Source organism: Lonchura striata, chromosome 3, assembly GCF_050655825.1.
Source record: "Lonchura striata isolate lonStrDom1 chromosome 3, ASM5065582v1, whole genome shotgun sequence".
NCBI classification, from domain to species: domain Eukaryota; kingdom Metazoa; phylum Chordata; class Aves; order Passeriformes; family Estrildidae; genus Lonchura; species Lonchura striata.
In genome coordinates, this window is record NC_140705.1 from 71,422,984 (window position 1) to 71,544,879 (window position 121,896).

Sequence of the window (121,896 nt, forward strand, 5' to 3'; positions counted from 1 at the left end):
ATTTTCATTAATAAAAATAATTGTTAATCTCAAAAAAACTTTCTGTTTAACATCTACCCCCACCATGGGAGATAATTTCTTTTTCCAAGCAAAGGCTGAATGTTCAACCATCACAAAATAAGTAGGTTTTGCTCTTGAAAGTAATTGAACAACTGCAGAAGTAAATGAAATGTACAAACACTTCCCAGCTCTCAGGATTTGGCCCATCAAGTGTTCCTTTCAGGGCGTGGAACTGGCTGCTGGCTCATCACACTCAGAATTTCTATTCTGAGATGCACCACTGAAAGCTACCAATTCCAGAAGCTGATGTCTCTAAATAGTCTGTAATGTTGTTAGAAATAGGATATTTAAAATACATCTGGAAAAAAATGTTTGTGAACTTCAGTCAGAAATTACTTTATTTGCATGCTGGTTTTTCTCCAAATATGCAGTGAGGTTTCAAAAGAGGAATATTTCCAAAGAGTGCTGTCAAGATAAAAATCAGAATTTTTGGTACTGCAAGATGGCAAAAACTATTAATTGAAATGCATTTTTAGAAGTTTCCTCTAAGTAATGCTGAAAATAATTTTGCAAAACCAAAAGAAATAATACCAATCAGCTTTTACATCAGATTTACATTCTCCCTTTGTTGTTTGTGTAGCTCAGATGGTTTGGTTGATGACTGTTACTTTCATTCAGATGGGCATGCCCCGACAAACTCCCATATTTCTTCATCGTTCGGTGACCTTGTTGTGTGTTGGGTTGATTACATTTCAAATGAAGCTTAACATTTTATTTAAAAAGCCTGTTCCGACTGTCTTAAGCAAATGTGAGAACATAGTTACATGATGGAATCCTATTCTGAGCCTTTTTTTTTTTTTTTGCAGGGAGATGATGTGGTCCAAGAGGAATATTTAAAGCAGTGCTGGTGACCAGCTGTAGCAACCTTGAGCCAGAAGGCTGTTCTTCCATGTGCGGTGTGGCATTGCCACGTGGTGGATCACTGAATGGATCACCATTGCAGAGAGCTGCTGGCAATGCCCCAGCTACTGCACTATCTTCTTCCTGACAGTACCAACCTAGAGGTTAAATCCCATATAAGAGTTATAAAGTCACTGTTTCTTGTTGTATCTCAGTTTAACACAGCTCCTTGTGCCACATTGGGGGGGCTACTTCCTGCTCACTGAGGCTTCATGGCAGAGCAGTCCATTTCTCAGACCCTGGAAGGTCTCCTAGTGGCTCAGCTTGGGGATTGCTCTTCTTAAATCATCAGAGACTACTTGTAGAGATCAATTCTGTCTTTGTGCTTATTCTGTCACTTGTCAAACGCTCAAGTTGTAGTTTGTCTAGAGATTTACCATGGTTTTTCCATTAGATCATTGTCCAACTATCAGAAATCTACAAAAGTCGGACAGAACACATTGGCCTGGATTGGAATAGGCATCTATGACATCAGGGTATCACCCTTCCCCATTGTCTGCTTTCTCCAAAAAGGGACAAAGAAAACACAACTGTTTTCATATTCTTTTTTATATATATGCAAAAAAAAAAAAAAAAAAAAAAAATCCTGCTAGGTGAGCACAGTTTTCCTGAGATTTTTTTTTTCTGCAAAGCTATGTCTGCTGAATGCAGCAGAATGTACATGGAAATTCAGCTAACACTATAAATTTATATTTGCTTCATGTGTCATGTCCTAGTATGCTTATTTTCATGAAGTAGATGAAAAACCACAGTGGGTAAAGAGTTTACTAAATTTTAGAGGGACATTGATATTTGTCAGGTACTTAATTATTACTTTTTCAAAGTTAGTCTGTAACATGGAGTCTAGTATAAAAGAGAAAGAGAAACACTTTTGAATGCCACCTGAGTTATTGAAGCTTAAGATAGATATTACACAAAATACTGCAGCTGCTTGTTGTCCAACTGTTCATTTGTGCACTGCAGTGTCTGTTTAACTTTTCCTCACTTGGTCCACCTGCCTTTTCAAAATGTTTTATATGTAAGATAAGTCCCTGGAGGAGATTGCATAAGCAACTTAAGGAAATATGGTGTTGTTCTCCTGATTTATACAACAGCTTCATTTCCCTTCATCTTCTCAATTTTTTACAACTATTATCTGGCAAATGTGCTTTCATAGATGAGAGCTTCCTTTGCTGACTGTAGGCTGAGAACACACACTGGTTCCCTGCATTTCCTTTACACACAGCCTTGAATTAGTTTGTCTCCCATTTGGCCCACCTGTCTCATCAGGACCAGTGGGGATTTTTCGCACTGATTCAGCTAAGCATAGGCTCATGCACTTCATCTTCCTTGTAAAGTTTCCCTGGTAGGATATTTCATTTTAGGAGTCCTTTCCCATGGTGGCTCACTCTTTCTCTTTTGTTTTGTTGGGGTTTTTAAAAATCCTCTTCCCCCTGCCATACTCAAAATATAGAAGAAAAAAATCACAAATTAATATTACTCCCTGGTGTGTGCTTGTGGAGGAATGAGGAATCAGGAACTGACTGACTTGGATGACACAAAAAATATCTTGTAGGTTTTTGGATTTATAGTAATTACTCAAAAAAATGTTGCATGGATGGATTTCTCCTCTGGTCATCCTTATTAGTTGATTGATACAATTGCAGAGGGAACATTCTCTTTTGACTGTGATTCCTTACCCATTAAAGAAGGGAAATCATACTGCTCTGTCGACTCAGCCTTCCTTCTCAAGCTGTACTGCAATTACAGGCATGGTCTGAACAGCCACTGAATTACCAAGCAATGTCCCTGGGTAACTCTGTACCTGTCATTCCTGGGGCTCCATTTTCCTATGTAACCCATGTCTTAGCCTTCTAGAAAGAAGGCAGAATCCAGTTCATGTTTTCTTCCCATCCTCAGTGTCTTGGTTTGACAAGACAGGAGTCTGTGAAGGAGGGCAAAAGCCTCCTGTGCAATGGAGAAGGTAAGCCCCCTCCCTCCGAATTACCAGGATTTTTAAATTAAAAGGCTCTCAGGCAAAGATATGGGAATGGGAGTAACAATTCTTTACTAGGAGAAACTAAATAACAATTTAAAAAGGCAAATGCAATTGGTACAAACAGAACTAGTGATAAAGTCCACAACCTGAGGATTCGGGGTGTTGGTAGCAGTCCGGTTGAAATGATAGCTGCTCCTCTTGCAGTGGCTGATGAATTGCAGCTGCAGTGGTGATCTTTAGAAGGGTATAGTTTTCTCTGAAGATCTGGTGGCAGTTGGGCCGGTCTTCCTCTGGGAATCCAGCGAAGGGGCCACTTCTCTGGGAGTCCCACAAAGAGAGAGCTGCTCTGTCTCCCAAAAGGTACCACTTTATACCATAAAAGAGTGCTTGGCTTCCCCCTCTGGGTGGAGCATCTCACAATGGGATGGTGTAATATTACCAGGCCTGCAGTGAGTCAGTCAATAGCCCATTAACAAACGATTACCTCTTCGGAGCAAACCATTGTTCTTGGAAGAGATAATAAACCTACCCAACCTCCAACAGATGGCAAATAGAATACAAGCTAATCTTACAAACCAGGACACTCAGTTACTGCTGCAAGGTGTCTGACAAATGTCTTCTCCAGGAAAACTTCCCAACCACTTTTGCATCCTGGATATCTTCAACTACTTCAGCACCTACTAACAAGGTGATACCTCAGGAACACACTGAGTATGTGTGTTCAATTAGTCTTAGCAGTACTTAAAGACTGATATGTAAATTATCTTACTGTGGGGCCTTGATCTTCTTAGTAAAGTAGGTATTTTCTGCAGGCAGCAGAAACAACTTTATTTAATGTCGATTAATAATTTGATATAATTCTTTTTCAAGGACACTTACTAGGCTTATTTTTGAATGTTCAGTCATTTCATAGCCCCAAATATACCATATTATGAAAGTATCTGGATTTATACTTTTAAACCATCTTTGTTTAATTTGAACTCCTTTTTTTATTTCCAAGCAGAGACTCTACAAAGATGAGCAGAGGTCAAATTGTCAGCTGTTGGCTGTAACACTCTCCCCTTTCTTCTGGTTCAGCAAGCTCAAATCCCTTAAATCTCCTTCATCTTGAAATACACAAAAGCACACTGAAATCTAAAAGAAAAGCTTGAGCATTTAGCTGTCTTGGAAATGTACTTCCAAATATATATTCTGCAAGATTTATCTTACAAAGCTTGTTAAACAGATGTATTCAGTATTGGACACCTTTTCGCTGGTGGTTTAAGTAAAGAGACATTGATTCCACTGAGAGAAAATAATAAGTAAAAACTGCTTACAAAATAACTGACTGTATATATTCACTTCTTTAGGAATAAGAGCATATATATGAATTTCTGTGATTATGGAAAATAATGGAATCACAGAATAGTTAGGGTTGGAAGGGAGCTCTGGAGATCATCCAGTCTAAACCCCGTGCCAAGGCAGAATCACCTCAAGCAGGTGACACAGGAACATATCCAGGTGAGTGTGGAATATCTCCAGAGAGGGAGACTCCACGAGCACCAATGTACTCATATATTAAGGAAAATCTGCCTATTTCTTAATCACATAAATGTATTTATAATTTGCCACATCAGTGAATGATTGCTTGTTCATGAGGATATGTATTTCCAGCAGGTACAGAGATCAATCAATAAATAAGGCCAGATAATCTGGGGCGGTAACAGTGATTCAATAATCAGCCCTATTAGCCTTATCTGGCCATAGGATGGATACTGAGCATGTTGGAGAACTCCATTTGTCAGTGCTCTCCTCTGCCTTGTGCACAGAATGGGAAGCAGCACAGAAATGCAGGCTTGCACCCTGGATCCCATGAGACACTAGCAAGATCCACCTTATCTGTGCCCATTTTTCCTTCACAAAGGCTCTGCCACATTCTTTCAGAAAGACACTTCAGACACAGCAGAGAGCCAGCTGCCAACTGGATGAGCAGTTCCAACAGTGGCAGCCTGCTCGGCGTGTCTGGGTGTGCACCCATCATGGTAATTGAGAGATCAGTGCTGCCACTGGGTGATGGGTGTGTCAGGCTGCTTGACAGAGAGTGCCAGATGCCATGCTGTTAGCACATGGATGTCCTGTCACCAGACAGATGTTGGGCCATATTTTTGTGCCTTTCCTCAGAAGCATCCCTCTCTGGCATGAGCATGGAGTCTTGTTCCCATAAAAGCTCTTCTGGTCAGGATTTCAGATATCTCCATCACTGTCATACCTTTTCTGCATTAACTCAGAAGCAAAACTCATTCCCTTGATCAATGTTGAATGTAGAGTGCACCTATCCAGCTCTTATTTCTTTCTCCTATTTTTGTTTTCATATTGATCTCTACTACCACAAGAAAGCCTGCGAGATTAGGCATGATATTATGAAGCTGGAAGATATAGTCACATTTCTTCATTCCTGGAGGTATTCTCAGCAGTGTGAAAATGCTAAAAAAGGATGAAACCTTAGGAAAACCAGTTGATGTTTCAGTTCAATTTATGACATATGCACTAAAAGTGTAAGTCTTATCATGATGTGGTTATAGGACAAATCAATACCCAGGAATTCCTATGAAAGGTGTGAAGGGCACGGGAGTATTACAGTAGGAATGGTGGCCTTCAGGAGGGCAAGAAGAAGAGAAAAGGAGTCTCAGCAAGAGGGAAGGAAGCAAAATAAGAATGAAAATGTTTAGGAATTTTCAAAACCAGATGAAACTATACCTTTCTGTCTAATGTCCTGGTAGGCTTTATTTCCAATCACTTTTCTGTTTCCTTTTTGAGCAAACTTATTCTATCAGCTTTCTCAAGGCCATTTGCATCATGCTGTGACAATGAATTCCATAATTTAAGAACATCTTGCAAAGGATTTCCTTTTTTTTAACCTGTCACCTGATCATTTCATTTGGTGTCACTCAGTTATTGTACTGTGAGAAAAAGTCAATAATTATTTCCCATTCATCTTCTCTGTGGTAATCATAAATTTATACATTTACATATTTTTAAAATGTTATTTTATTTTATTTTGTATTTGTTCTAGTTTTACTATATATTTTTAAACATTGATTAATCAAAGATCCATTAAGTTTTCTAGGTGTGAGTGCATTGCAGACTTTGGCAAAGACTTATTGATGTTTCTATTTTCTACTCCTTTCTTACTAATTTTTTGCCTTCTGCTTTTTTTTTTGTTTGTTTTTGGAATAGTGATCTGTTGTTTTCTGGAGTTAGTCAGAAAAGTAAGCAGTTTCTCTTTAATGGATAATAGCTGCTGATCAAAGCATAATGAAGTGGAGAACTTCAGAACTGAAGTGCTTTAATCTCATGCAAAAAGAGACAAAGCATGGAAAAGGAAACAAGGGTGCATACAATCATAGGAAAATATGTAATGAGAACTTTTTCTTCAGAAAGAACAGGCAGCTGTATGAGAGGAAGCTACAGAGAACCAAGTGGCAGTGAGAAGTAAGAGATGACCAAGATGTGGACCATACAACTCCTCTTTTCACGTTTGGATGAAGTAGACATTAACAATGAGGAATAACAGCATTTATTGTAATTCTTGATGAGGACAGAAAATAATAGAAATGCCACCATTGTGCAAATGGTGACACTTCAGTCGAGACAGGAGGAGACAAAAAGGTGAGAGAAGAAATGATGTAGCTATTCAGCACGCAACTACACCAGGGACCAGTTATCAGAGGGGACCAGGTGCAGCTTAGGAAGATGAGGGAAGCAAGGAGCAAATGTCAGCAGCTGGTAGGATAAATGGTTATTGCACTGCTGCCTGTATTAAGCACACAGTACCATGAACAACAAATGCAAAACTAGAAGATAAGTCCCCAGTTCCCTTTCTGTTATTTTTGAAATTGTAAAAAGATGAAAATAATTATTTTGATTTAAATTTTCCCTGTGTTTGTTGATAGCAAGGTTATTTACATGTAATATATGAATTTACAGCCATTGTTGACTTAAGAGGCTTCCAGCAGTTCTGTCTTAGAATATTTCATGTGAAAATTCATGTGCTTCAAACATTATTAGTCTTTCTTGCCTTTATGGGATTATGATGCATACTTTTGCTTTATGCAATCTGAATAGTTTAATCCTTTCAGTCCCTTACAAGGAGATGACCATTGGTTAAAGAGATATTTATATTCTCCTGTTCACCTCAAGAATGTCTCAATTCACCTGTTTTAAACTGATTAATTTAGTAAAAATTGTTACTTGACAGAATGAAGTTTGTAAGGTTTCTCCCTCAAGTTATAAATCTTATTTTTTCTCATTCATTATTTTTAATTAAATAATTGATTTGGTTTCAGTTAGTTACTCTTGATTACTTTGCAATCTAAGGAAAAAAAATAGCTTGAAAGCCTGAAGAAAAAGGAACAATTTTATTACAATAAATGTCTTTTTTTCCCCCCCAGATATTTTTGCCTTAAAATAATTGTTTAGCATAATGTAGGAATTTCCAGAATGGTCAAACCAGTGTATTACAAAAGAATATTTGGGAAATGTGATAAATGTACTCATTAGCAGACTTAAAAAGCATATTAAAAACAGACTTAAATGGGGGAAGGGTGCCAGCGCAGAAGAAAATAACAGCATCTTTGGAAACTGGTTTATTCTGCCCTCTTATATAAACAGGTCACAGTAGAAAAAAGTAGTTTCTTCCAAACAACAGCAAACACCACACTGTTTTCCAGAAAAATGAAGAATTATAGCATGTTTCCCCAGGGTTTGGAAAGCATCTGATTTGTCCCACTACTTCACTGGAGGTCTCGCACAGAGATAATGAATGGCCCTTGCAGTCCTCTGATGGTGTCCTCTGGGCACCAGAGACAGAAAATCTTACAAGAGGGAAACTTATTGTGTCTTGCTGGCAATCTGCCCCCTTTCCCTGTAGTGAGAGCAGTAAAGAGAACTCGGTGGATCTTGTCCCTAAGCATTGAGAAGCGCCAGTGTGCACTGGTGCAGCAGTACATGCCTGGGCCTCAGCAGAGCTCCGTGCAGGACAGCTGCACTGGGCTGCTGTGTGCCCAGCCCTGCAGCCACACTGTGCACCCAAGGGAGATGTTTGGTGCAGGCTAAAGCATCCAGCAAACCTGAGTATTTCTGCTCCCTGTGTATATACATCTGTGTAGGATGAGTCTGACCTGGTAACCCAGCCAGCTTCCATATTTAACAGGCGTTGTAGACAAACTTTTTGATAGATTGGAGCACTAACCACATGCACACTATTACAAATGGCAGCAAAATAGCAGAAAAAGTCTGCCTACATCTCCTCTAGCCTGGGGTCCGACTTTGATCCAAATCAAGAAGCCGTTATGCTTGCAGAAGCTCCCCTACAAAGGCAGAGACTGTGAAGAAATTATGAAGTCTCTTGGGCCTCCATGAATTGGAGTGCATAAAATAAAATGCTAGGGAAAATCTAAAGTTCAACGTTTTTTTCTCCTTAAGATAGTTGTGTTTCCACTTCACTTGTTATTTGAATCATGTCTTGACTAGTTTTAAAATCACCTCTTGCACAGCATCTTCATCTCGTATTCTGATTTCAGTCATCTTCTAAGTCAACTAAAAGCTAGTGGCTGCTGTTCCAGGAACTCACAACCCTAATTGCTGTCCCTGACACTGAGGAGCTTGCCTTTTTTTCCACATGGATACACTTGGAAATCACAGCACACTTACATAAAATTGTTATCTTCAAAAGACGTGATTCCTCCAGAAGTCATGTCAAAGACTTAACCAGTATAAGAAATCACATCATCCTGAACTGCTCTTCAGTGTGGCAAAAGTATCTTCTAGGCCAACCCAGCAAAAAATGTCAAATCAGACAGGGGTTGTATTAATTTTATTTGGCAGTTGTTCGCAGAACATAAGAAGGTAGACCTCTGCTCTATATTTATTTTATTGGAAGGAGTAGAAAGCTTGTCACATATCAAAGTCTTCCATCTGCTCTCTTGGGAAGGTAGCACTCCTTCTGCTCGGTCTATGGAGCTGTAAGAGCACTGGGCACATAAGTAAGAATAAATAATGTATAGTAATTACTTGTGATTACCTTCAATATCATCTGTTTGTACTGTATAAGCTAAACTTTCAACCAGAGTGGTTTTTAAACATGTCTGCTGGAAATGTGGCTGCAAAATTATCTATATACCCATTTTCCCTAAAAATGAGATTTTCCCCTCCCCATATTTCACAGAAATATGCCAATTTTTTCACATGTTCAATAGGGAATGGACATAAATAGCTTGCATTTGTCTTGTTTTGATAATTTAATTTAGGTTGCATGGTTTTCATTCACATAATTTTGACTCATTAAAATATTAATAAAATGTTATGTTTATCAGTACAGGTACTAAATATATTTATATTTTATGTTTAGACTTTATAAGTGTTTCAGTAGAATCAGAATAAAGTATTTAACATATAAACTAATTTAAATTCAGAATTTAGGCTTTTATTATTTTAAGCAAATTTTATGTTTTTAATACAAAATACAACCTCTTTTTGCAACTTTTTACTACCCACCAAAATATACTGAAGATCAGGCCCATTTTTATCAAGCATTCTTTCCGCAAATATTTGGAACTTTGTGAAAAACTGCTTCTTGAGAAACAAGTCTTTACATTTAGGACCCTCATCTGCTGTGGCTGAGAGGCCTCTTCTAGGCTAAAGCCACTTAATAGTCACAAAAAAGGGTTAGTATTTATTTTTAATGTGCCAGTGCAAATAACTTTAACTTGCACATCTGTCATTTTGGAGACGGGGCGCAGACACATTTAATAATAAAGAAAAGTACAATCCCTTACACCTACAGTTGTCTGTTTCCCTCTCCAACATTGCTGATGCTTTCCACCTTCCAAAAGTTATCATATGCCATAGGATAAACTATCCAGTCCCTGTGCCCCCTACACCATCTCTGTTAGTCCATTTATTTTTAAAATTAGTTCCACTTCTATTCAATTTCAGATTTGAATGCAACTAGAGCCTTTATTTCCTGTTCTTTTCTATGCCTATAATTGAAAATCAGAACTCACTTCTTTGCTCAGCTCCAAGAATTCTGAATCCTGAAAGAATTAAAATTAAACTGCAAAGAAATTTCTTCATATGTTCCACAGGGATTCAGTTTTTTAATAATCCGTAGGGTGATTAGAAAATTAAGGCGGAACGGAAATGTGAAAGAGCAAACAAAAAATTCTAGAGACCAATTACCAAAATGAAACAGACTAATGCACCCTAAGATGAATGATGCTTACTTTAAAATGGTGTTTTATTGAATCAGGGAGAACTTGACCTATATTGGAAACAGAAGGAATTATGGTGATTATGTTGGGATAATGTCAGAAAGCAGCTTGGGTGCATTATTAAGCTTGAAAGAATCAGCTGCCACTGTAAAATGCATCGCTAAACAGACAAGGAAAGTAACAAATTATCCAAAAGAAAGTGAGAGAGTTGAGAGGCCATTTTGTCACTGCACTGTCATTGTGCAGGCACGGATCATCCGTCTTGCTGAGGACAGTCCAGGGAGGTGGGGAATACCTGTGCTCTCAGGAAACCAAATCAAGCCCCAGCACAAGGGCAGTGTGGAAGGATCCTATCTGATCCTATTGAAACCCAGGAGGCAGCTCGAAAATCAATGCAGTTAGCAGGATGCTGCAGCTGGATCAAGGTCCTTCGGGAAGAGGCAAGTCCTTTCCACCTGCAGGGACAGTCTGTGTTGTGTGTTTGCCGTCTTGCTCTTCCTAACAACGCAAACAGTTGCATGCAGGTGTTGCTTGCTGAAGATGCTGAGAATACAAATACAAATAGAAAACAAAATACACTCTCATTAGGTGCCAGGGTGAGAAGGGCAGTTACAAATGAAGATTGTTTCAGTCTCAGTTATGCCTTTCTTACCCCTGCAATGCTAGTGGAGCTGCTCAGTTGTGACTAAAAATAGTGTTAAAGCTGAGAGAAATGAAGGTCATAGCAGGAACACATATGTCACTGTCATCTATACTTGCCATTGATGTGTCTATATTTTAAAAGTTAGTATTCTTGGGACCAAGAATGCTAAACCAATAAAAAACAATGGAAGAACATGCCCCAGGCCACCTTTTGTTTCTAGAAGAGAGATGCAAATGATGATAAGTAGTTCATGGGGATTTAATGCGCCAATGTGCACAAGGGGGTGGACGTGACTTGATGCTACCTTGGAAAAGAAAATGGTTTAATGACACAAACTCATCTTCTAATTATCAACATGAGGCTGCAGGTCAACCTAAAAAATAACATGTTATTGATGGATCATATTTATTCAGTGAGAGATCTTCTGGAAGTACTATACAATATAACTACAGATGTTAACATTTAAGAATAGAACTTGAGACTGGGCTTGAGGCTTTCAGCTGCAGAAATTTCCCTGGTGCTAATTTTTGCTGGAGGGCTGAGAACAGCCTATGGAATTCATACAGGAATTTTTAGACCTTTATTGTGTTTTCATAATTACAAGCCCATTCCCTTCTGTTAGAGATGCTCTCATGGGCTTGATGCACCATCTGTAATTTCCTCCTGGTGCTGAACTTTAAAACATTGGTTTCTTTCACAACTTAATCAGAGTCTTTTGGAAAAAAAAAAAAAAAAAAGAACAGTACTAATATTAATCAGTGTTTTGAAACTAACTTCTGTGTTAAATGCAGATATATTGACTCAGATTTCTTAAGAAAAAGCAAACAAATAAAAGAACTTACTTTATCTATAGACCAAGAGGTTAAATCCTGCAATTTGGTGGGCTTTAGAGGTTGCTTGTTTACTTCTTTGGGCTTTTAAAGAAAAAAAATGAAGAAAGACATTTCATTTTTGCCAATTTTTTCTTTCAAAACCTTTGAAATATTTCCACACAATTTTCATACTTATATTTCTCAAACCATTGAGTAATAAACAAGTGTTTCAACATGGGGAAATTCTCTAAACATAATAAAAATATGCTGTAATTAGAAAAATACTTTCAATGAAATGTTTTTATCAATTTCAAAACTTTAAGGGTAAAAATATATGTCAGAACTGACACATTCCTGTAAAAAGTTTTGTCTTGAACGAATCTTCATTATTCCTTAAGAAACCAGCTTGCTGAAAATTACCTTGATTGTCCAAAGCTTCATTCAAAGCTGATTATTATGCATCACAGATGGCATCCAACATGATCCTTTGATGCAAAAGAGTTTTATAATTTTCAATAATGAGTAAATTTGACATGAGAACTCTTTAGGAGACCTTACTTCCACAAAGTCCCTTACCTAAATGTATATATTTTCATTGATACAAAGTTTCTAAGGAACTCCATTATATGTTAGAAATTTATTTTTCTTACTTAATTCAAGCAAGCACAGTTTAGATCAACTGATTTGTTGGGGGAGATGTGTTGAAATCTGATTTCTCAGTCTCGTCCCAATTTGACTTTCTGATTTTAAACTAAAACAGAATTTCTTTGGCTCTCTGACTTCTTCAGCTGTATGTAATTTAAGAGAAATCAATTTAGAAATTAGATGCATGAATTACTCAGCAGTGGTCAGAGAACAACTTGCCTTTTTATAGCTGGTTGAGTCCAAATATCTCTCTTAAGTACTAAAGCAACAATTCCACTTGGAAGTGAATTTCGATCAGTTTTTAGAAAATGCCAATAGCTTTCAGTGGAAACATTCCAAATGAAAAAAAGCTATTTTTAATGATTTTAAGTTAATCCAAATTTGGACTGATCAGGCACTCAATTCTGTGAAATGCTAGACATGAAGGCGATCCCTCTTTTGATGACAAATATCCCTGGGATCACAGCAGCATGTAGGAAGACAAATAGCAAGGAACCCATCTTCCAGAAGGAAGGGGCACAGTCAGGAATCACAACCAGAGCTGCTCCTTCCACTGACTGGCACATTCAGGATCCTGTCCTTTTTCGTAAAACCGGAAACACAGAATTACTCTTCTGTTCTTTGGGTAAGTGGTGAGGTTAGTTTATGTGCATTTATTAAACATTTAAACTTCCCTGTGGAGGGACTGCTATAGCTCAATGTTTTATGAAAACTACAGACAAGGTTGTTGCATGGTAACAATCTTTATCAAGAGCGGTATTTTAAGAAAAACAATTAATCATTATCAAAAGTCAAAATCAAGAAGAAAAATCCTTTAATTTAACACTTCAGTGGGTTTTACAGGTAGTATTTTTTCTAGATAATATATCCAAAAGTGGAACATTTGAAACTCGCTAAGCAGAACTTTGCCTGTATTGACTTTTTGTTCCTCTCTTTGAAAGGTACAGATGTGGCATACTATAAAGTGCTAAGTCAAAGCTGAAGTGGAAGTTGTAGTCTGTGATAGCCTGCAGTGCATTACTCAAGAATGTGTGGGAAACACAGTTGGCCACGTCCTGTAAGCAAACAGACCAGTGTTGCCCTTAGGTTACAGTGAAATTAGTTTTATCATCTGTAGATGTGGCCCTTTGTTTTGAATCAGGTGCTAGCCAGGAGAGTGAGCTCTGCATCTCTGATTGCACACCTTTATTGCTCCTTACCTATCACTTTAGCTGGCCACTGCCACTTGAAAAAGGACCCAAGTCATTCAGTGTAGAGTAAGCAAAGATGTCCTTCAGTCATTTTAAGCTTAGAAATCTCTTCCTCCCTACAAGATGCAATACACAGGCAGAGCTGATTTCACCTCAGTTTGATGTCAGGCATCTGTTAAGAGTCTGTTAAGAGAACCTGTCCTATTTTTCTAAATTTGCTTCTTCAGCTTCTCCCTTAATTGTGTATATTTAAAGATAATATGGAGGACAAACTCAGTTCACTAGGTCTGAAAAATTTTTTGCTTCTAAGCTATTTTTAGGACTGTAAGAAAACTGATCATGCTGAGCTATAGACTTACATTTTTTTCATGAGAGGTTTCAAGAAAAGATGTTCACACCAGAAGCCTATGAAAAAAAACACCCCTGCAACCACAATTTGGCATCTATCTGAAAAGACACTGATACTGTGAATGGATGAATGGTATTACAGTGTGAGGTGCACACCAGGTGGACTTGTATTGCATAACTTGGAGTTGTTTGTCAATAATTTCCTGCATGACACAGATAGTGCTGGATAATGTTAGGAATGGTGTTGTGAGAAATGGTAATCACTTCTAAAAACTGTAAAAGGTTTATTAAAACCTTATAAAAATACAACAGAAGACTGAATAGAGAAAATATTACAGTGCTGGGTGCAGAGGATTTTCCCCACCATGTGCTTGTCCACACAATGGTGGTTTTGCCTTTTAACCCCATAGCCCCTCTCAAAGTTCTGTCCATCGACTCCTTCTTCACTGTCCAGTGGTGGAGTTTACTTCCTTAAATCTTGACTGGAGGTCAGGTGCTGCCACAGCAACAAGCTGACCCTCCCAAATGTCCTGAACCCAGGCCACCCCATGATAACAATGCAAGGGGGGGTAAAACATAACTATAAATCTATAAAACTTCTGTTAACATAGACACATAATATTTGCCTCTTAATTGTGAGAGTCAACAACTGCATTACCCATCTATCACAGTGTCAGGTTTGTTTCTGGCACACAGAGGGAGCTTACGCAATTTTGCTTCAAACAAGAATTCAGAGATCACTGTTGCTCCCCATCAATCTGCCGACTTAATACAATTTATGCTCAGGTTCAGCTCAAGCCCTGATCCCAAGAATCACCTCCCTCTTGTAATGGCCATGCACAGGCAATCCAGTGCATAACCTAATCTAGACCCTGTTTCCTTGGGAAAACAGTAGCTTGGGAATGGCTGACCTTGGGAATGGCTGGCAGTATGGGCATTTTTGGGTGGAGCTGTCAGCCCCAATGTCAGTGGCGGTCCCAAAGTCTCCCACAGAGGGTTGTTATTGAAAACTGGGCAAGGCACTTTGAAAAATGACACTAGTTAGCTGTGTTCCCAGGGGCAGAGATAAGGCTGGGTCCTGCAGTGAGTTCTGTGCCAGTGCTAGAGTAAGATCCTACAGTGTAAGAGGCCCTGATGACAGGCTCTCAGCCAGCCCTGGGGACAGGCAGGGGCCTTTCAGGGTGCTGTTGTAGCTCTCAGCCCTCCCCTCCCCACATCTGCTTCAAATGAATGTATCCCAGAGCATGAAACAGGGCAGCAGCCTTTTCCTCCCCACTTAGATGATGACAGTTTCCACTCCTCAGTGGACTCTGTGGGGCCAGGAGCAAACCTACATTTTCAACAGATATCAGAAAAATGCATCAGAAATATTCCATGAGAAGTGTTCAGAATATTTGGTCTGCATATAGGGACCAAAATGATGACTGGGTCATGATTACCAAAATCTGGATGTGTTTTTAACCTTACATAGCTAACTTCTGCTCCTAGCCCCTTGTGTTCTTAGGAGATGTTGCTCCCAACATTAATACCAAAGGTAAATGCTAGCTATAGATGTTGGACAATATTCCTGACTGCAGCAGCTGAGGTGGGGAGAAAGGGGCTCTCACAACCTTTACCCATTGTTTCCCTGCTGCTGAAGTTGCCATGGGTGTGCTCAGTCCCCCACATAATTCATAGCAGCAGTTGGGCTGCCTCAGCTTTCCCCTTCTTTGGATCATCCCTATTGTCCCGTGGGCACCAGTCCTTCACTGGCCAGCCCTGCAGAGCCATCCTTGGCTGAGAGCCACGCCAGGCGCTCACAAAGGGAAGGGCTCAGCTCCTCCAGCCCGCTGTCCCCGGCAAGAACCCGGCTGAGCTGCAGCCCCCAGGATGCCATTATTGCCTGTCTGTCATGCTGCTATTAGCGCGACGGAGAGGAACGACTCCAGCCAGTAAAAGGCATTAGCAGAGGTCATTAATGAAAGGTTCTGGGTATTCTTAGAAAATTGTAGCATTACTGGGATGACTTGAAATATTTATTAATGTGGGGAATTATTTCAGTTTGCAGATTTCTCTCATTACCTTACTTTTATTTTTTTTTTTTTAGCTTGTTGCAAGGCTACCAAGCTGGCTTGTGAGGAATCCAGCAGTGGTCTCTTCAATCATGGAAAGTGCTTTTAGAAAACATTATAGTGATACTCAACTAAATGCTGCCTTTCCCCCTAAAAACAAAAAAATCACCATGAAGAAAACAAGAAAGTAGCACAGAGAGGAGTGTTCACTGCAGGAAACAGGCTTCTTTGCTTCATCTGCAAATGTTTTTCAAATACAAAATCAAGATGGCTTTGAGCAACAAAATTCTGATGATGAATAGTCCCCAGACCTGAAAATAGGTAATGGGCTAAGCACATGAGAAGGCAAAATCTCTTTTTTTTCATCGTGTTTCCTATTACTTGCCAGGGATGCTTCAAAAGAAAGCATGCAAGCATGGTTAAGTAGCTGGTATTTGGGACAAATTTCGACCTAGTTTTCAAGATAAATATCTAATATTCATTTAGTTCCTTTGTAGGTGCTGGTGAGTGGATGTCACAGCATTTGAATACTCTCTTTAGAGACAGTAAACAACTTCAGATGCTCTTCCCAACTACTGTATTTCGCATCATTTGGAGCTATGACCTCCTCTGTAGACACTAATGATGTCTGCCTACAACTGTAGGCTGGAAAAATAGAGAATACATACAGAATCAAGTTAGAGGAGGGGTTTTCAATCTGTGTTCTCATCATTCATGTAGAATGTGACTCAGAGAAAAACTGCTACCAGAAAAATCGTCTTTGATGCTTGTATACCCACTCACACTTCTGCTGAGCACTAGCTCGCTCAGAGTGAGTCTGAGCACTGATAGGTGAGCATTCATGCTTAAATTGTTGTTGCAGCAGTGGAGAGGTTGTTAAAGTTACCTGATGAAAGGGAAAATGATTATAGCATTCAAACTATGATAAGTAGAACACAGGTGATTGGCATAATATACAGGCAAAAGAACATTTGTCATTCGTGTACTATGCCAGGCAGAAATTGCTGTGTGGGTGTGTATCTTTGTATTTGCTTGTTGTGGTTGTCTTAGCCTAAGTCAATGATTCTGCTGAGATAAGTACCTGAAATGCCAGGGGCAAATCAATGAAGGAAAAAGCACGTATCTAAACCCCAGAATCAAAATAAATCCCCAGTGTAATACCTCACAGTTCCAATCTAGAAAGAAATTGGCAGTTAGTTTTGAACAGAATGTGATTTGCACTGAAAAAACATTAAAATGTAAGAATTTACTGCACAATAAAAACAATCAAAGGATTCTGATGTTATTTTTGTTTTTAGCAATCAACTTCATGATTAATCATTTACCTCCCCTGTATCTGAGAAAAGAAAGGGTGAGAGGGAGTGAAGAGAGATGTGAATAATTCTATAAGCATGGACTTCAGAAATTTTCTCTTAAACCTGACACATCATTCTTTCTGTCAGTGGGGGAACTCATTGAAGAAGAAAGGATATCTGGCAATAATAACAACAGTAATATTAAGAAAAATTAGATTAAGGGCTGCAGAATCTAAAACATATATTGACCATTAGAATCATGAAGGGAACTCTAAAGGGCTCAAAGCCAGAGGAAAAATGTAGACTCAGGATTGTACCATGCAAATCTGATACTGAAAGCATTTCATTATTGATAAGCAGACTGCATTCTATTTTAGTAGCTGGAGTCAACACAAGGACTAAATTAACATTCATGTTTACGATGGGATCAAAAACAATAGAAATTGACTTTAAAACCTTAATTTCAGGCACTGTTTACAAATCTGTATATGTGACTTATAAATGTTTTGCTTAGCCACACCTTCAATAACAGAAGGAACAAAGAAAATATTGCTAAGATTTCTTCACTAAGTTATGTATAATTATCTGTAGAGGTGCAGAAGTTTCACATTATTCTCTGGTTCATTTAACTAGGATTCCTCATGTGACTAAGGGCTCATTGGCAGGAATAAACATTAATAAACCTGCCCCTGAAAGACCTTCATGCTATTGACAGATGGATTTTATTCTTGCAGTTTATTAAAAATATCAGATATCTAAAACTGGAGCATGGTTGCCTAGATTTCATTAGATACGTATGTAACACAATAAGTGCATGTCCCTAGAAGAATGTCACTGTTGGAAGGAAATTTCTAGATACATTTTCCTTTGTATAAAGAAAATGTATTTCTTCATTTTTGCCATCATTATTATTGTTACTTTTCTTCTTGTTAATAAAAATGCTCTCCAGAGTTTCTTACTGAAGTATTTATGCCTAAGGAAACTACTACACTGTTACCCCTTTTTTTAATATAAATTACAGGGTTTTTTGCTGTTGTCTCACTGCAGATTTTTTACAGGGTGTGAGGAATTAAGGAGCTTTTAGATGCTAAACAAATGAGTCATAAGGTACCTTGCTTTCATATTAAAGACAGAGCTAAGACACCACTGTGGAACATGCAGAATAAATGTGAAGCTCACCACTTCTTTCAGGGAGCTCTGGAATTGGGTTCTTATGCTTTCTTCATCTGGAAAAGTGAAAGAATTTTCAGGTTTCTCCTTTCTTTGGTTAAAAGTTTATTTTTATTCCTTATGCCAAAAAAAAAATATTTCAAAACTGCTGCTCCTGTTGTCCTGCACAACATCCTATGGCCTTGGGAAGATCTTTGTCTGAGTGGTCTTTGGGAACAACACTCAAGTGTCTAAATGGAGTTCAACTGAAATGAATATTAAAATGCCCATAATTTTCAAGGAAAAATGATGCCTTCCCCCCTACTACTTCAAAATGCTACAGAAAGCACACCATCTCCTCTGAAAAACTATACATTTCCACCTTTTAAAGGGCTATAGAGAAATGAATGTTTTCTGAAGCCCCAGACTGCGACAATGCCATTGTGAGAATGTGTGAGCAGTTGCCAAGATGAATCTAGATCCTGATAAGCTGGGTTATTACTCTGAGGAACATGTGTGGGTGCTGAAGAAGCTCTGTCTAAAGACAGCTGCTGCCTGTCCTGCCTTGGATGGTCCCTGAAGCTTTTTATGCTTGTCCAGTGAGATGCTGGTGGAAGGTCATGGTTCCCAGAACTCCAGCAAGAGAAAAGAGACTTACACCTGTGCTCCTGAAATGAAACTGCAGTGGAGACAAGAGGAAAAGTGCAGTGAACAATGAGGACAAGTTGTAAACTCTCAGAAACTAATTGGCAGCATAGCCAACTTCATTCAGTAAGGCATGGCCATAAAACCAAAGTGTTTTCTCATGAAAATACTGAGGGTTTTAAAATACCACTTTCCTAGGCTTTCACCCCTTCTATTACTTTACCCCTGCAGCTTTATTCTTTCATTCTCTCTGATCATTTGCTTTCTTTTTGCCCTTTTCTCTCTCAGTTCAAGCATTTTTGCTTTTCTCTGCCCCTTTTTTCAAACAAACACTTAAACTCAACATTATTTACCCCCTTTAAATAGTCACTGTTTCAAGCAGCCTTTTTCCCTCTGCTAGTCTGACTCTCTCACCTTCTGCCTACTTCACTAATTCACACCCTCCCACACTCACCCAAACACAAAGATATTGTCTGGAAATTGTGAATGAATGGGTGATGGGTGAGAATGAAAGGGTATTCCCAGAATGGATATCTTCAACTCCAGTCATCAAATTCCCAATGAAAACTGATCAGCAAATATGTTTGGGTAAAGGCAGAGAACGTGGCAAGGAGGTTTCTGGATGTCTGTTTACTAAATTGGAAAGATGGGGACAAAGATGCTCAAGGCAAAGGTTTTGCATTGGAAATACAATTAACCTTTCCAGTGTCTAACTATTCAAGCTAATACCCCTCTGGGAGTAGTCTGAGAAGAAGACACACGGACACATGCTGTATTTTCTCAGACATAGAATTTTTTTCTGCCTTTGTTATCTGAAATTTTAATTAAAGTCATCCAAACTGAAAGAGTTTCTGGCTCTGTGCACAGCATAACAAAAGCCTCCACTAGCACAGCACAGCTGCATATCATAACAAACACTGTCTTTTTACACAGAAAAAACATTCCTTCAGAGGTGAACCAGGTACATTTCTGTGATGACACATGAGAAAACTCTACAAAGAAATGCCAACTCTTTTTCGCTGTAATTCTGTCAGTCACATAACTACGCATACAGAAGGAATTTTCTGATATGTGGTTAAAGCCCTGTCTCAGTCAACTAAAACATGTACATTTTTTAATAAACTCAAGTTTCCAGTCAGACATTGCTTTGCTGCAAATAGATCATGTAGTATATTTGTTTCCTTGCCTTTTTAAAAATATGTGTTAACACTGCAGAAGGAGCAGTTGGAAATGTAAGTTTGGAGAATAAAAATACATCTGATAAAATACCACAATTCTATTACTGAGAAGGACAACTTGGTGGCAACAAGCTCCATGGACCTTTACAAAGATGGACTGGGCATGCAGCACATACAAAAAGCCAAGGCTGGGAAACAGGCAGCACATACAACAAGCCAGGGCTGGGAAATGAAGAAGCAGCTCCTAATATTTTTCAAAACAATTTTTCAATCTCTCTCTCAAAATGATGAAATGTATAAATCTGCTGGATCAGAGGTAAGCAGTGGCATAAAGACAAAATCAAGTAGGCTGAGTGAAAGATCTCACTAAGCAAAAAAAATGTGTCTTCAGTCATTAGTGCAAGCCCATTGGAAATGCATTTGCTGGTGGACTGTGAATGATGTTTTCCCTCCTATCCAGTCAATCTTTGGCATCTTTGCTGGCACCTTTCATCACTAACAGACTGAAGCAAAACCAGTTTCATGCTCTGGCTCCTCAAAATTTATTGTGGGACAGACCCAAGTGCTATTCCTCCTCTGAATTAATTGCCACCGAAAGAGGAACTGTTTTTAATATGCAATTTTGGGACAAAGTACCATCAATATACGCTAGCAGGCTTGGTCGTGAAGACTGGTCTAGGCATGGAGCTGTCACCCAGAGGAAATTCTGTGTTCTGCTATTTGAATGACTGCTTCTAAATAGAGGTTCATAATGTACTCAGATAGGTCATGAGATGCTAGTAAGTCTTAAAGAGCACAGCACTAATCTGGATATAAAATGACAATCAAATAGGAATGAGACATACAGCATGTCCCTCAAGTAATCCAATTCTTTTTCTGTGACATGATTCTAATATAATTCTTCACATTCACATTGCATGGCTTAATCTGAATTAGCTTTCTGAGCAAGACCTGATATGGGCCGATCATTTAGCCTCTCCAGCTGATTTTCTCTCAGACAGACCTCATTTTAGGTTTCCTTAATACTTCTGCATCTGTTTTGTCGTGACCTTCAGCAGCTCTATCTCCCTCCAGCTGACCCAGATGCTTTGCTTCTGTAATCTGAATCCCCATTTTTCAGAGGCTGCTGCTGCTGCACTGCTCCTTTTTGTGCTTTCAGTGAGCTCTCACGGAAAGCTCTTAGACAAATATAGTTGTCATGGCATGGAAGATAAGTCATTCTTGCATTTAAAATCTGCTAATGACATAGGGAAAAGAAGAGATGAACAAATGGTCACTTTTCACAGAGAAGGGAAATTACCACTAAGAATCCCAAAGATAATGTGCTCAGACTTGGGAAGTAGTTACAGACAGACAAGGAAAGTGTATGTATAGGTGAAAAAACTTTTTGTGATGATTAAAAATAGTTTAGTAAAATCAGTTCTAAGGCTGACTGCAAAAAGTGTCTGAGGGATTTCACAATGTTGAATAGCTGTGAGATATAATAACAGGTAAAACATAAAGACCAGTGTATCACATACAGGAACAACACTTCTCTGTATACATACAAGTGAATGAGCTCTAATTTAGCTACTGACATTGGGGGGAAAAAGAACAGGAATCACAAGTAGAAACCATCATTAATTGGATTATTACAGTGTGCCTACGCTTTTTCTGAAAATATTTTTTTTCCGTAAAAGATGTGGACAAAAGAAAGTCTGTTCAAAGCTATGGAACTAGCTCAGAGCATTTTAACTTGGAAAAGAGATGACTGAGGGAAAAGAGGATCAACATTTATGAAATTATAATGGCTTGGAAAAGGACAACAGATCTTCACTGCTTCTTATAATGAAAGATTAAGGTGTACAAGGCCAAAATAGCCAGTAGCAAATATAAATAATAAAAATATAAGTGCTTTTTATTGCACAGCAGGTAGTGAAACCATGTAACTCTTTGGCATAGGTGTTAGGGAGACAAAAGCAGGAATGGGTAAAAAAAGTCTTGCTAGATATATTCATTAATGTGGAATTTGGCCATGGGACATTTAACTTAAGCCTAGTTAAATTTTGAAGGTGAAAAAAACCTCCCAGTCCAAAAACCTGGACTTGATGCTGATGCATCAATAAATAGAATAAAGATTCTTTCATATTTGCCATTTTTCTCAATTTCTTCTTCTAAGTAGCTAGTATTGACCAGTATGAGAGCTATGATGTCAAGTTAGAGTTGTCTTTATTCTGACTTAGTACAATAGCCCTCTTGTAATTAAAGTAAAAAGGTTGTACAGAAACTGTTGATAAAAAGCATCTTTATGCAAGAATGGAGACAAGTAAACACGATCTCCAGCTCAGGTACTTTCAGTATACAATTAAAGTAGCCTCCAAAGAGACAATGGTATTTTTAAGCGCAGAAATTGCATGTCTAGTGCAGAACCACCAAAAAAAAAAAAAAAAAAAAAAAAAGTCTAGGGAAGGAGGAATCTTATTTAGATCTTCTGTTGCCCAGATATTTGGATGCAGAGTCAAGAAAAGCTCCTCTGTGAACCATCCTGCTCAGGGCAATTTTGTGAACCAGCTTCCATGCTCAAATACTCTGCTGCATGAGGAAGGAGCTGCTCATGATTTCAAATTAGCTATAAATAAACTGAAGGACATTAAATAAACAAGTCACATAGAATCATAGAACAGTTTGGGTTTGAAGGGACCTTTAAAGGTCATCTAGTCCAACCCCCCTGCAATGAGCAGGGACATCAACTAGATCTGGCTGCTCAGAGCCACATACAATCTGACCTTGAATGCTTCCAGATATGGGGCATCTACCAGCCCTCTGGGGAATCTGTGTGTCTTTTACTACCTACATCGTAAAAAGTTTCCCTTATATCTAATTTAAGTTGACCGTCTTTAAGTTTAAAACCCTTGCCCCTTGGTCTATCACAACAGACCCTGCAGAAAAGTCCCTCTCCACGGTTCTTGTAGGCCACCTCTAGGGACTGTCAGGCTGCTATATGGCATCCCCAGAGCCTTCTCTTCACCAGGCTGAACAACCCCAGCTGTCTCAGCTCTTCTCCATAGCAGAGATGCTCCATCTCTAGGATTGTTTTTGTTGCCCTCTGGGACCTGCTCCAACAGGCCCACGTTCTTGCTGCACTGAGGATCCCAGACCTGGTGAGCACTCATGAGAACAGAGCAGAGGGGCAGAATCCCCTCCCTGGCCCTGCTGCCCATGCTGCTTTGGATGCAGCCCAGGGTACAGCTGGGTTTTCTGGGCTGCAAGCACACACTGCTGGGCCATGTCCAGCCTCTCATCCACCAGCACCCCCAAGTCCTTGATGGATGTGATTGGGATTAGCAATTCCGAGGAACAATAACAGATTCTCATGGAGAAAAATAGAGCACACACAGTGATGATTTTGCTAAAAGGCCAGGCTTTGTATCAGGTGTAGAAAGCAGATGGCAACAGAAGGAAATCTGAGCTACATGTAGTAGTTGCCACAGGCATGCTCTGAATGCAGTGAGCCAAAACTGCCATAAGAGACAAAAGCTGTTTATATAACTCCATGGAGAAGAAAAAGGAAGCAAAAGATGATCCGAACAGGATGCTGCATTTCAGGACATAAGGTGGGAAGTGTTAGTCACAGCATTAGGCATGCATGTCTTTAATCCAGCAAGAGGAACTGTCTGTGTAAAGGCATTGGCTTTAAATTCTAAAATTGTCTGGTACACTGTGTTTTGAAAGGGTGCAGTGAAAGTTCATGAAATGAGACTTTGAATGGTAGTGTATGTCGTGTCAGATGGAAATGTTAATCTTTCCCTTTACTACTGAATCACAATGAACAACATCTCTCTGAAGTTCTGCAGTCTGGAAATTGTATCAACTACCCTCTCATGAAAACAACATCCAGCTCAGTTCTATTCACCCCAAGTGGTAGGACACACCACAACTTTTTCTGGTAGCAATGCTACCAGAAGCTTGGAAATTGATGAGGTCTGCAAGTGAATAATAATAATAATAATAATAATAATAATAATAATAATAAATAAATCTGACAAAATGCAAAAGCATGTGACAGGTAAATTCAGACAATCAAAGTAACAGATTCATGGTTTTAATCCATCTATTTAAAATCATTTATTTCCCAAAGTTTAGTATCAAATAAAGATCTGAAGGCAAGAGCTACAGAAATTGTTCAAAATCTGACAATTTACCAATCTTATTGCTAACAAAAATTTCAGCTTGGGGTATATTTATAGACCAGCATTCTGAATCCAGCAACAATCCAGCTGATTTTTCAGCTTTGTTTAGCTGATTTGGTAGAACTGGCAATGGTATATATACAACCAATGACCTTTTGCAAGTTATATTAAAAATGTGACTTTGACCAGTATATCAGAACTCAAGAATATTTTCTGTTTCACACAAGGACAAATCTGATGTCTTTTGGCTTCCAATTGTTGCAGAAGGATGCCTTGAGAATGCAAAAAGAAAGCAAGAAAAGCTCAGCACCTCTTCAGCTTCAGAAGTCATGCTTAGAAAAAGTATGGCTTTAGTGAGTTTGTTTATGTCATGACTGTTTTCCACCATTGCTAATAAAACTGAGATGTGTCTCTTGCAAAGGCAGTGTGCCCTTTATTCACTTATATAATTCATTGATCTGGTTTTGACTGTGGTAGAGTTAATTTTCTTCCCAGCACCTAGTACAGAGCTGTGTTTGAATTTGTGCAGAACACAGGACTGATAATAGAGAGATGTTTTTGTTATTGCTGAGCAGGGCTTACACAGAGCCAAGGCCTTTTCTGCTTTTTATATTGCCATGCTGTCAAGAAGGCTGGGGGTGAAAGGGAGATTGAGAGGAGACACAGCCAGGACAGGTGACCCTAACTGACCAAAGGGATATTCCAGACCATATGGCATCATGCTCAGTATATAAAGTAGGGGAACAATGAGGAGGGGGATCCAGGAGATGGCTGAACACCTGCCTGCCCATGGGAAGCAGTGAATTAATTCCTTGTTTTGCTTTGCTTGCATTCATGGCTTTTGCTTTTTCTATTACACTGTCTTCATCTCAACTCATGAGTTTTTTCACTTTTACCCTTCCTGTTCTCTCCCCAGTTCCACTGGTGGGGGAAAAAGTGAGTGAGTGCGTGAATGAGTGCGTGAGTGAGTGAGTGTGTGAGCGAGTGAGTGAGTGAGTGACTGACTGACTGACTGACTGTGTGGGGCTTGGTGGCACGCTGGGGTTAAACCATGACACCCATAAACACTTCAGAGAAGTGAGGACCAGTCCCTAAAACTGTTGTGGCTTTTCTCTAGGCTGTGTGCCTCAGATTGGTCCATCAGGCGCTTTCTGTTCACTGGAAATGAGGTCTGAGTCTGTCATAAATTGCAGACCTGAAGTTACCCAGCCAAAGTAGATCACTGATAACAGACCCCAGGGAAAGGTATTTTTGGGTATTTGCTTTCTGCTAAGGGTGCTGAAGCTAAGGGATTTGGGCAGCATTTACAGAAGGAGGAGTCATCCATCCTTCACAGCAACCCAAGAGTGGACATGACTGAACTGATGGACAAGAATGAGCCTCAAACACACATTGACTGAGGGCTGAGGAAAGAGACAGAGAGGCTCAGGGTAAAGTGACAGCTTTTACACAACTCATAATTCTACACAGGAGAGTTGGGATCTGAGCCATTGACAGGTGGAGTCATAAAGCACTTCTGGAGTACTGCTCTCAAAGCACAAAGGAACAGTCACCTTGTGAAGTTAACATGCAAAGCCTGTCTGCCTCCTCACCAAAAGATGTGTCACTGCATTTGCAGCTCACAACATTGACCACAGCTCCCTCTTGCAAGGATCAAAATACATAGAGTGGTTTAGACTCGTATCTTCATCACCAGCAAAGCTGGTCACCTTTGCTGTCCTCAGTTTCAGAAAATTAGATCTGATGTAGTGCACTGCCTTGCAAAACTGAGAAGTTGTCACATCCCATCACAGAAACGGTGGGTTTTTAAAATGGATATGTCACTGAATAAGACTGAGGTTTCCAGGGACAGACAACTGCTAACTAGGTTAAAGAAGCAGGCAGGGTTTTTTATTTGCTTATGTCAATAGCAACATATATGATAATCCATAGAAGGCTTTTGTAGATGGCCCTGGTTTGTAAGATACCATTCTGGAATTTGCTGTTCCAGATGGTGAACATCAGAGAAAGGTTCCCTGGGGTTTCTTTTCTGTTATTGAGTATTTGACTGGCTTAAAAAAAAAAATCTATTTGTGGCAGTCACCCAGCAAGGCATGTTTCATCCTAAACAGCTAAAGAGTTATATAATTACAGTCATCAGAAAGCAGTCTTATCTGGGAAGTGTCAGGCAGACTTACAGGCAGTGATAGGAACTCAGTCCCTGCCACAATATGTTTTTTCATGTTTCTTCTCCTTTTCATTACTTTTTCTTTGTAACTTTGTGCCCTAATTTTACACGGATTGGATTAGTTCATTAGTTCATTAGTCTTCTGTAAAATCAGTGTAGCCTCTGAACTAAAAATACAGATTAAAAGAAAAAAGAAAGGGTTTGCCAACATAATATTAATGTCTTGTCAAGACAGCTAAGTTTGGTATATGAAGGCAGTTTTCTTTGGCTATCCAAAATCTTTTCTACAGTAATTGGCTTCTTTCTCACATTTTTGAAGGTTGTATCCCCAATACAGTGCTATACAACTGATGATATATGCTGCTCATAAAGGAGGTGTAACTACAGGAAAAATAGTGCCTAAGCCACACTGGGGGGAAAATGGCTAAAACATAGCTGCCAGAATTTTCTTAGGCCACTTCATTAAAAATAAAGAGGTGAGTATACTGTAAGAAATCCTTCAAATCAATAAAGCCTAGGCCTCACACAAATTGCAAAGTCATTGCAATAGGCAAGGCATGGAGAAGATATTTCCCTAGGTGAGCACAAAATAACTTATAGAATACAATCTTTAGCAATTGTGGAGGAGGTGTTTTTAGCAGCTACATTATCCTAAAGGGAAACCACAGTTCTGGATTTTTGGGCCTGTGTGTGTGCTGGCTTGCAAGGTTATGCTCTTTGCCTTTGAGAAGAATGGGAATTTGTAACAAGAAGGATAGGGGCTCTGATAGGTCTTCAGCTCTTTTTCCAGGTGGCTTTGTGAGGGATTACTCGACTGGACGGGGCAGAGCATGGCTGGTGGAAGTGCCTGTGCAAGTGAGCTTGGCCCAGGCAGCTGCTGGTGGCATCTGAACCTCTGCACCTCCTCACTGCTGAGTCCTGGGTATGGAGTAGCCATTCAAGGCAGAAACACACAAAAGTGATGCTCTTACCCATCTCCCATGCAAAGAGAGAAGCCTTGCTAGGTCTTGGAAAACAGAGGAACTATAAGGCAAACAATCATACACCTTTCCCTCTCTGTGAAACAGAATGAAGTCTAGATCATTTTCTATTCTGGTTGTCAAAGATTGTCCTTACCACCTGTAAGGATTTACAGTTAATGCACAGAATCTATATCATAGGTAAGAAGACATGGTTTTTTCATCAGCAACACAGTTTATTACATGAAAGAGAGCAAAAAATAAAAGAAATAGTACTGGGTAGCATTTTCTTGTAGTAACAAAATTATGCTAAGACAATAGAAGGTAAAAGTGTAAGAAAATGTCTTAGCAATTAATGGATTAATAATCCCCATAGCTGTTCTTTCAAAAACTCCCTATCCAGTTATTTTACAGAGGTCTTTATAAGGACACAGAAACCTGTTTCAGGTGAGGTACTGATCCCAGGGTAGTATGACAGCTTTCAACATCTACAGGACCAAAGCTACCACCAAAACAACAAGGCAGTCACACTTACATTGTCTGTGATACTGGGCTCTGCTTTCCTGAACTTTTATCTGCATTTGTGCCTTGCTATGCTGCTCAGAGCTGCTAGTCATTAAACTGTGGTTTAAGGAGAAGAGACAATGAAAGACCATGGCCTTTATCATCCAGAGATGAGCAGAGCTCTTACATGGAACTGCTTCATGTTGGGAATCAATTAAAAGTTTGTGGTTTTGAGGGAAGTGGTGAAAGAAGATATTGAGGAAGTAGAGAACAAGGCAAATACCATTTCACATTCCCTCAGATCTGGTGGGATGTCCAATCCCTTTCATTGTGACTTGTATTGACACCTCAGTGGTATTTCCCAATGCTCTGTTCCTGGCAGAATTCTTCAGACTGGCTTGGGTGGCTTCCTCCTAGCTTGTTGGCTGGCTCCTACACTGTGCTCTCTGCAGCTTAATCACATGCTGTCAGACACTAATGGGGATGCTAATGAACTCATTAACATCTATTGGTAGCTGATCTTCCTGGGAATGCAAGTGGAGCTGCTCTTCACCTATGTCACTAGAACAGTCTCTGCTCCCAACCTAATCAGAGATTTTCACCTTTTTTGTCTTTTTGGCAAAAACAAAGCTGGGAAGAGATACACTGCACAGTCCTTCTCACATCACAGATCCCAGTAATGTGCATTCTTCAGTGGGACAGGCAGCTGTGGGGAAGAGAAACAGAGGATCAGTCACTTGAGTACAGCCATGCGTATTCCATAAATCATCCTAAAACACTGGGCTTGATCCCAATGGTAATAAGCTTTAGGGGAATTCCTCTTGCCTACTGGCCACAGCAAGAATAATGAACTAAAAGCATCATACATTAGATACAACAGAAAAATCAATTGAATGTAAAAGAACTTTTTAAATAAATGATTCTGGGTTTTAGTTTTTAGGCAAGATGCAGCTTGTCCAAAAAAGCAAAAATTGAAATGGATATTATCTTCAAGGGAATACTGGTACTGCTGTAATAAGACATGTTTACTAGACAGTCTGGATGTTAAAATTAAAAGAGCTCTGGCTAATTCAGAAAATAGGAAACATGCACAAGGCCCACAAATGAACTGTATCTCTGCAAAGATAAAAATCAGCATATGGTACAGAGCTGCCAAATTCCAGTGTGTGATATGTGCTGTGGAAGAAGACACCAGATATGCCAGCTGCCAGTCCCTGATATGCTATTTCCATCTACAGCAGAAATGGAGAGATTTCCCTTGGTTAGAATGTATTTTAAATCTGTCCCAAAATCCATTGGGATATCTAGGATAGACTCCTAGGAATGTTAAAATGAAGAATTGGAATGGAAGAGCAGAAAGAACAGGAAGTAAAAACTGTTGGAAAACACATGAAAGGGAAGGCAGGAAGAGACAGTTACTGCATTTCACAATATGTATGTAACCAAGAGATACACCACACAAAAATATGTGAAAAAAGGCTACATAAGGAAAGAAGAGAACATTTCTATTCTCCTCTCTCTCTGCTTTCTGAGAATATCAGAGGGACAAGGCATTAGTCCTATTAAAACTTCTGGTTGTAGAATGGACACATGTTGTATGTCCTCACTTGAGGGAACAGTCAAAGAATGACTGTGTGGGCTTTGCATCAGTTTGAACAACTGATGGTTTGATAAGAAACTCTGGAGATGCCCAGCCAGCTATATGATTGCTTTCAGGTCAGGGAAGACAGAAAGAAAAAAAAACAGTGATGTGTTTTAGTGTACTTGCCATTTTCTTGAGTGTTATGCACTTCTGCATAACAGTCTTGGATAGGACTGAAATTTGTTAAAAACGTGTTCCTGTCTCCTATGTTGTAGTTTACTATCAATCTTCATGGCAGTTTGGATTTCAATCAGATGTTTGCCATATGACTTTGAGAAAAGGACAGTCCCAAACCCAGGATTTTTAAAGGAGATTATACAGAAACTTCAGGAACTGTTGCTTTAAAATCATCTCTAGTTATCTGCAAAGAAAGGGTGTGAATAAAATGAAAATAGTAAATAATATTTTAAACAGTAGATTTTAATATTACTAAATAAAATTCTATTTTTCATTGTGATTGGATTTTTTACTGATTTACTTTTTTACTGAAATAAAATGGGCAGGTAGGGAATTGGTAAAGTTGCATGGTACCAGAGATCAGTTCTTTGGTCTATAATTTACTTCATGCACAGCCATACACAAACAACATTACAATATCTATGCTTTGGTTTCCCTATGAGGTAAGTAATAGTTATTTCTATTAATATCACCATGATTTCTTTAAAGGAGTGAGATGAGACTTAAATAACACTAAGAATTTTAAGATCTACTGAGAGTAAATGCTAAAAAAATTTCAAGTGTTGTTGTTACAGTAAATGGGTTTTCAGAGAAGACAATCAACAAGCTGAGAGGATGCATGTAAATTATAAACCTCTTGAATGAATGGCCTGACTTCTCTAGATACAATTCATCCAAATAAGCTGGGACTATTTATTTGCTTTCTCTTGTGTTAGGATCACATCTCATCCTTGCTGCTGCACAAGTTATACCAGACTCCATTAGCTGCACGGACCAAGGGTGGGGGGAGAGGGGGAGCTGTGCAGCCTCATCCCATGTCACACAAGCCAGCCACATGCCAGCTGAGCTATCTGAGCAGCTGATGTCCTTCCATCTGCATTGGGAAATCTGTGTTTCCTCTCTGCATTGAAGCTGTGGGGAGAAATAACTGGGGGAAAGTTCTGAAGGTCAGGATTGTGTAGCTTTTATCTCCTTCTTGCATAACACATTATGTGAGTGTCTGAAACACCGAGTTAAGACTTATCTTGAATTTAATGATGCTATTGCCCCGTTCCACAGCAAACTGCAGGAATCACTAATTACATCTCTTAGAGGCCAAGCTATTCAGCTTGCATCAAAAGAGAGACTGGAAAAAAATAATTACTGTTAACAAGTGAACTGAAACTATTATGCAAACTTCCCCAGTGAGCAAAAGCTGCAAGCCATAATCTGAATGAGATGGAGGATAATAAACAGCAAATGCTGTTAGAGCATTTGTCCCTCTTTTAAAAACAACAACAAAACAAACCAAACAAAAATCTGAGATGTTAGTGCAAAAAATGCAAGCAGAGATTTCTGTCCTAGGGTCACAAAGATAAATTGGGATGTTGATGAGACACTGCTCTCTGCAAAGCCTCTGAGTTGAAGGAACAAATTACATTATTGCCATCATCCAAGCTGGTTGAAGACCAGTTCAAAGTCTGCTTTCCCTTTTCCACACTATCTGCTTCCAGCTGGCCCTGTCAGCTCAGATGTTTTGAAGAAAATTCTCCTCCTTCTCTGGTGAGGAGTGAATGTGTGCTGTAAAGACTGGCCTGAAATAAAACTGGGCCATCTGCCAAACTTGGTTTCAGAGCTCTAAGTTGTCCTAAAATAAACACATTTACCTTTACCAAATGGAAAGAGTCCATCCCATTACTGTTTTCATCCTTTCCATTCCACCTCCCCCATGTTCTCTTCGCTCACCTCCAATGTGCCACTCCACATGGTACCTGCTTCCCAAGCCTCACCAGGATATTTACAGGGCAGTGCTGATCCCAACATGGGCTCAATGTTGGCATGGGGCACTGCAGAAGAGATCTGGGAGCTGTGAACCCAGCACATCCCACAAGAACACATCTGTTGCTTCAGCATCACTACTAACTTGTTCTACAGTGCATATCAAACTGTCTTTCCTTCCAAGGGAAAGGGATCTTCAATTATATTCAGTTAAATTCTCCAAGTAGTGGCTGCTGCAGAGGGCTGGCTTGATAGAATGAAGGGTCTGGTATGTGGTAGGGTTCTTATAAGCACAAGGCTAAAATAGCCACTGGATCTGGCTGAGGCTGGATCTAACTGGAAGCCTAAGTCTTGTTCTTTTGTTTACTTAATGAGGATATTGCAATCAATTTTTGGCATAAGAAAATACTTTTTTGACATCTATGGCTGCTAATTTGCTTTGAGGCATCTGAGTCCCTTCCAGTGTTATCTAGGGAAAGATTTCAGTAGAGTCTCTTTCAGGGATTTAATAAATATTCTTATTTTTTTAGACACCATCAAAGATAGAATGTGGGGCCAGCTGAGCTGTCAATCAGACTTTCTCAAGCAACTGCTATCATCTTAAAAAAAAACCCAAAACCTGAATTATAGAAACATTTTTAATTTAAAGAGGGGATTAGAGAAAACATTTTAGGACATGGATGTTGCAGAATATGAGAGAGCTGGAATAGCAGAGCAGAACTGAAATTTCACCTGCCATACTTTATGAGATGATGGGAGAAAATAGCAATGAGTTTTATTTGTAGCAAGGTGACCCAAGGTGCTTTCACGGCTGAACTCACAACTTGTACAAAATAATCATGGTTTAGGGCCCATGAGTCAGAAATAAATTTAAACCTTGTATTTTTTTATACTGCCTATAGCACTCGTTTCTTTCTTCTGTATTCTCCTGTCCTTGCTGAGTGTGACACTTAGAGCCTGTGATCTGCAGGACTTTAGAGAAGAGAAGCAGGTGTGATGATGGCTTTAGTCTATTTTTGTCTACTCAAAATGTACTTTTACCTTGAAAATTCTCCCAGGCTCTTTTCTCTCTTTATCAAACAATGTCATTGCTGTGGATGACAACATACACAGTTGGGAATCACTTACTACAGCCATGTGAAATGCAGCTTATGAGACTTCAGGGGTGTGCAAAACCAATCAAGCAATGGAGGTAGATCTAAGGGACCTGGTCAAGCAGAATCAAGCTGTGCACAGCGAGGGAAATTGTCATCACGGAGCACCAGATGACGCAGCACTGCCAAGAATTTTGAAGGCAGTAATTTAGAGGTGAGCTTCAGAAAGGCTTAAAGTATTACATTTTTTTTCCTTGAAAAAAACCAATTTCTCATTGTTTTCCTCATGACTTTCTCCCATAATTGAAGCAGGAACTATTCCTTCCCTTGAGTTCAATCCAGAATTTCCAGATGTACTGAACTCTTCCAGGTTTGTTTCTTGTGATTCCATTCCCTCAAATGCTTCACACAGCACTCTTGGACATCTTAGCAGCATCTGTATATGGGATTATTTAGTAAGATCAAACCACTCTGGCTCCTTCATTATTTTTCTACCTACATCTTTGCTCTCTTGCTCTCCTTACCTGAGATGCAAGTATTCTAAAATGCAAAGTAACATTCAATATGTTATGTGGCTTTCCTCAATGCCATGAGTTTTTAAAGACAGCAGCCCAGAGAACACTCTCAAAAACACCTGTCAGCCAAGCAGGTTGGGTGCAGGTTGCACCTTCTATCCGGGAGGTGTGCAACTCTGATCTCAGTCTGAGAAGTTCTCCTAATTTCTCTAATTGTCAATCAAATACATACACCTCATCCCCTGTACGTGGCCCCAAGTACTGAGAAACAGTTGTCTCTCTGCCACTTGGCTATGACAAAGAGAAATGAAAGAAGAACTCAAGGGAAAAAATGCTACATTGTGAGACTTTTAATGAAAATTACCAGCAAGGAGCAGGTGTGGGAGCACTGAGCACAGTTGATATAAATGCTTCCCTCACACTGGCAGCTGTCCCACAGTGGGGTGACTCAGGCGTAGCTGGCTCTGTCAGTTTAGAGAAAGGCCACAGGTAATATTGCATCCCAGAATCCTGCTCAGTGTGGGTCTGGGGAGCCCCAGCAAAAAACTCCAAATATCCAGTGCTCCTCATGACAGATTTGCAGAATAGGACCACACATATTTTGTCAGAAAGTTGACAATGCCAGTAACCTTGATAAGTAAGGGAGAGGTAGTTGTTCCTCATAGCAAAAGATATTTAACACTCCTGTTTGTAATCAATCTCCACTGCACATCTTTTCCATGTCTCACTGGAGCTGTATATTCAAAGACATTGGAAAAGATGAAAACGCAGTTTTTGCATTTGAAGAACTGAGTCAGGAAGGGCATTGCCTTTCTGGCACAAAGATTTATTTTCTTATATAACAAATGGTGACCACTCCATCAGGACAAGTCCTTTTAATCTGTATAAAGAAATCATATCATGCCTTTAGTCTTCCCCATGACAAATTTAGGCTTATCGGAGCAATTTGTGTTCTTTATTGCACAGCAATTATACTGCTGTGAAGGGATGGACTTAATGACCAATCAGGTAATTTCTATTGCTAATTTTTATGCTTATATCTCGGGAGGGTGCATGGTAAAAATTCTTTTTAATAAAAAGAAATTTCTTAACCCAGTGCATATAATTACACCACTGGTAAAGCACAGATATGTCCTACTTTTTAAATAAATGACTCACGATTGTGCCTGTCTTGCTTTTCAGATGCTGAATGTTGTCCATTTTATGGGGATCTGATTCATAAGAAGCCTCAAGCATGGATTTTAAAATGTTGTCATTTATCTAAACCAGAATCTCCATAAAACTAGTTGATTGAAAAATTTCATCTGCAATTGCAATGTCTTTCTATATTGCAGCTGAGGCCAGAGGAAAACTTTTTTTTATCAAAGGCTCTTGGCTGCACAAGCATCCTGACAAGAGCCATTTGTAAAGATTAGATGGCAGAGGACAAGCAGAAAATGGTGGAATCAACAGAAAATATAAGCTCATGTCCAATCATTTATTGCTGTGTGTAAATTATTTGGTAGCCCAAGTGAGAGTCTGAGAAAACTAGCCTAAGGACAGAATGAGGATTGAAAATCATGGTCTTGTGGTTTGGGTTTTTTTCCCCCCTCTCTATCTGTATAGCATTAGACAAAGGCAGTGACTCACAACCCTATGTGTAGTTCAGGATACCATCTGTCTCAGGTATGGTCTATTTCCAATCAAAATTTTTTCTTGGGTAGAATGAAGGGATCTCTCACATTTACCTATGATTTCTGGGCAGCTGGCATTATTTCTCACTAGCTCAAACTAGCCTATTGTATGTCTGGAACACAGGGATATTTCCTCAGAGCATCAGTAGATTAGATTTGTAGTGCTTGGCCTGCAGGACCAGCACATGGCCATGTGGATGGTGTGGCACATGTGCTCATAACATCTACCTTTCTCAGGAGCACCAGCTGATAAGCACATCTGTACATGCTCAGGAGATGTATCATAGAAGAACTGAATATTCTATATGTCTTTTAGTATTTAGCTGGATCTTAAAACTTTAGGATCATCTCCAGTGTTAATTTACCAAATCCAATAGAGAGCCAGTAAAATTTTCTGAGCATATTACAAAAGGTTGGTTCCCTGTGACTAATGCTGACACTCACCTACCTGTGCATTAACTGGAAACCATGGCATGACAAATACAAAAAAAGAATGGCACAAACATTATTTCTATGAGTTCTTGAAACTGTCAAGATGTGCAAGTTTTTCCACAAATACTTGAATAAGGAGCAAAGAGAACTTTCCCCTGGTGATGAGTCAGACTTGAGTCCTTTAACTACAAGTGTATTTTTGGTGATCTGAGGGCAAATATAACATTTCCTTATATAGTTGCATCAGAAAGATGCTTTAAATGATTTCTAAAGTTCATGGATTTTTATCTTCTAAGAGAGTATATGAATCAGTGATCTGCACAGCACTTGAATTAACAGCTGCCTGAACCTGGTCAAGACGCTGTGAACATTGCCAATAGAGAAAGCTCATCAGACACAGTATAAAACAATGGAAAAAACCAGACCATTGTCTTTCAAAATCACCTTGTCTTGGTGCAGGAGAGCTTTGTTTGGAGAGATGTCATGCCAAGTTAATGAGAAGTGTCTGCTTTGACACCTGCTGTCCTTAACAAGTTGCCACGCTGTAATCATGGAGCAGTCCTGGGGTGGAGCTGGGGAGAAGGAGAAGGGCATCCATGGGGCAGCCGAGTCAGGGAACAGGCTCTGCCAGGGGAAGCCAGGCAGTGTCTCACTGGCCCTCTTCCCTGAGAGCTCTGCCAACAGCAGGCAGCTTTAAATCCACTCTCAACTGAAACATTGCCCTCCCTTGCTGATCCTATTTACTTCTTGGGCTGGCTCCCAGCACCTAGCAGTCACGAGAGATTGCCAGCACTTCATGATGCTGCTCCCACTCCCACAGGAGAAGCAGGATCCAGAGGAAGATGGGCCGATGAGCAGATCTTGGCCCCTTTGGCATATAACAATAAAACTGTGGGGTTGTCAGGGACAGGAAGGATCTTGCCAGGAGGGGAGTAAGAAAGATTTTTCATTTCTTATTTCCACTTCGTTTCTGATAATTTGCTCTGTTACAGGTTGAAGTACCAGTGTGTACTTCAGCAGAGAAAATGGGAGGCTGAGACAGAGCTTGATCTCACTCGTTGCTAAGAGAGTAACCTAATTTGCAGCAGATGGTGTTTATTGTTACTTCCCATCTGCATGAAGATTAAGAATTCTTCTCAGAAAAAAATGATGCAGCCTGACAGCATCCTGGTAAGAACAGCCAAACTTAATTCCAATCAAATATGATTTTTATGAGCCTTTGGGTAAGCTTAACTGAAATAAAGTTTAGAAGTATTATTTTTAGGGTTTTTAAAATTTAATTTCTTTTTTTTTCAGTTGAGGACTATTTTTTAAATAATGTAGCTTAAAGTTTCTATCTGTGCAGAATAATGTTTTAAAATAAACAGGAATGTACATTAAAAAATGTAAAGAGTAAGCACATTGTCTCTGATTAAAAAGTAACTTAATGTCAGAGCTGAGATTTTAAGTTTCAGCTCCCCAAGGCCTTAAATCAGGATACAGTCCCACAAAGGAACTGATAACATATCTTGTAGTATCTGTCCTTGGCCCCTAGCACTGATAAAAGAGAGCTATGAGGATGGTGTCTGTGAATGATTAGTCCCTTAAAAGCACAGATGTCTCTCTTATGTTCAGCATCCATTGACTGATTGTGCCTCATGGCACAGCATGTCCTTTTGTACACTAAGAAACTAAACTTTTATTCAATTCAGACAATCCATCTGAAGTCATAAGAGTTGTACCAAGGTGGTTAATACATTGAGCCTTGTTAAAATCTGCCTGAGTTTGTTTTATAACACATACTGCAAAATTGTCACCTTGAATACACTACCACTATCACTTTCAGTTGTGCCTGGGCTTTAATAAGCACAAAAACATTCACATGACTACAGCTTAGAAACCAGGACAAAACTTTAAAATAGAAAATATTATAGACAAACCAAAAAATAATAGTATTCAAAACAGAAAGAGCAAAAAAACCCGAAGACTGAAATGACAACGTTCATTAATAACGGCAACGTGTGCCACTCCCCAGACTGGAATGGTTAGCCTGTATTTAGAGTATTGTTGCCTAAACCAATGTAAACCATAGTAAAATATCTCTGTATTCTTGCTCATAGATTCATTTCCTGATTGGCATGCCTTCTTTTCCTTCCTGCATTTTATGCCCTAGAAAAAAAGCAGAGTCTGGTTATTTTTCTGCACTTTCTAGAAAACAGGCATCCCCTGTCAGACAACTGATGGTGCTTGAGAAGATTGGCTGGGTATGTCAGGAAATTTGTAGCATTCCAGTCAAAAGGAATGTGTCTGAGGCCAGTGGACCTGACCAAACCCCTGCCTGGACTGCAGCAGACAAAGTCCCTTGCACAGCAGATGCACAGCTGATCTATACATGCACAGCAAATCTGAAGCAGCTGGGGTATGTCTGGTATCTGGCATGCGCACTGCATAAATAGAAATCGCTCTCTAGGATTTCTTGAAGAGAGGTCTAGAAGTCCTACACACATCTGTAACAGGTATTGTAGGGGTTGCTAATTTGATGCAAAATTCATGACAGCATTAAGTCATTTGGTATTCTTGAGACTTGCATTGCAAAAGGCACAGCAGTGGTGGCACTTACATGGGGATGTTGGCCAGAAGGTGCTTTGCCATCCTAAAACACATTTATTAAAATCTTCAGATGTGTATTTTTCCTCTTAATTGGTTTATACAATAATGGCACATCTAAGCCTTTTTCATTATTTCCTCTGTTGTGGTGCTGCTACAAGGGCTTCACATGTGTAAGTACAAGATTACATGCAATTTCCGTGGTATATGGTCCACAACTCACTCATACATTTTCCCATGCAGAGTTTCTCTTCCAGCTTGGTTAGCTCACACCTCTTAAATGAAATGTGCAAAAAAACTTTTAAACACCTTTTGTTGTGTTCCTCAGAATTTTAGAGTATTTGTTGCCACCTTAAAAGTCATCAAGTTAAACAAAACTTGGCAAGCGCAACCAGATCTCTGCTTCCTGCAGGCTAATAAAATTTGTTCCCATTTCAGATGGAAATGCTTCTCCTCCAAATCTTGTGATCTTTAAATGATTTTTTACCCTTTGGAAAAAGTGCACAGATTTCTATGTTTCTGTGAATCATTGGTGACATCCAGTGGCTAAAATGCTAAAAATTCATAATTCCTATTGTCAAGGGACACCTAAATTTTCATCTCTTTCTCTAATAGCTACCTATTAGTAAAAGGAGAAAGGTGAAAAATTCTGATGCCCAGCTCTTCCAAAACACATTGTGAGTTTGATTAAATTTCACTGAACTTGCAACATACAACTGTTATCTTTCCTTTGTGATAACTATAAGAAACTATAGAGCTCCCCCAAGGAACCATGGAGCTCCTTTAAGAAATCAAATGGCTGAAACCATGCCACTTTCAATCAAAACAGAGATACATATCACAATGCAAAACAAACATGAAAATGCTGAGAAATATAAACCAAAAGCAGGAAAGGGTTTCACTAAGTAGTGTTCCGGGGAGGGTGTGCGTGGCAGAATAAGACATGCCGAAGAAACAATATGGAATGAAAGAAAAGGAACAGCAGTGATCTTCTGGACAGTCACAGCATTGCAGAACTACAGAACTAAAGAATGATTTGGTTTGGAAAGGACCTTTAAAGATCATCTAGTTCAACTTCCCTGCCATAGGCCAGGACATCTTTCACTAGCCCAGGTTCCTCAAAGCCCCATCCAGCCTGATCTTGAACATTTCCAGTGCTGGGGCATCCCCAGCTTATCTGGACAACCTATTCCTCTACCTCACCACCCTCATTGTAAAAACTTTTCTTCCTTATATCCAACCTAAATAAACCTTCTTTCAGTTTAAAATCATTGTTACATATCCTGACGCTACAGGCCTTTCTTGGTAAAAAGCCTTTATCCTTCTTATAAGTCTTCTTGTTCAGACTGAAAATCCTCAGTTCTTTCAGCCTTTCTTCATAAGAGAGGTGTCCAAGCCCTATGAGCATTTTCATGGCCCTGCTTGTGAATAATGTAACCTTGACCAAATGTTTAACAAATTTTTTTGGGCAAAGCACTAACTAAAAGGGATCTGGATCTATAAACCAATGCAACATTGTGCTGTTGTTTGAATGTTCTGTCTTAAAAATTGCCTTTTGTAATTTCTTGTAGTAAGCACATCAAATTAATAACAACTCTGCCATTTGTTTCCTCTCCTGATGGTAATAAATTGATGACTCCTGAAATTTGGGTAATAGTCTGCTGAATCAGGTATAGGCAGTTATCTCTGCTCTAGTCTCGCTACTTCTGTAATGCCACTGAATTCCAATTAGCCAGCTACCTCAACAACTGAGAAGAAATTTTCAGGTTAACTCAAAATAATTAAATTCCATTTTGAGAGCTTTCCTAACTGTCATTGTGAGAATGTCAGGAGGAGCTGAAGCTGGAAAACCACAGCCTTTTTTTCAGCTGTGTGGGGACCTGAGGCAGGATGTCTTAAGTTAAGCAGCTCCTTTACACTACGCCTTGTCTGGGCATGGCAACTCAAGCATGGGAGAGCTGAAACCTCCTTCACTTCCCTTTTCTCCCCTCCTGCCTCTCTCCTTTCTCATGTCACTGTATTCAACATATCTTTGATGTAAAGTATTAGTCTGTACTTATCCCATCAGGGCAAAGGGACAATTCTGAAACAATTCAAGATGGTATATGTTCAAAACTGCTTTTAAGCTGGCATATTTCATACTGCAGTTCTACATTTTACACACATTCACTACAGATCTTGTAGTATGTGCCACAGAAACATAGAATGGGCCAGTTTGGAAAAAACCTCCAGAGATTATTTGGTCCAACCTTTCATGAGAAGGGGAGCCTTAGGTGTCATTATTTAGCACCCCATCCAATTGCATCTTGAAAATCTCCAGTGATGCAGCCATGGGAACTTCTCCAAGTCCCTGGGGAGATTGCTAAACAGAATGATTGTTTAAAAATTTCTTTTTTATGTCAAGATTCATGTTTATATCATACATATAAATTCATATTTTGACATACTGCAATATTATAGTTGTCTTCCAAGTTCCATCACATGAGGAATTTCCAAATTTCTTTTGCTTGTTTATTTAGGACCAAGTATTTTTTAATGTACTTATTGACATTAAGCATGACTAGACCCTCACCAGCTCAGTAGGCTTATTAACACTTCTGGTGTTGGGTTACTGACAGTTAACCAGAGAAATCAGCAGCATTCACTCACTGACTTCAGTGTTCAGGCCTGGAGTCAGGTATATAAACTCTTCTACACTTTTTCATGTATTTAATTCAATTTCCAAAAGGAAATAAAATAAAGGGACTCAGTAAGATGTCAATATTCAAAAAATGTCATTTTCTCCCTTCAGAATTTCTGTTTATTAACTGATGCTCTTTGTTTTTAACATCTACTGAAAGCAGCTAATATAGACTAGTTCTTACTCAGTTTTTCTGGAGGGCCAGAAGATACATTGATGGAGATGTCATCTTAGGAAGGCAAAGTACTCAAAATAATAATTAACACTGGCATCTCAGTTTGCCTAATACTACCTAAATTTTTGAAGCTTCTCAGTACCTGGAGTGTTGTAGCACATAGTAACTGTAGTATATCTGTCTCTATGTGTTGTACACAGTCACACTTTCCCCATTTTTCATAAATTGTAGGTGATTTCTTCAACTCTTGTAAATAATAAAACCAGAGACGACTTTCAGGAATGTGGTAGAAGGTAAAACTAAATGCTATCCTTCCCAATTTAAGTGGTATCCACCAGTATTTCCAAGATAGTGGATTGGTAACTGGCAGCCTTCAGTAAAATGATAATACAATTATCCTAAACATAATTTGTTGTATCATTCATTATTCCACCCTTGTAATGTTTTTTATTTGAGAATAAGAAAGGGTCCTAGAATCTTTAAAATTCAGCGCCACACAACAGCTAAAAGTAGCTCTTCTACTCTCAGGTACCTACATTATCCTTATTCAGATAATAACAATAATAACTAAGACAGACTTTCAGGTGCTCTCTCTTCATTCATCTAATGGGTCCATTAATGATATGCTATTCAAAGCTGCAGATTAAATGGTGATTTAAAGTTTTCAAGAAATTCTTAGGTGCCATGTCTTTGTTGTTGGGAGAAAGTGTTTAAAACTGTGTTTTCTAAGCCAGGAGGTATTGGAATGACAGTAACAAGAATCAGGAAAGGAAAGGGATGAAATAATGAACTAAGTAAACAAAAGTCATGGAAGTATAGAGAGCTTTGCAGGAATCTTTTAGGGTAGCTCCTTCACTGCTTTGTCTATCTCTTCTCAGAGAAACCTTACTTTGTGCACCACTGCCCCAGGTGAAAATGGCTGTATAGAGACACAGGGCATGTGGAAATAACCTACAACTCCTAATTCTTGTTTTAGCATTAACTTACTGAGGTGCCATACTGCAGTCTGCACTAGCAAATTGTTAAGTTCCACAGACTTCATATTTGAATTTACAATTGCATCAATAAATATGAAGAGTGTAAGAGCTCATCAATAAACAAATCCAAGTTAGAAGCATACTTTTTATTTCCTCAAAGAAATTCATAATTAGAGCTTTGTAAACAAAACCATAAATGGCACTAGCAATTATTTTTAGTGCAAGATTTGTCATATCTAGTACACTTAGAAGAAGTAGGTGTAACTACTTGTTAAGAAGTTAACATTAACTGCTGGTTAAAATTTTAACTTCAAGCATCCAGCTCATTAAATTAAAATATGGCTAAAATTAAAATGTAGCTTTGTTCCTGTACCAGAATGTAGACATTTCAATATCACACTGTAAGAAACCTGACATGCACAGTCATAGTTATCGCACAAAAATGCCAGTGTAGATTTGGGAGGTGGGGTGTATTGTTTTCTGCTCTCCATCTGACAACACATGACAGCTATAAATCACGCCTGCCAACCTCTGACATCTCTGAGGGGGTTGGACTCTCTGAATCATGTCAGTCTTGAAAAGCTTTCCAAAGGGACACAGTGAAAGCAAGCGGGGGCAATGAGCACACAAGGAGCCAGCCAGGTACCCATGTCCACCATGCTCACCAATGACCCACCTGGCCCTTCATACTCCTAGCAACTCAGGGATGTCCTGAGAAACTCAGTGCCAGACTTGAATCACTGGCATGAATCTTTGCTGGTTACAGACCAGCCAGGCTCTGTGGCAGTGCTGAAGAACTTAGGACGGGAGATATGTGTTGGAGCTGTCAAAATGTTGGCTGCCCAAGAGGTCTGGGGGTTTTGAGCCCAGCATACCACTGAGTCTGCATTCATCAGGCCTTGGGAGTCTTCTTTGTTATTCATTATCCACAGAGCAACTAGCAAAGAGTTGTGCAGGATGCACCTTTATAACTCTCTGGAGCTGTCACTAGGATAGCTCCTCATTTGAGCTCACTGAGACAAAATTAAATCCACAAAATGCTCATGTGAGGAATGAGGTCATTTGCTGTCTTCCATCCTGAGATGCAAACAGAAACATAAGTGACAGCAGGGAGGCTTTCTAGAGCTAAATTTGTCTTCACTAAGTCATCAGTGACCTCGAACAAAAGATTTTGAAGGAAAAAAGAGCCCAAGAAGAGATTCTGCTGAAAAGGATGGGGGAAATAAATTATGTTCTGACTCAGTTCCTGTTACTCAGGATCACATGAACACAAACTACAATAAATTTAAACATGAGAAAAAGCTTATTTTGCTTTAGCGAATGGTCTGATCCTGGCATTTCTTGCCTATAGAGGCTGGGTGTCCTCCACCCCGGTAATACATAAAACCTGAGGAGATGTGGCTGTGGGCTACCAGATCTGCTCAGCTTCCATCCCCTGGAGCCCCTTTCCTTCTCTGCAGCCCTGTGTCTCCATGGCTTGTGCCGTGGGCCCTGATGGCTGGGCCCCGCAGCTTTACATGACTGGGTCAGTTTGGTGCACTTGGTGCCCACTGTGGGGCACACACCAGGCACCCACACCAGCAGCAAAGCTCAGCTACCCTGACATCTCAGGGTGGCAAGAACCACAGGTTTAGATTTAGGTATCAGGAAGAAAGCGTTTACTGTCAGGGTGATGAAGCACTGCAACAGATTGCCCAGAGAATGTCCCTGTGGATGTCCCAACCCTGGAAGTGTTCAAGGCCATCTTGGATGGGGCTCCGAGCAACCTGGTCTAGTGGAAGGTGACTCTGCCTATGGCATAAGTGTTAAAGCTATATGATCTTTAAGGTCCCTTCCAACCTAACCCATTCAAGGATATTATCTTTGCCAACCCAGATCATTCAAGGATATTGCTGTGCTGGAGCATGTCCAGAGAAGGGCAGCAAGGCTTGTGAAGGATCTAGAAACATGTCTTATGAGGAATGGCTGAAAGAGCTGGATTTATTTACTCTTCTCTAGAGGTGGCCCTCATTGCTTTCTGCCTGAAAGGAGGTTGTAGTGAGGTGGGGACTGGTCTCTTCTCCTATGCCTGCACTGACAGGACATGGAGAAATGTTCTTAACCTGAGACAGGAGAGATACAGGTTAGATATTAGAAAAAAATTTTACTGGTAGGGTGGTCAGGCATTGGAATAGGTTGCCCAGGGAAGTGGTGGAATCAAGAGGCATCTAGATGTGGCTCTGGGTGACACAGTTTAGTGTTTTAGGGGTTAGAGTGGTAGTACTGCTGGATGATCTGGATGAGGGGATTGAGTTTACCCTTTGTAAATCCACAGGACACAAAGTTGGGTGCAAGTATTGAGTGCTGAGTCCTACACTTTGGCCACAACAACCCCATGCAGTGCTACAGGCTAGGGGAAAGGTGGATGGAAAGAGGCCCAGTGGAGCGGGACCTGGTGGTGCTGGTTGGCAGCAGCAGAACATGAACCAGTGTGTGCCCAGGTGGCCAAGAAGGCCGATGGCATCCTGGCCTCTATCACTAAGAGCGTGTTCAGCAGGACTGCGGCAGTGAGCGCCCCTCTGGACTTGGCGCTCATGAGGCTGCACCTTGAGTTCTGTGACCAGCCTGGGTGTCTCTGTTCAGCAAGGACATTGACGTGCTGGAGTGTGCCCAGAGAAGGGTGATGGAACAGGTGAAGGGTCTGAAGCTAAGTCGTGTGAGGAGCAGCTGAGGGAACTGGGAATGCTCAGCCTGGAGAAAAGGAGTCTCGGGTGATCTCACTACTCCTCTGTACAGCTGCTCCAAAGGAGGCTGTAGCCAGGTGGGGGTCAGCCTATTCTTCCAGGCAACCAGCCACAGGATGAGAGGAAATGGCCTCAGTCTGTGCCAGGGAAAGTTTAGACTGGACATTTAGAAGGATTTTCTTCACAGGAAGGGTGCATGGACATTGGATTGGGCTGCCTAGGGAAGCGGTGGAGTCGTCATCTCTGGAGGTGTTTAAGAAAAGGCCGCACGTGGCACCCCATGGCGTTCGGTCACAGGCTGGGCTCGGCGATCCCAGAGGCGTTTTCCAGCCCCTCCGCCCCACCCGCAGAGCCGGCCCCGGCCGGCTCCCAAGGGCCGCGCCCCTCGGCCGCCCGGCGGGGCCCGCTGCAGCGCCGCCCGGAGCCCTCCAGGGGGCGCTGCGGCCGTGCCGCGCTCGGCGGTGCCGCGCTGGCGCGGGGGCGGGGCGGGCCGGCATGGCGGCCGGGATGAGCCTGCCGCGGGGCCCCGAGAACCTCTGCTTCGACAAGGACGAGTTCATGAAGGTGCGCCGGGGGCCGCCGGGGCTGGAGGGTTGTGCAGGGGCCTCCTGAGGATGGGGGTGGCGGGTCCCCTGCGGCAGAGAGCGGCCCGGAGCCTTGGTCGGGATTTACCGCTCCGCCACGGCCTTTCCCGGGCGGGGGCTGCGGGAGCGCCGAGGGGAAGCGCCCGACACTGGCCGGGGGATGCGGGAGGCGGCCGGTCCCGGGCGGGCCGGGCTCTGAGACTGACAGCGAGAGGCCTCGCTGCTTGGACAGCGTAGGGTAGTTGTCAGCACTGAATTTCGACTCTTGGCTGATGTTCCGTGCTTTGTTTGGTTTTTAAAGTTTCCTGTATTTTACAGAGCTGAGTTTTAACTACTGCGTTAAGAAGCCTTTTGCCCCCTAGGGCTTTAGTTTGGTGAACTCACAAGCATATGGAGTACTTTATTTTGGGTGTGTTCCTCGTGTGAACTGTTTACTTACATCCTTCTCTCCTTCCTGTTTCAGGCGGATTTTGATGTTGATCACTTTGTGTCAGACTGCAGGAAACGTGTGCAGTTGGAAGAGCTCAGAGAGGATCTAGAGCTCTATTACAAACTCCTTAAAACTGCTATGGTAGAACTCATAAATAAGGACTATGCAGATTTTGTTAATCTCTCAACAAATCTAGTAAGTGTTACTGGTTGTATTGTGTAGTTCAGGCTTAATGTGGTTCAGTGGGATTTTTATTTTTCATATGAAAAGTATTTGGCTTTTATTTTGGTATTTTATGATTTAAGACCTCTTAAACTGAGGTGTCTAATCCTTGCACTGGGACACCATTCCTGTAGAACTTACAGAATTGCTGTTGGCCTGTAGTAGATGTTTTAGATGTATGCATTTTCTCTTGAAAAGCTGATTTGTTAGGGAGTTAGACTCAGGGCAGACTTTGTTTCAGACTGTCAGCACTTTTAAAATGGAAGGAAATAAATTATTAGAATAGAATAGCAATGATAAAAGTAAGCCTGTTCTGAAGGATTCCTTTAGAAATCTTTTAACTTTTTATATAGTCAGAGTATCCTGAAAAAACCCCAACTTCGTGTCTGAAAATTGTAATTGTTTCGATTATACAGATTCAAAGACTGAGACTTAACATATCTGAGAGGAAAATTTTCCATAGGAGGATATTTTGTTTCTCTTTTGGCTTTGTGTTAAAGGAGTCTTACATCTTTATGCTTGTATTTGAGATAACATATTTTTGCATTGAATTAAAAACTGGAAATTATAAAGGAAGTTATGTTTTCTCAGTTCTCTTTCAGTAGCTGTAAAATGATAGGCTTTGTCAGTAATTCATATATGATCTTATCAAAGAAGTAATAAATGTGTTTATGATGATTTCTTCAGGTTGGCATGGACAAGGCTCTCAATCAGCTTTCAGTACCCTTGGGACAGTTAAGAGAAGAAGTGATGGTATGTTCAAAACAGTCATTGTCAACAGCTTGGTAAACTTCACCTCGCTCTCATGTGATGTACAGAATGTCTTCTACTGAAGTTAGTATTTGTTAAAATAAACTCTTTGAACACTGATGACTTACCTTGCTAGTAGGAGAAGCATTGTGTTTTCAGGCTCTTGTATTGCAGTAAATTTATATTTCCTATAGTGCATTTCAACCAAAAGATAAAGAGTTTCTAAAATTTGACAGTGAAAATTTAAAAGAGAATAGACTCTTACAAGACGAGTCTATGGAGATATTTTGGAGCTATTTTAATATTTGAATAACTTAAAGGTGGTAGAAAGTTCAGATACAGCACAGTCCCTTTATGGACTTAACTTTTCTCAGTGTGTGATTTAACCATGAAACATCACCCTCTTGAAGGTGGATCTTATTCTGGATCTTCCACACTGACTTGGTATTTATAGAAAGAGACAATTTTTTATCATCTTGGCAGCCAGTTCAAAAGGATGCTTGCTGCATAAATGTGCCTTCAAAATATCACATCCTTTGTGTCTCACAGAAAACAGGGTTGGCTAGCATAGAGAAATCCTTATTATGTGAAAAATACTATTTAAAACTGATTTATAACTTCAGTTACAAGACATAAAAACATATGAGTTGATTGCCTATTTTTAGGCAAAGGTCATTTGTTCTCTCTAAGGTACTAAATGAATGGTGGAAATAATTATATTTGCAGTGGCAATACTTAGGGAGCACATTCTGCTTTCAGTTATTTAGTTGTATTTTTGGTTTTTTCACTTGATGTACTGTAGCTTTTACTAGTCTCATAATCTTATTAATCTTTATTTTAAGTTTAGATTATTTTTTTAGGTTTTTTCTCAACCCTTAAATGGGAAGCAAGCTTCAAATACTGACTTTTTCTCTCACAGAGTCTTAAGTCATGTGTCAGTGAAGGTATTCAAGCAGTAGATGACCGGATGACTAAACAAGAAGACATTAGAAGAAAAAAGGTACAACAGATAAATTACCACCTTTAAAAGATCATCCTTAGGAATACTTTGATTTTGCCATTAACCCAGAGAAAATGAAATTTAGAAAGTTCTAGGCTGTCTAGATGAACATTGGAGGATTTTGTACTTGTAAAATAGATTGACATTTTGGTTGACAGACTTCATATTTTTCAGTGTCTTGATGATCATAAATTTGTTTTACTGTTGTTGTCCAAAACATATGTTTGATTTTGTTGTTTTGTTTGGGTTTTTTTTTTGTTGTTTTTTTTTTTAAAGTTGCTCTTGTTTCCAACTGCAGTAGCATATATTCTTACTTATTATGATTGGAATTGAAGTACAGCTGTTTAATTTTTATGGGCAGTAGACACACTATTTTTTGTCTTTGTGCTTAACTTTGAAAAACATGAGGGATAGGAACAGCTGCCCTACATCTGTGACAAACATTTATTTGTGGTGTTTTATGGACTTATTGAGCAATACTTCAACTGAGACATGGCTCAAGTGTTAAGATAAAGGGAGAAAACTTAAACCAGTAAAAACCCAAAGAACTACGTAACCATCTAAAATATTTTCTTTACGTGATGTCATTGGGGATTGGGGTTAGACACAAAAAATCTTTTTTTAATTACAGATGTGTGTCCTGAGACTTATTCATGTTATTCAGTCTGTTGAGAAAATTGAGAAGATTCTACATTCCCAAGGCACTAAAGAATTGTCCTCATTAGAGGGGAACAGGTAAAAAAATTGCAATGTTCAGTTTTATTTGTAATTGATGGGACTAACTTCATTCCATTATATTGTTTAAGGTGAATTTACACGCAGTAGGATTTATCTTTAGAAATGTAACTCTGATGGGATAAATTACTTTAATTTTAGTATTTTCTTGGTTTTAGTCTTCTGCAAACAAGTCATTCACTGAATGTATAACAGACTCCAAAGTTCCAAGTTACTTGTGGTACTTTCAGTAAGCAAGCTTTATGAAGTTAGTGTGCAGTTATTTTATTTTACTTTATTTTATTAGAAGTCACTAATCCTATTATGCCTGAAATACTCTGTATAGTTTGTTCCAATGTCATTTGTAAGTGAAACAAAATAGTTTTTCTTGTTTTCCCTGCTTATGTGTAAGTGAAAGGACTGCTGCAAGAGTAGCTGAAGGCAGGTAAGGCAAACTTAGTACAGGGAAGGTTTGTGACAAATTCCAGTCAAACCTCTTCCTCTGCCATTGCTGAGGATTGCAGGATGCTGATCAGCCAGTTTTGGAACTGATGTAGCAGTCATGTACTTGAAAGGCTTGACTGGGATGCAAGTGCAATTTAAGCTGGAGGGAAGACACAGTGTGAGACTGTCTCTTTAGCTCAGTGTGCTGGATCACATGGTAGTGGGGTGTAGGTGTACCAGAAAGGTTGATACCTAGAGGGACAAAAGCGGATGTTTTCAGTCAGGTGAGGCACTTTGCAGAATTAAGTTTGCAGTTAAGATCATACTTGAACTACTGAAAATTCAGCTCATTACTGGGGTTGTGTGGACTTGAGAAGGGCAGGTGTGTTTCTCTAGAGATAACTATCATTAGTTTTACTATATGACAGCATAAGAAAGAAACAAATCTGGATGGTGAAGGTCACCTGGTGCAGTTTCTGAGCTCTCTTAAGACTGACTTTTCATGTGATAACAAAACTGCCATCTAGAAGGAAGTGCTTTATGCTGCTGAGGCAAGAGCTTATGTTCCTCTCAGCTTCTGCTTCACCCACTTGATGTTAGAGCTGCAAAACAGCACTAATCATGTAGCGTGCTCCAAATAATTATTGCTTGGTTGCAATCATATAGTAGTACCTATCAGAATTCAAAATACTAAAACTACAAAAAATGTAGGGAGAGCTCTGTCTATCTGTTACAGGTGAGAATGAGTTGGTTTGAAGGGATCTAACTGTATTCTCATTTTGTATCATCTCTTCTAGTCCACTTCTAACTGGACAAGTTTTAGAGAGAATTGCCACAGAATTTAATCAACTACAATTTCATGCAGTACAAAGCAAAGGAATGCCCCTTTTAGACAAAGTGAGACCAGTAAGTATTGCATGACACTTAACACTTGCAGAGTCAAGCAAAACCAGTATAATTGGAAGACAAATGCCTGTTTCCACAGAGTTTATTGAATTAATTTATGGAGGAAAAATGGGTTTCATTTTCATCAATTGACTAGAACTATTGCTTTTTCTGAAGATTTATGCCATTTGCTTACTTCTTGAGCATAAATTACTGAGAATAAGAATAGGAAATAAAACAGATGTTTTTGTCAGCCTAATGTATTTTGCAGTTGATCTGCTTACTGATACTGAGGTCTCGTTCTAGAGATGTATGTTGGCTTTGTTGGCTGTAGTGTACAGACCAGAATATAAATGGAACGTGCCTACACAGGGCACATTGAATATATTCGAGTTTGTCTTCTCATGAAATTATGCTAGCTGTTACTAATCTCCCAGTGTACTGTTTTACCTACTGTAAAATATTAATTGATGTTTTGTTTTGGTTTTTTTTTTTTTTCTTCTATTCATTCAGGTGGGGAGAGGGAATAAATGAAAATTTGTGCTTAAAGAAAGCTGTGAATATAGACATGGGGTAATGCTTTAAACTGATTAGCATGAGGGTGTCATTCTTAATGGCTTTCAAGCTATTGAGGTAGTTCAGAGTTCCAGTTTGTGTCTCTGTCTGTTGGCAGTATAAACTTGTTTCAGCTCCAGACATTCATGGAATCATGTTATGTGGACAGTTACAAGACTTCTCTGGCTGCTAAGTTATCAAACTTGGATAAGAGTAGCAGTGAGCATGAGCAGCAGAGTAGTGCATGTGGTGGGAAAACATTTGTCACGTGGTTTCCTTAATGGTGTTTGCCAGGACTTCTGTCCTGTACCTGTTGTTACTAAGGCTCAGAATGTAGCTTTCATGACCAGTCAGAAACTGGGTTCCTGACTTTGCAGATTCAGTACATGAATCATTTTAGGATGGATGGACACAATACAGCATGTAAAAAGGGAGAGAAGAAATTTTACTGGTTGTATTCATAGTTCAACTCTGACTACCATAATGTGTGTTGCTGAACTTCCTTCAAATGCAGAGTTATAGGGAGCATCTTGGGCCAGGAGTATACCTGCAGTATATAGCAATGAGTCAGATCTAGTAAAAAAGATGTCATGGGAGATCAAGAAAAATGGTTTGCAAAAAGTAAAATATGTGTAGACTGAAGAAGCTGTTTGGCAGAAGCCAGAAAGAATCTTAATTTCTCTGGTGTCTGCTAATGTCACTCAGTGTCATTGGTTTGTGGCTGTTCAACAATTAGTGCTGGGTACACGCTGTCTGTTTAGTCTCTGACAGGGAGGGATAAATGCTACAATTGTTATCCCTGGTCACTTACTGTAAATCGTTTGTTTATTGTCACATACTGGTTCAGTTGAACAAGGAACAATTTTTGACTTACTTCCTCAGAATAAAGCAGACCTGATAAAACTTACAACATATAGAAGATAATAATTGCCTGTAGCTTTATTATAATAAATCCTGTCTTATATAGACAGGAACCCATTAAGTTTGTGTTAATGGTCATTCAACCCTGGGAGTTATCAAATTCTTGTACTTTCAAGTAAGGCTAGAAAGCTAAGTTAGGTACATCTGATGAATTTACTTCAACAATGATGACAGGCTTTGATTTTGGCTTTTTATGACTATATTTTCTTTCTCTTTGTAGCGTATAGCTGGAATAACAGCCATGTTGCAGCAGTCTCTGGAAGGGCTGCTCTTGGAAGGCCTTCAGACATCAAATGTTGACATAGTACGCCACTGTCTACGCACTTATGCAACAATTGATAAAACACGAGATGCAGAGGCATTAGTTGGTCAAGTGCTTGTAAAACCTTATGTAGATGAGGTAAGATAACATAAAAAAATCCATTTGTTTTCCAAACATGCTTATTTTTCCTATGAACCTCCAGCTTTTTTTAGCAGTTTAAAAATACCTTTGTGGAGAGAACAGGAGAACTGAACTACAGCAAAATGTCAATTTGGTTGTTGCTGCTATTTAAGAAAAAAAGGGATGGAGGAATTCTCTTACCTGCCTGTCACCAATTTCAGGTTATATCCAGTGTGGATTCTTTTTCTTTACTCCATTTTTGTTGGGCTAGAGAATCAAAGAACCAAACCTCTCCTGTTTAGGACAGGTTTTCACTGGGTTTCTGCTAAGTGCTGTAACAGCTGCTACAGTGTGGGACGTGTCAGTCTCCCCTCAGTTTTCTCAGGGTCTATTCTTTCACCACTTCTGCACCATTCCACTTGTTTATGTAGCAAGAGATGAATCTGTTCAGACATGAGGTGAGTGTGTTCAGACATGTGGAAGAATACCAAGAAACAAGCTGTTCTTTTCCTACTGGCTTCTCTTTATGGCAGAGATTATCCATTTTCACTGGGTAAAAGGCACCGTCCAGACAAACTGATTTGCTAGCTGCGTTGAAGGCTTAGTAATGTAACAGAAGTTGCTTTGCTTTGTCTTGCCTGTATTTCGGATTGGACCAACCACCTCAACATTTAGAAGGAGTTTTTACTTTATTCTGAGTTTGATTAGCTTTAACCAGTTAAACAGTTGCCTGTTTAACTTGACAGACTGCATCAGGTGACAGTGATGTGGCAGTAGGCTGACACAGTGGCTCACATTTAAAAGAAAGGATCTCCTTCTCGTTTTTGGGGCCAGTCTTGGCAGTTAAGAGTCCTGCTTTAAAGTAAGTAATAATTCAAGCTGGCAAGTTATACTTGGAAAATATAATGAAAAAAAGTAATACACTGACTATCCCAGTATTTGAGGTTATAGTGTTAAGAGTTTTGCGAGTCTTGCATTACAGCATATTTTATTCACTTTTCTGGCATCTAACACTGAACTGTTCCTGGCAGGTGATGGTGGAGCAGTATGTGCAATCTCACCCTAATGGCCTCCAGGCTATGTACAATAGGCTGTTGGAATTTGTTCCTCATCATTGCCGTCTCCTGCGGGAAGTTACAGGGGGAGCAATTTCCAGGTAAATACCTTGGGCTTCTCAGCTGCACTGAAGTTACAAGTATGATATGCTTTGAAATCCTTTGCATTATCAGCTTTTATGCACTAATGACTTCTCTGGCCTTTCCTGAAGATTTGTAGTAAAGTTTGATTTGTATCTCATGCCTCCGTTTTTCAAAACAAAACAGTGAGCAGAATTTCCTGGTTCTGCAGCCCAGACCTTCAGAGGAAGCAAAGGCAATCCTGTATTTCAATAATAGAACTGAGTCCTGTGCATAATACAGTGTGTCAGATAACTTGTTTTTTTGTATCCATTAAACATGATTGTACACTTCATCCAAGGAGAAGAGTATAATAAAGCTATTAAAATACAAGTTCAGAAGTTATTGAGTTGTTAGTGCACGTCAGAAAAGTGGGGATGGTCCTCAGATGTTTGACTGATTATTGCATGTACTGAAACTACAGGTTTAATTTATTTTGCTTCCACTGTGTTCTCAAAAAGTGCTTAATTCCTTATGCAATTAAATTGCCTGTTTTTCAAGCTTAAATAATTCAGGTCTACTGAATTGTATCCATTTCTTCATCTGTTTGCAGGATGGTTAATATAGCAGACTGCTGTAATTAGCAGAACTATGGATGTAGCCCCTAGGGACTGCAGAATTACTTTTCTAATTAGTGATCCATTGCTGAGCTTTCTATGACTCCTAAGTTTTACTAACATTTTAATTCTTTTAATCCCTCAGCAAGTTTTAATTGTTCTTCTTAATAATGGAATGTGTCTACTTTGTAGTGCAGTGTACTAAATTGGAATAGAATGCTTTTATCTCTTCTGTTCTCAGTGCTTAAGTTTTCATAATCAAGGTAGCTTTTAATCTTTGGATCAAACACAATATAAATACAGTTTGGATCAATTAGGAAAAAGTTCTTCTTTTCATTGCATTAGTCACATTATTCCTGCTTGGTAGGTTTTGGAAGTTTGGAGCTATTAAAACTTGAATTATAACAATAATAATAATATTTCTCAGCTGAAATGTACTGATATGTATTACACACTTGCAAAATATATAACTGATAAATTTTTAAAACACTTTGAGAGTTACAAAAAAACACCTTGGATTTGATGAGACTGTGGAATCAGATAAGGAATCTTCAAAGGAAGAACAGTTTAGTGAATCAGTATGAATATGAAAATAAATTTTGTTGCATTTTGTATAGTGCAGTGCATTTAATTTTTAGTGATTCCTGTCTGGTGGTAAAATATAACCTTGGAATAATTGCTTTTTTTTATAGTGAAAAAGCAGATATTGTTCCTGGATATGATTTCTTAGTGAATTCGGTGTGGCCAGAAATAGTACGTGGTTTGGAAGAGAAATTACCATCACTTTTTAACCCTGGAAACCCAGATGTGTTTCATGAGGTAATTTCATTTTTTCCATTTCTAATTTCTGTAACAGACACAAGAATTGAAAGAGTCATGTTCTCTAGCTTCTTCCCTCCTGCTGCTTTTGTCTCTAAATTCATGTTGTTGCATGGCTTGGAAGAGGAGGTTATCTGAAACCGCTTGGTTCAATTTTCATAGGAATTAATTCTCCCCTCAGTTTTGTTAGGAGAGCTCATACAAAAGTTACTGGATGCCATTTAGTCATATGAATTAGTGTTTATTTTAGGAGTAGTATTGTAATGTTATTGAAGGTGGGCGTGGATGATTCCAGAGTTCACTCAAGTCTAGAACTTCTGTACAGCAGGAGCTGTCCTATTAAATAAATACCTGGGTTACAACTTATTTTTTACTGTGAGAAGATTTAAAAAATTCTTTGTTTCACTTGCATGTTTTAGCTTTTGATCTCTTGCAGTACTGTATATTATGTTGTGATTATAAAAACAAGTCAGCTAAAACCCGAAAATATTTGACAGCACCATCAGATTTAGAAAACAGATAATATTTCTCTGGTATCACAAGCTTACATTAAATAATGAATTTAAAGTACTTGTACTCTTGTATTTTCTTAATTGGTAGTGCTGTTCTGTCTCGAAAACATCATCTTTTACTAATGGTGAAATAGATTTCTTGGTCTAGTATGAAGATTGGCTCTGGCAGTGTTTTACAGTATGTCATAAGTAGAAAATATGAACTCTGCTTTTCCTTGTGTCCTGTCTGCTTGTTTTTAACCATGATTACTGACAAATTTGGATTTATTTCCCCTGGCAGTTTGACTTGTGATTAGTGTGAAACATCTTATTTTCAAGATAGAGATGGGAGGCATGGATAATTTGTCTGAAGGCATTGTTGGCGTATCAGGACAGATGAATTAAGGAAATGCTTGGCAGTGGAGGTTTATAAGGCATGTGATTCTTCATGTGTTCCTGGAAAACTGCTTTTACTGAACACTTAGATATTTTTCTTGGGGTTTAAGATCTCTTTTGTACAGATAGATTGAATAAGTGAAGGTAGGTAGGCACGACTGAGTGTGTTTGCAGAGCTGTCTCTGAATAAGAAGTAAATTACATGGATATTGAAGTAAGCTGTGGTAGTGCCATGCAAGTGACACTGTAATGTGTTCCTCCTCCCTCATTAGAATTCTTAGTTTACCATGAAGTTTTAGTCTCTCTTCAAGCTTTTACTTTATGCCCTATGCACTGCAGATTATGAGCCTTGTTGGGTTTTTGCTGTACTGTGCTGCATTATGTACAAGAGTGTATTGTGTCTTCAGAAAAGCTGGATTTGCTTGAAAGGCCTGTCTTATGTTACACTGATACTGGCCAACAAAGGCATTGCATTTATTTAAAAAACACCCAGCAATCAAAAAAAACCCCATAAAATCCCAGCACCCACCCATGACTTCAAGGTAAATCACATAGTAAGTCCAAAGTGCTTTCCAGACTGCTTTTGACTACTTAAGTGACTCATAGGCATTAAAATCATTAAAATATTTTACTTTAAAATCAATTGCAAAGTTGAAATGCCTAGTGTAAAAATGCTATTACACCTATCCAAAGACTAGTAGTTCTGAATTGAGAGGGAGGGAAAAACCTTTTAAAATTGTTTTTGTGCTGATGATGAGTCAAGTAATGCTATACAGATTTTAGACAATAATTTTTCTTCTCCATTTTCTAGGTTGATAGAAATGCGGAACAGTTTTTTTCAGCATTAAATCTATACATAGGTACATATGCAAATAAACATTGAGAAAAGTTTGAGTATGCAGTGTTTTCCATTATGGGGTTTTTAGGTGTAGAGGAGAGAGGGGGATTGAAACATTTGTTTAAAATAATTTAAAAATCAGACTGGCAATGTTAAGTATGCTAAAGTAAGTGTTCATGCGAGGTGGCTTTTTAAAATTTGTTTCTGGTTGTGATGTGCCTTCATTTGAGTTAGATGTGTAGATTCATGGGTATTTGAAAATAATACTTCTTTTATCTCTAAACATTCATTTGAGATTAAGTTTAGATTTCCCTGCTTGAAAATTGCTCCTTTTTGGTGCCCGATTTTACTTCTCTTAAATAACTGTGCAGTCAACAATCCAATCCTATAAGCTGAAATAGGAACCAATCTTGCAGTTAATTCCCACTCCTGGATATAGTGTTCTCAGTATTGAGATAAATATCTCTTGAGGTGCCTTCTATTTTGAAAGTGAGAGGTCTTTACAGAGTGTTTGGTTTATATCTCTGGCTTACACTTAGGGTAGCAGAGCCTTAACAGCTTATTTGCCTTTTTACAGTGCTGGGTTTACTATCTAAGAAAGGAGGCCTGAAAGAGAGCTAATCTGTCATTCAGTCTGGGTCTAACTCCCATCCCTTTTATGGGTCCATTGTGTTATAAATACAGCTAGGTTATGAGAAAAGTAGTTACTTAAAAGCTTTTGTGTGCATTTTTCAGAGTACTGTCTTGACACTGAAACTACCATGTTACAAGAAAGGTGTTCTGTAATTATACCTATTATACCTTTTAATAGTAAGTTACAAACTTACTGAGATACACAATACAAAAGCATCCCTGTGGCAGTTTATGTCCTTTGTTCAGAGGGGAGTTTTTGAGAGGAGGCCCTCTGAGCAACAAAAGGCCTTCTCCTGATAATGTTTTATTGCCTCACAAGAGGCAAAATCACATTGCTCCCATAGTGTTCTGGCTTGTGGATTGAACCCTAACCCTACAGTGAAGTCAGAAGCACTGAGAGATTGTCAGGCTTATTTCATTAATTCAGTAGTGGATTTAGGAGCATATATGATAGATTTTATGTCTGTTTCCTATTTTTTTTAATAGAAGAAACTTGCACAGAAATCAAACTAGTTTTCAGTTCATAGAAGTAATTTTAACTGCAGTTGTTTTTTGATTTTAAATTTATATATGTAAGTTTTGTGGTCTGTTAGGGAGGTCTATTTTGTATGAAGTAACTTTTTTTGCTGTTTTACTTCTGATTTTCATCAAGTGTTTGACTTTCTGCTTTGTACATGATTTAATTTATTATTTAATTATTTTCAGTGTTCTCATTCTGTTGAGACCAAATCCACAGTATGTTTGGGGATTAATGTAATTAATAGGGTAATTTTTTTTTTGTTTGCAACCAACTTAATACTATTCATAAACATCTTATTAGAAGTATGCACTGGATGAAGCTAGTTTAACTCAAATTATTTGAAGTTCTGCATATATTTGATATTTGCAAAACATTTTTAGGGAAACAGCTCTAGAAATTCTTATAATGCAGGTCTTGTGTAACAGGCAAAAATATTATGCTTCCATTCTCATGTGCAGTTGGCTATGTGTACTTCTGAGTTTCATTCCTAATTATTTCTCCTTGTTGTGTAGTTTTATCTGCTGCATCTGACTCTGTTAGTACTGTGCAGGACCACCCCAGTGATTGAGCTCAGAAATAGTCACAAATTTCTCATCAGTTCTGCTTGGACAGTTTTATGCTTTTTAGAATTGTCCTTACCATAGAGAAATACTTTTAAGTTAATTTGATTTTTGTGTCTCTGCAGTCCAGGCTTTTAGCCTTGTATGATTAGGTGATGAGAGGCAGTGTCTGCCCATCCTGAACCTCAAGCTTAGTGTAGCATGGTACAAGCGTTCTGCTGAATGGCAGAAGTGGCCTTCCTTGTTTGCTGGGAGCCTGTGTGTGATCAGAACACTTCTTCTCTTCCTGCAGAAATACACCACCAGTATGGATTTTGTACGGAAATTTGAACGGCAGTGTGGCTCCCAGGCCAGTGTGAAGCGGTTAAGAGCTCATCCCTCTTACCACAGCTTTAACAACAAATGGAATTTGCCTGTATATTTTCAAATAAGGTTGGCATGCATTTTTTCTGTTCACTCTTTCAAAAGTAGAGGTTTTGAGTAGTCATGGCAAGATTATCTGGCTTCAGGTCGCACCTCCTCATTGTTCAAAGTCTCACTTGTCAACAAATCATAGAGGAAATCAAACTAAGAATTTAAGTATGCCAAGTAACTTTTATATATCTTTCAACAATTTAGCAGAACATCACATAACTACTCTTCAATATGTACTGTGTTGTTACACCAGATTTGATAAGGTGCTCCAAAGACTTTCAGGAACAGATCTAAATAAGTCTTGAATTCTTGTTTCAAATTATTTTTCTCCAGTGTCCCTGAAGCTAAGCTGTACATTGAATGCTACATATGCAAATCCAGAGGAATACTTACTGTGAGGGAAGAAGTATTTTTTCTTAGAGGTATAGAACTAAAGGACTTAAGAATTTTCAGCTTTTCCAGACCTAGCTGTGTTTCTGACATTCTTTTTGTGTCACAGGATATACTCCTTAAATTGTAGCATTGCCTTCCCAAAGATTGTCCTCCTATTCCCTGTTCCTGAAGAGCTGAGTAATAACTTGTAGGATATTTTAGTAGCAGGTCTGATGTATCTGTAATACTTTCTTTTATAACCCTTGCAGCTAGAAAAGAACAGTGAGACCCAAGAAAGTTCTTTTTTAATTCTAGTAATGTTAGAATTTTAATGAACAAAATAGAATCTAAAACTGTATTTTTAGAAAGTGTAGACTACGTGTCTGATTGTAGGGCTGGAGAGCAGCCCTCCAGGGCAAGGAACAGAACCATTACTGAAGACTGTTATGACCCAGCTGTGCCATGTGTGATCTCTCTTGGTCCAAAGTGTTCTGATTGCCTCTTAAAACAAACAAGCAAACAAAAAGCAGAATTTCCAAAAGAGGGGGAAGAGAAATTGATGTTTATTTTTAACCTGGATCACTTTAGTGGCCTTTTTTATTGCACAGCTCTGTAGTTGGCAATAACAGTACCACATTTATGCAGTTTCTTTAATCCAGAGTGAGTCTACACTTGTGCTGAAAAATTCCATCCAAGAATCTTAAGAGTGGTAGAGTTAATATAAGTGACAAGAATATGGGGCTGGGAGCTGCGTCTTAATATTTTGATGGTTCATGTTGTTTTGTAAAATTGTAGTCACAAAATCTGATACCCTGATTTGGTTTCTTGCTTGTACATCTATTCCTGCAGTAGTGTAGTGAACTGATAAGGACCTGTTACTCAGGGGAAAAAAAAAGACTGATTTTCAACTCCAGTCAATTTCCCCAAACCACTTAACTGTATTCGTATATTCATGCTGGCCCAAGGGAAGGAGTATTCACAACATAGTGGTGCACAGGCTGAAAGTGTCTGTGGAACTGCAGCCATTATGAACCTTTTAACAGATATGTATGATTAATTGCCCTTTTTGTTTCAAGTCCAACTTGTCTAGTAGGAGACCAATTGATCAAACTTTGATAATCTTACTCATAAAATTGAAATGGAGCTTCAGCATATTTCTCTTCGAAATGTTTTCCATTACCTATTCTGAGCTCTGATTTATTAAAAAACTTTTAAGAAATAGTTTTCTTTTAATCCAAGATTACTGTAAGTTTAAATAGTGTACTATTTTTAAGAAGTCTGAATAGTGTACTATTTTGAGAAATGGTTGGATAACAGCAGCTGATTCATCGTCAACGATAGTATTCCTTTATATTGGAAAAGTCTAACTTTGAAAGTGCCTATGAATTCTTTAGTGCATAATTGTGAAAATAATAAAACATATTAATTATATATATCAGGGAAGCTTTATCTTGATGTGTGTTAATATCCTTTAAGTCATACAAGATTTTGATTGAACTGTTATCTCATGCTTCAGCATTTACAGTTGTTTGTTTTTTTCTTTTTTCAATTACAAAAATTCCCCAGAAAAATCTGCCATTACTAAAGCCTTTAGAAATGATCCTTGGAGGAAAAGATAATAAATAAATGCTCAGGCATTTATTCTGTAGCAGTGGTGTCACAAACAGCACCAGTAACTCTTTCCTGTGTCTCATTCTTTTGGTTATGTCGATATGGCTGATTGTGGAGCTGTAGTGAACCCCACGCTGGGGAAATTATTTCCTCTGTAAGACATACTCAGCAAAAATTACATCATTGTTAAAAACCTTATTCTGTTTCCGTAGCCATTTCACCATAAGACTTAAAGACACTGCTCTGTTAGTGGAAGCAGTGCATAGGCAGGACTGAGGTTTTGAAGCCATTTCACAAGCATGTTCAGTTGCTAAACATCCATCCTAGTCCATTACAAGTTTGAGCAAAATAAGTTAGGTAGGCTCCTGGCCTGATCTGGAAATGATAGTTAAGAGACTTCAAGAGAAATCCTACAGGTTTGCAATTACGAAGTTTGATAGAAAGAGTTACTATGATACACAGAAAAGTAAAAAAGAGGAAACCACTGACAACAGAGCTTTCTACAGGGAAGCTTAAAATTGTGCAAGTATGAAAAAGTATCAGAGGTTTTAATAACTTTTGCTGTTACACCTAAAAAATTTTGGACATACCATTTTGGTTTTTTTTTGTTTTGGTGGTTTTTTTTGGTTTTTTTTTTTTTTTTGTTGGTTGGTTTTTTTTCTTGCTTTGAATGGTTAATTTTTTAAAAGGGGAATTGAAAAAAAAAACAGGTGTCCTTGAGGAACTATTGATTTTTATTAGGTACATAATTGTTTGTAGAACCTTATGTTACTGCTCACTGACAAACATGTAGAAAGCTGGAGCCCCAGTATCATGTGACATATCTGAAGGTTAAAGAAGGTATGTGTCAATTTGATTGCTTATAGCTTAAAAACAGTAACAAAACAAGAAACTTCCCTCCTGGAAAAGCTGAGGACTTGTCACTCTGTGAGCTATTATTTTGATAATGTTTGCAACCATAAATTCAATAATAACCCAAAGTATAAGCTCTATATATGCCTGTAAAATGTCAAAGATTCTCTTTCAAGTGTTTGAATGCTGTTGTTAAGTTGGGCAAAATAACCCCACATTTAAAGTCTGTGTATGTCCATTGATAGTACATAGAAATAATACTATACATTGAAAAATGTTTAGGCATCAATTTAAGTAACTGTTGAATTGTGATATTCAAACTTTTTCTTTCTCACAGATTCAGAGAAATCGCAGGGGCTTTAGAAGAAGCACTTTCAGATACACTAGAGGAAGCACCAGGTAAACTTATATTGCAAAAAATATTTATTGTAAAGGAATCAGTTGTATAAATAGCAGTGATCACTCTGTCTCTTGAGTATTCAGTAACATGCATCCCATGGTTCATATGAGCTTTTTTTATTTCTGATTAACTGTTCAAACAGTATAAAACATTGTTACAGAGGTGGCAATGTGAGAATTCTGGTCAGGGATCACTTTGCTTACAAAAAACCCCCTCTTTAGCAGCTGTCACTGACATGGAACCATCCCCTCAGTGCAAGAAGGAGTATAGCATTTGACATCTTCTAAGTGACAGCCAAAAGGCTATGCTGTGTTATTGCAGCATATTCTTAATTGTTGTAGCACTGTGTAGAGGTGAAAATGGCTGTCTCTTGGGAGCGTTTAGGCTTGCTGTTATTCATATTGTTGGTGTCTGCTCCAAAATCATACATTGATTTATGAGGAGATGAGGAGATATGCACAGAGTGGAAGAGTATAACCTGATGCATGCATTAGAAGCTTATTGTAATCAGAAGAACTAATTTCAGCTAACAGAGTGAATACTTATGAAGAAGGTATCTATGAGCCACCTAAATGTCTGTATGTATGTATCCACACATATGCTCTGAAGCAAATCAGAAGAAAATCCTAATGGAGACAAAATATATAGATCTTACCCCTTCAAGGTGTAGGCCTGGAACTTGCAGACACATTCCTTATCTTTCTAATTGTATTCTCCAAAATATTAGAACTCTGTAAGCTGCTTCAAATGTGAAACTGTGTAAACTGCATTAAAAGTACTTTGTTTAAATATGGATATTTGCACAGTGTTTTAAATGAATATTTATAGCAAATATCTCAAATAACTGGGAGAAGAGCAATAGTTTAGTGCTAAGGGAGTATTATGTTATGGCTGGCAGGGATATCTAATGTAACTTCTTCAAAAGACTGCCAAAAATTATTTTGGAAATGTAATTTCCTGAAGTGGATTATTTAGCCAAGCTGTTTCTGCCTTTATTGTAGGCAAATTCTTGTTTCTTGCTTTTACCTGCACAGCTACAGCAAGACTTTAGTGGAATTTGAAGTCTAAAGCATTGAGGAGATAGGATAGAAATGTATTAAGCATTGCCTGAAACAAACCCTTAAAATACTATGATTTTATCTTTTAGGAAAAATCTTGGGTAAACCTTGGGTAATGCAATTACACTGATGTTGCATCTTTCAAAAACATGCTTAGGAACTTGACCTTTGTTGCCTAATCATTTGTAGCTGGGAGCTCCTTCTGTCTCTTGGCCACTCACATGGTCTGGAGCAGTCTTGTGAAGTGCTGGTCAGATCAGATCTTTTTACCGCTGCTAGCGCACCGCCTGTGGAAGCTCAGCCTGCAGGTCTTGGCACGCTACTCTGTGTTCATCAGCGAGGTGAGACAGCAGCCTGCTTTAAGAGGGCTTGCTGATGGGGTATGTCCATCAAAGAGACTTTTGAAGCAACATATGTGACCTCTTTTCAAGAGTTCTTTTGTGAAGTTAATGCTTTTTAATCTTCAAGCAGTTCATGAGTTTGGCTTATAAAAAGTATCACTGCAAAATACGTGATCAGTCACAAATATCAGTACTGTTGCAGTGTTGCTGTCTGGTGGTTGCCAAAGCTGTACTTTATGCTGCTTTATTCTGCCTCTGCCACTGAAACAAGAAGCCAAAATCTCAGTTTTCTTCTGTTGTGTGTTGTTGATTGAGTGAATGAAGTTGTGAAACAGAGCCAGGTAAAAAAAAACCTTCAAATAAGAAGCACTAATATAATCTGAATCGGTTCTTCAGTATTGAGAATGCAAAACCAAAGTTTCCTGGGCAGCTGACTCAGCATCAATGGTCACTGCTTCTGAGCAGAGAAACTGTGCTTTGCTCTTGTACTGGCTGCCAGCCATACAAGTGGGCCCCTGTTTCTTGTGCCATAGAGAGACAGTGCAGTAGAATAACTAGGATTTGAAGAGATTTCTGGAAGTCATTTGGGCTTGTGCAGAGCCTCTTAAATTGGATTTTGAGTATATCCAAAGATGGTGATCGCACTCTTTCGTGGTAACTGTGGTCCAATGACTGATGGCTTTTTCCTCCTGTTTGATCAGAATTTCTCATGCTACTTTACATATCCTTTGCCTTTTACTCTCTCACTGTACCTCAAGGAAAAATCTGATTCTGTCGTCTCTGTACATGCCCCTTTGGTAGTTGAAGACAGCAGTAAGATCTCCATTTATAATTTCTTTTGTGACTCAGTCACTTAGTTCTCTCAGCTAAATCAGCTCATGCAAAGTACTGGTAAGCACTAGAGTTTTAAAACAGAGTAGTCAGAGGAAGCACTTTCCTGTCAGCTGAGAGCGTGAGGAGGTGGGAGAAAGGAGTTGTTTGACAGCAGGACCGGACTGCCCTCTACTAACCTTAGTTAGACAAATTTGTTCTAAATCGTCCAACTTTGTAGTGCACTCAAATTTTTTTAATATTTACTTTATACTTATTTTAGTAATGGTATTTGGTAATATCCCTTTGAAGTGTGGCATTCTACTGCTGAAGTCTTACAAATCCTTGGTATGTCCTGAAACAAACTGTTTCAGTTTGTCTAGCTTTAACTGCCTTCACTATTGCTAGGGTTCACACTTCAATTTGATGTTTCAGGTTTCTGTAAGACCCATTTCCAGTGAGAATACAAAGGAAAGCAAAAAACCTGTGCCAGTTGGTAGAAAGGAATCTTCTTTAAGCCTCAATCCCAGTGAAGACCAAGGGAATGGATCTTCTCCAGAAAGCCTGCCATTGTCTTCTATATCTAGTACTCAGCTGATATATGTTGCTGCTGATCTGGACAAACTGCAGGATCGGGTTTGTGCTTTTGACTTTACTTAAGAATAATCTTCATTGATGTTTTTGGCATCTTGTAAGGGCATAAAATTGTTTAAAATAATGTGCCATAATTTTTTTTTAATCTTAAATGCTAAAACTTGGGGTGTCTGATATTTGAAATACATGGCCTACTCTGTGCTTATTTGGAATGGCAGATTATGAGCAAACCACTTCGTGTATTTAAGTTTTTATCAGTAGCTGCTGGATTTAACTCCTAATGAAATATCTTTCTACTGTTTTTTGGTGTGAAGTGTCACTATACCCATCTTATTTTTTCTAGTGGAGTCTGTGTTGCAGCTCGGAGTGTGGTGCAACATTCAGCTTTAATGTGTTTAAGTGTTTGCTGCTTTGAGTCTTTGAGGTTGGAAAAGGTTTTATGATCCTGATTACACTTGATTAATGATCCAGAATCTTGAGGAGAGTTGTATGGTGCTAATTGTCTCCCAGTAGGAATGATTCCTGTGTATTTATTTTCAGTAAGGCTGAATTTTCTGTGATTTGTGAAGTTGTAAATTGCAAGAGAGGTTTGTTAATTCTAAATTATTTCCTCTGAGTAGAGTAGTAAGGTAGAGGATTGAGTGTGTAAGCCTAAATTCCTGTGCATATTATAAACTTCTTGTGTATAGAAATGAAGTAAAACTATAGAAATTGAGGGTGTTTTGTGATTTACTTCAAATGTACAGGATGTAGGTAAAGTAATTAAAATTTTTATAATATGACTGTATCTCTCTCGCTTTTGGGTTGTTTTTTTTTTTCAGATTCCTGACATCTTAGACATGATTAAACCAAAGCTTGAAATGATTGGCTTCAAGAATATATCTTGCATTGCAGGTAAAGCTGAGAGGCTCCTTCCCCTTTCTCCCAAATTCTCTCTGCCAAAAAAATGAAATCAACTTTTACAGTTTCATGATTTAGAATGAAAATATTTAATGGAACTTGCCTTCTGTTTAAATTGTTAAATGGAAACAATCTTGAACAGACCTGTTGAGTCTGGAAAATATTTAAGGATTAAAATTGAGTGAGTCTAAAGTGCATTTAGGATTTTTTTCTAGAAAGTGAGGACTTTATCCTAGAAGATTCATATTGTTAAACTTGAAAGAATGGGGAAGAAGACATAAGGAGAGGCTTTCCATTATCCAATGGAAACGAAAATGTTTTTCTGAAATGACTGTTCTCTCTCAGGCCCGATGAGTCACTTGAGGCAGAGGGTTATCAAAGTATCATAGTTAAATACCTTAACTTCAGAGAGTAGAAGCAATTCAGTATTTTAGTCTCCTTTTTTCTTTCTGAGTTTTTGTTTTGGGTTGGTTTGGTTTTTGGGTTTTTGGGTTTGTCTGTTTGGTTCATTTGTTTTTTTCATCTGGTCATTGTTTATGTGAAATATGGAGTTTGATTTTAATTTAATAATTAAAGCTAGACACGTAGATGCATGAGTGAACTAGTCCAAGTCTGCAAGCATAGCCAGGAGTTCTGCATCGTGAATTCGACTGAAATCTCTAAATCAGAACTACTGGTAAGATGTCCAAGTCTATTAGAGATGTAGGAGCTTGTGCACATCCCCTGCTCAGTAGATGATCTGTTGCCAGTCACAGCTTTGAATTGAACATGTTCCAGTCGTTCCATAGGGAATTTAGAGAGAATTTCACACAGTTTCTTTGGAAGGTCAGAGCCTTTTGATTCAAGCCCTTGCTTCATTGGTAATACTGGAAAAACTTCAAACCTGAAAAATGTTACTTTACTCTGCTTCTCTTTCCTTGCCTCTACTGTGTTTCTGACTGAGGAATGGTTGGTGTTACTGGCAGTGTTTTATAAGTGGTTGGTGTGTATTTATTTGGTAAGCATATCATGTACTTGACACCAGATAGTGAGTGGGATTAGGAGGCTGAGGGGATTCACATAATTTGTGTTGTGTTTGGGCTGGTTAGTTCAGCTTAAACTTCAGCATTTTTACTTTAATAGGAGCCTTGGAAGATTCAAAGACTTCTCTATCAGCCTGTGTGCCTACCTTGAATAACAGGATTATCCAGGATCTCAGTGAGTCCTCCTTTGCCTACCTGAAGAGTGCACTGGAAGTTCCAAGATTATATAGGAGAACCAACAAGGTCAGTGCTACTCACAAATGAAAAAATAAATCTCAGAAGTGGCTGTGCTGAGATTGTTGTGAGTTCTTCAAGCCTGTCCATATCTGCTTGACAAAGCTCATGACAATGTCTTCAACCTAGTGAAGTATAGTGCAAAGCTGCAGGTATTTTAACAAAGGTGTAATAGTCTGTTTCGGACACTAAGTCTGCTCAGCTTTGTCTGGAATCAGCATGAGCAGAAAAAGCATTGAGGATTATACCCTGTTAATAGAAATGGCTGGCACATGCATCTCGGAAAAACCTTTGGGCATTCTGAACCATGTTCTATATTGTATCATGCTGTATAACACTACTGAATAATTTTGTGATGGTTTCTTCCCTGTGTATGATGATCTCTTCATTAACTTGTCCTAAATGGCTTATGTATCTCTTTGCTTAGGTACAAGATTAGCATTTTTTTACATGGGATAGAATTGGGTGTTGATACTTTCAGTACGCAAATGACTGGTTCCTTCTTCCCCAACTTGTTTCCCTGTCATCTGCCAGGAGGTGCCAACTAAAGCTTCACCTTATGTTGACAGTGCTCTTAAGCCCTTCTACCGACTGCAGAATGACTACAGAGATTCCTTGAAGCAGCCCATGATTCATCAGTGGTTGGAAGGTGCTCTCTCTGAAAGCACACAGAAGTAAGCGAACCATACAGAACATTATTTGCCTTAGTTAAAAACTCCAGTGTCTGTTGAACGGGCACAGAAAAAAAAACAAAAAGCCATGAACTGACACAGCTGTAAAGAAAACCAAAAAAAAAGCACTCTTTAGGCAGGATATATTTCCGTGGAATTACTCTCATGTTGTATATTCAGGAGATGAAAAGCTGGACAGAGAATCCAAAGACCTGGTTCCTGCTCAGATATGTGCAAACCATGACATGGTGGATAGGGCATTTGAAAAATTGCTTGGTTCTAGGAGTGCAGCAGTGAACTAAAAAATCTTCATTTTATTTCAGAATTGATGCAAGACCTTAACCTCATTACTTTTAATGAAAATTACTAACCTTGTTACTTTCAATGAACAGTGCTTGAATTTTCAAGAACTTCAGTTCTACTGTCCTTTGACTTCTTTAATTGTATGCAATGATTATCCAACTTTTTAGTGGTTTAAAAAAAAAGCTTTTGGCCTTTTAAACTGCTGAAGAACTAATTGTTCGCAGTTTTAATAAGGCAGTCATAAAGTAATACTTTCTTTAGCAGATCTTCTGTTTCTTAGCATCTTGAGGGCTTTTGAACATGAGTAGTCATATGCATTAGATTTCTTAATGGATTTTTTTTTCCATTTTTCTACCTGTATTTTAAATTCTTACTGAGCAGGGATTTTGCATTTTGTGAGTTGTGCCAGTTAAAGCATGTAACATGACACAGCAATACTTACTTTTGTTTGGAAGTTCTGCCAGAAAATTTCACAGGATGCCCCCTACTTTTTGTGTTGTGGACAATTTACTCTTCATATTAGCTATATTTTTTTTTTATCTCTAACCTTGCCTAAAACCAAAGAGTCACCTTAGCCTGTTTGGATGTTTTTTTTTTTTTCCCTTTTCCCATCTTGATAGTTTTGCTTTGTTGGTTGTCTTTGACCTTTCTGACCATAGATAATAATATCAGAAGAATCCATGCAGGTTAATGTGTGCTTTCTGTCCTTACATGGTTTTTTCCAATAATTCTTTGCATATTATATTGTCTGTGCTCAGGCTGCTGCTGAGCATAGATTTTTTTTTTTTTTTTCCCTGAGATTTAAACACATAGTAATACTGAGGTTTTAAACTATAGTAGAACACGAGCTTTTCCTTGTCCTTTGCCTCCTTATGCTTCCCTACTCTTCCAGTACCTTTCAGAATAGACTTAAAATTGTAAGACAATTTTACACCTTCACCAACCGTTCTTAAGGTTTTTCTTAAGTATTTAGGCCAGGGCTAAGCTTAGGTTGATCTTGACTGCACTGGTCATTTTCATTTTGCACAAAGCCTCTTCTTTCAAGCTTGGTGTCTCTTTATCAGTTTTTTGTGCATAGAAAAAAGCTTATTGTTATTTGTTAAGTAACATTGCTGAAGAACTGCAAAGATGCCTGGAATCTCAAGCCACTCAAGGTTATTGAGCTAAAATATCTTAGGGCGAATTCTTGTCTATTTCTCTATATCTCTGTACCGGATTAGTCTTGCTTTTAAAGCTTCAGTAAATCTGGTGACACCATGCAAAGTAACTATTATATAGTTCTTTATCTCCAACCAGAGCTTTTTTGCCCTCAAAAAGCAGTTTTTCACTTTATAAAACTCAGGTTAAACATGGTGACAGTGGTTAAACACTAGTAAGACTGGCACGTTCATTTCTTAATTCCTTAGAATTTTCTGTCAAATTCTGTTTTCATAGTTTGTTGCTACTATTTTCATCATTATGTTTTACAATATCTTGTCCTCACTGACAAGTAAGAAGTCAAAGAAACTTAATTTCTTACATGAAGGATTATTGTAGTTTCTTTATTGAGAATACAGATGCAAATAATTAATTTCTTGCATCCAAATGAAAAAAAAAAAAAAAAGCCAGAAAAGAGGATAAACTAGTTAAAACTACTGTGAGCTTCTGCTTAAATGGCAGAAGGATTTGGGAGTACAACAGAAGTAGGAATTAATCACAAGTAAGTGGTACTAGGAAATACCAAGATATGAAAAGAGGACACGACTGACTTTTACTGGAATACTTTTGATTTTCATAGAATGCCATCGTGAAACAAGTCTTCATGGCACTGGCAAGCACATTTTCTTTAGCCATCCCTATCTAATTAAACTTAAAAAGCTTGTCTGCTTTTCATTGGCTCCTTGTTTAAAAGTAATCATCAAGAAGATTGTTTCTACTTTAATTCTTAGAGTAATATTTTTCACAGAGAGGCTCTTTGAAAGTTAGGTATTTTAGCAAAGTACAGAACATAGCTCAATCTGGTAATTTCTCTCATGGATCTTTTAATTTACCATTGTTGCTCTGTTTTCTATTCTTATTGGTAACTCACTGTTCTGGGCATCTGTTAATTTGTATGATATCCTCTTCCCACTTAGGCATGGGATTTCAGTCCATAAGGCTTTTTGAACTTTTGTTGTGTAGTTGATGTTTGATTCTACACTTCCTTTAATGTGGATCCCAACCTCTGGGCAGTGGTGTTTTATTTATCTCTGCCATTTCTAAATTAGGGTTAGGGTTCTTCTGTGTTTTTCTGCCAGCTTTCTGAGACTCCCATTTAAATGTTTCTTCATTTTAGAAATAGGCATTTCTGACTGGTGTGCACATGTGTGTTCTCATACTCACTTATACTCGTCTAAAAATACATGGGTTTTGGTCTGTCAGGCTTTTATTCCTGTTTGTTTTACTCAGTAGTCTATTGATTGTAAAGAGGGGCTGATTTTGACTGATTAAAATTGAGTAGTTGCATTCCTTGGCTACTATTGAGTACAAACATCTTGAACAAGTCAAAAACGTTGTGATAAGAAGTCTTCAAGACTGAATAGTAATCTTCAGATTAACCTTTGGAACTAATAATGAAAATACTAATTAATTGATAATGCTAATAAGTAGCTTCTTTGCTAGGGAAGCCATTCCTTCTGGCATTGTTCAGCAGGGCCAGTGATGTACTTCTGTGTATGAAGTAGGCTCTTCTGTAAAGTGGAATCTTTTCTTTCTTGTTCATCTTTCTTAATTCAGGTATTATGAAACTGTATCTGATGTCCTCAGTTCTGTTAAGAAAATGGAAGAGAGTCTAAAAAGGTTGAAGCAAGCCAGAAGAGCTGCAACTTCAAACCCTGTTGGTACAAATGGGGGCATGAGTGATGATAACAAAATACGACTGCAGCTGGCCTTAGATGTTGAGTATTTTGGAGAACAAGTAAGTTACGACAAAAAAGTTTTTTATTATTAATAGTTTTGGAAGGGAGATGGAAGGGGAAAGGGAGCCTTAACTCTGATTTTGGTCTTGAAAGTTGGCGTGGGTTTGTGGTTTGGGTTTTTGTTTTGTGTTTTTATGTTTGTATAAAGGAGACAATTTCAGATGTTGATGATTATAGATACCACTTCAGCAATGCATACTTTCCTGTCCTTTCTTGTACAAATGCAAAGCTTATATTTCTTATTACTTAAAATTCAAGTACTGCTCAGTGCTTGGAAGCATTAAGAAGAAACATTGTCTTTACAGATGAGAGGCAGGGACCTGACTTAGATCTGATAGAAACTTCTTTATGGCCCTTCTTTTGTCTGTCTTCTGTCGGGGTGTTTCTAGCCTTGACTTTCTGCATGGTCAGGGTCTGTTCCCAAGAGTTGTGAGGATGTCAGCCTGATTTGTTGTGTTGCATAACTGTAAGTGCTTTTCAGTGCCAAATATGAAATTCTAAATAGCAAAACATTGAGGAAAATATTCCAGGAAATGTATGCAGTAGCTACATTAAATTGTATAGACATACTGTTTTGTACTCCTTTATTTCTAAAATCTTATCTATTCCAACTAAGTCAAATCATACCTATTCCAACTATGATATTCTGTCTTAGCTATTCCAACTAAGAGTCTATCATTAGTTGCCAAGGAATTGTCTGATCTTGTTTATGAGTAGGTGGTGTTGATGCATTATATCAGGTAGATAAAGTCTACTTGTGTGTGAACAGATGCTTTTCTTAGATATGAGACTAATCACAATTGGGTGGAACTGAGGAAATCTTACTAATGTAAACTATTATTTGTCAGTTTTTGCCTGTAGTTTAGCTTTTGTTCTTCTTTTCCATGACTGCAGTGTGAATTTAAGCTGAAGTGGGACAGGTTATTCATAATCATTTGGGAGTTGTTTTGGTACATGTGACTATTACAAAGAGGTCCAGCAGCAAACACCTTTTCAGAATCAGTTCATTATGGTTTCAGTTAGATCCAGACTTTTCTGCTTCACTGCACTCTTAGTATTTTCATGGCCATATTTTTCTTATTGTCAGAGCAAGAGATTTCCTGGCTAAGAAATTACTTTCAGCAACCTCTGTAACTGTAGAGTTGTTTTTGTCTCCCAGGAAGTTCAAGGCTAGAACCATAAACTCTTGCAGCCTATTGAAATGCTTTCACCATCATGCTGTTGGCTCTTCTTGGATGTATTCATGTTGATCTTTAAAGTATTGCCTAGAAACTTCATTTGGAGTTGGAAAAAAAAGAATCAGTTGAAATCAATGCATTAAAACCAACTGCAGCCAAGTTTCTCTTTCTGATTGCTTTACTGGGAAACTTCCAGCTGGCTTTAGTTACAAGTTGCCTAGAAGAAGGTGAAATAATTCCCTGCAAGACACTTCTGTAACCAGAAGGACTTAAATGAGCAAAGTTGGATGCAAATTTTTATCGTTTGCAGTATATGCAGCTGTGTTTTTTGCCACATGTCAGTGCAGGACAAAGCATAGGCTTCACTAAATTTCTTAAGGATAATAGGTAGTGGGGTTTTAATGTTTTAAAGAAAATTAATGGATTTTCTGTATCTTTTTAGATACAAAAGATGGGACTGGAAACAAGCAACATAAAAAGCTTTTCAGCCCTTGCAGAGCTGGTTCTAACTGCCAAGGATCAGGCTACAGCGGAACCATCCTAGATATTTTTGAAAGCGTGTGTTTGAAGACAATGTCCGTAAAAGAAAGAGAGAGAATTTAACTCAGCTTTGTTTTACCAAATAAATAGCAATGAAGTGCTTCCTAAAGTATCTCAAGCAGCAAATCAGTATATCTTCTGCCTCAATGAACTTGCTTCACCAAAAGACTGAGATTTTATCAGTTATCCATTATATGGAAAGCAATGAAAGTTCTAAACTTTCTACTGTAGAATAAAAGTAGAAGAAAATGTTTTTCTTATTTTTGTTGTACAACTTGAAATGTACAAGAACAAAGTTCTGTGTTGAAAATAATATGTAATAAATTGTCTTCCTAACTTTTGATGTCCCATATGTTTTTGAATCAAATGTATTGATTGATGGCTGTGTTACAGCCCACTCCAGAGTCAAAGTAACTGAGGTTCTTGGTAAGAGAACCCTTGATTAGAGCGAAAGGACAATGCGTGACCAGAGTTTCTGTATCTATATACACATACATACATACATATATATATAGCTATATTTATCTATCTATGTGTATATATATATCTCAGGTTTATTTTACAGCTGTTTGCTGTAAAGGTATGTAGCTGTTTTGGTTATTGTTTATAGAAATAGGACAATATGGCAGTATAAAGATATAACTTAAGAAAATACATAAGTAAAGAAAGAGAGATAATATATGAGTACATAGTAGAGATTGAAGACATCACCATCTAAGGATCCAACAACAAGACTTGATTGTTGCTATTTTAGATGTTTGTTGGTCAAAGTGTTGGTCACAATCAGGGATGGGGGAAGCCCATGAAACAGTGTTCATACATGGGTTTATACATGTTTTGGTTCAGGTGGGAGTGCCCTGGTACCTCCCCTGGCAGGGAGTTGTCTGGTGTTAACACTGTGACTCACATGCAGTCCTCTGGTGGGAAGCCCAAGAAATGAGTCTGGGGGCACATTGGGGTTGTTGGTGGTCACAAGCTCCATCTGTCCCATAACTTAGTGTGATTTTGAGCAGTGATATGAGTATGAGCACTTGCTTTCTTTCCCACAGTTTGCCAGAGAATTTTTGTCTGGATGCATTAACCAGGATGTGCTAACCATATCTCACCACTGACAAGTCTGGAATCAGCACCTTCCTGTCACAAATTCCTCCCTTCTGTGCTTATCTCCTGCTGTGGTGGCTTATCTTATGGCAAGTTCTGTCTGTGGCCTTGACAGTGTTTGAAACAGGCTTTAACTCTTTACAGGGTGTCAAAAACTTGCAAACATTATTCCAGCTCTCCTGGGATAAAGTACTCACAGGAACAGCGTTCTGCTATTTCTCATTACTGCTTTGCACTTACTGGCCCTCCTTTATCATGAGATGTGGTTGTCTCTAGTTTGGATTTTGAATGTTTTCATTTAACTGTGCTTTTTTTTTACAGACCATGGTGGTGTGAAGGGTTGTGTGACAAAAGCTTATAAAGTACTTTAATTTTTTTAAAGTAATTTCTAGTACAAGTATCTAACTTAAAGGTTATTACATTCAGACTACCTGTTTTCCTTCAAATTAAAACTTAATTCACTAAGTTAGAATTTATTCAAGGATGGTGTATTTCTGATTTGTATTATATTATCTATTAGAACTCACCTGCCTACATGTAGAATTTTCGTAACTTGAAACCTAGTTGCATCAGTGCAAGGTGCATCTTTATTTAGCAGGAAATTTGAAAGTGTTACTAGGGTTTAAAATGGTAGAAGTAGTAACAAAGAGCTTTCTTGAGCCTAGAGGGACCTGCCTATTGATGCTTCTCTTTCATATGTGAAGGGACAGGCAACATAGTCTGGGCACAGTAGGAGTTGAATTTAAGGCTTTAAAGTAAAAAAATGCCCCGTTTTTGTTTGTTTTGTTTTTCTGATTTTTTTTCTTACTTTTTTTTTCTTAACCTTGTGAAAATTGAACACTGGAATTCTAGTTCCTGATTATTAATTAAAAATACCTATTTCTTCCTATTTCTTTCTCCCTTAGAGAGCTTGGGGCTTAATGCTCAGTTTATGCAAATTTTCCAAGTACTTAGAGAGATGAGGTTTGTAGCACATGGCTGTTGTGTGAAGTGAAGCTGTGGTGAGCAAGCCTTTCACAGCTTGGGGGCTTTCATTCCTTGTTGTTGGGAACTGATCATATTTTAGTTGAGAAGACACAACCTTGTGATTGTGGAACAATTAAGAAAGGTGGCTGTTACGACTTTTCTAATACTAATACTAATTTTTTGAAGGGAGGCAGTGAGGAAAGCCCTGCTGCTTAAAATTATGTGGTGGTGCTTGCATTCAATCTTGAGCAATGGAGAATAGGATTTGGCTTTTCTAATTTGCTTAGCATCGCTCCGTTCATGGCACATGCACAATTGAAGGAGCATCCAAGTTTATTGCTGAAAAAAGGAACAGCAAAGTGAACCAACTTGTCAGATGACAGATCTGTTTGTCTCCTCAGGCACGTGGAAATCCTCAGCCTTAGACATGCACTACTGAGTGGATGTAACTCTTACTGCTTATGAACAAGAAGTTTGTATGTATTATATTTTTCCACACTTCTAATAGCTGAACACAGAAAGCTTGGTCTCCCCACACCTTAATTTTCTTAAGAGTCAGGAGTAGAAACATCTTCCTAGCTCTAGCTACTGTTGTTTTCAGCAATGTTTTCTTATTATAAAATGGATGTCTAAGTTGTATCCTGAAACTGAGATTGTAGGATTGTAAATGCACTGTGCAACTGCTCACTTCAGCAGGTGTGCATCTCTATACAATTAAATTTCTACAGCAGCTGTCACCAAAGCATCAGATTCTGAGGTCAGTGCACACTAGTGCCCTCCCTCCAAAACTGGGGAAAAGGATGTAGTTTGTGTACCAAACCAAAAAGGCACAAAGAGATTACTTGGCTTGAGTTGCAAGTGATTTTCCACATCTTCTGCAATTACAATGCTTCCTACTTGTCTTCATCAACTTTCTGAGGATGTTCTTTTCCATTGAAAACCAGCTTTAATTTCAGAGCAGGAAATAACATTGTGTAGCAAATCAGAATTCCTGAATGTCCTATGATTGCGTTAAATGTCTGTATCACTGGTTCTGTGTCAGTTCCCCATCTTTTATTTTTGTTCACTTGAATAGGATTGCATTTTCTTTCAGTAGAATACAACATCAGGTAAGAATTTGTGTGATACCCCACTGAAAGAAGGGTGTGAATTAACTTTGTCTTTCGTTAACTGAATTTGGCATTTTCAAACACTGTGGATCATTGAGGAGAGGATCTACCATGTGAGTGTTCCAATGGAGATGTCTTCTGCTCATAATCCTACTTCTTCTATTCCTTAGGTAATTTTTGAAGTGCACTTATGACAGTAGTGCAGTTTTGATTTTGTGCCTTTTTCTTCATTCTAGGACCTTTAGAAAACTTGCTATGCCTTTCTAATCTTGGAAGGAATTTAGCTGGAAGAGGATTTTTTTACAATATTGAGGAGAGAAAGAGCAGTGACATGTCTTCCTCTAAAATGGTAACTGGATTCTCAACCTGGTAGTTTAGACCAGAAGTGGACCAGACTGTTCTAACCTCATTGTTTAAAGATAACTAGCAATTTGGCTGGACCACTTGAGGAATATTTACTCTTTTTTTCCATCAACTGTTGTATTTTCAAGGTTAAACTGGAGGGATGAGGAAGCAAACTACATAGATTTCTTAAAAGTTTTTTAAGCTGTCCCTAAATTGTCTGCTGTGCTCAGGGACAAACTTTGCTGTTTGATGAAACCTAAAAAGCTCATCCTTGCTTTTGTTCTCTTTCTCTAAATCTCACACCTTTTAAAGCCTGAGTTTAGGTGCTTCAGTCACTAGATTATTAGGCTGTAGATTGCATTTGGGATCTCAGTATGTGAGTGGTGTCTAGGATTCTTGGAATCTGCATCATGGTGTGCCTGACAGAGGAGTTTGGTAAAATTGAAGGAGAGCAAAGAATAAAAAATGCCATACAAATTTTAAACATAAAATTGATGTCAGAAACAAGTCTCAGGAGAGTACATATTGTTGAGGAAGCAGAGACTTAGTTGGGAATTGGGCATGGGTCGTCTTTTTTTTTTTTTTTTGTTAGTTTGTTGTTTTTTACCATTTGAATATGCAGGAGAATGGGTAGCTGTACAGATAGCTTGTCTTGTTGGTATTGTAGCATTTGCTCCAGCACTTCTCTCTTTGCAGCTTACTTTTAGTTCCCTGTCTCTGTGCTTTCCTTCTTCCTTTTCTTCTCCAGGGTGTCAGTGGAGAGGTGCTCCCCACCACAAAATTTATTTTCTGAAATGTGTGTTTGACTGGTTTGTTTTGTTTTTCTGCCTGTAACCACTGAACAGGGATATGGAGTTCCAGAGCATGCAGCCCCCACCTGTGAATAAAGGCATTTTCCCCTAAATTTTGTCAGTGTACCCACTGTTATTTTCCACCTTCTTTATAAAAATGGAACATTTCATGGTCTGAAATTTTATTTTTAGATGATGCTACCTTCTGACTTCAACAAGTAAATGGGATAACATTTAAATTAGTATGAAGCTGGCTCTTTCATGCTTAGAGCTATACCATTGGCTGTAGTGCTTGATAATATGCAGCTTCCTGTCTTAAAAACATAAATCTGATTTGGAGCAGATTTCAGAAGCCAGAACATATTTATGGACAAAAGCCCGACTAAACTGTGGCAAAGAAACTTGGAAGTGAGTTTATTTGCATCTTTCTACCTCTGCATGTTCATACTTAATTATTTTTATATATAATACACGTACAGTATTTATATGTTAGAGCATCAGGAGTCCATACAGTATAAATGGATAAATAATACATGGATGCTGTGTCCTAGTATTCTTAAGGTATATTTTATTTATGATGTTACAGCATTTTCCATGAAGCTACAGGGATGTGTCACATATCCACATCACTGATATCAAGCTGCTGGCATTAGTGCATTTAGATTAGATACACATTTGGGCCACTGTGGAGGGTAATGAGCTGCTGTGCACTGTAGGATATGTCTCACATGATCTGCCAAAGAGGTTTGCAGTTATTTTTAAGTGCTATCTGTGCTAACAATAAATCTAGAGATGCCAGGTGGAAATCCTTGTTCCAGGCTCTCCTCAGTACCAAGGTTTATTTCCCAATTCCTCACTTGCTAATTCAAGAGTCTAATAATCTGTTACTCCACTTTAATTTTTCAAATTTTTATGACTCTGTTAAGAGTTGGACTGGACTGCTGTAATCATTTTATTCACAAGTAGCAGCACCACATCCACTATTATTATCCATCCATTATTGTTATTATCCATCCATTATTGCCATTAATGCTATTTTTAAAGAACATATGGTAAAGTTTACAGAATTGGACTCTAACCAGTAATGTCCTCCTTTGCTATAAGGCTGTAAGAAATGCCTCACAGGTTATAAAGTAGTCCAAGAAATTGAATTGTGCTGCAAGAGTAGACCTTGTGGGATTTTTTTCCCTAAAATATCAGAGATAATTCTGTCTGACTCCGAGAATTTATCCATCACAGTTCACTAACACTACCAAACCCTATATTTAGTATTTCCACAGAGTTAAGAAGTGAACATATCCATCTGGGCTGTATAAAGAAGAAACTTCCTCTAAGCATGTTTTTGCTTCCAAGGCAGAAAAACCTTGTCTGAGTGGGACAAGCAGAGCCTGCCCGTGCTGTTGGCAGCATTTTAAAGGGAAATGTTGCTGATGAGGCTAGAAATCTCTGTGGATAATTGTAAAATCTTCACTGTAATGTAAAAGAGAGTCTCTCTTGCAAAACTGACAATACAGTTAAAAAAGCTTTTTAAGAATGAAGAAGTCCTTTTCTATAGTAAATAAAAATACTATCGTAAAAGCTGGTTATCTGTCTATTTTTTCAGGCTGATGCTTTTCATTGAAACACTGCCCTGCCCCACTGCATCCAAAAAGGGAACTAGGAGCAAAAGAGAGACAAAGAGTAAAATGGAAGCTGGAGGAAGGATGTGAGTCACCTCACATGAAATAGATGAATAAGGATGCAATGTTGCAAGGTGTTAGCTTTCAGAAAGCTGTATTTTGAACACTAACTGCTTCATTTCAGAGTTAAGTAGAGCATTCAACAACATCACAAAAATATCTGATGAATAAGAAAAAGGTGATATGAAATGTGCATCATTCCACTCCTTTCTTATCCTCCATGTTTGTATTTAATCCTCATGCAGAGGGGTTTACTACTCTGCCAAAAAAAAGCATTGCCCTTGACTGCTTTTCAAAAACAGCAAAAAGGAATGGCTTATTCAGTGTTACATCCAGGTATGCCCCATCTTCCTTCTGTGCTGCAGGGTCTTCTGGCTGATCTGTTCCTTCACGAGCCAGTTTGAAAAAGGCTTTATTTATTACCTGTAAGGGAAAACATATGAGTAATTCTGGAGTCATCAAAGCACAGTCATGATGGGACAAATGAGAGTCTGAGTAAGTGATAAAACGCATTGTACTCCACAGATGTTTAAAAAAGATGGTGGAGTACTTGTCCATAATGTGCAAAAGCTGTATAACTGCTTTTACATTGGGCTGGTCTGTAATCCTGTTACCCTTGTGTCATGGTTTAACCCCAGCCAGCAGCTAGGTACCACACAGCTGCTCACTCATTCCTCCCACAGCTGCCAACAACTAAAACTCTCATGTTATCAGAATTATTCTCCTACTAAATCAAAAACATACACTGTATGTGATACTCAGTCCCCTACTAAGCATGTCCCCTACATGGCTCTGACTGCTTAGTTCTAGGTAAATTTATTCTGTCTAGGAGGCTGAAACCATGCAGGAAACATGATTTTTTAATGCCAGTGTTATGTACTGTACCTTTCCAACTGTTAGACTGGCATTGCTTATCTTACTGAAATCTGCTCCCTTCCCCAGCAGTTCAGGCAGTTCCATATCTGCAAGAAGCTCCTGTAGATCAGAGCTGTCTTCTAGTGTTAATGCTGGCAGCACTAATTTAATTTCTCTGCAGAGAGGGAGAGAGAGAGGCAAGTGAGTGCTTGTTCACTGTGAAGGCACGGTGGTTGCACAGTCCTGGGGAATGGGCATATGAAAACAACTCCAACTAGTGCTTGGTGTGTGGGCACAAACACAGTGGGTACCTCTTAACTGTTCGCAAGTGTGAACTCACCCAGCCTTCACCCAGAGTCTGCTGCTTAACCCCAAACCATCCCACTTCATGGGTGGGATGCTCGTTTTCTTGAAATACCCCTAGATAAAAAGCTGATGCCACCAAAGTGGAGCTCCTTTGAAGTGACCCCTCTGGCTGTGCATGGCAGTAAAGCCTCCGTGGCAGGATCTGACCCCAGGTCAGCGGACAGGCCTGTGTGGCTCACCCCATCCCATCATCCCTTCTCTGGGAGGGTGCACATGCCCCTTCCCTACCTTGGGGACAGCCACTGGAGCCAGGCTGAGGACTGCCACGTCAGCTTGGACTCCACGCTCTCCAGGTCGCTGCCATTGATGGGCTGCAGCAGCACCAGCAGCGCTGTCTTGCTGATGGGGATTTCCACCACGGAAAAAGTCCCACTGGCATCAGTTTTGTACTTGAATGTCCCCGTGATAGACAACATAGGAACCAAGACCTTTGTGTTTGAATCCACACAGAATTCCTGAGGCTCTTTGAGTGGGAAGGCTTGCTTAACATTCACTGAAAAACAGATCAAGAAAGGAGAAATTGATTCTTCTCTTCCTTCCCTCCTCCCCTCTGCCCCTTAGCTGATCTTTTTAAGAACACACTGTGCCTTAGAGAAGGACTGCATGTATAAAATCACATTTAGCTACTGTAATAATATGTCTCCCCCTTTTAATCTGCCTTCTGGTAGCATCAAGCTCACAGCACAGGGCCCATGACCATCAGGACCTTGACTAAAGCTGCTGTGTTTCTGCTGTCTTTGTGGCCTTTCCTGGGGACAGGAAAGTGTCTCTGCTTGCTTGGTTGCCTGCTTCCTCCCAGGCTGCCACATGGTCCCCAGGGGCTCACAGGCATGTGCAGAGAGTCTGCTTGGTTTCCTCTCTGTCCCTCGAGTGCACTGATGGCATGTTTGAAAGCACATCCATCAGGGCCAGCCCTTGCTGCAGGAGCTCTCAGGCAGCCAGGTGGGCTCAGGAGAGGGAAGGCAGCATAAACTCAGCCTGAGCTCTTCTTACCCTTCACCATCTTACAAATCAAAGCAATGGGGAAGGTTGTAAGCACAACACTGAAGTGTTGGTTGAGCCAAGGAGGTTAAAAAGGACATACTCAAACACTTACTAGACCTTAAATAAATTTCTTTCTCAGTTCACAACTATAAGAGGCCTTGCTCTCATATTGCACTACTTCTGTACAGCTTTGCATTTCAACATGTTATCTTCTCACTGCCACAGATCAATGCTGCTGCCCAGCTGGGCAGATAATCCTGTTCAGCATTAAAGAAACTACTGCCCTCAGTGAAATTTGCACCTGATGTTCTGCATTGAATTCTAAATGGCAGGCCCTGCTTGGCAGCAAGTCTACAAATGTAAATAAAACTGTGTAAGTGAACAACATTTGACACTACTGGAACATTTAGGTGTTGTTTGGTATGGATTTCTGTCACTTTATCAATGCTGTGGTTGTTAATAGCATCTCAGAGCTTATATAGCGTGTTTCAGAGAAAAGTATTTTTTCCTTTCTGCAGCTATGGAGACAGACATGGAGCATGACGACATCAGCTGTCATGGATGTCCCTTCACAACCAAATGGCAAATCAAATACTGAAGTAATCTTCTGTGTTTATTAGAATATAATTGCTTGTGCAATTCATTTGTTCTTGAGCCAATTTTATCCCCCAACATGTGGGGACTGCAACATTTCAAATTCACCTTCTGACATAGAAGGTAGTAGAGCTGACCCAGTGAGGCAGACCCTTGAACATGTGTTTCTATACCAAGTAAAAGTTTCCAATAGAGAAGAAGAGGTTCTGCTAAAGAAAAACTGCTTTTGTGCCCAAAAGACAGACATGCCCAATTCTGTAACACAATTACTTTTGCAGTATCATATTTATACTAGATCTTACAATGAAGAGAAAGCTGATGCCCACAGCTCACCGAGGGAATGACAGCACCCATGAAAGGCAAAGAAAACCTGGCATCCAGTTTTGAAGTGGGAAGATGGAGGCACAAAAAGGTTTCCTGAGTACCACAACTCCACCCTTAGCAGTAGAGGCCCACTCAGGAACTCAGGGCTCACTGCAAGTGTTCTGAAATACATTCCCAAGTGGGCAAGCTGTCTGAAGTGTGCAGTCTTTGGTGTTGCATTAAGTCACAAGGATCTAGGAAAGCAGCTACACTCAGAAGAGAAGGCTCAGTTGTAGTGTAGGGGGATTTCTGGGACAGCAGCATGGAATGGCCCTAGGCAATTAAGGTATTGCCTTATTCTATGTTTGTGTAAATGTCCTGATTCCATAAATGATGATGTCCAGTTGCTTGCTGAGCCAGATTTTGCCTCCAGACTTCTGTGTTTAATAACCACTAGAGGAGTCATGTCCACTGTATTTTTTAGCCTTTTTTGTATCTGTAACTCTGGCCTGCTACCCTCAGCTCCTTTGGCTTTCTTTAAAGCTACACCCTGATCAATCTTGCTGAAGGCCCCTCATGACCTTTAGCTCCTTTGCAGCCAGAAATGCTTCACGAGTATTTCTAATACACCTTTCCACTCCTTTCCTAATCCTTAGTTTCCTGGACAAGGAAAATTTCTTGGAGGCTATCTCCCTCCTCCTCACTCTCCATTTCCCTTGCTGGCTCATGGCACTGTGCAGGCAAGATCCCTGGCACAGTGGTGGGGAGCAGAGGTCCAGCCTTCCATCTGAGCCCTTCTCTTTCCCCACTGAGCAGGTGTGACCCTGCTTCCTTCCCAGGAGCAGGGTTACTGCCCGTCCTTCCCCAAGCCCGTTCCCAAAAGGAGCAGTGCGGCCTCGTACCTGCCAAGCGGACTTCCTCTGCCAGCAGCAGCTGGGTGGATGGGTTGATGTCTGCCAGTAAGCCTTTGCTCTGGCCCTCGCTTTTGGCCTCCACAAAGGCATTTATTTGTTTTGCTGCCTCGTCTGGATTTGCAAAGTCAACAGCTCGGGCATAGAATGCATCAGCGCTGGGGAGCAAGTGCTCCATGAACAGCTGGAAGAGGGGTACGCCAGGGGCAGAGAACAAGCTCAGTGTGTTGGAAAAGAGCAGCTCCTCGTCCCCACTCTTCACAAGCCTCTCGATCGTCCTCAGGCTGGAAAGGAAATTGCTTCCGACTGCCGTGGAAGTGCAGTCAGGATTGCCAGAGGGGGGAACAAATCCCAGCAAACCCTGCAAATCAAGCGCTGTCTGGTTTGAGGCCCCCAGGTAGAATGAGACCAAGGAGCTGTAGAGGCTGGTTGGGGACAGGAGCACGTTTTGGCCCCTCTGAGCTTTCTGCAGCACGCTGTAAAACCTCATGACCAGGACATACACCAAGTCACTCAGGTAGCTCCGTTCCTCCTTCCCCCAGGTGCTGAGGCTTGGGGCTTCCAACTTGTTCTCGTTCATGCCAGCTTCATATTCGGGTGTGGTTTGGGACTCAATGGACACAGGGACAATAGTCTTTCCCTCCTGAACCAATTTTTCCAGCTTGTCACAGTCACTCTCATTGAAACAAAACAAAGTGAAAGGGTGGACGTAGACCCGGTCACAAGTCACCATGGTAAGGCAAGCCGACAAGTAGAGAAGATCTGCTACCAGATTCATGTTGGGAAATTGCCTCCACTGTGTCTGCTGAAAGAAAAAATTCGAAGGAAAGGAGTCTGGTCAGGTGTTTGAAGTAGAGTTTCTCTTAATCACAGTGGGAGGTACTAGTGCTGTGTTGGAGTTACAAAAGTGAGAATTTCAGTATTTAGTGCTGTTTGGTCTGACTCTGCCCCTAAAAAGCCCAGGATGAGACAGACACCAGTTTCAATGGTAACAGGTGGGAAATGGCAAGCACAGACCTGACTCCATTACCCACTGCAGTACCCTAAGGATTTTTCATGGGAATGGCTGTGGATCCTGGTTATGCCTGCAAACTAGATCATGCTACTTCTGCAAAACATTTGTTTTGCAACAAATGCAAAAACATTTTTTCCTGGGACCTGGTCAGAACCATCCATCTCTGCAAACTGCTGCACTGACCCTTGCTGACACATAGGCTAAGCAATGTGCCTGCTTATATGCAGGAAGTAGGTTTGGAAACCAGTTCTCTTAAGGTCCAAACACAGTACGGTCCTGCTTTGTATGTCTAGTCAGCAAAATACTTGGCACTAGCAGAGCATGTTATGTTTTCATAGCCCAGTGCAAACATTCATTCTAGCTCTTAGGCAAACACTCCAGGCTCCCTTATACAAATGTGCTCACACTGAAATCATTTTTCATTTCATCTTCTGTGTCTGACTACAGAGTTAGAAGGAGTAGGCTGAGTTTTACTCAGCTGTGCAAGCAGTCTTCTCCTGAGGTAAAAGACCACTTGCAGCTCTTGTTTTTCCTGACAAGAAGCAGAGAATTTTACTGTGTGTGGATGTCTCTGGTGTTTTAGCACAAAGGATATAATGGAAATTGGGACTAGAATGTCATGGACACACACACACACACACGCAGACACATTATACCTGTTGACAAATTTTATATTTTTAGAATTCTCTCTTTTATAATATCAAGCTTTTTGATAACTAATAGCTCTGCTGTACCTTTCTTGGACTTCTAGTATATACTTTTTATCTGTGTATTTGAAATCCAAACTGAAATGTGTTGAAAATTATGCATCTGTAAAATATATCATCAGCCAAAATACTGTTATTCAGAGCTGTATTTTTATTCTACTAGTAATTCCTTGTTTTTTGTAGCTTTGTTCACTCTCTTTCACTCATTTCAAGTTCTGCAGAGCTCATTGGATGGGCAAAATGCTATCAGCCTTGCCAGTACCCAAGCCCTGATCTGTGCTTTCTTCCTCCAAGGCTTTTTGAGTCACTCCAGTCTGTCAGGTATTGTACTTCTGGTAGTCTGAGCCTTTTGAGAGCACACAGAGCAATGTCTGTCTCATCAACACTTTACGCAGGGTGGAAGTACTTGTGTATAAATCCAGCTATTCAAGACCTGGCCCCTTCCCAGCCTAATTTACAATGTATAACCATATTCTTTCCCCTGAGGGGTCCCCAAGTATTTAATGCCTAATAATAGCCCAGTTTGCAGTGCCACCACTCTGTTGCACATACAAAAACTGAGATGTGCAGATGCTTGGTAACTAGACATACCTTGCTAGGTAATCTGACTGCTAACATGGACATCTGCATTCCCAGGCTGTAACTGGTTTTGCAAATGGAATTTATGGTGCTGTAATGGTCCCTTAGGATGTCTAAGTGTCTTCCTACTGTATGCTCTTGGGTCAAGCCTGAAACTATTTGCTCCCCAGAGGCATGCAGGGGAGGAGCTGCTGTAGATCCCTGTCCTTGTGTCTTCACTCAAGGATTGTTCTTCCCCATTAACTCCCACTTCATCCTCTAAATTACTGTATGGGCAGCACAGTCGTGCTGCTGTCCGCTCTGCTCCCGTCCCCTCTTCACCTCCCCAACTACACTGGTAGCCTGTGACATGCATGACAGAGCATATTCATTTCTTGTGACTGGTTAAAAAAATTATCTTAGGAGGTGCCTTCCTAACTTCACTTTCACAGTTAGCCCAGCTTCTGTGCTAGTGGATTTCTAAACTACTCAATGCATTTTTCACATTGGCATGCTCAGGAAAATGAACCAAAAAGCCACAAATTAGAAGGAATTCCTTTCCTACACTGTTTTCTCCATCACAAAATTATTTTGAGGCATTTCTTAATCTTTTCTGCACAGCAGGGAGGGTGACCCTATGCCACCCAGGCAGGCTGTGCCATTAGGCACCGCTGGCACCCAGCGGTCACTTCTCTCTGGCTGCCAGAGCCCCCAGCTCTGTTCAGCATTTGTTCCATGTCCAGAAGCAAGAGGAGCAGTTCTCACTGCCAAGCACTTACCCTAAGCGCCATCTGTGGAAAGTCAGCGTGGTTTATTTGGCTAAAGGAGAGAGCCCCAAGCCCTTTGGAAAAGCATGGAAAAGCAGCACTCAAAGCAAATGCACGAAGAGCGCGTACTCGCCTCTGTGCTGGGGTGTCACCCCTTTGTTGCCCCTCCGATGCCGCTGTCCCTCAGGCGAGCTCCCCACGACACCTGTCCCGGGGTGGCGGGACGCGGTGCAATTCTGCCCTTCCTGCGTGGCTGCGGCATTGCGCAAAACCGCTTTGCATCACAGCCTGGGGCTGACAGAAGTTACCTCAGGCCAATGAGACCTGAGCCCGGCTCAACAGTGGCTTCGCAGAAAGTTCCAGGGATGGATACACAACCTTTAGCCAGCCCCAGCACACCTGTGTAGCCTGCAGTTACACATTCACCAAGGCAGACACCGGCGGTTTTACTGCGTAGAATAACTGATTATAGGAAAGACATCATTTTGTAACAGACTGAAAGGAATGCAGATTCCTTTGTACTTATATTTGTTGTACAGTTGGATCAGATTTTTTGGCTTCACGGATAAATTGCCTTTAATCTCTCCCTTGCAGCCTGGGGACCCACCAGTGTGTGAGATGTGTATGCTACTGCAGAATAAAGTGATTAAGCTCTTAATTTTTACCCCTTCTTTCCCTCTTGAACTGTTCAGAATGTCAAGGCTTTGTTCTTTCTCCTCTTGAACAAGATGTGTTGAAATGGAGAAGATGAAAGCCAGGTAGGTGAGATTGCCAGAGCTGGATCACAAAGACTTCATCCCTCCCAGTGTCAGCTTCTCAAGTCTTGTTTGGGAAAAGGGGTTGGGATTTGCAGATCTTTGAGCTGCTTTTGAAACAATCTTTCAATTTTGGTGTACCCCTTCTTCCTATTTAAGCATGTAAACAGTGAATCAAATGCAATTTGTTAGACTGGGTCTTGTTCAGTACCCTTTATTCTTAGTCCCATGGCTCTAATAGGAGTAGGGTTGATTTGTCATCTGTGCTTTGATTTTAGAGGGCCAGTCAGGCATGATTTGTACTCCAGCTACATGTTGGGTTCAAGGAGAGAGCTGAGAGAGGGGGATGTTTTCAGCATGCCTGGGCAGCTGGAGCTGGTGGAAATGAAGGTGGAGACAGGGGCAGCTGAGTCCTGCCAGCCCAAGGGCTGTGTGCCAGATGCCTGACAGCAAAGAGATGAGAAATTTCTGTCTCTGCAGTCCTGCTTTTCATTTAAACAATCTGATTACCTTCACTACAAAGAGGTCCAAAAGTGGTTCTGAGCCCAGGCTTGTATACCATGCTCTCATGCACTGAAGGCTTAAACAAACAGCTTGAAACTTTCAAGGTGTTTTGTCCTCTTGCTGCCTGAGCATCTCAGTTGAGGAAGCATCTGCCCACAGAACAATCCCTGAGCATTTGTACCACCCCCAGACTTAAAATGCTTCTAGCTGAACAGAGAATACAGGCAAAGGGAGAAGGATGAAAAATGAAAAATGCATATTGCTCAGCTAAATGCTAAGAGATCAAGTCCCCCTTTCAGGTCCCCCTTCTTTCCCCTCTACCCTGGAGACTCCTTTCCCCAGGCAGACCTGGGGAGCCAGCTGGTCCCTTAGAGGCCAGTGGAGCTGTGGTGGGACATGCAAATCTGTTTCTTCTGCACCACCACCCATATGGGTCCATCTGAGGCACTAGGCAGGCAGTGCAGTGCACATGAATGGCCAGACCATGCCGAGCCTGTGAGCTAGAGCTGGTCTGCTCCATCCCCCTAGATGAGGTTTGAACAAAGGTGAAAAGAAAACCCATCCCAGTACTCTCTGAATTGAGGACACACAAATGAAAGTTGTTTCATGGAAAGGCACCTTGTATTCTGCAAAACTCTGAAAAGTATCCTTATTAAATTAATTACTGGCTTTGGCTAATAAGCTACAAGTGATGTTAATAACAGATAATACAGCTGTAAGACTTACATGTTTGCTGTGGACAATAAACACTGAAAGGGGAAATCACAAACCCCTCACCCACTGTAGTTTTTTTCCTTAGATAATTATGCCTTTATTCTGCAGCATTCAGACAATGCTGTTGTTTGGGTATCTCCTGCTTCCAGCTCCCCTGAAGGTCATGACCAAGCCATGCTGCAGCTGTGGGTCTCCTTGTGCTGTAAGTACCAGCCCTAAACAGGCAGCCCTGGCTGCAGGGGATGCTGCTCTGAAGAAAAGGAGGAGCAGGAGTCACCTGAACAACAAATCTAGTATGTGGGTCTGGGGGCTCTGCCTCATAAAGAAAGTTGAATATTCTCAGGGTTTTCAACCAAGTTGATCCTTGGGTGTCTTTTGGTGTTTGTGCCCTCAGTTCTATGATTTTCTGTCGATAAAAACTGGTCAGTGTCTTTGAGGATCACAGAAGGCTATCTTTTGCCCCCCACCCTTGCCTCCACATCAATAAAGTAATCAAATAAAAATACCTAGCTTTATCTAGAAAAAGAAGTTTCACCAGGTAATGTTCAATGTCCTGTTTTCACCACAGTCCTCCTCTTGCCTCCTCCTTCCTCAGCCACTGGGAATTTGGCTGGCCTCAGTAATGAGGAAGAGCCTTCAATTTCACCTTATATTCACACACCACTACAAAGCTCAGATACAGTTCCCTCCCTCATTCTCCAGTCACTTGTGCTCATTCAATTAATATTCCGCTATTAAGATGCATCACACACCAGCACACTTCTTAGATCTTTTTCCTTTATCTTTTAACACTTTCTTCTAAAGGAGAAGGTTTCAGATTTCCAAGAACATATCTTGCCACACCTGCAACATGTTTTATCCTAGTAGTACTTAAAAACAGTTAGTCTTTAATTTTATTTCTGAGACATTTTTAAGAAGGAGTGCATGAGCATTATTCCAATTACTAAATGTGGACTCTTGTCAGGTTTTTTTATTGGGTTGCCATGGTTTTAGGAATGAGAGTGTGCTTAAAGATAGAGCTTTGACTTTAAAAAGCAGACTCTATCTATCTCTCTCTATCCTACCCTTCAGCTCTGGTGTCCAAGGATTTTGCCCCTTAAAGAGAGCTGTGCCAGAGAACTTGCACTGGGCCAAATTTGGGCAAAAAGCTTTCTGGCAACAAAGAACCCAAGAGAGTGAAAGCAAGGCTGTTCTACAAACATCCCCTATCCAAAACAAGCCTGTGGCCCACACACGCTTTCTAAAGAACCTCTCCCTGCAACAGCCACAGTAAAGGTACAAAGAAACACAGAGCTCTCAAACCTGGTTTTCAGCGGTGAGGTGTGTTCTCTCCTTTTGCCCCACTCTCCAATTTTGGAGGGGTAGTCAGCTCCCCCTTTTATACCCACTCTTGCATAAGCCAGGCCCATCCCCCGTCCCCCCCACCACTGCCCTCATTTCTCTTCAAAACCTGCCTCTGTTTTTCCTGCTTGTTATTCATGGTAGCTGCTGAGAGGGGAGCAAAGAGGGGTGGAAAAACACTGGTGCTGCAGTTATGGGTTTCCATGCAGCCATCCTAGGATCAGTTCTCCTGGTCAGCCTCACTGTTGTGAAGTGCTAATGTGGAAGCACTCCCCTGCCCCATGAAAAATTCTCGTTGATGGTGCTCCAGCAGTTCTTCATGCAAATACTGACAAAAAAGGCTTCGGAAATTTTAACCCTGGCAGAGGAACTTTAACCCTACAGACAGCAGCATATAATTCAGCCTTGAACGGGAAAATGTTTTTGTCCAAGCTAGAATTTCAACTGATTGACCAGGCAGCTATTTTTTTGCCAAAGAACACTGCGTCTCCACTTTGCAAAAAGTAATTTCATTGATCTGAATTGTTCTGGGAAAACCTGTATAAAATTCAGAACTTTGTGCAGAGACAATAGTAAATATTTTATTCTGTTCAGTTCTGTTTGTTTTCCAGGTTTCCAAATTTTGCTCCGAGACTTGAACACAAAAGGGCCAGATGTACTCCTGTGATGATGCTCTTGCCTCCTGTGAGGCAGCAGACATGGAGGAGGGATAATAAATTACTCTGCTCACAGGCTCAGACCACAGACCTTTGTCAGAATCTGAGGTATTGATGATTCTGAGATTGTAGAAAGTCTCTGTCTTACTGCCCCATTGCCAAAGAAGAAGTCATAATTCGTCTGTGCTGGTTTCAAGGTTGTTTATTCTTGCTCATCTCTAACATGTTCTGCTGCCCTGCCGCAGGTCTGTCCTGCAGGGCAGCGTGTGGGGCTCTGCCCTCAGTGGGATGTTACAAACATTATATACCAGAAACTACCTGTGCTATATTTACAATAATGTGCCAATATCTGTCCCCTACGTTGAACAGTGTGTCCCCAGCCTAAACCAATAGAAAAATGCCAACACTACAGTGAAACATGGAGGGCATGAAGAAGGAGAAAAAAGACAAGACACACCCAATTTTCTCCATCTTGTCCCCTTTGGACCCCTTATCTAGAATCCTAAAATTTAACTTTTGCACCCGTGCCACAATTATTACTCATATCAAACACTCAGAGCTTGTAATTCACCCTGTAAGATTGAAAACTCTTTTCCATGGACAGAGATCAGAGACAGTGTCTCTCGGGGCTCTGTCCAGGGGGGTTCCTGACCCCCTGCCAGCGTCCCAGGCCTTCCAGGGCAGCCAGAAGGAAGCTCTGGATTCCCACAGACCTTCACATGACATCTTCCTGACCTGAGTTGGCATGTCTGACATACACAGGTTATGAATTATGTATGACTAATTTAGACATAATAGCATGTACATGACATATATAATTCATTACTAAATCTGAGGGTTTCCCTTATTAAGCCCAAAAGTTTCTTGAGTGAGAAATGAGCCACAAACTGTTTATACAGCCTGTGAGTTGACAGTGGTAATTGTGAACCTCTACATCCCATCAACATTCACAATGTTGCCTCTCTCATCTGTTTTGGTAAGGGAACACAGCCTGGAGTCCAAGGCTCCAAACTGAGAGGGTAAACAGGCACTGGGAAAAGGACAGGGAGGAAAGGCAAAAGAGAATGCCTGTGTGGGAGGATCTGACAAAAAGGAAGACTGGGGACTATTGCTTCATCAGCTGCTGCAGAGGTCACCCCAGGTATGACTGTTGGTCGTGGGGATGGAATGAAAGAATGATTGTTTGTGAGACAGCCAGGAAAAACTTTGTGGAGCAGTAGAGTGCCTACAGAGACCAAGACGTTTCAATTTGGAAGAGAATCCACAGGTATGGCAAGTATAAACATAAAATACTGAAGGTGAACAGAAAGTCTTGAATCACTCTTTTACAATATTGCCAGAATCAGTGCATTGCTGGTAAAATTATCAGTCAACAAATATAAAGGAAGAACCATTTTGCATGCTTGAACTGCCAGAGAATCTGCCACAGGATGCTGCAGAGACCAAAGGTACAAAAAGCAATTAAATTAAATAAATAACAGAGGGTGTGGCCATTAGCCTCTGCAGAACATGACACTCCAGGTGTGATTGCTAACTCGGGAAGTCCCCAGCCAGACAGTTGTCATGAATTTTGCTTGCTGCAGCATCTCTCATGCTTCTCTCCAAGGGATTGTCTTCAACTTGCTGTGGAAATAGAGATGTCTGAGCTGAGGCCAGCTTATGCCGGCTCATTTTGCAGCACAGACCAAGAATACTCTTTCAGTAGTGCTATACTAAAGAAACACCGCATTCAGCAAACCTGACCCTCAGCCTCACCATTGTTCCTGTGCACAGAGCATGTAGCAACATGCTGCTATCTCTTCAAAATCAACATAAACCCTGGCAAATATGAAGAGTTTTCAAAAACTGTGGGTAGGCTTTTCATATTAATTAGCTGTGTTTCAGGTTTTTTCTCTTTTAATCCGGGTACATGCACGAACTAAGGCAGAGTTACTGGGGTCTAAAACATGTCTCTGTCTCCTGCCAGACCTACGGGCTCTGTTCTAACTTCAGCTGCACAGAATATTTCGTGACTTTTTCCAGAGTGAATAAGTAGGAAAGGAGTACCACTCTGGGAAGTTTCTATACTTTAGTAAGCCAATTTTCCTCCCATTCTGTGAGAATTGTGGCAAGCTGCCATGGACCTTTGTTTATTTGTTTATTTTTGCTGTCTCTAGTAGAGAAAGGCATTGCAAAGTAATATTTTTTTAGCTGTTTTAATAAAACAGGAATAAGTTTGCATGTGATTTTTTTTCTGTGTTTTCTCTGTATGCCTGACCTCTGCCCATGCTGGCTGGAGCCACTTTTCTGTGAAAGCTTCTGGTGAGCATGAGGGACGTACTCAGCTTGCCCAATTTTTTGTGTAAAGAGGATTGCAAAAATGCTTTTCAATAATACCATTCAAAGTACAGATGATGAAAGAGAGGGATTATCCTGCTTCTGCCATGGGTTCCCACAGCAAGGAGCAATGGAAAACTTGGTAATTTGGCTCCCATAAACCCCAAGGATCACGTGTGCCGTTCCTGTGCTGGGGTAGAGGCAAACAGCGTGTCTGCCTGGATAATGCCAAAATGCACATGATGGGTGGGCAGGCTGAGAGCTGACTCAAGTGGAAGGGCTGGTGTGGCACAGTGCTCCCTTGCCATGGGAGAGGTGCCCTGGCTGAGCCAGCCGCCCGGGCAGTGCCACAAATCCTTCCTGGATTTCTGCTGGAGGAGGGAGCATCACCATCTTGCCATCTCTTTCAGCTTCTCAGGGAAGCTTGTATTAACACTAATACAATCAGCCTAAAATTACATTTGGTTTGTCAGAGCTTGTGTTTACAGGCCCTGAGAGTAAAGATTGCTTTGAATTTTTGTAGCCCTATTTTTTTTTGTCTGTCTCAGTGGAAGATGCAGTTTTTAAGAGCATTTTAAGAATTATCTGTGCTCAGCCTGCACATGCACACAGAGGCATGACTGTGGGCCCACTGTGTGTGTGGGCAGAGGAAACCTCCTTCTCTGAGGATCTCTAAATAGTTTACAGTCTAACAGTTACATCAGCAACATATAACTAATTTTGGGTCCTTTCCTGTGGCACAGGCTGTGCCTATGAGGAGCAAGAGAAAATCCCAAACTGCTGCAGCCAGAACAGAGCAGCCTGTCCTGAGAGTGAAAGTGGACACAAAGAGGTGACATGAATCACCTTCAGTCATGCAACAGGTTGGCAACATCTCAAAGACAAACACCCAGGTTTCTCTACTCCCAGCCCAATATGTTTACCATTTTAGAGCTCACTCTATCTTCGTACAGTCCCATGGATAAGGCAGAGCAGCAGGAATGGCAGCACCAGCACAGCAAAATGCCTGCCTGAAAGAGCTGGTTCCAGCTTTGTTATCAGAACTTTGGAAGATACCGTTGTGTCAGGGAGGGATTTTGCATTATCCCAATATTTGCCAGCTGGGTCAGCCACTGAAGTTCTCAAGCTATTACCCACACTGAGCAAGGGAAGCAACCAGGTGGCCACTATCTGGGAAATGCCACAATATATTTATTCATCTCCAAAAGCCTTCACCACCAAACATCTGGCTGCCCTCAGTATTGCAAGGATGCTGCAATAAGCTCAGTGATTTACTCCCTGGGGATGTCCTAAGTGGTATCTCCAGTGGCTGATCTTTTCTGTCACTACTGAGGTTTTGAAACTCTGGTTGTAATTTTTGTACCCCAGCCAAATTGTCCACAGGGCACTATGCACAATTGTTGTTGTCTCCTAGCCTGGAAATTCAAAGCATAGCCATAGAGAGACCTGTGGAAGATGGGATATCCGTACTGCCAGCATAAACTCAGGCTCCCCTTTATCTTTTGCCAAGCTTCTCTCAAGACGCCTCCACCCCTCCTCCTGCTCCTCTGCCTAGGTAGGCAAATAGTTGCAACCAGCAGGACTCCTCTCTTTTGGGCACTATCTGGTGTTCCCCTGAGCAGACTGTCTGTGATGGTCCCCTGCCTCACTCGAGGAGTGTTTTTAGTGATGTGCAGTGTGTGCAGTGCATTAGTGAGAAATAGACTGGCTCCTTCCTCGCTGATGGCATTAGGGGACTCTTCCATCTTCTGGAGCCGCAGCAGCTCCCACTCAGCCAGCTACAGGGGCAAAACAGCAACTCTTGGGACAGCAGCCGCAATTTTCAGTGCTCCAAGTACAATCTACGGACCCTTTTGCGACCTGAGATGAGGGCGAGGCTTTCAGATTTGCGTTAGTTTGAGGGGCGCACAACTAACGAGTGTTTGGCTACGCCGGACTCTCCTGCTTTCGGATCCTGCTGGAAAGCAGAGACTGAGCCGGGCAGCATCAGGGCTGCCCGGTTTGCAGGAGCCGCGCAGCATCTCCCGTGGTGCTCGGGGTGCCAAAGAGAAGTGGGAACCAACTTCCCCGGTGTGGAAGTGTTGGCAGGTCTGAAGTGTGCCGGGAAGGGAGAGCAGTGTGCATCCCGCCGCTGGGCGCGGGGGTCCCGGCGCTGATCCCGCGGTACATCCCATCCTTTAGCCTTTCCCTGCCCTGTTCCTTAGCCGAAGCTGCCGCCGTGCGGAGGCTCCGCCGCATCGCTGCTCCCGGCGTGGCCGGGGCTGGCCCGGCCGCGAACGTTTGGAAATGCTATTACCTTACTGCCCTTTGGTAAAACAGTAATACTGGAAGCAAGAGGAGAGGAAAGTTCCATTTATATGCAGTATTTTTTTTTTTTCCCTACAGGAAATAATGAAAGAGCTCATAACTTAAAGTTTCTGGGGTTTCAATAGAACTGCAAAAGTCAATCACCAGGCAGATCAGAACTTCCTGCTCTTTTGTTTTTGATGGCTGTTTTTAAAGCAAAGGCTTAAATGCTGCAGTTTTGGGGTTTATTTTTACTTTTACTTTCCTTTCTTTTTCTACCTTTTCTGTTTTAACTGTAGAAACATGAAATTATAATTTAGCTTACTGCTTGAGGGATAAATCAGAGGAACAGTATTACTGAGCCCAGAATATTCATGATGAAAAAAGGATTAAGATTGCCTTCTGGCAACATACCCTGATGAAAGCTTTTGAAAACCATAACTCCTGTCATTAAAAAAAAAAGGGGGGGGGGGGAGAGAGAGAGAGAGAGAGAGAGAGAGAGAGAGAGAGAGAGAGAGAGAGAGAGAGAGAAAGAGAGAAATCACTGAGTGCTCTTGGAGCTATTCTATTAGTCCCAGGAAAAGCTGAGCTCCCTAAGGGACTGCCGCTGACTCAGGGAGCTGAAGACATACTGCATCTTGGCTCCTCTCCCATACTGACACTTGGTGTTTCACATTCTTAAGAAAAAGAATAAAAATAATCTTAAAAGCCCTCTTTTGTTTGTAAAGCTGCCACTCCCCAAAAGTGATGAATTAATGCAACACTGTGTGCTTAACTCTGACAAAAGCCTGGATCAACAGCTCAGAAAGCTGTGCTGTTTGGCTGAGTAAAGCACTTAGATGGCTGCCTAGTGATGATATTTCAGCTGCCAGCACAGATAATGTTGTCCTTACTTACCCAAGCATACAAAAAGATGTTTCACATTTCTGGGTGTGTAAAAGGGGTGGTAGCCCATCAGAGAGGCCGAGCAAAAAGGGGAGAGCAGAGCTGCCTCCTGGCACTGGAGTGCTGTCAGGGTAAGCTGGGCAAGGGGGAGCCACCCCTGGTGGCAGCTCAGCACCCCCCTGCCCTCAGCCCCCAGCGCGGCCACACCAGCATTTCATAGCCAGCCACAGCAGTGGGCAATGACACAGCACACAGGGGTGTGAGCACACAGTAATCCTAAAACCACATCTGAGACCGATGCCTCTTTAGGAGAAGAACCTATGGCTTTTGCCCAGCACAGTGAAAACAACCAGACTTCTTACATTCATTGTAATTTTAGGCTCCTCTCTTGAATAAGATTTTGATATCCTACAATTCCTCCAAGGGATTTTTTTTTCCCCTTTATCAGCAAGATTTTTAAAGGGCACTTCTTTAAAAGCCTCCCTTTGATTTTCTGTACCCTTTTCTCATTGCTTTGTGGCCTTTTTCACAACATTTTGTAGGGCTGTCCAGTCCTCAGGTTGTCTTGCAGAACCCCTAAAGCTGTCCTTTCTCACCTTCCTTTCCTCTGCCTCACTTCTGCCTGGAAATGAGGGAGAGGAGGATAACTCTAGCCACTGTGTAGCAAGCCATGTTTTCTCCAGAGAAAACATTACTTTACTTCCAGGAGACAACACAAATTTCCTTAAAGAAACAGCCCCAAGCTGGGCTTAATTTTATCTGGTCTCAGCTGTTGTTGGAACAATAGAAGATGTCCCCAGTTAGTAAAGATGTGTGCAGAAGCATGTGCAAAACCTGCCAGGCTGCAAGCCACTGGGCAAAAGTCCATGCACTGTATTGAGCCTAAGTAATGGAAAGTATTAGAAACAGCGTGGTTTCATGTGACTGTGACTGTGGCATTTGGATTCAAATCAAGGCCAGGATCAGAGGGTGCCAAGCAGTATGAAATGAGACTAATCTCAGAGACAGAACAAAGATGTTTTATGTAACTTCATACAGATCTGGAGTAGGAATGACAGAGTTCTACTGAGTTTCACAGGTGGTACCTCAGTCCACATAACATCTCCTCTTAAATCTTTGCAAATAAAGGGATAATGATAAAGGGACCTAGACAAAACCAGTAATTTCTCTCAAACTCCTGGAGAAAGAGTACAAAAATGAAATATTCTAGCCTAAACCAGTCCCTTAGAGAATGTCAGATGATACTGAAGGGGCTCAGTCAGCAGGCAACAAGCACAGGGAACATGGGGTCAGTCAGGCCAAAGGCTACAGATAAACCCTCCAATGTCAAACTGTTGACAGGGCAGGAGGTGTATTGACAAGAGAGTTATGAAAGACTTAGTCAAGTTCTGTCATTTGAATAACCAGCATTAAGTCCTGAATGACCAGAGTCTATCTGATGTTAATGGGGAAGGAATTATACAAGTGTGACTCAGAAAAAGCACACGCTAAATGTGCTGAACAGCAGAGGATGAAAGCCAGAGCTGTAGCACGATGCTATGCAAGGAAGACAAGAAATGGAAACCATAGTTTCCTATATCAAGCCTTTAAGTCACCTTCTATCCCATGAATTACACTGGAAAGTGAATAAGGGTGTCTTCTAGAGTAAAAGCTGCTCAAGCCACAGAAAACCAAATCAGATGAAGAAAATAAGAAGTCCAAGGAAGTCTGACCTAATAGCAGACCTGTTCCTATTAGCAGTACGTGTGCCTGAGACTCTGCTCTCAGCAGAGGATGCTCACCCTCTACCACTGCTTCTTCTGCACAATGCCCATCTGGGCCCCTCCCTTTGTGTCCCAGGATGAGCAGTGGGCTCAGCAGGAGGGTGGTGCCTGTGGGCAGCTGCAATTGCAGTGGTGTTCACACTCCCTGACTGCCTTGTTCCCATGGCTGAAGGTAGTGGATAAAACTCCTGATGTCAGGAACAGGCATTTAATGGCAATACCTGGAAGAAGATGGTGTCCAGCTTTACATATGTTGCCAGCCTGTGCATCACTCATGCTGTCATGCTGTCACTTTGAAATCTTGCCTGGCCAAGTGGCTTGTAGTGAGATCTCTGCAGTCTGCAGGAGCCTAATGGTGTCCAGAGCAGTCCCACTAGGAATTAATTGCACTCGACCTGACAGCTCTCTCTCTGCCAGCAGCACTTTCACACACTGGCGGTAACTCACTCACTGCCTGCACAGCCCAAAGACAGACCTGCACTATCCCCCCTGCTGGGAGAGCCCAGTGGGCTGCACACCCACAGTTCCTGAGACAGTGGAATCCTGGAGGAAGGACTTTATTACTCAGTGTGACAAGACTTTCGTATTAGTACTGCCTTGTACTGCTTAAATGTCACAATATGTCTGCTGCAACAGCGTGCCAAATGGCAATGTACACAGGCTGGTGTCACAGCCTCTCGTCGTCTGTGTTCACCTACTGTTCCAGGAAGTGTTAAAATACACTCTGCTTTTACTCACTGAGGCAGAACACCTAAGGTGCAAAGGTGTTCTAGGTCAGATTCTAGTCAAATCCTGCTCACCTCTCTCCTGAGCAAGTAGGATTGTGTTACTGGTGTCTGTCCATAAGAGACTATTGCAGGACATGGTGCATTTTCCTCCCATCCTAAATTATCTGTAGAGAGCACCAAGTGGCAGGTATAACAAGTCATCTAATGGGAAAAATGCTCTTTCACTGCTTTCAAAAGGGGATTTAATGGTAAAAGAGCAAAACTGCTCAGTCCTTGTAAAACTCTGGAGTGGGGTAAGCATGTGGGTAATACATAGATTTGTTTGTTTCTGCCCTTCAAGAGAAAAGCCTATGATTCTTAACACATGTCAGGCAAGGTATTGTATTTTCAGGAGAACTGAGACATTTTATAAGTGTTTTCTGCTCATTCTTCTTTTTTCCATCCACACTCCCCAGACACTGTCTCTGCTGTGCAATTTAAGTGCCTTGACACCAAGGCTTAAATCTTGTGATCTCAGCCCACACATTTTCATCTGCAACTGAACTCTGAGAAGGAAAAAATTTCCTGAAGTGACACATGGTTACTCTCCTAGGGACACAGCAGGTGTGCAGTCTGTATGTCTAGGGCACTGAAGGACTCGTTCCCCAGTCAACATGTTATTCTGGTGACAATGTTCCTTGGCCCACACAGAGGTGTTGTGGATAAAGTTCCTGGTTTGCTGATGGTTGAATATGAGATTTTCTTCGCATCCCTGGGCTTGTTTTGGCACTTAAATGCCTTTTACCTGCTTTAACCCCTTGTCTGGGGTTCCTCTCACTTGACTCTATTCATTTAATCTGGGCATCTAACCTAAAATAATCCATGAGGGCCTGTCTAGAGGCAAATGAAAGACACAGTCATCTCCAAAGGGATCTTAAGTATGAGGACACAGTGAGTCACTTTCTGGAGGATTTGGTCCTCTCACTGGCTGTTGAAAAAGCTGATGTGAGTAACTTGGATTCTATTCTGCAAACCTAAATTTTGGACAAATGACAACCATGTTTGGAGCACCAGGCCTGCCTCTTCTCACAGATTTGGACAGTATCCATACATTTGCACAATGAGAACTTGGTTTCAGCAGGGAGCCTGCCGACATCAACAATGGGTGCAATTATGGAGAATAAACATGGGAATATATGTTCTGAAAAAGAAAGCTTTCCTCCCAGCACTGCTGTGAAAAATAGCAGAACAGAGAGGAACTAATTCTGTTTCACCTAATTGCTCTCCATAAATCACCTCTTGGCAGCAGGCTAAACTGGTCCACCAAAGAGCCAATTAAAGCAAAGGGAGGCTGAGCGCTGTTTGTACTCAGGGGTGTGTTTTATACTACAGGAACTGTTCCAAGAGGGTGGCATCTCCTCCCTTTCCAAGCAGAGAGGAATATTCATGTCTGGCTCTGAGTGTTATTCCTCAGTACATCCATGGTGCATTGTCTGGCATTCTCTCCAGCCAGTGTTTTACTGTCCACTGTGAGATACAATAGTGCAGGTGAATGCTGGTAAGAAGAAAAATCACAGAATCATTTCAGTTAGAAAGGATTAATAAGATCATCGAGTCCAACCACTGACCGAGCACTGCCAAGCCCACCACTAAACCACATCTACGCATCTTTTGAATATCTCAGAGGATGGGGACACCAACACTTCCATGGGCAGCCTGTTCCAATGCTTGACAACACTTTCCATGAAGAAATTTTTACTCAGTATCCAATAGAAACCACCCCTGGTGTAGCTTGAGGCTATTTCCTCTTGCTCTACTGCTCGTTACACGGGAGAGGAGCCCAACCCCTCACCTGGCTACACCTTCCTTTCAGATGGTTGTAGAGAGAAAAAAGGCCTCCTGAGCTTACTCTTATCCAGGCTAAACAACCCCAGCTCCCTCAGCTGCTCCTCATAAGACTTGTGCTCCAAACCCTTCACCAGTGGTCAGACGAACAAGATCGTGCAGCCTGGAAATCAGAGACAATAGGTATTTGTTTTTAAAATCCCACGATACAGTGCACGCAGAGCTCCTTCAGTGCGTGGCCCATCAGACTCCCTCCTCGGGATAACATTTTCCAATGCTCTTCCTGTGTTTGCCCAGGATGTGTCCTGCTCCGAGTCCTCCCCACTAGCTTTGCACGCCCCTCCTGTGCACACCCAGGCCCCTGCCAGCAGAGCGGCCGTGGTCACGGCCATCCCTTGGCCCTGCTGTCCCTCCTGCATGCCGTCCAGCGGGGACAACACCTGCCCGCCAAGGCAGCGTGCCGCGGGCAGGCCAGGTTCGCTCCCACCTGGGAGAGCCCTGCAAGCTCGAAGCGCGGCCGCACCCGCCGTGGGCTCCGGCTTCCCTCGCAAGGCTCAGCTGAATGGCCCTGGCCGGGTTCTGCATTCCTCGAAGCCATTCCGGGCCGTGCCGGGCGGGGAGCGGAGCGGGGCCGCGCACGCCCCGCCTGGTCCGGCAGCGGCGGGGAAGGACGGGACAGCCCGGCCGCTCCCGCCCCGCTCCCAGCGTGTCCGGGACCGGCCGCCTTCCCTCCCTGTTTGCTTTCAGGGTGTTTGTCTCTGTGCTGTGCAGAGCAGCCGGGAGGTCAGCGGCACTCGGCAGCAGCTCAAGGAGGTGGCACGGAGGAGGGCTGGAGGATACTGCCGGCTCCCTGCCACAGAGTCCTTTCCACCCTTGTCCTTCACAAGGCACCTGAGGCATTCTTGTATCCTTGCTCCCCTCTCTTTTCCCACCTGTTCTGTCCCCAGCCTTGTCTCGCCGGGCTGTCCCGGGCAGGAGGGAGGCAGACATGCCCTACCTGTACCAAGACTCGAAGCCGCGGCCGGCTGCGCATCCCGGGGATGCCCGCGGCACGCACAGCTCGGAGAAGGACTACGAGCAGCTGAAGCAGGAGTGCCTGCGCAGGGGCGTCCTCTTTGAGGACTCCGACTTCCCCGCCTGCAATTCGTCTCTCTTCTTCAGTGAAAACCCACCCATTCCCTTCGTCTGGAAGAGGCCTGGGGTGAGTGTGCCGTTGCGTTTGTGCCTCCCGTCCTGCCCAAGGTCAGGCAGCTGTGCTTCGGGGTTGCACCAAGTACATGTTCAGGGAGATGTGGAGATCAAGTGTGGGGGGAAACCCTTCCCACCTCAGGATCAGTGGTTCAGGATTGGAATGCCCCCCACGAATAGCTCAAGCTGCAGGATGAAAGGACTGGAAGGCTTCACCCCATGCTTCAAGTGTGACTGGTTGTACAGACACACTTATGCATGTGTATTTATGTGCATGCTTAAAGAACTCATAATCAGCTTCTCCCTTACATTATTGCCAGACAAAAGATGAAAATAAGAAGGCACGCAGGGAATTAAGGGTAAAATACATTATGATAATGCTCTAACTGTGTAAAATTGTGTGTTGTTAATGTAGGAAATTCATCATTAAGATCAACTTCAAAAATTCAAACCTTTTAACTTTTAGAGTACTAGAGTCTTTCACTTACCTGCTCACTCCCATCAGGGAACGCTGAGAGATTACAATTGCATGCCGTGGTTACTGAGCCATTCAGCAGTAGCCAAGGGCTCAGTGAGTATCTCTTAGTGCATCTTGCATAACATTCATTAATTACACAGTGGGAGCCTGAAGCTGCACCAGTCGCATGCTCTCAGATCACAAATCAAGCATCACTCCAGGTTCCTTCTTCCCCCTTCACTCAGTAACTAATAACCAAAGCAAAAATTTGGCAACATGTCATTTCTTTGCTAAGGACTGATGTTTATTCTGGGCTTTCTTCATAGTCTGGAAGCTTCTTCCTTTATAAAAAAACTTTTCTTTGGTGATAGTGATACCAAGGGAGAGAAAGAACAAAGTAAGCTTAAAGAAGGGTTTAAATTATCTTAATTCCCAGTGATACACATTCAGTGCCTCACCATCTGGTAGTTAACATAGTGCTGATACAGAGCAGAATAAAAGCTGTTACTCCTAGACAAGTTTCAATTGTGAAAAAAATTGGAGATCCCAACACATGCTAAGTGCAGCCCTCAGAGGCACTGCTGCCTATCTGTGCTCCAGAAAGCCAGGTGGCCTGTGGGCTGCCCTCCCAGCACAGGAGAGGGCTGTGAGGCTGAGATGCTTCGGGTGTGGTGACTCCAGAGTGCTATGAGGCATCAAAAATGCACATGGCTGTGACACTAAATCTTAAAGAATAGTTTTCCTTTGCTCAGCTCTTAGGTGCTAGTTTGCCTTCTTTGGGCTTGGAATAGTTAAAATTTGGTGTAAAATGGGACCAGGGATGGTTGAGAGCTTGTGTGCCCTTGTGTATGCCCCACAGGGGCAGTGGAGAATGGTCTGTTTTCTTCAGGATCTTTGTGTGCTGAACTTGAAACATTTCCAGGATGAGTAAGTTACCTCAAAAGGCATCTGCCTTTACACTCCAATTCCCCCTACACACTTTTGTGAGCAGCACAGTGAGAAATAAAACTCAGGGGAGGCTGAGAGGATGTGTAAGGACAGGGTATTAGTTATGCTCTGTTCTGGCTCCTCAGCATTTAAACTAAATCAGTTTCATCTCTATTATCCATCAGGAGCAGCAGCAAAATAGATGTGGTGTAACAATTTCAATTTAACACACTTTAGTTTGTAAAGGGAACATGGGCCTGGAGCATGTGTTAGGTGAGTTGCCACAGCTGGAGAGGGTGAATACAAAAGCATGGCCTCTGTGCACTGTATCTACATTCCATCTTCTTTTCATGGTGACTGGTTTTTACTGCCTCTCCCACCAGTATTTTACAGTAGCTTGGTTGAAGTGTAGCACAGTACATGAGGGTAATTGCAGGGACAAATAATCCAAATCTTCTGATTTACAATCTGATAGAATTTAATCTGTAGTAATGGGAGTAGAGAAGGCTTTCTCCTTACTTTGACATACATATATCTGCATATATGCATATTTGTAGCAGCATGAGCAAGACCATCAACTAGCACTAATCTGTAAATCTCCCACAGCAATTAGTGAGCTACATGGATATATATCAGATGAATATCTAACTTTCTACGTAAGTGAAGTACTCCAAGATTCAGACATTTAGTGATTTTGTTTAGCAATCCTATTAAATCCTTTTTAATTACAAATTCAAACTGTCCTTCATCAAAATTTTAGGACAATCTGAAGAACATAAGACTTTCCTTTCCTTTCCTTTCCTTTCCTTTCCTTTCCTTTCCTTTCCTTTCCTTTCCTTTCCTTTCCTTTCCTTTCCTTTCCTTTCCTTTCCCTTTCCCTTTCCCTTTCCCTTTCCCTTTCCCTTTCCCTTTCCCTTTCCCTTTCCCTTTCCCTTTCCCTTTCCCTTTCCCTTTCCCTTTCCCTTTCCCTTTCCCTTTCCCTTTCCCTTTCCCTTTCCTTCCCTTCCCCCAGTGACTGGAAAAGGTAGACATACAAATTGAAGAATGAAATAAACCCAACCCAAAAAGGAAAGACAAAAGGGTTTTACCAATTTCAAATAAGTCTATGGTCTACAGGAGGAAGTAAGAAAGAAATATTCCTAGTATGAACAGCCATGGACAACCAGTATGACAGGTTGGAACCAGGCAGAGAAATGTAACCACAGAAATCACCTAAACAATCTCACTGCCAGTGTGCTTTAGGTCTCTATGCACCCCCTTTACCAGTGCAAGACAGGCATTGGGATGCAATTTATTTTCTTTTGGGTTTAAAGAAACACAGCTTTAATGCAGCATAGGACAGTCACGGGTCACTATGTTTCATCTCTCTGAAGACTGTATGTTCCTACTTCCAGGCAATATCTTTGTGCAGGCGAATCCTTAAATTACTGCATACTGTGTGTGAATGCTGGGTTTTGTCCTTTAGCATGCAGAAAGTCCTGATATATTATTATACCACCTGAAAGTCCTTTTAAAATTAATATTATTTTTGCAACACCTACTCAAAAACTGTAGAGTGCTCTCTTTTGTTCAGCAGAGAATGTGGCACAAGTCCAGTCAACACCCTTTCAATTCCTTTTAATTGATTTTTTAAAATTATTTTTGATTCCTCTAGACACAGGAGGTTGAAGACATTTTCCCATGTATGAGTTACAGAGATGTGTAATAAACAATGAGTCATGAATCAAACCTATGTCCATGGAAAGGTTTTTTATCTTGTCCCTTGCTAACACACAGGGCTTCTTGGTAACAGCTAAATGCATTAGTTGCAATGAGAATTACATCTCCTGAGAGCAATGGTGCTAAAACAAAGTGTGCTGTTGAACATCAGCTACTCTATCAGCCATCGCTGTATCAATGTCTAAGGGCAATGAGCTGTGGTTTTATTGCTCATGCCCAGTCCCAACGAGACCGGGTGTATTTAACAAGCAGGCGGGCCAGGTAAGGAGGAGCTGCTGTTTGTTTCCCTTTGCTCCACACACTCTGGGGACATGGTGTTCTGTGGTACCTCCTCCCCGGGGCACCTGTGCCTGAGGCACAGCCTGGCCACCACCTCCTCCCCAGCAAAGGCAAACAAGAAATGTGCAAAGCAGCTTCCTCCTGGGTCCTGCCTCTGCGGGGGGAGCTCCGCAGCAGCAGTGCTGGCTCACTGCGGGCAGTGCCCTGGCTCCAGCAGCAGGTGCTGCAGCAATGAGCGCAGGAACCTGGACAAAGCTATCAGTATTCTGCTTTATGGTCTGTGAGAGAGCAGTGATATCAAAGCAAAGCAACTCAGTTTAATCTAGGCAAATGCAAGGATTAAATGACTGAATGTGCTCTTCTATTTCCCCCCGCCCTCCCCATTAATTTATTTCATTTGCCACTTAGGCAGAAGGATCTGCTTCCTGCCACAGGGTCTGCAATAATGTATCACAGCAGGCTGATTAACTACAGGCATATTCCTCCAGTAATATATTAGATATTCTCCTCTCCCCTTTTCCATTCAGTTCAATCAATTGCATTCAATACAGTTCATGGGGAAATGGAGAAGATAAGAATTCCTGCCACATTTATTGGTTTATCACTATAATTTTTCTGTCCAGCCATGGTACTAGTAATTGAATTAACCAGTCTAATGAATGCTTGAGAATTGTTGTAATGCCACCATGAGCCCCATTCCCTCTGACCACATGGGGTGGGTAGTGTTAGCTCCTCCTAAAAATTAGCAGGACTGAAGCTGTCTTTGTTGTTTGTTTTTTTGAGGACAAAATTGTTTCATGGTTGTCAGACACTGTATGTTTCAGGTATTACATGCAAGTAAATAACTAGTTTAGTTAAAAGTAAATTGCCAATTTTATTTTTTTTTCAGCCATTGGAGGAAAGCAAGAAAACAAAAAGCCTTGTTAATCAGGGCTGCAGCCTGACATCAATCTTCTGGATGAGTTTGTGCTATGATATTTTAACAATTGCCTACAGATGAATAAAGAATGCCAGCCTTTCATTAGCAGCCAACTAATTATGAAAAAAATAAGGATAGTTGATTCTTTAATTGCTCTACACTGTAATTAATTAGCAAGGATTCCCCATCTTGTTCTTTGTGATGGCAACACTGCTGCAGGATAATACAGCTCTGTGTACCCTGTGGCACACAGGGTTTGTCAGCACTGCTGCAACTCTGGTTCAGAGTGATGATGATATTTTCCTATTTTTCCTTAGAAATTCTAAGTAATTTTTCTGTCTCACTGTTGCAGGACATTGTCAAAGACCCTAAGTTTATCCTTGGAGGAGCCACCAGAACTGACATTTGTCAAGGGGATCTTGGTGAGTGATTCCTCCTGGGTGGATGTGTTCATGTCTCCACACTGTGGGGAGAAGCAGCAGTGTCCTCACAGAGGAGGGGATGCTGTCCCTCCTGAGCTGGTGGGAGCAGTGGAGCTGGAGGTCCTGCCCAGGCTCGCCTGGCCCACTGCTGCTTCCTGGATAGCTCTCACCCATCCATGCCAGGGACCATCTTGGTGCAGTGGGATTCAGGATCAAGGAAGGATCTTCACTGGAGGGTACTGTGAGCCCAAGGGAGTCTTTTGTGTACCAGCCCCTCCAGACTGAAACACAGTCTGCCCTCGCCAGGCAGGGACACCCTCTCTGGGGACATGCAGGCTGTCTTTTGGGTTTCAGGGGAAGTGGCAGCTAACATCTCCTCTGGCCCCTTTTTCTCCTTTTTCCCCCCTCTCAATCCACAGGTGACTGCTGGCTATTAGCAGCCATTGCTTCTCTCACACTGAATGAAAAAACACTAGCAAGAGTGGTGCCACTGGATCAAAATTTTGGGCCAGATTATGCTGGAATATTTCACTTCCGGGTAAGGTGGACATCTGTCACAGAATGAACACATCTCTGTCATTACATTTCATGGTGTATTTTGCAGTGAGGCTGACAGGTACTGCAGAGGAGACACTGAAAAAAGAAGGATTTCTGAGCTTACATTGTTGTTCATGTTTTGAGAAACAACTAGAAGGCTACATCAGCCTCATACAGGCACAAACACAGCCACTCCTATTTTGTAAACAGATATATAGCTTTAGAAATAATTTCACATTTTCCTGGACACACACACCTTACTTAGGATATAAGTCCTTAAAGGAGTGGAACTGGATCTGTAACACACGTGTGCCCTAAAGGAGTTTTGAATTATGCAGTGAACACTGGTGTAGGTATGTGATTGACATTATCCAGGCAAGGAGCTACAGTACAAGTCTACACATTTAGTCTTAATGTTTTCTCAAGAGAGATCACCCTTCCTAGAGAGCAGCCTTGCAGGGCAGAGCAGGAACAGATGATTTACATGTCTTCTAATTGAGCCTATGATTGTCACCAGCTTACAATTAGAAATGCTGGGACACCATAATCCTGCTCTCAGGAAATGCTGTGCTGTCAGTGAACTCATGCACCATCCTTTCTAAACAGTTTTGGCAGCACAACGAGTGGCTGGATGTTGTGATTGATGACCGATTACCCACCTTCAAGGGCCGCCTGGTTTTCCTGCACTCAGCTGAACTCAATGAATTTTGGAGTGCCTTACTAGAGAAAGCCTATGCCAAGTAAGTCCCGCTGCACATACATAATTTGCTACTTGTACATACATTATTCACAGTTTGTTCATATGGTATTCACAATTCTAGTGAGCAGCTTCTAGCTTTTGCTACTGCCCTTGCCAGCCTGACAACTGGCACTTAAGAAAGAACACCCCCAGGCTTTAAAGATATGGAGAAATGGATGAATTAAAAATGCAACTAAAAAGGGAAGCAGAATGACCCTGATTCTACTGCTTGGGTACACTCTGGGGTACTTATTTTGACTTCAGTGCTATTGCTGCAATTCTACACACGTGCGAGAAAGCTCTCAAACGTGGATATCTTGAAAGCAACTCTCACAGTCAGTGTGTGTTTTCCAGGTTAAATGGCAGCTACGAGTCTCTGAAGGGTGGCAGTACAATAGAGGCCATGGAGGATTTCACTGGGGGTATAGGAGAAATGTATGATGTTAAGGCGGCTCCTGACAATTTCTATGAAATCCTAGAAAAAGCCCTGAAAAGATGCTCAATGGTGGGCTGTTCTATTGATGTAAGTAAGAAATGGGGTCTCAATTTCTTGGTACCCTCAATTTTGGGGTTCAGTGTTTTCTGGTTTGAGTTTCACTTTTTCTCTTGATGAAGCTTGCTGCTTGCAAAGACTAGTTAAAATTTTATTGAACTAGGCAGTGTGATAGTCAGCTGGCTGATGGGGCCCTTCACATCATCACTGTCCATCAAAGCCTTTTTACAATAAATGAGACCATGTGAACATGTGATCTCAGTATGAGAGTAAAGATTGAGATCCTGAAAATGTAGATGGTGCTGAAAAAAATCACAGGGGCAGAGGAGGAATTCCACTCCGGAACCACCTAATTTTTGCTATGAGTGAGCAACACTTAAACCAACCCCCATATTTTTTCCCAAAAGGGGACTGTGGTTGAACAGAAAGACAAGTTCCTTGCTTGTAGTAAGAGTCAGCCTGGAAGGGACCATGTGGCACCACTTGTGATCTCACTCTGAAGAGAAAGGTTAATTCATTTTTTTTTCTCCAATTCCAGACCAGCAGTGCTGCCGAGTCAGAAGCCCGAACCCCATTTGGCCTTGTAAAAGGCCATGCGTACTCTGTGACTGGCATTGAGGAGGTATGTCCAGCAGCACGGGGCAAGGAGACACCTGGGGAAAAGATAAGGGAGTGTCCCCTCAGCCTCAGATGATGGGGGAAGTTATCCTGGGGAAGTTGTCCAAATTCCCATCCAACTTTCCTTCCCACATCTCCTGTGGCACTCTGCACCTTTTGCCCAGATGTTAACACCAGCTTCTGTACACTGGAGAAGCCTTGCTACCTAGATCCTGGCACTTGATATTTTCTCTATTTTCTTCTCCCCCAGGTGAGCTATAGGGGCCGGCAAGTGCAGCTCATAAGGATAAGGAACCCATGGGGAGAGGTGGAGTGGAACGGCCCTTGGAGTGACAAGTGGGTGCACTGTCCCTTACACATTGGGCTCGCAAAGGCCAAATCCCAGCTTCTGCTCCATAGCTGGCTTCCTGCAGCCCCAGCTGCTCCACGGGAAATTAAACCAAGAGTTTGCATGTGTCTAACAGTGTTACTGCCCTACAGCATCTCCCCCTCAGCATTGTCAAAGCAGCACAATGCAGGGACACTGTCGAGGTTGTTTAGCCCCCAATACCTAGCATCAGCAGAAATCATGTACAAATATAAATAAGTTAATATTAATACACTCCCAATTGTAAAAGTTACACATTTGGTGTGATATTTTTGGTTAAATATTTACAAGCCTGTTGCTGTAGTACTTGTAACACAACATCCAACATCCTACTACAGATAAGCTGAAACTGACAATGTATTACCCTCTCTGAATAGCTTGCATCTCTCTTTATTTTGGGGGTTCTTTGTTTGGAGTTTCTAAACACATTGGGTGTAATATCATAATAATATTAAATGGGCATTCAATGACACCCTCTCCATGCCAAAGTTGTGGAAGGACCCCAAAACACAGGCAGAGTTGGCCTGAGAACCAGTCAGGTTTTACTACTAAAGGTAAGCAAAGTGCAAACAATACAAAATGAAAAAAATACATGGTAAAAAAAAGCAACACTACATTCCTCTCCAACACGCACTGTTCAGTGTATTTTTGCACATAGGCATAGTTTCATTTTTGTTTCACTTTTTCTTCTGAGATTTTTTTTTTTCATTCACATAGACACAGAGGAGAGGAACCATAACCTGCCTGGCCCTTTAATATTGCTGAGACATGTAACCATTTGTAGGACTCCTTTAAATTTCCCTGTTCTTATCATGGCTCAGAAGTAAATTAAATATGTCCACATCAGTTCAGATACTTTATCTTGAAGAAAAACATGGATAATTGATGTGTATAATGAGTTCTTAAATCTGAAAAAGATGGAGAGGTTATGATCAGGACAGGCATCTGGCAGTTTATGCTGTTCATCAAAAAGACTGTCTCTGCAAAGCAGAGCTCTGACTCTGCACTTGGGAGGCTTTTTGTAACTCAGGATGAAGAGGGGCTTGCAGGTCAATACAGGAGCCTGTATTAACATTTTGCAATGGTTGCTGGAATTAAAAACAACACAAGGTGCCTTCTACTCCCTAAGTTTATTATGTCAAATTGGAAATACAGTAGTGCACTTCCAGGTTTCCTGAAAAGCTTTATCAGGTGTTTGTTTGGTTTCTATATGCTACAGCTAGAGCAAAAAGGGTGCATGAAAAGGAAGCAAAGACTTAACTGGGGCCCCAGTTACTCCACTGACTCTCTCTGTGCAGGGGAAGGAACCTAATCAGTTCCCATTGACTCAATTTTGAAACAAACATCTGGCCCTAAATTAGCAAGAGTGAAAAAGATGATGGTGCTACAGATGGAATACAGATTCAAGGAGAGTGTTTACTTACCAACATCTTGAGGTTTACCAATAGCCCTATTATTTCCAACCCAAACACTGAGATCAGTCCCAGTGTCAATAACGCATTTTAAGACCACTCTGGAACAGCTTTGGGATCTTTGGCCTGGTGCTGCTTTTTGGCTGCATTAATTTGGTCTCTGCAACCATGAGTGCCAGTGGGATCAGGAAACATCTTAAATGCAATTGTGTTTGTGTAAGCTGCACAAATAAAACACATGTGAGAGAAGAACAGCCTGCTGTTACATCAAGCCAGTCATTCTGAGCCACATGCCTGTAGTAAAGCTTGGTTTTGTTTTCCTGTAGCTCTGCAGAGTGGCGCTCAGTCAGCCCATCGGAACAGAGACGCCTGTCTCAGGCAGCACGGGATGATGGAGAGTTCTGGTAAGACACAGGTTCTTAAAGTGTGGGACTCTCATCAGAAATCAAGGTGCAAGTGGCCAGAACAAGCAACAAGGAAGAAGCCTTTGTGTGATTAAATTCTAAGTTTCTGCCTAAGAGAGGGCAGGTAGAATGGTCCCTTTGTTTTCTGTGTTTCATGTGTCTCCCTTTGTTATCTGTTTTAATAACAAAAGCCCTCAAATCAGTTTAGTTAGTGGCACTGCTATTTCAAATACTGTGCATCTCCCATGAATGTAACACCCTTTAAAGCCTTCCCATGAACAAAGGCAGGATATACAGAAGGGAGCATTGTATGGCACTGTATCACCTATGATGGTGACTGTATCACTGGGCATCACTTGGGAGAGAATGAGTCCTGAGAAGCAATACTACTGGTTGCATGAAGTAAAAGAGCACCAAGATATGTGTGAAATTGTGGAAAATTTGAAGAAATTAAATGAAATTAAGTGAAATGAAAAGAGAAGAAAAAAAGAAGGCAACAGGTGGAAATTGCTTTAGAGGTGTGAAGTGTTCTCCATACCAAATTCATGATCTCAGACAGAGCAGATGACTGACTTGCACGTGATCCCCTCCCCATATCAACTGTGCTGTGTCAGAATGAGATGCAGACAAGGATGGCTGTGCTTTACATCACAGTGAGTGAAAGCTAGTTGCTCTCCTGATGTACACTGGCATATATCCATGGTCACCAAAACTACTCTCCATGAACTGGTGATCTGGCTCTGGGGCTCTGGGGCTCTGGGGGGGATAAATACTTCTGCTGGGCATCCTTCCAAAAATGAATGGTTGCCTGTTCCTTACCACATTTTTTACTCAGGATGAAGTTTGAAGACTTCAAAGTGCATTTTGACAAAGTTGAGATCTGCAACCTGACTCCAGATGCCCTGGAAGACAGCACTGCCCACAAATGGGAAGTGACCATCCACCAAGGCAGCTGGGTCCGGGGGGCCACCGCAGGAGGATGTAGAAATTTTCTAGGTAAGTACATACCAGCTTGAAAATGAGAAGCAGGCACTGAAATCTTACCCGCCCTCAGCTATAGCTCTTTAGAGAGGAGCTCTGTAGCCAGAGCTGTGGATGCAGGACAGTTCAGCTGACAAGAACCAGCTAAAGGGACAAATGAGGAAACTCAAACAACTGTGTGGTTTAAGAGTGGTGTATTTAAAAGATAAGACTTTTCTGTGATTGGTTTTTTTTGAATGAACAAACCAGCAATGAACAAAGCGATAAATGGTCATATGGCCCCACTTGAGACTTTGAGGTTAAAGATTTTGGTTGTTTTGCTCTCAGGCTCATTGTATCTGATTTATCTCTTAATGATGTTTGCATGAGCAGGAATCGATTCAAATAAGCCAGTTAGACTGCAGCAGCAAGTGTAAAATGAGACAAAAAGCCCAGATCAGCCAGCAAGTTTATGTGCCTCTGAAGCTGTGTCATGGATCCAAATTGTTAGTGCAGACTGGCACCAGCACTATGGGATCATGGTAGCTATGTAATTTTAACAAAATTTCATCTGACAACCTCATTTGAACCATGGTAACTTAATAAGGCACAAGGCCTAAAATCTTTTCTACACCTAGTTCCATGAAGGACTTTGGGATTTGGCTTATTTTTTGCAAAGCTTAGTGGAAAGAAGTATAATGATTAATGGAAAAACTGAGTGAAACCTCATCTTTATTACCTTTTTTTGGTTTGGTTGGGGTATTTTAGTAGTAATAGTGGTGGTTTATTCAGTCAAGAAACTCTCTGGTGTTCCTTACATTGGCAGAGACTTTCTGGACAAATCCACAAATCAAGCTGCATTTGACAGAGAAGGACGATGGACAAGATGACTGCACATTCATAGCAGCACTGATGCAAAAGGGTCGCCGTAAACTCAAGAAGCTCGGAGCTGAAATGCTGACCATTGGCTACTCTATTTATGAGGTACTCCTTTGCTTCTACAGCACAGGAACACAGGAGCTACATTGTAGGTGTTTGGAACTTTCTTTGGGTTTGTATCCCTGCCCCTTTTCTGGGGCCCTTGCACCTAAAATAACCTTTAGTAAGTAACCTAATGGTTACATCAAGGCCTGTGGAGGATGGAGTCCTCTCAGAGGAGAATTTAGGAGTCCCCAGGGTGCCATGGGTTCCTAGGACAGATCCCTCAGCCCCATGATTCTGTCACCCCCTGCCTGGCTTAGGGAGAGGGGATATTGCTTCTTCTGAGCCTCCTGGGGCATATTACACACAGATGCCTGTCCTCGAGTGACTGCTCTGTGACACCCTGTCTGGAATGGTGGTGTTTGATGGCAGGGCATGTTTAAGTAGGAAGACAATGTCCCAGAGTACTCTGAAATTGCCGTCTGGGTGGGAAAGGACAGTGGTCATGGGTCCTTGCCATAAGGTGGGAGCTCAGTTGCTGTAAGCACGTGGGAGAGGGAATGAGTCAGGATCACAGCCTGGGGTGACACTTGTGCCAGGCAGGATTTGTCTCTGTGATTAGGAAAGGGGGGAGAATGGCTTTCAGCACACCCTGGCCAGTGCAGCACTGACTTTTTTTCCCTTCCTAGAGCCCGGGCAGAGATGGACACTTGGGCAAAGACTTCTTCAGGTACCACCCCTCCAAGGCCAGGAGCAAAACCTACATAAATTTAAGGGAAGTATCGCACCGATTCAAGCTGCCACCGGGCGATTACATTCTTATTCCGACCACATTTGAGCCGCACCAGGAGGCAGATTTCTGCCTGAGGATCTTCTCTGAGAAGAAGGCCATCACTGAGTAAGTCAGGAGCAAGCTTTGGGCCCTCCAGTGCTCCCCTGAACGTGTAGTTGTTGTCTGCTGGGGAGAGCGTGGCTGCCAGGAACCCAGCTCTGCAGCAGAGACCCAGCATGGCAAGTTCTTGATCATGTCTGGTTTTTTTATTTGTACTTGTTTGTTTTTACATTTTTGCTAAACATGACTTACTTTTGAGAGGAGTTGAGAAGGTGGGAAAATAGGGTGTGCCATGATGAATATGCTGGATGTTTGACAGGGAAGGGTTGCTAGCTGGCACTGTCTGGGTCTCTATGAATACAGCAGTGTTTGCTTCCTGTTTATTTCCTCACAAAGTTTGTCCAAAAGACAATTTTATGTTAAAAAAGCATACTGAGGAAACAATGTGTTCACAATGAATAATGAATAAAGCATGAGATGAATTCCTAAGCAGATGACATGCACAGCTGTGTCCTCCCTGAGTCCTGCCTAATGTCTGTTCTAAGGGCTTATTCCAAAATTTAAACAGTGCAAAAGTCTGATTGTTTGATGAATTTTAGCTAAACATAACCTGTTAAGTAAAAAAAAAACCTGTTTTATCATTCACCTGGGGAAAAGGTAACAAGCAAGTTTCCATCCCAAGCAGATGTTGAATACCTTCAGATACCAAATAAGGTTTTGTTTTCTCCAGGGATCTAGATGAAAGTGTTGCCATTGATCTTCCTGAGGTAAGTCTACAGAATTAAAGTAGCAAGATAATAGCTCAGCAGAAGCTGGCACACATTGCTTTTACTGTCTTTGGCAAAACCACGTTCATTTCACAGGAATGTTACACAATTGCCAGCTTTGTGTATGTTACTGAAATGCTAAGCTCTGCTGAATGTAGTAAAAGAGCTGTAAAAATCAAAATCATAATCATTATGCTTCACACTCCCTTGAAGGCAGTCAGTGCCAGCCAGCACGAGAGGTGGGTGTCAGCCACCACGTGTGCAGTGAAAGCATCACCCATTAGCACTGGGGAGCCACATGGCTGTTTACATATTTAAAAATTTTATTTATTGTGAAAAATAAGAGGCAATAGAATGTCTAATAGACCTACATTAATTTTGTATACAAATATCTTTATTTTACTTCTCAGTATCTGCGGGACTTGAGAGAGAATGCTTACAAATGCACGTGCCTACTGAAATGATTGAATTCTTTTTGCTTTTAAATGGCTTGGCCTGCCTGCTGAGCACTAATTGCAGCTGGGTCTGAGTCAGCTCCTGTTTAAGTGTATCCCTGCAAATAAGCCATTAATTGTGGTGTACCTTTCCATGGAAACAAGCTAAGCCAAGATCTAATTTGTCCCTCTTTAGTAAAACTCTTCTCCAGGGACCCAGTGAACAATGACATCTTCATTTCCGTGATCTCAGGGCCATGTTCTATAGAAAAATAAATCTGTGCTGGGTAATATGCTGAAGTGCAGCCACCTCTGGCTGCTACTCTCAAAAAGGTCCCAGGATGATGCCATGGGAGAGAACTCAACAGCACTGTGGTTGTTGGTGGCCCAGGGAAACAGAATGGTGCAGGGTGGGATGAGAGGAGAGAGAGGTGTTTTCCAGGATGGGTGCTCTTGGTTTTTACCAAGGCCATGGCACACTATGCACTTGCTCAGGTGAAGGGAATGAGAGAGTGAGACTCCCCTTGGGCATAGAGGTAGCTGGGAGGCCTCAGATCTGGTGGAGTTTAGAAGCATATGTACCCTTATTTTAAGATGTACACTGGTCCGGTGTGCACAGAGGGGCTATTTGCAGGAGAAATGTCATGTTTTACAATTCTCATAAGGACTTGTGTGATTGGTGTTGCAGCCTCTACATCCAACCCCAAGCCCACAAGAAACTGAAGAAGAAAAGCAATTCCGGGCATTGTTTGAGCAGATTTCAGGAAAGGTGAGTGCAAAATGCTTTGGGTTAGAGCAAGATGTAAAAAGAGGGGAAACGCTTCCACTCCTATACAGGGCCATGGATGCATGAAACAAACCCAAAATATTTTGGGAATATGCTTAGTTGTAGTGTGTTGTTTGGGCACCAGATGTCACCATGCCTTGTGGCTCGATGGATAAGGATGCAGTCCCTGGTGAGCAAGCAAGAGGACCGAAGCTTGAGGACCTAAGCTTGAACTCAAGCTCTGAAGGAGCCTGCCTGGTTTAATGTTCAGTTGCAGTTGAGTTTTCTTTGCATCAATAGCTCTCCCTTGAGATCTCCTTCAGACACACTTATGAACAGCAGCACTCCTGTATTTTCCCAGCCCCTAAATTTGTAGCTTTTTCTGGGTTTTGTATGGTTCTCTTTTGCTGGTTTACAGTAAAGTACAGATGAGTGATGTTTGTGTTTTCTAAGGTTTTTGGTATGTCTGATTACAGAAAAATTCAAGTAACAGATGCTTCCCTTTTTTTTTTTTTCTGCAGGACATGGAGATATCTGCAGAAGAGCTTGAATATGTTCTGAATGCTGTATTAAAAAAAAGTAAGTTAAGGGTTGTATATAACTTTATAGAATCTGCCATTTAATTAATTAACATACAGAAAATTCAAGGCTCTCTTACAACCCCAACTTGGTGTCCTTGAGCCAGTGAGGGCAGAGGAAAGCACTTGGTTCATGATCTAACCACAAGCTTGCCCTGCCTCCATCATGGTCCATGTGAGTGGATCAGCAAGGCCAGCTCTCCATTGCACTGCCACACTGCTGTGATAAAAGAAGCACTAGAATGGGACTTTTAAGACCCGGATGTAGCTCATGATCCTGCTACAGGCCCTTTGTACAGTAGGAAATCTGTCACTCCCTGAACCTCATCTTCTGATTTACAAATCAAGGACAGTATTTCCTGTCATGTCTCCAGTAAATGCGTCTTCTGTCTGGACTGAGACTTCTCTGTGGTGAGAGCTGCCTTCATCTTCCAGTTCACAGCACTCCCACAATGAGGACTGAGAGTCAGCTATCTGTGTTCATTAGTCCTATTTTTTCCTTTCTGCTTATAAAAGACTACTTTGCCCATGATTTCTTTTGTATTGTTCTTTTTCAGCAAAGAACATAAAATTCAAGAACTTAAGTCTCATTTCATGCCGAAATATCATTTCTCTTATGGATGTATCCTTTCAAATAAGGAGGCTAAATGAAGAATGAATATAATTGTCCATGACACTATATATTATGGATGTCAGAAATGGATTTGGTAATGTCATGGCAGATCACTACCCAAAGAAAACAAAAATACATGACTGTTTTGTCCTGATTTTTATTTTAGAAATTTAGGGTTAGGAGTTTCAGCACAAACTGTTTTATATTGCAGACTTAGAGGCAGATGCTTTAATGCTGACTACCTTTAGAAGTAAATCTCAAGCTACTTCTGAAGAGAACAGTGCATTTTTCAAGCTGTTGTTTATTTGAAAGAGACCTATAAAACTTAAGAAAAGTGTGTTATCTGGGGGGCTAAATTCACCAGATAGAGTTGTGCATGCAAGTTATGGGTCAGAAATTAAGGAACAGCAGTGGTGAAAATTGCTGGCATCAAAGCTCTTTTTTGACAATCCATTTAAAAACTGGAAAATCTGGTCTTTCAGCTAGTTCCTGGGACTCCAGGAAACAGACATGTGGGTGAGAGTTGTCTGTCCAAATTTAGGCATTTGTGGTGTAGGTGTCTACATCTAAGCCAGCTTTCTAGACTTCCTTTGTAGATAGCAAAATGGGTGGTGTAATTGTTCTAGATTATCTAACTGAGGGGTGCTAAACGACTCCTCAGACATTGGGTGAGGTGAATCACAGCCCTGGTGCTTCCCCACCAGATTTGTCCTTTGCAGAGTTCTGGTTCCTGCTGAGTTTGCTTAGGATGGCTTCTCCTCAGGTAGGGCTGCTTTTGCAGTGTGTTTTTCCAATAAACAGTTTTGTTACACATGAGAAAAAACAGTCCTACCAAGGCAAGTATCTAATGTTTGGTTGATGTCTTGCTTGTTCAGCTGAGATGTTCTTATCTTTTGCCTTTGTTGCTCCAGTCCATGACAGAGATAATATCCATTCAAACATTTAGAGAAAACAAAAGCAGACAGAACTTTATCCTGTTAAAGCTAGTTTATAATATTAAAAGTCAATGCAGATTAGTCACCCTGCACATGCAATGAGAAATAGTACCAGTCCTAAATTTCCTTGCTTAAAAACCAAGCCTCAGTAGGGAGCTGGTCCATGTTCACATCTCATCCTTACATGGTATTGACACAGACCCAGGGCCTGCTCTTGACCCTGGAGAATGGCAGCAGTTCCAGGTTTACTATTTAGGATACAACTGAATAGTTTCCATGATTTGCAATGCTTCCAAGCAAATCTCTGCATAGTTTTGAATTAATGGGGAGACAACTCTTCCTTTGCTTTGGAAGCACAAGGAATGCAGACACAATCATCCCACTCTGGACATGCTATTTGGAGCACAATGGAGGATAAAAACCATAAAAATGAAAACCCAAGTCAATGCTGGCACAGTCTCCTCTGTGTCACATGCTACTGAATTCCCTGGCAACTGTCACCATGGGGTGGTGAGGAGCAGGGACAGAGTTCTTCATGACCCTGGGAAGAAGAACCTGGCTGGGTAAAAAAGCCCTTTGCAGAAGAGAGACTGTCCTTGGGATCTGTGGGTGCCCTCAATAATGTCACCAGCTCAAATAACAGCGGGTGTTAGCTAGACCCCGCTTGTCATGTTTTGACCTTTGTGAATGCTCACTGAGCCAGTGTCCCTCTGAGCAAGGGCTTTGTCCTGGCAAGATGGAAAAGGGAAGGGGAATGGGACTATTCCTTATTTAGCATTTCAGAGCAGGTGTCTCATCCTGGAAATGTACTGTGCTTAGTTCATCAATATCTCAGAGAAATAAGTCCCTTGCTTCAGACAGAGGGAAAGCCAGGCAGATCTAATAATTGCCTCCTAGAACTGCTATAAAGGCATTTATTTCAGACCATAAGGACCAGATTTTTCCAGTCTTATCCCACTACTCCCATGAATTTTTGGTTGAGCCATTGCAACAGAACAGACAGATCTAGATAAAAATACTGAACAGCACATCGGTTGACTAACTCCTTTGGGTACAGTAGCAATTTGTTTTAATCAGGTAATTTAATTCTCTGAGTCATTTATATCCCATTTACATCCAGAACTGTTCTTGCCTTAGAATAATCTTTCTTCCTTGTGTAGTGACTGAATTGCTCAGCTGTGTTTTTATATCACATAATGTTCCTCCAGCATCACAGTCACAGGCATGACTGTAACTGCTGGAGCTCTACCTTTTGAGAAATCCCAGTGCCAGTTTCAGCAGCACTGTAGGCTTTCCAGTCAACATTTTCTGCTTAAGGAAACTACTCTGATAAGTTCAGACTGAATTTGGACTTTCATTGTAACAATCCTTTTCCTTAGTTCATATTACCAGACCAGTGGCAATGGGAAATTGGAATTCAGTGAGTTCAAAGTTTTCTGGGAAAAACTGAAGAAATGGATAGTAGGTGACATTATCCACTGTAATTTTTCCTACATTTCATTAGTTACTTCCTGAACAGTTTATTAGGCATATGCAGACAAAAATGGAGACAGGAGTGTGTTCAAGCCGTGAATTTTAACACAAAGCAAATGTTTTAAAAGCATGGGGTTTGTTTTGGATAGTCAAAGACATTCTTAGCTTTCCATGATGATAAACTATAATGGTTTTCTGGAAATAACTGAGATTTTTGTAAGCTAATCAACTCTGTTTGGGATAAAGAATGCAATGAACACTAATAAGCAAGCCAATCAAAAGGAAACTTAAGGAGTTTCCATAACTGCTGTTGTACAGAAGAAGAAAGTGATGATTCATGACTAGTAGGAAACAATAATTTCCTAAGTCCCTACATTTTCATTACTGATCTCTCAGGAATCAACTGTACTGAAGTCTGGGAAAGTGCCGATTCTAATTTTAAACACATTTCCCTGCCACTGTATATGGCAGTAAGAGTAAGCAGGCTTGCAGAATCAATCACAGACTGAATATTCAAATAAAAGACATTATAATTGTTTCCTTATGGCCATTAATAGGTTTTTCTGAATTTGTGCTTCACCAAAGTATTCAAAATATGCAGTTCTTTGCTTCTTGTCTAGCCCATCAAAAATGGACAACACTTTTTCTGGGTACTAATGCCACATCCCTTTTAACAAAGGATATATTGTGTTTCAGCAAGGGTCTTGAGAAATCCTTGTGCTCTGATTTGCACATATATTTGCTGGAAAATTTTAAGCTGAATGTGATGACAGCTCCAAATAACTCATATTCCAAAGGAGAGTCATATTTGCCATCTCAATAAAAGGATGGAATTTAACTCCAGCTTGCAAATTGCTTAATATATAGGTCAAACCACAAACTGTTTTGACCAGTTCTCTTGGTTATACCATGAATGTGGCTATTCAGGTCTTTTATACTTAGACGCAGATGAATAAGTGATATTATTAAGTGACATCATGTTAAAATTTGTCTCTAGTGTTCAGAACTACAGAAAAAAGCATAAAGGAAGATTAAGAGAATGTGTCAGTTAAGAGTTAAAAGAAAAACAATACATCTTTCTAGTTAAAATCACTTTTTAAAAAATCATGACATTTTTAATGAAGAGCAACTCATTTTTTTTAAAATGCTTGGATTTGGCAGTACTTGTTTAAGTCAGAACAACCTGTCCATATGATAAAAAGAATTGGGACCAAGATTTGCTCTCCATTATAAAATCAGACTGGATCTAGACCAAAGTCTTGTCAGCTTTCTTAAGTGCTTATGCTATGCAGTTGGAAATAAACACCTTGCCTTTCTGTGCTGTATCTGTGCTCCCTTTCATATGTTAGTACTGAGCTTTCTGTGTGCTCCTTTCATAACAGAGTATCTTTCTTCAATTTGACTTTGATAAATCTGGCTGCATGTCCTCTTATGAGCTTCGTGGTGCTCTCAAAGCTGCAGGTAAGACAAGCACTGCACTTTATCTGCTAAACCTGTTGGGTAGATCAGCGTGAGTGAACAGGACAATCAAGTACACAGTCCAGTTACTCCTGAACAGGAAGGAGATCTAAACCCCAGAGAGAAACTGGGCACATTGAATAGGGGAACTTTGCCCCAGTTACCCTCAGTATTGAAGGGCAGGCAGAGCAATCTCTATATTTTATTGAGCTCTGTTAAATTCAACAGGACTGCACATGTGTAGGGTTAGACCTTGAAACAGGCCAATTCAGAGTCCATCTGCATTCAAGGGTTGAAGGAATAGCGAGTAAGCTGCTATGAAGAGAAATCACTGCATTAGCATTTAATCACAACTTATTTTTATTAAAGCAGATAATTTTGCAGAAACCCCTCCAAATTCAAGAAGACAGAATGGTCTCTCATACATCATAGTGTGCATGGACTAGGATCTGCAGTGCCTGAAAAATTTCCTGTTCAGAGTTTGTTATTCATTGCAGATTTAAGGAACTTTGTGGTTAGATCTCTTTCTGGACAGATGTGTGACACCGAGTATCCTCCCATTAAGTGTTTTTCAAGATTAGTTAATAGACATCTGTAGATTCCCCCTGACATGTGAGGTTGCTCACTTTTTTTGTGTGTGTGTTTGGGAAGGATACCAGCTCAACAATTACCTGCTGCAACTGATTGTCCTCCGATACTCTGATGAGCAGTTCCAGATTGAATTTGATGATTTTCTGAACTGCCTAATACGCCTGGAGAATGCGAGTCGTGAGTATCTTCTTCCTCTGGAATTTCATCCCCTTTGAAAAAGAAATTGTTCTGCTTTCATCTGTTGAGCATGTTGCACAATATCTGAGATTGAGTACAAGGCCAACAGAAAGGAGCTGTGTTTAGCATTTGCATGTAAGATGGCTTTTCTCCTGTAACGTGAAAAATGTTCTGCTGCCAATGGAAAATTTCCCCATGTGAATAGAGCTTGCTACATAAACTCTGCAGCAATGTTGAAGGCATGTGAAGAATGCTGGTAAAGTCCATGTTGTAACCCTTCTTGTGGCTTACCCAGGAGCTTTATTTGGGATCACACAAGTTCAAGGTTCAAATATTACTTGTGCCTCATGGAAAGAGAAAATTGGCATGTACTTGGGCAGGTATCTCCTGTACCTTTTACACGACATGTTCCATTTTGGCTTCATGTGCGGTTCCCTGTACATCAAAGCACCCAAGGTCTCAGTTCACTTCTGGCACAGGGTCACTCTCATTACAAAGCAGCAGTAGAGATAGGTTAAAAGGCTGCATAAATGGCTAGATTAAGTTATCATTAGTGTGGCTGCAAATTCAAATAAAACTCCACTCACTCTATGAGAAGAAAAATCAACTTTTTTCACTGATTTTTTTTGGTTTTGTTCTTCTCTTTACTTTCTGGCTTGACTGTAGCAATAGAATTATTACATTTCTGAGAGATAGAAGTTAAATAAGATATATAAAGAAATGCAAATTGCTTGGTTTGATTTCAGAGTGTACTCCAAATCTGACTGTTTAGCAGATTCAGGAAATCTTTTCCAGACAAGTCCTGAAGAGAGCCTTGCATAAAGGCCTTAAGTCAGCAAGACATTTCCTCTTGCAAGGTCTTTGCTTTGTCAGAGGAGCTGCCACCACCAAGCAATCCTAAGCAATCTGCCTTTGCACCAGGCCTTGGCATGGCCACTCGTCCATCGTTGTGGGTGGGAGAGCTCGTGTGTGAATACAAATGAGGTGTATTTATAGCACTGCTGTCCCTTTCTTATTTCAGGAGTATTCCAAGCACTGAGTGTGAAAAACAAGGAGTTCATTAACCTGAATATAGGCGAGGTATGAGCACAGATTCATAAACATTGACAAAGTGATGGGTTTCTCTAGAGCTTTGTCCTCTTCTGTGAGCTGGAGTATTTCTGCATGACACTTCAGGTGTCCATGAGAATGCAGTGGGGTATCTGCTATAGGTTTCACCACAGCTGGACTTTTACAGCCCACTACAGCCCACACACTGATTACATCTCCGCCATGCTATTTCCTTATTTCCTTCCTTGCCCTGTGGCATATTGACAGATTCCCATGCCCCTTTCTAGTTTCTTTGCTTTTTTTCCTTCCTTGGGTGCCAGGTTTCAGTGGGGGAAAGAGGAAGGAGCAGATGGGAATGGGGCGGGGGTCTTTCACTCCCCCTGAATCCCCCAGGAATTCAGATCACCCTCGCCTGTGCATGTCTATCATTTGCTTCTCAAAATCTTCAGCAAAGGTTTCTTGTTTTCTTGTGCTCTCCTTGTCTCCCTGTTGCTTTGAGCCATCTCTCATTTCACACTAAGCCAAAGCTTCCTGGGGTGAAGCACAATGAATTCCCAGGGAAAAGAAATGTGGGAACGAATGTGGACGGCTGGGATGCAAATAAAATAACTGCTGTTTCCAGCATGTAGTGCTTTGCCTTATTCCTTCCTGCTAGCTGAGGTCTCTCCTTAATGACAGGATGTAAAAGCCAAGTGAGCATAGGTCCTTTTTCCTGCCTGGGGTCAATTCAGAGCAAAGCACTGCTTTGGAATGGCTCTCATTTGGGGAAAGACATGGCGAGGGAGAAGGGCCTGAAAAACTTAATTGTAAAGTTGATCTTTTTCTGATACTAGTTTATCAACCTGGCAATGAACATCTGAAGAAATCTGATTTGGATGCCAGGAGTTTCTTGCGACTTCGCTGCTGAGACTTTTGCCTCAAGACCTGAAGTCTCCTTCCCATGCAACCTTCAACAGGAGATTTCCTGCAGAGAAACATGCATGCTGCCCCCCTTTCTGTTCTCCATCCCTGTGGATGAGTTAAAGTGTCAGATAATGTGTTTTTGGTAGAGCCTAGTACTGGGTTTGGCACTGAGCATTTGGATGGAGCACATATGCCTCTCAGGCAGGCTTAAACTGTTGTTCCTGAATGACCACAGGTTCTTATGAAATAGAATTGTGTTTATTTTCAGCATAGCACAGACTACAGTGATTAAAAGTCTTTATTGCTGCTTGGCTACTGATTACTGTAAGGGGCTTTTGAAAATACAAGGTTACATAAAACTTGTTCTGTTTGGAATTTATTTCCGGGCATAATGTGCGGCTACATGGCAAGTACCCTGTCCTAGCCACATGGATTGCAGTCTGGTGAACTGTGGACAAAGAAAGACTAGGGACTGTGTGGATGAAAAGTCACTTCTTAATAGTTGTGGTCCCAGGTCCAGGGGTCCTTATAAGGATGGTTAAGCTAAGGCTTGACATTCATCACAGGTGTGCTTTAGGGAAGAATTATTGCATCTCACATTTCCCTGCTCCTCTCTCTGCTACCAACAAAATTCCTCTGCTTCACAT

The 121,896-nt window shown here is 40.8% G+C and overlaps 3 protein-coding genes across 11 annotated transcripts; 2 read left to right on the forward strand and 1 right to left on the reverse strand.

Moving 5' to 3' along the window:
- Positions 1 to 44,857: 44,857 nt before the first annotated feature.
- Positions 44,858 to 71,823, forward strand: COG2 (component of oligomeric golgi complex 2). Of its 3 annotated transcripts, none has more exons than XR_014954305.1 (18): positions 44,858 to 44,939; positions 45,423 to 45,584; positions 46,299 to 46,364; positions 47,281 to 47,361; positions 47,993 to 48,096; positions 49,317 to 49,425; positions 51,101 to 51,280; positions 52,294 to 52,418; positions 53,687 to 53,813; positions 57,544 to 57,683; positions 60,838 to 60,899; positions 62,148 to 62,299; positions 63,545 to 63,745; positions 64,525 to 64,597; positions 65,726 to 65,868; positions 66,429 to 66,533; positions 69,588 to 69,768; positions 71,390 to 71,823. XR_014954305.1 is itself a non-coding variant. In XM_021527147.3 (18 exons), the coding sequence occupies exons 3-18, from the start codon at positions 46,422 to 46,424 to the stop codon at positions 71,489 to 71,491; spliced, it is 1,944 nt and encodes a 647-aa protein (XP_021382822.1). In that variant the 5' UTR covers positions 44,858 to 44,939; positions 45,423 to 45,584; positions 46,299 to 46,421; the 3' UTR covers positions 71,492 to 71,823. The 3 variants fall into 3 exon arrangements, 2 of the variants coding, with proteins under 2 accessions (XP_021382822.1, XP_021382821.1); XM_021527147.3 differs by having other exon boundaries at positions 46,299 to 46,445; positions 66,394 to 66,533; XM_021527146.3 differs by having other exon boundaries at positions 66,394 to 66,533.
- Positions 71,824 to 76,347: 4,524 nt separating this feature from the next.
- On the reverse strand, positions 76,348 to 100,102 carry AGT (angiotensinogen). Of its 6 annotated transcripts, none has more exons than XM_085576811.1 (5): positions 99,987 to 100,102; positions 81,483 to 82,296; positions 78,928 to 79,192; positions 78,364 to 78,508; positions 76,348 to 77,901 (listed from the first exon to the last, which is right to left on the reverse strand). In XM_085576811.1, the coding sequence occupies exons 2-5, from the start codon at positions 82,267 to 82,269 to the stop codon at positions 77,716 to 77,718; spliced, it is 1,383 nt and encodes a 460-aa protein (XP_085432937.1). In that variant the 5' UTR covers positions 82,270 to 82,296; positions 99,987 to 100,102; the 3' UTR covers positions 76,348 to 77,715. The 6 variants fall into 6 exon arrangements, with proteins under 6 accessions (XP_085432937.1, XP_021382825.2, XP_021382826.2 ...); XM_021527150.4 differs by lacking the exon at positions 99,987 to 100,102 and adding an exon at positions 87,814 to 87,921; XM_021527151.4 differs by lacking the exon at positions 99,987 to 100,102 and adding an exon at positions 84,672 to 84,849.
- CAPN9 (calpain 9) lies at positions 98,962 to 121,608 on the forward strand. Of its 2 annotated transcripts, XM_021527200.3 has the most exons (20): positions 98,962 to 99,511; positions 104,152 to 104,221; positions 104,641 to 104,759; positions 105,365 to 105,498; positions 105,852 to 106,020; positions 106,529 to 106,612; positions 106,859 to 106,944; positions 108,714 to 108,791; positions 109,627 to 109,787; positions 110,578 to 110,735; positions 111,362 to 111,570; positions 112,235 to 112,271; positions 113,394 to 113,474; positions 113,993 to 114,050; positions 114,607 to 114,671; positions 116,990 to 117,058; positions 118,453 to 118,531; positions 119,180 to 119,296; positions 120,318 to 120,376; positions 121,180 to 121,608. In XM_021527200.3, exons 1-20 carry the CDS (start codon positions 99,299 to 99,301, stop codon positions 121,204 to 121,206), a joined length of 2,073 nt encoding a protein of 690 aa, XP_021382875.3. In that variant the 5' UTR covers positions 98,962 to 99,298; the 3' UTR covers positions 121,207 to 121,608. The 2 variants fall into 2 exon arrangements, 1 of the variants encoding a protein (XP_021382875.3); XR_014954306.1 differs by lacking the exons at positions 114,607 to 114,671; positions 116,990 to 117,058; positions 120,318 to 120,376; positions 121,180 to 121,608.
- Positions 121,609 to 121,896: the final 288 nt, after the last annotated feature.

Bases quoted from the DNA above. Each gene is read 5' to 3' on its own strand.
- AGT (XM_021527148.4), bottom strand. The intron at 78,509-78,927 runs GTAGGGAAGGGG...CCCTCTCTGCAG, and splicing joins CTCCAGTGGCTGTCCCCAAG to AGAAATTAAATTAGTGCTGC. The intron at 77,902-78,363 runs GTACAGTACATA...TTTCCCTTACAG, and splicing joins CCAGTCTAACAGTTGGAAAG to GTAATAAATAAAGCCTTTTT.
- CAPN9 (XM_021527200.3), top strand. From the start codon at position 99,299: ATGCCCTACCTGTACCAAGACTCGAAGCCGCGGCCGGCTGCGCATCCC. The intron at 104,222-104,640 runs GTGAGTGATTCC...CTCAATCCACAG, and splicing joins CATTTGTCAAGGGGATCTTG to GTGACTGCTGGCTATTAGCA. The intron at 113,475-113,992 runs GTGAGTGCAAAA...TTTTTTCTGCAG, and splicing joins TTGAGCAGATTTCAGGAAAG to GACATGGAGATATCTGCAGA.
- COG2 (XM_021527146.3), top strand. From the start codon at position 44,871: ATGGCGGCCGGGATGAGCCTGCCGCGGGGCCCCGAGAACCTCTGCTTC. The intron at 48,097-49,316 runs GTAAAAAAATTG...CATCTCTTCTAG, and splicing joins TCCTCATTAGAGGGGAACAG to TCCACTTCTAACTGGACAAG. The intron at 66,534-69,587 runs GTAAGCGAACCA...TTCTTAATTCAG, and splicing joins CTCTCTGAAAGCACACAGAA to GTATTATGAAACTGTATCTG.